At 35.8% G+C, this 144,179-nt stretch overlaps 1 protein-coding gene across 1 annotated transcript; it reads left to right on the top strand.

Annotated features, from left to right (window-relative positions):
- The first annotated feature begins 43,935 nt into the window (after window positions 1-43,935).
- On the top strand, window positions 43,936-142,225 carry Tbh (Tyramine beta hydroxylase). Its single transcript, XM_069820814.1, has 7 exons — window positions 43,936-44,202; window positions 89,046-89,198; window positions 96,386-96,935; window positions 103,326-103,492; window positions 133,779-133,961; window positions 138,633-138,820; window positions 141,930-142,225. The coding sequence occupies exons 1-7, from the start codon at window positions 43,945-43,947 to the stop codon at window positions 142,162-142,164; spliced, it is 1,734 nt and encodes a 577-aa protein (XP_069676915.1). The 5' UTR covers window positions 43,936-43,944; the 3' UTR covers window positions 142,165-142,225.
- Window positions 142,226-144,179: the final 1,954 nt, after the last annotated feature.

Here is a 144,179-nt window from a genome sequence, read left to right as displayed (position 1 = left end):
TCTTCTTTGGCAACTTCCTTAGTTTTATTGAATAGATTTCTTGCTGCAGTAGTGATCTCCGGCGCTGACTCTACCGGGTTGGAAGTGTTGGAAGAGTTTCTTTAGCGGTACCAAATCTTTCGCCATGTTTTGTTCATTCTTCTTTAAAACATTTAAGCCATGAATCACGATCTGATCTCTTGCAGAAACCAAGAGTAATCGGTTGCAGTTTACCTTGCTGAGACGGAAGACTATAAGCAACACTAACATCTTGAAAAAAATTCTCTGCAATTGCCACTTTCCAGAGAGTGCTAATTATTTCATACAGTGATTACGGTTTATCATTGGAATTTCATAGATAATTACATTTTACCAGCGAGAGTACTGTTCAAGATAATTTAGTCTGAACAGAAGTACTTAATTTTATTCTTTCATTGAGTTATTAGCATTTTCATAGCTTTGCTTGTAACGTCATCATGTTTGTTGTATTAGATTGTGTATTTTGGTTAGCCGTGGTGATATCTGAGTGAGCATCTGTTGTTGGGATAGCTGACAGAATTTTAGATTGGTTCTGTACTAAAAATTTAGTTTTGAACGTAAATAAACTACGGTATGTAATATATGTTTTGCAGCTTAAAATGTTTATGGATTTTTAGGTTTAATATACTCACCAAAATAGTTATAGTTTCCTGTTTTCTTATATATTGCTTTATTTACGGGATGGAGTTCTTCGAGTTGTTGTCAGTATTATTTTATAGAATTATTTAACACCAGAGAAGTTTTCATTTCTTCTTCGTCTGATATAATTGAGTTTGGCAATTGATTTTGATTTGATATAATATTTGAATATTCTGAATGGATAACACATTGATTATTTTCAAGTTCAATATCCATACATCAGGATCATATTCTTCTGGCACTGTCGCATTGAACGAAAAATGTAATTAATCTTAAAATAAAGATAGAATAACATAACTTAACAAGATACTACTTTTAAAATTACGAATACGCTGTAACTAATTGACATAGAACTGAGTTTAAAATGATTGCGAATACCACAATATTGTAAACACTCAAAAGATACTTTACTTATTCTTGTAAGAGGCTTCGTAAAACAATTTATAAATTCGTTGACCTTCGATGCTACTTACCCATTAGAATTCTACGAAATGCTTATTTGGCCATTTTTCAGTCTATCATTCAATATGGTATTATTGTTTGGGGTGGAAGTACAAAAATTAGTCTTAGTCCGTTAAATTTACTACGAAAACGAATAAGGTACACATACCAAATAACGCCATATTAAAATTTAAGTCACTGTTGTTCTGGAAAGAAGTTATGTTCAAACACAAAATTATGACAAAAAAAATTCAATTTTATCTTTAGAAAATAGCACAATGAAAATGGTGATGATATATATTGGAGAAGAATTACAACTGAAGTAGGAAAACTTTGTATACTGGCGTTATTAGGAACAGCTTATCCAATTAACGCCACCTGTTTTCTAGTAACCTATATACTTATAATTATTGATGAATTATTTTTCCTAAGCAACGCAAATTGAATTAAGCAGCTAAATTTGAGTTTCTGTTAATAAAATATACAAAATCACTCAATACTAATGAAATATTTTTTATCTAAAGCTGAAACACCAGATGGATTAGGAAAATATGTTTTCCGGCAACTCCTTACTTTCAAAAAAGAGGGACAACGAGACACAGTAGGAAGTTATAAAAACAAAAGCATTAACCTTAGTTAAATATCAATGTTTTCCCAAAAGTAAAACGAAAAATTAAGAGTTTGATAAGCTATTGAACCAGTATCATCACTGTGCACATTATGGACATTTGTAAGTTGAAAGATTAGTGTTTTTCCTGATGTTTCCACACTAATCATGAAAATACTTAACACAATATGAATATAACAGCAATGAAAATACTATTAAACACTGAGGACTATCGTTAAAGAAATGAGTACCGTACTAACATAACCTAAAATTTTATCTGTAAAACTTTAACACCACGTGGCGTTAAAGCGCTACTAAGTACTTGATAACATTACACGTCTGTTTCTCTAACATTTTAAAATGTTATAGATAGAAATATTTTCTCTGCATAAAAGAATGTTTAAGGATCATTAAAATATATAGTTTAATATAGTTATTATTTGCTCAACACACAAAATAAAATATTCCATTTTACATAAGAGCAGCCTTTCACTATCAACACAACACACAATAGCAAAATGGTGGAATATCATGTCACTCGTAAATGTCAGCGGACAGCTAGTAACTCATTTCACCACTACATGACAAGCGAATGCAGGCTACAATAGTGCACTACCAAAATCTGTTATCAAGAATTAATAGTACGATGAGAGAGTTAATGGGATGGCGTTAAAGATATACATGGCGTTATTTGTCTCTAGGAACTTAATTAAAATTTGCTTCAAGAAACGTTTCGATTATCCAACTAAATTAATTTATTCTGAATTTAATGTATTTAATATTGAACAAATTTATAAATATACTCTGTTAAAATTTTTTCATAAAAATCGTAATAAGTTTATATTACAGACACATAATCATGACACAAGACGAAATAATAATTCAACATTAGTAAAACCTAATATTTCACATTTGCTGGTCTAAAGCATAGCATTAATTTTGAACCTCGGTTGTATAATTCTTTAGCTAAATTATTACACCCAGAACTTCTAACATGCAACCCACTAACATATAACAAGAAAATTAGAAACGTGTTAATGTCTTCAATTTGATTAAATAAATTTATAGCCTGTGTGTATGAATTAATCAGCATATATTATATTTGTATACCGGGGACAGAACAACTAGAGGCTTCAGTGACGTCACTACAGAAGAACCCACACACAGCAGAATTATTCGTTGCACTACAAACTGAAAACGTTGACCAATTATTAATAAATAGATTTAACAAGAATATAAAAAATGTATTCTTGTTAAATCTATTTATTAATAATTGGTTATTTAAAATAGGTCCTTATATATATATATATATATACATATATAAAATAATTACTTTCACTGATCCAGCTGCGCTCTCACAATACAATAACGTCTGTTCAGTAAATGTTTTGCAGCTGAATGGTACCGTATACCTGCTAGTGCGGGAGGAGGGGGTGGTCGGACAGTAAAAGTAACCGTCTCCAAGCTTCTAGATGTGCTGTCCCCAGTATAGTCTATAATTTTGGAATATATATTTTTTCATAAATTGTCCTACTTTATTCACGTACGATATTATTCTTTTCTATGTTAATATTACATTACATAATTTCATTGCAGCTCTAATTTTAATTTTTGGCTCCTATTTTATTTTATTTTCTATATTTCTCTTATATTAATATATTATATTATATAATTTTACTGTAGCCGTAATTTTAATTTTAGTTCATATTTTATTTTATTTTGTACTCTCTTATTATTAGCCTATTAATAATATATCTGTACTGCGACATAACACGAACGCTGCTCATTCGGTCCTCAAATTTTGTTAATATTACTGTATCCTCTTTTTTATATTGATTGTATTATTTTATTTCTATTTAGGCCTATATTGTTGTAAAATTATATTCTGTATTCTGTAAATTTAAATTTAAATGATAATAAAAAAATACTGTTTAAACATCCGCCAATCCCCACAACAATCGACACAGATGTGGAGGCATCTAGCGTCGCTGTTTGAGAATCAGCAGTTAACGGTAGTGACAGATGGCTCTCTCTGCAGAACAGTAGTGGAACTACTCCAACACAACGGAAATTGTGTCCGAATACGTGAAGAAAAATATAGGCTATATAGAACGATTCAAAAGTCTGGAGACATTGACTAACTACGATATTATTTCTGCAGAACTGCAGATAGCGAAAATTACGAAGATTTTAATTATTTAATCATGTCTTATTTAACGACGCTCGCAACTGCTGAGGTTATATCAGCGTCTCCGGTGTGCCGGAATTTTACCCCGCAGTTCTTCTACATGCCAGTAGATCTACTGACATGAGCCTGTCGCATTTAAGCACACTTAAATGCCATCACCTATGTCGGAATCGAACCCGCAACCTCGAGCACAGAAGGCCAGCGCTAAAAAAGGGAAAGTTATCAATTTGTAGTTTTCAATCTATTTTGCTTGAATTTTCAACGTAGAATAAAGCGTTGAGGCTGTACATTAGTACGGCACACCCGCAGTGGCGGTTCTAGATGCTTAAAACTGGGGGGCCGGATTGGAACAGAAAGCAAAGGATGTGCAAGAAAAATTTAAAGGCTGGCCAAAGTGCATGAAAAGTTAAAAAAAAAAGAAAATCATGAAAATATAATTTCGCACTTACTCGCAGAAATTCCTATATTTCGCATTTTATCGCGGAGTAGAAAACCACCATAAGTATGAAATTCTCTCTCTAAGGCACAATTACGTGATTACGTAGCATTTGGAAACGTTTTGCATTTAGCCTCTAACGACTGCGAAACTCTACCATCTCTAATAATAATTATAACAACAAATATTCTTGGGGTAAAAAAGACCCCAGGTAAGTAGCATGAAATTCTACAGCAGCTGTGAGGGTTAATATACTGTAAAATTTCAACAAAATTCGCTTTATTATTACCTATCATATTACCATCCGAAACAGTTTCGCGATGATCTCTAAGCCCAATGTCTTGCCGAGCACGAAAGAACGCGACACGGGCCATGGTTGCCACAGCTGAGCGGTTATGCAATAATTATGTCATCTTTGTGTTTCTCGCTTAGCTTTGAAATCACTGTGCCGCTACGTTCGCTTTCCAAAAAACTCTTCCATATGAAGATCTATGACATTCACTATCAACATGCTTTGCAAGTTTTTCTCCTATATTTTTCTAATTGCAAAATCCAGATTGAATAAAATCATGTTCAGCATTGCTTGAATCAGATTGAACGAAATAGCAGCAAGGACAAAATAAAACTGCATATTTCTGCTCAGAGTATCCATTGAATTTTTTACCTATCAGATCGTTTACTGTTGAAACTTCTGTTCTTATTATATAATAATGTTTGTTTGTAAACTGATTTAGGTACATGGTTTGCATGGATCATCGTAGATCGATGCACTGATATCAAATGGTTCGTCTATATTTGAAACATTTGCACTCACCTTTACGTCACTGAGTTGGGGAGATGTCGATGCATTTATACCACATGGAGATTTGTCTACATTAGAAACATTTGAATTTGCATTCAAGTCACAAAGTTGAGGGTCGAGTTGAACATATTTCACAAACATCGCACGCTTATCACGGGAAAAACAAACTTCAAAATATAAAATTGTTTAGACAAGATGCAACTAATATAAGAACACTATTAGCACAGTCTAGTATATACAGTCACGAAGCTCAGTACCTAGTAAATATGCATCCATAGATAGTTGCTAACCACTAAGATTGTTAATATTGCCTCATTACAGACAATGCGAAATAGTACCGGCACAGTCTATTGTTTCTAGCACCCTCACAACTCAAGCTTCGTGACTGTATATACTAGACTGTGCTATTAGCATCATCATTAATTGCTACTGAAAACTGTTGCGAAGCGACGAATTCTTCCTCTCATTGTTAGAGAAACTGATAGTCGACACTGTCAGATACACCATATTTTGAGTGCAAACAGCATTGTTGTGTATTGAACTATCTACAAATGTTGATTGTGGTATGTAGAATGCGAATTAAGATTTCTGATGGGGGGGGGGGGGGATAGAATCCTAGATAGAGAATACCACATATAAAATATTATTATCCTAATTTGATACGGCTGAATCCTTGGTCGCACTGAGTTGCTTATCTTACATCTTAATAATAATAATAATAATAATAATAATAATAATTATTATTATTATTATTATTATTATTATTATTATTATTATTATTCTTATATCCATGAGAAGGCTTAAGATAAGATGTGTAATTCTTAAGTTATTGATTTTTGTCAGCTTGCAGGTGATAAAGTATCAATATTATTTTCTTTGCTTACCTTATACTATACCGTCATTTCCCATAACTATGGTCCAAGCACCCTACTATGGTCCAAAACGCATTATATATTACTTAGTCCCCCAAGAGTTCGGTGTTTGCCATTTGAGGCGCCACTGTGATGGAATTATGTTCCCCATAGACGCTTCCATCTACCATTACACGTGGCAATGATATGGATGCTAACAAGGTCAGTGTGCATCGTTCTATTGAATATGTGAAGACACGAAATCATTCAGTTTGTATTTGTCTGTTTTATTAAGCTCTCCTCTGTAGAACTGGTAAGTTATAGATAGGCCTATATGATTGTTTGCAAGGGCGCACCCACGGGGGGGGGGTCCATCGGGTCCGGACCATCCCCCCCCCCCCAAAGTTGTAACATTTTTACTGGATTTTTAAGCGTTGATAGCATATAATTCCGTTTACTCTAATTTCACCGACATGATTCACGTCCATGTACAGTACGTAACACTTCTGATTTTTCCTGCTAGCCAAGTCCATCTAATGGCATCCTACTATAATCGTTGGTAGCTAGAGCACTCTGCTGCTGAAAACGTAGCCGAGTGCGTTAACAGCCAACAAAGAATGCACAATTCTGTACTCGCTGTGTTTCAACCATCACGTTGTCATCACTGCTTAGCAGATTGAGTTCAGTGTTGCCAAAGTATCTATCATTGATTATAATGAGTATTGGCGGTATTTGACTGGTCTGTGTTTGTTTTTCCAAGTATTTGTGTCTTGAAGAATTATTAATGTGAAGTTGTGAAAACTGTTATGTGATATATTAACTTAATAGTATTAGCACAAGTGCTCACAATGAAAAAACATAAAATTACCAGTTTTTTCAGCTCGGATCCATCAAAGGTGGTTAAGTGCAATATTGAGACTGTACCTAACCTACAACATGATGCCAATATAGGTATTTTTGAACCGTCTGCATCGTCATCATCAATCCCAACATCGGTATTACTGATTGTGGACTCTAGTGGTAAAGATATAAGTTCTTTTGTTAACAGAGTACTTTCATCAAGGGAGAAATTTGAGACACTAAATTCCATTTGGGTGCCGAATGAGAATTTCGAGTTCCCAGTAAAACCAGTTGGAAAGAAAGAAAAAAACCTCAGTTTCCAAAAGAGATGGTTCCAACGATGGAAGTGGTTAGTTTATTCAGACAAACAAAACGGTGCATTTTGTAAATACTGTGTTTTGTTTGCACCTCAAGAGGTTGGAATGCACAAAGCTACACCAACAGGAAGGTTAGTGAATCAGCCATTTGACAATTGGAAACATGCATGTGAAACATTTAACAGGCATGAAAAGTTACAGTATCACCTGAATTCTGTGGATACTTACACTAAATTAAAATCTATCGAACAAGGTAACGAATTGCCAGTTTCTTTGCAGATTGATAAAGCACGAAGAGAGCAAGGGAATGTAAATGTTCAAAGGATACTCTCGATAATTAAAACCGTTATATTTTGTGGCCGCCAAGGCATACCATTACGTGGGCATAAGGGCTTCGGTCCCTTTGATTTGGAAAATCCACCAAATCATAACGAGAGAAATTTTAGAGCTTTGTTAAGGGAGCGTGTTGATGCAGGAGATAACTTAAAGAGCCATCTATTAGTCTGTGGAAAAAATGCAAGTTACATAAGCTGAAAAACACAAAATGAAATTATATCAGCCTGTAACTATATTATTCGTAGTCAAATAGTAGTGAGAGTGAATGAGGCAAGATGTTTTGCTCTCTTAGCTGATGAAAGTGTAGATATCAGTGGGACTGAACAGTTTTCTCTGTCAGTACGTTTCCTTGAAAATGATAGCATCAGAGAAGAATTCCTACAGTTTATTCCAGTTCTTGAGACAACTGGAATAATTTTGGCTAGAACAATTCTTGAGAGCCTCACTCGATTTAATGTTGATTTGAAATATATGAGAGGGCAAGGATATGATGGTGCAAGTGCAATGAGTGGATAGTTTCAAGGTGCCCAGGCCTTTATTCTTAAAGAATGCCCTGCTGCTTTATATGTCAATTGTGCTTCTCACAGTTTGAACCTCGCCATATCAGATGCATGTTGTGTTCCAGAAATCAGGAATTGTATTGGCATTGTAGGTAAAGTGTGTGAATTTTTCAACACTCCCAAAAGGCAAGATGTATTAATAAACAGTATAAAAGAGCTTTGTCCTGAAAATAAAAGAAGCAAACTCGTCCAAATGTGTGCTACTAGATGGATAGAAAGACATGACTCTATGATGGTATTAATGGAACTGATGAATGCTGTCCTCCCTGCATTGAAAACCATTTATTTGTGAACTGACAAGGATGTATCTTCCAAAGCCAATATGCTGCATTCTTCAGTGACCAAGCCTGCATTCCTAATTTCCCTTCACGTAATCAACAAGCTCTTCTGTGTAACAAAACCCTTAAGTGAATACCTTCAGAAGACAGATATGAATTTGGAAAAAGCACTTAAACATGTAGAAAATGTTTTAGTTCAAATGTTACAGCAGGTTAGTGATGCAGCAGAAGACCAGTTTCAATCTATATTCTCAACGGTTTCTGCTCAGCTGACGTCACTTGGAGAGGAAATTAGAATCCCTCGATGTGCATCTGGACAACGTTCACAATTCCGCAGCAATGTTCCTGCTGATAATGCTGAGGAATATTACAGGAGGACTGTATTTTTGCCATTCCTATCTAATATGCAGTCTCAGATAAAAACAAGATTTGCTAAACATAACAACATTTTGACAAAGTTTTTGTGTCTGATCAAGGAAGATGGGGTTGCTAGTGATTTTATAGTTCTGGCCAAGTTTTATTCTCAAGTAGATACTAATTTTTGTGTCCAAGATGAGGAATTGGTATGTGAATTTGAACTCTGGAACACATTTTGTAAAGGAAAACAGTACAAGGCAGTGTGGGAAATGTATATTGCATGTGAATATGATTTCTATCCTCATGTGAAAGAGCTGTTGAAGATTTTATTAACATTGCCAGTGTCCACAAGTACAAGTGAAAGGTCGTTTTCGACTCTTTAGAGGTTAAAGTCATACCTGAGAAACACCAGGGAAATGATCGTCTAAATGGTCTTGCTTTGCTAAACATCCATCGTGATATCACAGTTTCTCCGCAAGATGTTGTTACTGCACTAAAGATAAAGCCAAGAAGACTAGATTTTGTTTTGTAAAAATAAATTGAAAGAGGTATGTTTGTGTGTATGTGTGTGCGTGCGTGCATTTATGTAACTTGACGTTCTTTTATTGGACCCCCCCCCCCAAGAGAAATTCCTGGGTGCGCCCCTGATTGTTTGTACAATTAAACCTGGCTATATAGTGTTTACTTTCACGTAATAATTAAACTGGCAGAGGTTAAGGACTCTGCGTGAAAAATGTTTAACCTCAAGGCTAGAAGTCAGTCTTCAACTATGTACCACAATTTTTCGTGGACCATAGTTGTATTTCATTTTGAAATATTTGTTTTAATAAAATGTGATCAATGTGATTATTTACTTCTGCAAATACGGTATCTCAGTATATTCTAAAACACCATTTAACATTATAGTCCAGTTAATAAAGAAATGCTGTTGCAGTATCAATGGCACTAGCACGAATGATGGTCCGGTAAAACGAAAACTTCAGGGTGGAAGAAAAACAACTGTCCCTGTAAGTGACTATGAGAGCTATGAAATTGAATTGTGTACAGATTATGATGTTACCAGTGTTCTGTTCACATTTACAGACATGAGTCAGATGTAGAAAAGAAGACGAAATCTGTTAAATTAATGTTGAAGGCACGTAGTTATGTATTTTGAATGTCCTTCACTCCCACCCCTTCTACTAATGAAGTTCCATTGTCCTCCACACAGAACCAAGGTCGCAGTGAGTTAGTGAGTATAGTACGTTCCAGAAATATGTTCGCGTTTTCCAGTGACGAAAGAGCTTTCAATATTGAATCATATTTTCGCACAGATACAGTCGTCCGTTTATCTTCGTCGCATCCCGATTTCCCCCACCTGCTTCTGCTCGGCCCTATGTAAAGTCTAGTGGCTGGGCTGTCTTAGCTCTTTTCTGAAAACATTAATTTCAGTTAGGAATTGGACATCTACGTAATATTATACAACTGTTTAAAATAACTTAAATAAAAGGGCCTCGTTAAGTAATTAACTGTCACGTGATTTCCCCTCTTTGCACAATCCTGCAACATAACCTCTTGGACGGAAAGTAGATAGCATGTCTGAGTAGTTTTTATCTGTGCGTGTCGTGCAGAAGTAAAGATTGAATTTACATTACATTATTTCAAAAATGTGTTTATATATCCATATTATGATTATTTTTCAATTTAACTTCATTCTCTATATTGTACGGGCGCTGTAGACAGTATAATATACACTGCATAGTGAATACATTCGCATGGATAACTCAGTTCGTGAGTAAAAACACTTATTGTTAATACTGTACTGTATTTTGATTAAATAAAAACCTAATGAAAATTATTAAACTCAAAATTGTGATATTTCCTAGTTTACGTCAATGGATTAACTACTTTTCTTCCCTCCTATAGGGTGAAGTGATTTGTTTGTATTTTACATCAGTATCATCGAACTCCAGTCATGGAAAGGGGTAGCGAACGGTATTTCCGGTTCTCAACCGTAAATCCAAAGGTATAGCCAGGTTAATATTAAAAATGTTAGTAAAAATAAAATGATGTCCCTGTATAATGCGTACTGCAGTTCTACGTTGTGTAACTTTCTCCATTCTCCTGTGACTTTATCGCTACGATAATAAAATAGCTTAAGATGTTGAAAATGTTTGTTTTTGCCTTCCATGTTATTTTTGTAAACACAATTCCACTCCTCTGCATCCAACATCAGTAACAAACACTTACTGACGTATCCAATTGCAGTCTTGTTCTTGAACACTGTGTCGTAGAGGTGTTCCGACAGAAATGTTAACTTCGCTGTACAGAGGGTAGAGTGTCTTCAGGCGGAATATATGAAACTTACATAAAAGAGAACGAACTTATGAGACAACTCAAAATGTACGATTTTCAATAACTAACTAAATGTTCCTTGTACATTACGATACGGAATGAATAACTTAAAAATAACTGTGCTCATGTATAGAAAACCTTCGAAACTGCTGGAGTATTACATCATTAACGTCATAATAATAATAATATTGTTATGCGAAAATAAAAATTTTAAGATAAAATTTCGCCAGAATCTCTTTTTCGATTTCTGCTTCACAACAGCCTTATTACGTCTCGCTAAATGTTATTAAAGAAGCAAATCTAAGCATAGGGCGCTTATCACGCTCGAATAGCTTGGTCCTTAATCTTGGCTTTGTTAGGGCTATGAAAACATATCGGTATGTATGTGCTGCTGAAAATCGTAAGAGTCATTTTCGCCACAAATTTACGAATCTTCTGACACAGTTCAACAGTTTAAGGAACTGTAAAAGCTAAAAAAGTCATTGTCATATGAAGATAGAAGGTAGATATGTATTAACATCACTACTAATAACATTAATGTATCCGGTTGTCTCATAAGTTCGTTCGCTTTTATCTTAAGTTCCATCGCTTTGAACTATCAAATAAACGTCTGAAGAGACTATACCCGCGCTGTACAGCTAAGTTATTGAAGTTATCGAAACACCTTTGCAAGGAAAGTTTCAACAACTAGATCAGCTGTTGGATAGGTTAGTTCGTATTTGTGACTGACCTAGGATGCATCAGTGTGAACTTGTTAACGGTTTTTGGAAACATGGAAGATAAAAAGGAACATTGTCTGTTGATAATCTTCAGGGCTTCTACCGCGTTGTCTTGGTGTTGGTGGCTGACATTTCGACCGCTGTGTTGTGGTCATCTTCAGAGCAGTTGGATTAAGGAAATAGTCTGAGAGCTCGTATATATATATATATATATATATATATATATATATATATATATATATATATATATATATATATAGTAGTCTCGATGGGGGGAGTATTTTCAGTGATAGATTGTAGGTTCTCCTTCTGGCATCTGATTGGTTCTTCGTTGTCCAATCCGGTCAGACCTCAATCAGATTGGACAACGACCTATCACCGAAAGTACTCCCCCCATCAAGACTACTCTATATATATATATATATATATATATATATATATATATATATATATATATATATATATATACACGAGCTCGCAGACTATATCCTTAATCCAACTGCTCTGAGGATGACCACAACACAGCGCAAAACGTCAGCCGCCAACACCAAGACAACGCGGTAGAAGCCCCGAAGATTATCAACAGACCACGTACACCAGCTGCGGAAGCCTACGCGAACACAAAAAGGAACATTATCGGCATCTTATGTTGTTTTATTACCGTAAGGGTAAAACCGTCTTACAACCCAAAATGAAAATTTGTGCTTTGTATGGAGAAGATGCAGAGACGAATGGGGTATGCCAAAAGTGGTTTTCTCGATTTAAAATTGGGAATTGCTCCCTAAAAGACAAACCTCGCACATTAGGGCCTGTGTTTGCAGACGTGGACAAAATAAAGGACTGTATTTAAGGCAGTCCACGGACAATAACTCGGGAGATGGCGCAGGAGCTGAATATATCTCGTGCTGATGTATCCAGACACTTACAGGAGCTTGCTTACCGAAACCTTTGTGATATAGTCGGTTCCGCAAGAACAGAGTGATCGGAATTTAATTCAACGCGTTTCCATCTGCGAATTCATTATTGCGATGCAATCAAAATGATGATTTTCTGAAACGGCTGGTGACAGGCGATGAGAACATTCGAAAGGGAAAATCATGGCATAAGAAAGGTGAGCCCCTACTGCCAATTCCTAAATCAGACCTTCATCCCAGGAAGTTATGTTGTGCATTTGATGGAACTGGAAATGAATTCTTCACTATGAATTTTTCCCAACTGGTGACGCCATCAGCTCCGAGAAATACTGTTCTTAGTTGGAGCGACTGAAGATTGCCTTTCAAGAGAAAAGACCTGAATTGGTAAACACTGAACGACTAGTCTTCCATCACGACATCGCCAGATCATATACTTCAATGGCGACCCGTCAAAAGTTATTGGATTTCGACTGGGATGTGTTACCCCATCCGCCCCTATTCTCCAGACATTACCCCATCTGACTACCATCTATTCCGATCCTTGTAGAATTTCCTGAATGGTAAACGCCTCACTTCCTTGGAGGAATGCAGGCTCAACATGGAAGAATTCCCCTATGTTTTGGAGAAATGGAATTTAGAAGCTTCCAGAAAAATGACGATATGTTGTTAAAAATGGGGTATACTGTGGGAAATAAAGTTTATTTATTAGAATACAATAAACGTACTCTCTTACTTTCTCTGGTGTGATGACCTTGTGTTTTATGTTTTGAAACTTCCATATCCCACCCTAGATTTTTCAGGAACTTCTCTGTCGCACCTGTGCTGGGGGTGTGCAGAGCCTTCAGGCGAAAAGTAACGAAGAAAACTAATTTTTGAGACAATCGAATAATTTAATATTTGAAATGCGTTGTGAAGAGTACCACAAGTTTATTGCTGATGCTTATTGTCAATACAGCGGAGAAACTTCGGAAAGAATACTGGAAGCTATTCACAACTTACATACCGTAAGAGGTTTAAAGAGAAGGAAAGCTTTTTGCTTCTGCATATTTCTGGCTCTTTTTCCTTCCTAGCCAACAACCCATTGTCACAAGCAGGTAGTCAGAAGCTAACATCTCACATGGATCCGTTCATCCCGAGTCAAACGTTATACAGCAGGGTGGAGTGAAAATATGAAGTTTATGGAATCAAAATGTAATACCAGGGGAAAAGTTGTGGGGTGATATCATAAAGAACAATGAAAAATACATTTTGTCTAGTTTAATATTTAGAGGTGCCTCAAGAGCATCATATTTTGAAATTTTCACCAAAGTTTGAGGTTTAGATTTTTTAACGAGAGAAAATTCTTCAGTAATTTAATCTAATACAGGATACAAGGAACATGTTAAAATATACATTTTAAGAGAGACTGCATATTTTTGGTCCCCTGTTGTTTCATTTTGAAGTGTCACATAAACCTGAATTTATAAGAAAATTGGGAATAATCACAAAACTCTTAGGTATGATATAATTAATATAATAAAATTAATGAAAATTTATTCTTCTTATATTGCAGGGTATTTAAATCAGAATATATCTAAAATTAATTTTAAAAATCCGATATTTTACCCTGTATTCGCAATGCCAGAGGGGCTGAACCCATCACAATTATTTATCTATTATGACGTAATGAAGTAATATTATCTATGGGTCAAAATGAATTAAAATTTGGCTTCAAATCAAAAGAATCTACTGTTGGAGAGATTTCAGAAAGAGTTGCTATCAAAACTAAGGAAATCCAGATAACGACATAAATTCCGAAAGTCAGTCATACAAGAATATTACAACTGATTCGTGCTTACCATGATCAATACACAAACTTAATGAAGCCTTGTAAAAAACGACATAGTGACGACAACTAAAATGACATTGCAAAATTCAAAGAAGAAGCAAACAAACTATGGGATATATGCAGTTACAAATGCAAACAAAAAAATACTGTAGGCCTAATTGTGATAAAAACCGCCGTGTTCCAAACAAGAAAGAATGTTTTACTAGAGCAAATAACAGAAAGAAAGATGATAATTGGACCTGTTGATTTAGTTACTACTCAGAAAGAAATGAAAGAGGAAACTGAATAAATTTCAATTAAAAAAATATAAATGGGCTGAAATGAATTTTTTTGTTATATTTTATGTAAAATACTATATATTTTTTCTCTCTGGATCCCCTCAAAAATACTGTATACTGCAACCCTAATTTAGAGTCTTCCAAATAAAGTTTAAATATGTGATTTTACAGCAATTCATTAGCTTACTTACTTACTTACAAATGGCTTTTAAGGAATCCGAAGGTTCATTGCCGCCCTCACATAAGCCCGCCATCGGTCCCTATCCTGTGCAAGATTAATCCAGTCTCTATCATCATATCCCACCTCCCTCAAATCCATTTTAATATTATCCTCCCATCTACGTCTCGGCCTCCCTAAAAGTCTTTTTCCCTCCGGTCTCCCAACTAACAATCTATATGCATTTCTGGATTCGCCTATACGTGCTACATGCCCTGCCCATCTCAAACGTCTGGATTTAATGTTCCTAATTATGCAATTCATTACTATGTAATGGAAAACAAAATAATAGAACAAATATACAAAGAGGGAAAAATTATAATTTTAAGAACCTTCAAAGCCCTTGGGGCACCTCAGAAATTAAATACAGAAACTCTACATTTTTCACATTCCTAAGTTAAGTGAAAATACAGATTTTTGCAACTATTACATTTAAAAAACAGATAAAAGCAATTTCATGTATGTATTCACTCCACCCTATTACACAGTATAAATACAAAATAACGAAATATAATAACAAGAATAAATTCATCCGTGTACACATAAAAATATTTCCTTTAAAAATGGAAAGGAAAGCAACGCTTCCACCTCGTCCATGGACGCTACGCCCCTACTTCCCTTCCCATGAGCACCTCTATACATCTTTGGAGTGCTTATTGATTTATTTCCTGTTTTCAGTGTGTTACAGTAGGATATCAAAAGTGTATTGTTTATTCAGTAATATTTGTTTGATTATTCGCTAATTACACTGTTCCATATTAGATATTCAAAATGACTTTGAAATAATTGAGTACACTACCAAAAAGGAAAAATCAACCACTAATACTTTCGCCGCAACACCCTCTCTGGAAAATATAAAATATGGTTACGAACATGAATGTAATATATCAATCATTTTAACTATTAGAATTTATAAGAAACTAACGCTGATAAGGGAAGAGTTTTAAAAATAACCAAGACTGAAAGGCTATAAATAGGCGTACATGTGAAATAACAATGCACAATATTATCTGAGCATTTCATGAAGCCAGCGAAGTGTGATACTCAGTTAAGCTCTGTGTTAACAGATAGCGAGCATTAGTCATATCGTAAGTTCAGACTTTACGTTATGAAACTATTTTTTATCTCTTCATTTTCGGAACTAACGATAAACGAATCAATACAATTTTTGTCGTTACTTTTAAAATTAAGTTTGTCATATAAAAGTTGTTTCCACTGTAATTAGAAAATAGCATGAATAGTTTTACGAAAATAGCTACTGTAACTTGAATCTGAGTATAGTATCATTCCATGCCAAGCGCAACTTTACTGAAGAGATTTTGTTTATCATTAGACTATTATTATTTTTAGATTCGAGTACTAGGTATACACACACAAATTACAAAAACGAATTTAAATTCACTGCATTCAGACATTTCATGACGTTCTATAAGGCATTAATAGTGGTATGGACCATTCCCACACGCCTGCCTTCTCTACCCCCGAGGAAAAGTAAATTCCATACTCATTTCTGCTAGAGACTGAGTGAAGTCCGGGCCAGTGTGCGGCCGAAAGAATTAGATCAACGATAAATATCCCAGCTCCTACCGCGTCCTTCCGAATTTATAGCATAAAACCTTGCAACACTGCCACTCGCCCATCTATACGTTTTTATTGAAGTAACAGATAGGCATTCATTATTTTTAGAAAGCGAGGTCTAAATTTTTACTATTTACCTTCAGTTGATTCAATGAAGTTGCAAGTATTCACTTCTATAAATCACTTATTCTCTGCTCGCACTATATAAGGCTCACAAATTCTCTCTCTTTATACGTACTAATTTCAAAGAAAATTAGCATTGAATGTCGTAACCATGGTATGCACAAGAATGGTAAACACAGAGTATCGTAAACATTATTGTAGCTACAGTATGTTTGTTGCTAGGTAACTATAATGTGTAAAATTACTATACAGCCAAGCAAAGTTTAAATTTCTTCCTCTCTATCTTTGTCTTTCATTCATAGTTTCTGCCCAAGGGCAGGTCTTTCACTACAAACCCGGCATCTTGCAATGTTCCTTTTTTCGCTTCCCTTTTAGTCTCCGCATACGATCCATGCATCTTAATGTTGTCTATCATCTGATATCTTCTTCTGCCCCGAACTTTTCTCCCGTTTACTATTCCTTCCTGTGCATCCGTCAGTAGGCAGTTTATTCTTATCCAGTGACTCAGCCAATTGATTTTTCTTTTCTTGATCAGTTTCTGAATCACTATTTCTTCACTCACTTTTCCTAGAACATCTCCATTTCTTATCCTGTCTGTCCATTATTACCTACTACGTAAAATGAAATACTTGTTCGCTTTTTTGTTGTTTCGAAATTATTGCAATATTTTTTTCTTCAAATAAAAATTATATTAATAAATTATGCTTTACAAACCACTACTTTGTCAATTGAATAAGCCTAAAGTTTCTTGTATTACAATTTGTCAAATATAGACACTGATAATAACTGGGGTTTTTTCCCCTTCTGCTAAGTGTGTTTATAATGTCCAAATGCCTATTTAATCCAACCCTAGAAGCGCAGAATATATTATTGTACTCCCCTCCAGCTAATAACTGGCAAGAGCAACGCTCGAATGATGCAGACTGCATATTCAGTGTCTAATTTCTGGCATGCTTGCATTAGCCCATTGTGCTCCCTATAGTACGTTGTGATTGTTCCAGTTTGACAGGTGGTCTGGGTGGCATTCGTGAATCCGATGCTGACAGGTATGCCATCGAGCCTCATCCCTCATAGACCCAGGTCTCCACAAACACAGATCTTGGATACTCATGAGGATGAGGTGGAATGAAAGATGGAAACAAAAGTGTCCACAGAAAACCCTCTGTAACGTTTGCTTTATCCATTACAGATTTCATCATTTTTTGACCTTGGTTCGAACTCGGGCCGCCTGCATGGAAGACCATCTCGTTTATGCTGAACCATAGACGCGGATAAGACTGATTCACATTATTACAGTCCCAAGTTGATACTTTCTACATCTATCCACCAGAGTTTGTTTGCCTTTGTAAAGTCTTGCGACGAACTGATAAAGCATGTCGCTGAATTTAGTTTACATGTTAATCGGACAGAACTCAACTTATACTTAGAAATAGGGAAAAGTATGCAAGGATGACAAAGAAATCCGTAACTTATTTTATAACCCACGTATGAGGCTGACAGTCTTTGTGTGAGCTCCCACAAAGAAATTTACCGATATTCCACGCCGGACTGATAAGAACAGACGGTAGAAAAACGGAGCAGAACAACCAATTTAAACTTCTCTGCAATTCCCTACATATCCACCGCCAGTTTATTTATTTAAGTATCTGTCTGTCTGTCTGTCTGTCTGTCTGTCTGTCTGTCTGTCTGTCTGTCTGTCTGTCTGTCTATCTATCTATCTATCTATCTATCTATCTATCTATCTATCTATCTATCTATCTATCTATCTATCTATCTATCTATCTATCTATCTATCTATCTATCTATCTATCTATCTATCTATCTATCTATCTATCTATCTATCTATCTATCTATCTATCTATCTATCTATCTATCTATCTATCTAATAATTGTAACATAAAATACAATATATACAGAAAAACTTTAACTCGCCCGTGAAAGAGTAGAACTCGTTCTCAGGGACGGATTCCTGAATTGAAATTAAGAAGTATATAATACAATTTGTCTTATGTCTACTATGCAGTTAGAATATATAATTTAAATTTACAATTTTTCAATTTTTATAAAACCCATACATAACTTTTTAAATTTAATACTAGAACTATTAGAATTGACAAGATTAGGATATTGACATAAATTTGTTATATATTTTTGGCCTAAATTACTACTATGATTAAATACTGTAACAGTGCTGCATTTTGATTCAAACAATTTTAAAGAATTAATACCTTTTGTTTCATAACTATGAGAATACAATTCAAAATTATTTCGATTTTTATGTATGAATTTTATTAATACAATATAATAAATTTGTCTTATGTTAAGTACATTAACGTCTAAAAACAATTTTTGAGATGGAAAATCAATAGGTTTATGAAGATATATTTTAATTATTTTCTTCTGTGGATTAAAATTGGATTTAAATGAGCTACCACATCCTATAATTCCATACATAATTACCGATTGAAATAAAGTTAAGTATATTGTGCGTAATAAATTTATTGACAAGTAATTCCTCAATAAAACAAAATAATATATTATTTTACGTAATTTATTACAAAGGTAGGTAATTAAAGTGTTGGTTACATTTTAAATGATTATCGAAAATTATGCCTAAATACTTAACTTCAAAGGACTCCTTAATAATCGGACATTTACACTGTATAAGACAACAATCAGAATTATGTAACTTAATAATCACTATAGATGTAGGAGGCTTGTTACATTTTTCAGATAATGAGAATGGAATAACTATGGTTTTATTTTCGTTGATTATGTCAAAATATTTTTTTTATTAATTTAAGTCCATTATTTGAATTATTATATCCATCATACCAGGTTTTTCCACCAAAAAGTAAAACTGTGTCATCTGCATAAGAATAATGACCACCATTGTATTGTTGTAAGTAAATTTTAACAAGTCATTAATATATATTAAAAATAAAATATGGCCTAGAACTTTGCCTTGGGGGACACCTATATTAATAATTGAAAGTTCACTTGAATAATTGTCAATTTTCGTTATTTGAATTCTGTCGTTAAGATACGATTTTATTAAGTTTAAAGCATTACCTCTGATTCCTAACAAGTCTAATTTCTCAATTAAGATATTATCATGTTTCACTGTATAAAATGCTTTTCTTATGTCCAGGAAAATACCAATACATTTGTTACCTTGATCAAATTCTCTAACAATTTTTTTAGTAACTTTATGTATTGCAGTATCTGTACTGAATTTTTTTCGAAAACCAAATTGATTATCACTTAATATATTATGTTTATCAACAGTAATCTCACTATATTTATCTAGAGAAAATCAAAACTCGAGTCGGATTTAATTGACTATTACACGATTAGAAGAAAGTATATATAAAGATTAGAAGTAACGAAGTACTCCAATACAATAAAATATTAATTGACTTACGAAAATACAACTGTCTTCAATTAATGTATTTTTGTACCATTTCAACATTTCAAATATTACGCTAGATGCATGCTAGATGACAGTGGTAGGCCTATGTTATAATTAATAATAGAAATAAATTGCGCACAATGTGCATTGATTTATATGTCATTTACAAGTTCACTGATGGAGCATATTCTTGCTTCTCGTGATATGGTATCTGTCGGTGTGTTATAATCACAGTCTAGTATATACAGTCGCGAAGCTCAATACATAGTAAATATGCAAACATTAGCTAGTTGCTCACCACTAGGATCGCTAATATCGCCTCATTACAGGCAATGAAAAATAATACCGTCACAGTCTATTGTTTCTAGCACCCTCAAAACTCAAGCTTCGTGACTATATATAGTAGACTGTGTTATAATTATGTGATGTTATCAGGTGTGCCAACTATGGAATCTTCATTGAACTCTGTAGACGGTTACTATATAGTCAAGAAAGCTTTGTTGATTCAATTTCATTTTTATTAAATCAGTTTCATTCCATTTCAATTATCCGGATCCCAGTAATCAACGTCACTTTACAGATGATTTTCAATAAATCTTAGTATTAAACAATCTCTGATACGTGACTATCCATAATATCATATAGCAGAAGCTATAACATAACCTAAATAATATAAACAATTGTTAGAAAAGTTTTAATTAACGATGATGACATAAAAATAAACATGAATAATTTTAAAAGAAACAATTATTGACAGTACAATTTTCAAATTTGAATATTTTAGTGGTTGGTGTTAGTGTTTTATATTAGACGTGGGCGTAAAAGAAGAGCAACTCGTTGATGTACATGGTGTATTCCCCAACATATTCAGGATTTCCGAATGGTGCTCTTCATTTATTTGTAAATAGGATTACAGGGAAGATGCATAAGTATGACCAGTGATCTATATTAATTCTTGTTCTTGAGTGCCAATGCGAGTCATATTTGAAACTGCTGTGCATCGACTGGAGTGGTTTGTAATTTTCTGTTTTTTTTTTTTTTTTTTTTTTTTTTTTTTTTTTTTTTTTTTTTTTTTTACGTCCAGACCAGCGTAGTTTGAAATGTTGGCAAACAAAGAAACAAATGCTAGGGACGCGATAAAATTAAGCAAATGCTAGGGACGCGATAAAATTGTGCGATAAGCAGTCATGATTGGTTGAAATACGTCCTTTCGTACCGTTTTATTGGTCAAAAGTAGTATGACGTAGTAAAAGTGTAATAGTCAAGATAATTCATTAATCGAACAGTTAGATCACTATGTAAGCTGCTGTCGAATAAAAGAGACTGGAAAAGAAAGCTTTAACATACTGTATATATGATAAGTCTACTTCAAGCCCATATCTTTGGTTTTTTCAAAACCACTACAGGACGAGCCGTGGACCCGAGTTCAAGTCACGACAAGGGCGGAGTTTTATTTCTGATGAACAAAGCCAAGGTGGAAAAGATGCGAGTGAGGAAAAGGTACGAGAAATGCAATTGAGCTGCTGCGAACAATCGGCGAAAGATACCTAGAGAAAAATAAAGACGTATAGGAGAAGGCGGAAATATGGGCTACCATTTTGTTTGCCTCCTAATAATGGAAAATGGTGTGGCATATTGCTTGGAAATCTTTATTGGCATACAAAGTAATTATTCAGATACAATTTTTCCAGTCTTAAAGGTCAATAGTTGCAATAGATATTTGCATATAATTACCTTTTGAAAGAACACGAACTTGTAATCTATAGGTAGTGGGATCTAAATGCGCTACCACAAAAATTTGAAAATAAAATTGCAAACAACAAAGAAACATAAGCAAAAAAGCCGTATCACATCAATAGCAAAATTCTGTTCATTAGTTTCGTCCAGCCAAAAAATTATAGTGTGAAAAGTGTAAGTGAAGTCATTTTCAGTGAGCTACAGTAGAAAAATGAGAATAAATGAGACGTCTGAAAATCTCATTGCTCAGAGTTAAGATGGATGTCCAGTCATGAGCCCCATGGTGGGGTTCAAGTGAAGGTTAGAGAAAGATATGAAAGTGCCCATTTTATTCACTTCTATGCGCATCAGTTAAATTTAATTGTTGAACGCTGCGTAACTGGGAATAAGCAAGTGCGAATTTTCTTTAGTAACCTAGAAGGAATCTCTTCCTTTTTTTCTCAGTCTCCTAAACGTGCCGCCGTGCTCGACGAGGTTGTGAAGAAACGCATTCCCAGCTGCCCTCAATCGATCAGGTGGAATTTCAAATCACGGTGCGTGACTATTGTACACAAATTTAAACAGCGAGTTGTGGAGTGCGTAAAATCATTGATGACGAAAGCAATGATTACAAGACACTGAATAAGGCTACTGGAATAAAGAGCTTTCTAAAAGACAATGATTTCCTATTTTGGTTTGATTTGTTTAATAAAGCTATGCCTCATTGTGACATTTTGTTCAATGTGATTTGTTTAATAAAGCTATACCTCATTGTGACATTTTGTTCAATGTGATTTGTTTAATAAAGTTATGTCTCATTGTGACATTTTGTTCAATGAACTTCAGCAAAAACAGATCGATTATGTAAAGACAATGAAGTATGTAAGTTATCTGATTTCGTGTCATCTGTTCAGAGAGTCAGAGCTTCACTTGATATAGACAATTTCTGGAAAGGGGACCAACCATGTGTTAAACGGGCTCGTTTTATGGACTGTCTGAGGATGTGTGCGAAAGAAGTTTGTGATATAATCACTACTCAAATCAATTATCGTTTTCTATTTAGTGATCATCTGTCGACGGCAAAGTTGTTTGAGCCATCATTGTTTCCAAGGCATAGCATTGCTTTCCCTGATAATGAACTGAAAATAGCTGTTGGTTTGTTTAATTTGAATCCTAAAGAACTGCGTCATGAACTTAATGTGCTATATGGCCGAACAGAGTTTGTAAAAGCATCCGGTGCATTAACTTTATTGAACTGTCTTTACGAACATAATTTGGTGAATGCTTTTTCCGAGAGCGTTAAACTCTTGAAGATCATAGTGACCATTCCGACGACCACCAGAGAGGCAGAACGGTGCTTCTCTACTCTAAACCAAGTGAAAACTTTCACACGAAACACAGTGAAAGAAAGCCGCCTTGTGCACTTGCAATGTGTTCCATCGAAAAAAAGGTTCTGGAATCGCCAAACTTCAATGAACGAGTCATAGACCACTTTGCAGCGCAGAAAGAGAGAAGGACCGATTTCGTCTACAAGCAAATGAATTAAGGTAAGTTAGTGCCCGTTATACATATTATAATAACTTACTGTTAAAAATTTCCAATTACGGAAATACACGAATAAACAAAAATAAGTAAACAAATAGCTACCCATGCTCGATGCCCTGAAAATTTGCCATTTCAGCCCTGAGCCTTCCTCAATTTTAAAACCACGAGCCGCGACTGGTAAGGAATTAGCATATTAATGTTGTAAGCCGTTTTGTAATTATTTATTTTCAAAATTATGTTTAAAACTATGAATGTAACTGTTATTATCATGCAATATTTTCTGGAATTAATAATTTGGACTTAATAATTTGTGAAGGTTTCATTACTAAGGAACTATAAGAGTTAAGACTTAATTCGTTTTCCCAGTAGAAAAAGCGCAATTTATTGTACTTATTTCCATTAATAACTCATTTTTCGCATTTTTGGACTTAGTACCTTTTCCTTGTAAGTGCACGAAATACTTGTCTTTCACTTGTTCAACACTCATAAATTAACGATTATATTCCATGGACAAAAAAATAATAATACAAATTGAAACTTGGATATCCTCCCATACCACACACGGGACTGATGTCTAATTTGTGTTGCATTATTTTATAATCAAATGAGGTCACAACCAAATGGGTATAAGTGCACTTAAGTTATTAGTGAGAAAATGTGGTTAAACGTACTTAAGATTTCGTAAATTCCATGAATTTTTTTTATTTCAATTTTAGTCTGTGGTGTGGTTAAAAGATGTATCCTTTTGCCACAAAAAATTTTAAATGTTTTAGCTTGACCTGGATGCACTTAACTCATGCTCTTAGAAATGTCATTTGTACCCGTTGCTTCCGACCCTCTCAAATGAAAGCGAGAATATTCCTATTAATTATTCCGTAAGGTACACTTTTTTTACTACTTAATTCTATTACATATTTTGGTGAGTCACAGTAATATATAGTTAAACTTTCTTTGGTTCACATAAAATACTTGCTATTACAACATTTTAATTTTTGGTGAAACTTCGATCTGCTCTCACACTACACACATAAAATAAACGCAATTAAATCATTGAAAATAACTTAAACATTATTAACAAATCAAAATCAGTTCATTGTAATAATATGAAATTACTACAGATTTGTTATTATTATTTGTTCGTATAATACTATGCCACTTACCACAAAACATGTGAGTTCTAAATAACACAATTGATAATACTTAATTACAAATGCCTTTTAAGGAACCCGGAGGTTCATTGCCGCCCTCACATAAACCCGCCATCGGTCCCTATCCTATGCAAGATTAATCCACTCTCTATCATCATATCCCACCTTCCTCAAATCCATTTTAATATTATCCTCCCATTTACGTCTCGGCCTCCCCAAAGTCCTTTTTCCCTCCGATCTCCCAACTAACATTTTATATGCATTCTGGATTCGCCCATAAGTGATACATGCCCTGCCCAACTCAAACGTCTGGATAAAATGTTCCTAATTATGTCAGGTGAAGAATATAAAGCATACAGTTCTGCGTTGTGTAACTTTCTCCATTCTCCTGTAACTTCATCCTTCTTAGCCCCAAATATTCTCCTAAGCACCTTATTCTCAAACACCCTTAATCTCTATTCCTCTCTCAAAGTGAGAGTCCAAATATCACAACCATACAGAACAACCGGTAATATAACTGTTTTATAAATATATATTTTTAATGTACCGAAGTACATATGACATTTCCATGCAGATATTCTGCGTCATCATACGATGAAAGAGTAATGGAACGGAGAAAAATTCTCTCCGGCGCCGGGATTTGAACCCGGGTTTTCAGCTCTACGTGCTGATGCTTTATCCACTAAGCCACACCGGATACAACTTCGACGCCGGTCAGAATCGTCTCAGATTAAGTTCCAACTCTTGGGTTCCCTCTTAATCTGAGACGATTCTGACCGGCGTCGGAGTTGTATCCGGTGTGGCTTAGTGGATAAAGAAAGCATCAGCACGTAGAGCTGAAAACCCGGGTTCAAATCCCGGCGCCGGAGAGAATTTTTCTCCGTTCCATTACTCTTTCATCGTATGATGACGCAGAATATCTGCATGGAAATATCATATGTACTTCGGTACATTAAAATAATATATATATATATATATATATATATATATATATATATATATACATATATATATGATATGCGTAAATCACTTCGTTTGATTTAAGACGGCGCTTATTCCGTCGGATCCCGGCCAACTAGTCCCTCATATCGAGTGCACCTCAGCACATGTGTGGACTTCGGTCCTGCGTTCATAGACATCTATGACGTAGTGCAGAGGGCGGCCACTAGAGGGAACCCAAGAGTTCGAGCTTAATCTGAGTCGATTCTGACCGGCGTCGGAGTTGTATCCGGTGTGGCTTAGTGGATAAAGCATCAGCACGTAGAGCTGAAAACCCGGGTTCAAATCCCGGCGCCGGAGAGAATTTTTCTCCGTTCCATTACTCTTTCATTGTTTTATAAATGTTTTTGACAGCAGACTAGATGACAAAGCTTCTCAACCGAATAATAACACACATTTCCCATATTTATTCTGTGTTTAATTTCCTCCCGAGTGTCATTTACTGCTGCTCCAAAATATTTGAATATTTTTTTCACCTCTTCGAAGGATAAATCTCCAATTTTTATATTTACATTTCGTGCAATATTCTGGTCACGAGACATAATCATATTATACTTTTCTTTTCGGGATTTACTTCCAAACCTATCGCTTTACTTGCTTCAAGTAAAATTTCCGTATTTTCCCTAATCGTTAGTGGATTTTCTCCTAACATATTCACGTTATCCGCATAGGTAAGAAGCGGATATAACCCTTTCAATTTCAAACCCTCTGTGTTATCCTGAACTTTCACAATGGCATATTCCAGAGCGAAGTTAAAAAGTAAAGATGATGGTGCATCTTCTTGCTTTAGTCCGTAGTGAATTGAAAAAGAATCAGATACACAATTGAGAATATCCTTCTTAATTCTAGACATGATCAGAACAATAATGTAAGATATTACTGTTGAAAACATTGATCCTATCCATAATCTTATAACAAACAGCAAAGCAATATAAAAACCGAAATATAATAAACAAAGGAGTCAAGTAGTTTTATTACTGAAATGAAATATGTTTATCGACATCACCCAATATTAATTTAATATCAGCATTGTCATTAATATATCCTGTATGAAATATTCATTAAGACGCCTTTTTAATCGCGGTATTTCTTCGAACAATCATGACAAATCTTATTGCCTTCAAATAGCATTAAATTTAATTACATATCGCTCATTCGTCTTTAGTTTCGATATTACTATATCAAGTTTTCTAAGCGGAAAGATTTGTTTTAATTCACCTTAGGTTGCATTTGTGCTCAGTTGTAGATTCACTCAGGAGTTACCATAATGACATATAACCCATATCTATCTAGTGGAACTACACTTTCCAATGGTGAAAGGATTATCCATATCGGTTAAGTAGTTTCTAAGATCGTCTCATACTCGTGCAAACACACACACACACTCTCTCTCTCTCTTTCTCTCTCTCTCTCCCTTTAAATTAATAGAGTATACATAGTTAAACATTTATATGCATATCATACAATACAACGATATCCGTATAAAAAGGGCGTTAATTGAATATCTTTCCCTTATTGTGCAAGGTCGTCTTAAATGAACGCAAAGTCTATTTTTTTCACTTCAGCCTGATTAAAGCACTGACGTAAAACGCATTGTTATTTTAAATATTGGTGCTATCGTAGAATAAAACTTGTCCGAAACATTCTTTTAAATAACTTTTGTTATGTAACATTATCCTTAAAAAACAATATTAAGCGAGATATTCTTATTTATTTACTTCAGGCTGCCTTATAACTCACTTTCATCTACTAATGTTGCAAAAGAAGACCTTCAGTTGACATTACACTGCAAAACTTTGACTTTATTGTTCTAGAGCAGACCTGCACAAACAGCGCTCAACGAGCGCGCGCGCTCCTTCGGAGCGGGAGAGCGGAGTTTACCGCTCGCCGAAACGGAGAGGAAGATACGTCAGAATGACATAGACTTACTATAGGTAGAGGAGAGGGAAACAACCACTCAGCTATCTAGTGGAGTGCAGTGTGTAGGCCTATTCTCAGTAACTGTTTCACGTTGCTTACCTACTGCTACAGTACAGTATGGAGGAATCTAAAACACGGAACATAACATTTAACAATTTACAGCTCGAACTTATTGATCTTCAATGTGACCTAAGAGCTAAAAATCGTTCGAATAATACTACTAGCCTGGTTGAGTTTTACAAGACTAAATATTAGCAATAATATCCACGACTACATAGGCTGGCTGTGAAAATGATTGCTATGTTTGGCTCAACATTTATATTATTTTGTGACCAACTGTTTTCTATAATCAACTTTAATAAAGGTAGACATCCAACATTTGTAACATGTTTCATTATGATCAGCAGGCTACTGTTCCTTTCAGCTGCCAACAGCATAAAACCTCGTTTTGATGTACTGATAAATAAAAATATAACAAAATGATATTGTACATTTAAGTAGCTATAGAATTTCTATTACTTCTGTAAAATAAATATTTCTTTATTAATTAATAATAGTCCAAGATAGTTTTGCTAACACTGAACGGGAATTAATTTCATAAGCACTCGTAATAGTACTTCCTTTTGTGTACATATTGTACGAGATCCACCCTTTCTTCCAGTCCACCCTTATACAGAGCGCAGCTAATATCTGCATTCCGCTCACGAGCTGTGAGCCGGCTCGGAGAGCGCAAACCTTGTGCAGGCCTGTTCTAGAGTAAGATTCCATAGCAACGTGTTATGAAGTATTCTATACCATACTTTCTTGCACGATTGTTTTTTTTTTTTTTTTTTTTTTTTGTATTTAAAGTTATTGTTGTTAGGCCTTGAAAGTTTGAATTCCCACACAGAAACTTGTCGCTGGGGAAATCATTCTTCATAACAAAATTATACTGAAATAGATCCGTTACAGTGCACTTATTTTTACTTACTTACCACTACAGTAGGCCTATAGTATTCCGAAGGCTTTGGAATGATATTGCTCTAAATTTGCACTGCGAAATATATTGTATTTGCGATTTTAAAAATGTGATCATGCAAAAAAGTTAAACACACAGTTGTGAAGTGCATTACAAAATCTCGAAATTAAAAAACTCGCTGTGCTCGTTTTTCAACCTTTTCCTCGATTTTGTAACAAACACTTCTCAACCTTGTATCGCAATATACTATTATACTTACTTAGGATAAGGAAAGGTATTTTCGTGATATAGGTATATTCGTGATAATTTTTGCAAAAGCTTTCAGAACATTCCTTCTGTAGAAAATAGTTCTGGCGCCTGCTAGTAATACTGCATTGTTTCACGGATGGCGAAACATGATTCATTCCATCTTAGTTTGTTTGTGCTGGCCATGACAGAAAGTTGTATTGTGCGCTGCATATTTTCTTAAGAATTTCTGTAGTTTTTTTAACTGTTTGTAGTTTTGCAGTGATTATTGAGCGTATATTTAAAGTAAGAAGTCCATACTTGTTCTATATTGTAGCACTTGAGCTCCTCTAACTGTACATATATTTAGATTTTATTACGGATGTTAATGGCTTCAATTAAAGTTTAGGAAATGGAAGCGATTTCTTAGCTTTCTTCTCGTGAAAGTGATGGCGGCCGAAGAAGCCTCAGTATCTCGGCCCATAGCAAGGTTTCTGTACCTTTCCCAGAAAAACATATTTGAAGAAAATTATTACCCATAAAGCGTACTTCAATTCTATCTATGTTTTTTATTAATTTAGTGCCTATCACGAAATTACCTACCCTATTTTGATTTTAGTTCTAACATAGGAAAAGAGAGAATTAAATACAGGAAATATCGTGCAATAAACTTATTGCAGCCACCAAAATGGTGAGGGAGCAGAAAGAATCTAGCTATAAAGCTACAAAACAAAATGGATGTGTCATGGAGTTCACTCAAAGATTTAATGAGCAGAAATGATGGTAATGGAAATCAGACTCCTAAATTAGGAAGGCTTTTTGCTCTTACGTCTGATCTGGAAGTACGGCTGTATATTAATTATACGTGGTGGATCGGAAAGTAACGCACAATAATAAAAAAAACGCTTAATAGGTAAATAAAAAAAAACAAATAAACTCACATCTTTCAGCTACTTTTCTTCATAGGCGCCAAGTTTCTGAACACAGTTCTCCCATCGTGGTACCAGTTTCAGTATACCCTGTTCATAGAAGTCCGTTCGGTTGGAGTATAGCCATCTGCGGACAGTTGATTGCATTTCTGCATCGGTCGCATAGCGATGGTCGGCCAGGAATTTCTTCATGGGATCAAACAGGTGAAAGTTGGGCGAGCATTGTCATGAAGTTTGACATCATCAGCATTAATGTTACGGCGTTTGTCACGAAGGGCACGACGCAACTTTACCGAAGTTTGAATTAGGCTGCAGCATTCATAGTGGTCTCGTGTTTAGCAAAGTCCACCAACAAAACACCGTGCATATTTCAGAACACTGTCACAATCACTTTCTTTGCGGATTGAGTCACTTTGAATTTTTTCTTTGCTGGGGAAGCAGCATGTTTCCACTCCATAGAGGCCTGTTTTGTTTCGGGCGTGTAGTGGTACACCCAGGATTCATCACCAGTGAGAATTGCTTCCAGAAAGTCATGCCCTTCTGCAGCGTAACGCCTTAAGTGGTCCAAGCATGTCATCATTCGCTGGCCCTTGTGGTGGTCGTCTGTCATGTTCTTAGGCACTCAGCTGGCACTAACTTTATGAAATTTCAATGAGTCATGCACGATATCGTACACCACACAGTATTAAATGTTGAACTGCTGAGATAAGGTTCGCAGTTAGATCCGCCGGTCGTTCAAAATTGCCACCTCAATGCCTGCGACATTCCGCTGGGTTACAGATATTACCGGCTGCCCGGAACGTGGCGAATCACAAAGGTTCTCACGGCCGTTTGAGAAGAATTCGCACCACCTGGAGATATTGCTACAGTCCATACAGTCTTCCCCGTACAGACACACATGTCCCTGTAAATTTCACTCGGGTTATGTCCTTTAACCCACAAAAATTGTACAACACTTCGCTGCTTTTCACAAGTTGACGATAGTAACATGAGTGCCATCTTTGTTGCGTAGTTCACGCACACGCTTCTCTCGCTAGAGCTGCACATGCAAAACAAATTGTGTCTGTAGTGAAAACTTCAAACTATATCTCGGTGAAATGTCAACATCCCAGCCGCAATACCAACGCAGAAATAATTATTGTGCGTTACTTTCCGATCCACCTTCGTATTAAACAAATGCAAGAGTTGGGATTTGGCTTGACGGTGCCAATTATGAAAGTGGTACACGAGATGGCCAGGAGTGTCGGGCGAGGATGCAGATAGCGAATGCAGATAGCGAAAGTGCCAGGTAATGATGGTGGTTTCATTTTAAACAGAGATACAATCTCACAATAAGGGCTCCTAAAATCTTGCTGCCAAGAACTCACAAAAATCAAAATGTGTTTATGTTTCATGTTTTGTTCTTTATTTAATGTTTTTAATTTTATTAGGCCTAAGATGTTTTAGAGACTGTTCTGGACGATCTCTTATTCTTACATCAACAGTCCCTGTAAAATGTTCAATTAATCAAAATAGGCCTATCTCTACATAACGGTCATAAATGTGTTTATGTTTCATATTTTATTATTTGTTTCATGTGTTGTTCTTTATTAAGCCTAATATATTTCAAAGACAGTAGTCTAGATTTTTTTTCATGAATAATCCTATGAACTGTTAAAACTGATTAAATATTCTGTGTCATTGAAATTCATTTATAGGCTTGCATAAATAAGAGTTCATCAAATAGTTTAGTGTTTAAAAACACTATTGTGAATTTATATAAATATACAGTAGGCCTAATATGAAGTAACTATGTATTCCTCTCGTTCACGAAATTGCCTTACCACTATCACGGAATTACATACCCCTATCACGAAATTACCTACCAAACACGCACATTTTCAGTCCTATTTTCTATTGATAATTAAAATTTAAAAAATTTAAAATACATCTTTCTGTTATATTTTCTAAGAAAAAATATTTACTGGCTTATGTACATTATTTCCTACATCTTAGCTTCTTAATTGTGTATATTTAGGCTATGCATAGTTCTATTATCATAAAATGGCAGAGGAAACCGAATTATTCTAAAAACTTCCCGTCTCCTGCTATCTCCACAGGAGATTGAAGTAGCCTATATGACACATGATAGGACTTATTATATGTAGTAGACAGAACATTTCCGCCGCTTCTCAACAATACAAGATATTCATGCTTGTCCTTGAAGAGATTCGAAACCACGTCTGACGAATACGAGTGGAAATATTGACGGTAGGCTATACAAAGCCTTGACAACTGTTTAATAAGACGCTCTGCAGGATCACGTGACAACAATTCAATAAGAAGTGACTGCACAGTAATGAGGGCAGCGGGCCCATGTAATTGCGTTCCAACGTGCTTTTTAATACCGCAGGAGCGCAAGAAATGCTGATCGCGCGAGGAACTTCGCCAGGAACTCGCAGGGCACACAGGGGTGTGCAGGCAACCTGCACGGGGACCTGACTGTTGTGTAACGCGACAGCAGTAGCCTACCCCATCACTTCAGCTTGAAATTCCACAGCAATAGAAGCTGAACTGAAATACAACTGATTTTCCATTGTTTTTTTATTTGAACCTCTAACAAAATCCGCAGTGTTATATTAAGCCATTTTGAATCTTGCGTACACTACTTTTAACACTTGAATATAAGTAATTGATTAACTAGCGGACTTACTCGTGTTAATTATGTAAGTCTGTGCGGCTTACAGCTGTTTCGGTGCTTCATCACACCATCCTCAGAGCCTACTAGATCTCGGCGTCATCTCGAACTTCTCTGCCTGTTGTGTGGGTGCGTTTGATTGTTGAAAGGTGTTGAAGAGTGGAGTCAAATAGTGTGTGTGTGTACTGAAATTGATCAGTGTGTTGAGAATTTGATCGCGGTGTGTTTTAGTGTGTTTGTATATTTCGTATTGTTCTAGTGTGTTGAGTTTTTGGTTCTTGGGTTGTATGTAAAGGATTTCCATGTCTGCCTTTATGTTATTGTATGTATGGTTAGCATTGGTTATGTGATCGGCGTGATGTATTGTGTCCTCTGGTTATTGCTTTGATGTGTTCTTTGTAGCGTGTTTGGAATGATCTGCCTGTCTGTCCAATGTAGAACTTGTCGCAACTATTACATGTGAGTTTGTATACACCTGTGTGGCCGTATTTATTTGTTTGTGTTTTTTGTGTGTTGAGATGTCTTTGTAGTGTGTTTTCTGTTCTGTATGCTATGTTGTATTTCTGCTTTCTGAATGAAGATGCGATCTTATGTGTGCTTTTGTTTTCATATGTTAGTGTGATGTATTTCTTGTGTTCTTGTGTTTGTGTTGTGTTTTGCGTGTTTTTGTGTTTGTTAAGTTTTTGTTTTGTCTTTCTTATGATGTTGTCTTTTATGTTTGGATTGTAACCGTTTTCTTGTGCTATGTAGTAGGCTCTGAGGATGGTGTGATGAAGCACCGAAACAGCTGTAAGCAGCACAGACTTACATAATTAACACGAGTAAGTCCGCTAGTTAATCAATTAGTTATATTAAGGCTATGGATCTGTGAAACTTTTAAGTTCTACATTTTTACACGAATTAATCTGAAAATTTTAACACATATTTCTTACAATGTGGACATGCAATACAAAAACTTATTCATTGGTATTTCAACTAGTTTATTTATAAACAATTTTTGTTGTTCTTTTTTCTAATACTGAATTATAATTGTCCCAATTTTCGAAGTTTACAAAATTTTTCTTTACATTTATATTTAATTTATTTCTGAGAGATTTATGTAAAATATGACACATGCTTTTCATATTTGAAACGGTCATTTGTAAAACCACACGACTCCACATTTTTACTAAAATGAGTTACAGGTGCTATAGGAAGCACTATGGGTAAACGCATAATTTCCAGTCAAAACAACATGAGTGCGATTATTACTAAGCATTCTATAACATTTAAAATATTGAGTTCTTTCAAAACCACATCAGTTCCGGACTCATGTGGCTTTAACACTTAACGCCATGATGCATTTGCTATCATGCACTTTTTTGTCAAGATGTTGGACAGTGAGTGTACTTCCAAGAGTTCTGTAGAAAAAAATAATCAACAGTGTTCTATGAAAGTACCTGTAACAGATAGAATAAACATTTTAATAAAACTATGTCATTGGAAAGCAAAAATGAACAAGATGTGTACCTGTGTATCTTCAAGGACTTGTAGAAGTGCATGATATAAAGAGAAAAAGTCCTCGAAGAGAGATCACAAAGCAAGAAACACAGTCTTTTTGGGAGGAATAATATCCAATTTATGTTGTTTTCTTATTTTGAACTAAAGATATGTCTGTATTCATACATTGTCATTAAACATGTGACACACTGGTACGAAAATTAATTACTCGCGAATAACTTTTTTTAAGTCGGGTATGATATTTTGAATTTAATTTGTGAATGATATGAATCATTTTGAATATGATATAAAAATAACAATATAAATTGATTAAAAACTGTATAATAATGTATTTCACACTACAACAAACAATACACTCCATATTTTGTCAGGATACTGCAGTTGTTATTATTGGTACTTCTTAAAACAACAGTCCAAGAAATTAAAAAAAATATTTTAAGGTAATATGAAATGAGAAAATTAAGATACAATACTTTTGTAATCAGACATACTAACGTATGGTTCTCCTGTAAAAATTTCACAAACCTAAAACAAAATCCATTAACTATCGATAGTTTTTTCTATTTTTTTCCTCGAAACTTATTTTCTGTGACTCATGTGGTTTTACAAATGACCGATTCATTTTTCCAATTACTTTTTTCAGAAAAAATATATATTTATTCTTTTAGTTGTTAATTTTTCAATTTTTTTCTTAATTTATCACATACACAACACATGGTGATTAGACTACTTTCAATAGCAGAAGAAAACACATGTGTCAGTATACTTCACATATTTTTATTGACTTCTGTGCAACATTTCATCGAGATTGGAGAAAAATTGCATTCGTTAGAGCATTTTGAATGTTACAAAATGTTGAACATTGGAAAATCGAGAAAACGAGGCTATCAAAGAACAGCACGTATATGATATATCGATATCCTTCCTTCCTATACAAGTCTACCACACACATTTTTCTCCCACATAACAACACGAAATATGAACTGAATGAAAAGTAAAATTAGTTAGAATTAAGAACAAAATCTCTCAGGATGTCAGCTGAGTGTCAAATTAAAGGGTTGCAGCTTCACGCACTCGCTGGTCCCTTTAAATTCGTCCTAAGGGGCTTTAAATGTCACAGCGACAAAATAAGTACAGATTTATAAAACTGAAACATTATTGTATTTTTTTTAGAGTTAAAAACAAATTTTTCATTTTTTAAATAATTTTTTCGTTTTTTTTTTTCACCGATCCATAGCCTTAATTCAAAACATAACAATGATAGGCTATATCTGCGATAGTTTCTATATATCCTAGTTAAAAGATAAAAATATTCCCTACATTACTTGAAGGTGCTTGGGAAGTATGGAGATAGAGCCCCGTGCTCTCTTGACCTCGGCACTAGAATGAGGTGGTGAGTCAGCAGCACGTTCCGACTGCCTTTCACCCCCCCCCCCCCCAGGAAAGACTCGGAACTCAAATTGACAGAGGCTGACTGCACCTCGGGGCCTTCTGGAAGTTTTGGCAATAGGAAAAATTCCAACACCATCAGGGATTGAAGTCTCAGATTAATTATTATTGACAGTAATCTCTACCACTAAAAGTAATGCACAAACCAACTGTCTGAGTCTACATTCTGTCTTCTAGCTAGTAGGATAAGAAACTATTATTGTGCTCTTTAGGATATTAGGAAACGAGCGTGGGGCCACTTCCTTCTGGAGTAATAATAATGTAATAAAGTTCAGAATCCCAATATAAATATAATAGTAATAATTCACATTACAAAAATTTAAGAAATAACTATAAATTATGTAACTGAATAAGTTGCGGGATTATAGTATGGTAACCGAAGTAGGCTACTTACTTACTTATGGCTTTAAAGGAACCCGGAGGTTCATTGCCGCCCTCACATAAGCCCGCCATCGGTCCTTATCCTGTGCAAGATTAATCCAGTCTCTATCATCATATCTCACCTCCCCCAAAATCCATTTTATATTATCCTTCCATCTACGTCTCGGCCTCCCCAAAGGTCTTTTTCACTCCGGCCTCCCAACTAACACTCTATATGCATTTCTGGATTCGCCCATAAGTGCTACATGCCTTGTCCATCTCAAATGTCTGGATTTAATGTTCCTAATTATGTCAGGTGAAGAATACAATGCATGCAGTTCTGCGTTGTGTAACTTTTTCCATCTCCTGTAACTTCATTCCTCTTAGTCCCAAATATTTTCCTAAGAACCTTATTCTCAAACATTCTTAACCTCTGTTCCTCTCTCAAAGTCAGAGTCCAAGTTTCACAACCTTACAGAACAACCGGCAATATAAGCGTTTTATAAATTTATTCAGATTTTTTGAGAGCATACTGGATGACAGAAGCTTCTCAACCGCATAATAACAGGCATTTCCCTTATTTATTCTGCATTTAATTTTCTCCCGAGTATCATTTATATTTGTTACTGTTGTTCCAAGATATTTGAATATTTCCACCTCTTCAAAGGATTAATTTACAATTTTTATATTTCCGTTCCTACAATATTCTGGTCACGAGACATCATCATATACTTTGTCTTTTCGGGATTTACTTCTAAATCTATCTCTTTACATGCTTCAAGTAAAATTCCCGTGCTTTCCCTGATAGTTTGAGGTTTTTCTCCTAACATATTCACGTCATCCGCATAGACGAAGAGCTGATGTAACCCGTTCAATTCCAACCGAAGTAGATTACATTGCAAAAAAAAAGTGCCACAACACAACTTGTCTCCGTTACAAATGTTACCTTCGATCCAACGAGTCTCAAGCAGAATGTAATATGTCGCACATCACCCAATCGACAAACGGCACGTACAAATAAACAACTTTGTATGGAATGATCAAGATCGCTTATTAAGTCTGACGTAATTCCTTGAATATTTCATTAAATACTCAAGGGATACGTAAATAAGGAAGTAAAAAAGGGACGAAGAAAGTGTGGAAGACACTAAAAGAAATAGGAAACGAAGGAAAGATAAAAAAGGAAGACAGAAACAGGGTAAGAAAGTCGCGAATGAAGAAACAGAAAAAAGAGACAGTGAAAGAAAAAGACTAAGAAATAAAAAAATAAACAGAGATTAGAACAAACAAAAAACAAACCCGTTGCGCGATAGCCTATGGAGGACCAAAACCTATAAGCCGACTTCTAATGTCACGTTCCCATGTCTGAATATGTCCACAGAGATGAATGTTCATCCAAACAATTCGGAGGCAATGTGTGGACAGAACAATGACGTCCCTAGCAATAAATTATAGCTGGCTTACGATACCTAATTTCGCTACTCCCTGTGTTCCTCAATTTCATCCCGATGCTGCATAGGCACCTGTCCATTGAAGTGGAGGAGAAAATTTCTTCTCAAATGAAAACTCAAACCATAGCTCATTCTGTAACGCTATACTTCAAACAATTAAGTCTTAAACCACGCACATACGGTACGGGACAAACAAATAAAAAGTGACTGGAGAAAGAATGATAAAAAGACGAAAAGAGTTAAAGAAAAGAAGAAAATATAAGATAGTCGCAAAGAAATAGGAAAGGAAACATAAAATATCAAACGAAAAAGAAACGAATACACAGAGGAAGAAAGAAAGAAAGAAAGAAAGAAGCAAAGAGCTAACGTTAAGAAATACACGAAAGACGAAGGAAAGAAAGAATGACAAGAGTAGGCATAGTAGATAAGAAATAAAACACACAAGGAAACACGGAAAAGAATATGCATTATAACAAGCAGATAAGACATAAGATACACAAGTACATAGGAAGAAAAGTATAAAATACAAGAAGCACATAATAAATAAATGACACAAACGCATACACAGAAGACACAATACAAGAAGCACATAAGAAATGGGAGACACAGAGAAGAATACGCAATACTGTACAAGAAATAGGTAAGAAAAAATACACAGAAGGATACACGGAGAAGAAGATCCAATACAAGAAGAATATAAAAAAATACGACATACTAGGGCATAATGGAGAAGACACAATACAAAACAGAAGTTAAAATATAGGACACACAAGAACACAAGAAGAAGAGGCGGCATAAGACATCAGACAGAAAGGGGCACACGAAGAATACACAATAAAAGAAGCACATATTAAATTATACACACAAGGAAACAGGACGAAGAAAGCACAACACAGGAAACAAATAAGAAAAAGTGTGTGTGTGTGTGTGCGTGCGTGCGTGCGTGTGTGTGTGTGTGTGTGTGTGTGTGTGTGTGGTACAAAGACACACGGAAAAGAAGACAAGAAAAGAGGCAGAAAAGAAATAAAACACACAAGGATACACGTAGCATGAGCACAATATAAGAAGCATATAAATAAATAAACATACAAGGATACACAGAGCATAAACACAGTATAAGAAGTAGATAATATAGACTATAATTATTTATATGACACACAAAGACACATGGAAAAGCCACAGTACGGTAAGTAGAAGAGAAATGTGGCGCATGAGAACACACAGTGCAAGATGAAAGAGACAGGTAAAGGAAAGTACGTGTAAGAATAAGATTACATCCACTTTCTCATTATACGTTTTACGAATTTATCAGCATTTTAGCACGTGTGTGATGTTGCGAATGCAACATCTCCTCAGGAATGCATGTAGAGCAGCGGTCAATGCAACCCCGAGAAATTTGGTTACTTTTCTGTGGATGAATACAAGGACACATAAGGGCTCCGCCACTGATAAGGGTTGCACATAACAGTGTAATGACCACGTGCACAACCTCATTCGTTACGATGTAGACGGGAGTAAGCTCACAAGCAAACATTCTCATTGGGGCAGATAAAAAAGTTACATTTTTTTCTTCCACCATGTTAATAATGTCAAAAGAAATGCTTATACAAATTTTGGTCACTCGACCGCAATTATGAGGCCGACCAGAAAGTAATTTTCCCTGGGACCGTTTACAGAAAAAAGTACAATTGCATCAACAGATTTATTGAAACAGATACAGCAATTGTTGCGCTATTTGTCAACATATCGCCCACTGGAATTGAGACATTCGTCATACCATGGGATCAATTTTTGTATCCTTGTGTCATAGACGTCAGGAGCCTGGGATCGGAACTAGCAGCGTTTTACAGCCGTCTGCACCTCTCTGTCGATCCCATGATATGACAAATGTCTCAGTTCCAGTTGGGAATATGTTGAAAAATAGCTCAACAATTGCTGTTTCTGGTCCAAAAAATTTGTTCAATGAAATTGTGTTTTCTTCCTGTTAATGGCCCTTGTCGAACTTATTTTTTTACGACCCTCGTAACTGCGTTCGAGTGGCCAAAACTGTACAAGCACTTCTATTGATATTATTAACATGGTCAAAGACAAAAAAATAACTTTTTTATCTGTCCCGATCAGAATCTTTGCTTGTCGGTTGTTTTCAGATATCCACCATCATTTTAACGGAGGTATGGACGCTTTCCTTTTGTCTGTTTGTAGAAACTGTGTAGGGAAGAGTGGAATAATTGCACGCACTTAACTTCTTATTATTATAAATTCCAAGTTAATTAATTTTAATGTAACTTACTCACTTACAAATGGCTTTTAAGGAACCCGCAGTTTCATTGCCAGCCTCACATGAGCCCGCCATCGATCCCTATCCTGTGCAAGATTAATCCAGTCTTTATCACCATATCCTACCTCCCTCAAATCCATTTTAATATTATCCTCTACGTCTCAGCCTCCCCACAGGTCTTTTTCCCTCCGGTCTCCCAACTAACACTCTATATGCATTTCTGGATTCGCTCATACGTGCTACATGCCCTGCCCCTCTCTAACGACTGGATATAATGTTCCTAATTATGTCAGGTGAAGAAAACAATGCGTGCAGTTCTGTGTTGTGTAACTTTCTCCATTCTCCTGTAACTTCATCCCTCTTAGCTCCAAATATTTTCCTAAGAACCTTATTCTCAAATACCTTTAATCTCTGTTCCTCTCTCAAAGTGAGAGTCCAAGTTTCACAACCATACAGAACAACCGGTAATATAACTGTTTTATAAATTCTAACATCCAGATTTTTTGACAGCAGACTAGATGACAAAAGCTTCTCAACCGAATAATAACACGCATTTCTCATATTTATTCTGCGTTTAATATCCTCCCGAGTATCATTTATATTTCTTACTGTTGCTCCAAGATATTTGAATTTTTCAACCTCTTCGAAGAATAAATCTCCAATTTCTATGTTTCCATTTCGTACAATATTCTGGTCACGAGACATAATCATATACTTTGTCTTTTCGAGATTTACTTCCAAACCTATCGCTTTACTTGCTTCAAGTATAATTCCCGTGTTTTCCCTAATTGTTTGTTAATTTTCCCCTGGCATATTCACGTCATCCTCATAGACAAGAAGCTGATGCAACCCGTTCAATTCCAAACCCTCTCTGTTATCCCGGACTTTCCTAATGACATACTCTAGAGCGAAGTTAAAAAGTAAAGGTGATCGTTCATCTCCTTGCTTTAGCCCACAGTGAATTGGAAAAGCATCAGACAGAAATTGGCCTATACGAACTCCGCTGTAAGTTTCACTGAGACACATTTTAATTAATCGAACTGGTTTTTTGGAAATATCAAATTCAATAAGAATATTATATAAAACTTCTCTCTTAACCGAGTCATATGCTTTCTTGAAATCTATGAATAACTGGTATACTGTATCCTTATACTCCCATTTTTTCTCCAATATCTGTCGAATACAAGAAATCTTATCAATAGTTGATCTATTACGCCCAAAACCGCACTGATGATCCCCAATAATTTCATCTACGTATGGAGTTAATCTTCTCAAAAGAATATTGGACAAAATTTTGTACGACGTCAACAAAAGTGATATTCATCGAAAGTTACCACAGTCAGTCTTGTCCCTCTTCTTAAAAATAGGTACAATTATGAACTCCTTCCATGGTTCTGGTACAATTTCCTTTTCCCAAATAGCAAGTACAAGTTTATAAATTTCGCTAGATAATGCGCTTCCACCCTCTTGTATTAATTCTGCTGGAATTTGATGGATATCTTGTAACTTGTACTTTTTCAGATTTTCTATCGCAATTTCGACTTCTGAAAATGTGAGTTCGGGTATAAATGGTGTATATACATTTAGTAATTGCCCAAAATAGATCTTCCATCTGTTGAGAATGGAATGAGAGCCTGCAAGCAAGTCACCATTCTCATCCTTGATCATGTTTACCCTTGCCTGATATCCGTTCTTAAATTCCTTTATACCCTCTTATAAATCTCTAATGTTTTTATTCTTACTATTTGTTTTTACCTCATTCAGTTTTTCCTTCAAGTAACCTCTTTTTTATTCCTAAGTTTACGAAGTTTACGACTTACTTCCCGTCTTTCATTGAAATAATTATCTCTATTCTCCTCAACTGGATCCTGTAAGAATTTCAATTTTGCCTGTTTCCTTCTTTCTACTGCCATGCAACAATCTTCATCAAACCACGGTTTCTTTTTCTTAGTTTCATAATAACCTATGCTCTGCTCAGCTGCAATTTTGATACTATCTCCGATATTTTCCCACACGCTATTAACATCTAACTCTTTCTCAACTTCGTCGGAAGTTTCTAACGTGGCAAACTTATTCGAAATTTTGACCTGATAATGTTGCTTAGTTTCCTCGTCCTTTAATTTCAGAATATTGAATTTACTAATATTAACTTGTTGCGCTACTCGCTTGGCTATTGATAGTCTTTCTCTTAATTCCCCAATTACCAAATAATGGTCAGAATTACAGTTTGCCTCCCTGAAAGTTCGAGTGTCTACTATACTAATATGCCTCCGTTTATCTATGAAGATGTGATATATTTGATTGTGTGTCAATTCATCAGGAGAAGTCCAGTTGAAATCCGCCAGTAAAATTTTCATGTGATATCTAGATAACTGATCAAAACTCTGTTCCAATTCCTCATAGAAGTTATCCTTTATATGGTCGTTTTTCCCTTATGTATTGGCGTGAGCATTTATAACTATGATATCGCACCATCTACCCTTAAGTACTAAATATGATAACCTGTCACTGATAAATTCGACCTTTTTTACTGCTGATTTTATTCTTTTATGAACAAAGAATCCTGTTCCTAATTGATGGTTATTATTTCCTTCCCCATAATACAACAAGTAATCTCTATTTGTGATATGCCATTCCCATCTAACCTAACCTCTTGTACTATCCCACGAATTCTATTCTATATCTAGCTAGTTCTTTTGTTACTAATGTTACCCCTCCTGTTCTATGAAGACTAGTTACGTTCCACGTACCAAATTTCAAAACCTTATTCCTTTGCTGTGGTCGTGCCGGAGAATCAGTCTCATCCCGAGGCTTATTGTATGGATTCGTAACAAGCTGTTTTTTACGGTAATGGGTTGTTAACCCTTCGCCCAACCCCCAAGCTGGAGGACCATCCCTAATCGGCTGCCTACGATTGCTTATTCAATATATTCTCAGCTACCTTCCATATCTGGAGGCCGCCTCCTCTATCCGCAACCTGAGGACGCGCCATGCCGTGGTGATAGGGACCCATAATACATGGAATTTTAATGCAACATTGAAACTTTTGAAAATAAAATAATTAGGTTCTAATAATATTTACAAGTTATAAAATGTATTTCTAAACATTATTTCCTAAGCATGATAATATATGAAAAAGTTGTAATACATGCCATTACCCTAAAAGTGGGAAATGGTACGCAGGCAATTGGGGTAGTAGTACGCAAATACAACTACAATATAATTAGAATATGTATTAATAGATATAGAACTAACATTTATTTATTATTTATTCATATGTTTATTTATTCACTTATTTATTCTTTAATTTACTCTATTTTATCCTTTCTCTTTATTCTATCTAGCCAGCATCTTACTTATTACCAAAGAATAGATATAGGCCTACAACGATGAGCCTGCCACCGTAATAGGTCTGGCAAATTTTGGGATTTTTGGTTGCTTTCACAGCGACTAAAATGTGACAGTATAGCCTATTACTCAAATAACATACTACATAAATTATTTAATATTTTTTCAAATAAGAAGACGAAGTTTAGTTATGTGTAGGGTCTATTGCATACGGAAGGAGAATTCCAAAATGTAAGACATCAGATTTCATTTTTACAGTTTTACTGCTTATGTAAACGTATGTCATTAATGTTGCACAAATTCATATAAAATAACTTTTGTAATTATCTCTATGATAAATTTTCTATTTCAAATATTACTAGTTTTTAAAAGGATATAAAAATTGTACATAATGTGTAGCCTAAATACGAGCGTAATGTTTGTGGCGGGCTCCATAAAATCGCAACGAAGGATGAAACTAATTCTGTACGATATAGGCCTATAACAAACAATTACAATTGCATTTACTACATTTAATACTTCTTTTGAAATCTCACATACCTCTCTTATCTTACTCGTGGGTTTTAGTTCGAAATTAGGGTTAAGATACAAATTAGATTTACTTTAAATGTTATTTTAAGTGATAGTGCTTCATTTAATTTAGGATACTCCTTGTTCTTGTTATTAATTATTATTATTATTATTATTATTATTATTATTATTATTAATTTAATATTAATTATATTATTTTTATTAATTATGTTTATTATTAATTGTCATTATTGAGTGTAATTAGTTACCATTGCCACCGAGTATTTACCCATTTGCAGTGTGAATAAATGCATACACATACACTTAAACCTGCCGCCATGATTATTCGCAACAATTCTCTCCTGCTCGAAAACTGTTTGTTCAATGACCGGAACTATGGGTCCTGTAATGAGCCTATTGTCTGCCTACATTTGGTGCATCTCCAACATACAATAATTAACAAATATTAAATCTTTTTATATAATATGAAACAAAACACATTAGGCCTACGTAACTCCTTAAGAAAACGATTTAACGGTACTCGCCACGATATTCCGGACTCGCCTGAAGGCTCGTCCATAAACATCTCACTCGTATCGTAAAGACTCGCTTTCTTAAGGAGTTACGTAACTATTTCTGTATCAGGGATGCTGAAAATGCCTATTTCCGTGGAAATATAAAAATCGATGTTTATCAGTATTACAATAATTTATTTTCATAGTTGGCAAGATATGAAAGTGGGAAGCACAAAGAAAGGAGAAAGGAAGGGGCATGGAGAGCGGAGTGTGTGCACCCCTGATCTCGGGGAGGGTATGAATACCGAGCCCCGCGTCGCGGCGCGCCAGTCTTCGCGAGACCATGGGTCGGACCGCAGTGCTGATGCTACTGCTGCTGGTGGCGGCGACGGACGCCCAGGTGTTCAGCGTGCCCCTGGACGCCAATTCCACCTTCTCTTGGACCGTCAACTACGCGACGGAGACAGTCAGCGTCGAGGTGCACAGCCCGGCGACTCACAAAGATTTGTGGGTCGCCGTGGGCTTCTCCGACTACGGAGAGCTGAAGGGCGCAGACCTCTGCGTGCTGTGGAGGGACTGGCGGGGCCGCACACACTTCCAGGTGAGTTACTTCCAAAGCAACATTTCATGTTTCTCATTACGTTCAGGAAACAGAAGAGCAACAATGTTTTATTTCCGATCTGTATTCAACAAAATTACTTTGAATACTTACTACTACTATTACCATGTCTTGCCATGCCAAAGATCCTGTTTCAAACCCTGTGAGTCTAAGTAGGATTTCCAGTACACAAGAAGGATAGACTAGGTTTCTGTTTCTCTTTGTCCACCATAAAATCAGTAGTATCGTCTAGTAATGAAAATATGGACGACTATGGTTAGGTTATATTAAAGTCCGTCGGCTGTTGCAAAAAAATCCCAATTTGAGTGACACAAAAGCTACAGTACATGGAAGGATGGTACAGGGATAATCCGTTAAAGAAAAAATAACGAAGAGATTAAACTGTGGCTATATTTATACATTAAAGATAAGCGCAATATTGCATAGCTACGTTCTTTTCATATTACAAGAGGCAACAAAATAATGCAGACCTGGAAACAAGGTTTGAAACCGAATAAGGAACAAATTGACGCACGTAAAAAGAATAAAAAGAGTAACATCAACTCAGCGGTTGTTCACATTCCTTTTTCAATATATTGCATTACATAACACATACTGTTTTAATGTGTAAAAAGTAAAACGTCTATTAATGTTAACACTTAACATTCGAAGACTGGATATAGAAAGATTACAGGGTTGTTTCCGATTTCTGATAACGAATTTGAATGACATCATCATGTGCGTCAGGAGTCACACGACAGCTGAATTGTAGCGCGAGGTGACAGAACAGTAGTGAGTGATCTCATAGTCAGAAAATCGAGCCTTTTTGGGAGGGGTACATAACAACCCTTTCCAATGCCAAGTACAGTTAAGTGAAAATAAAAGAAGCCTGCAATAAACGAAGTTTCGTTATTTCCAAGAAAGGCATCTTCTGTCTACTTAATAAGATTGGTAAAGCTCGAATGGAATTAATTTGTATCATCTCGTGGGGTGGAGCGACTTGTGACGAGGACGTGGATTTGCTTGCTTTTTCCACTCTGAAATTAAACCCATCAGAGCTTTGCCAGTCTTATTAGGTACACACAAGATGCCTTTCTTGGAAATAACGAAACCACGTTTTTTGTAGGCTCCTATGATTTTCACATGACTGTACTTGGCATCGGAAAGGATTGTTATGTACCCCTCCCAAAAAGGCTCGATTTTCTTGGGCATTGAGGTGTGATACACCGTGCACTCACTTACTACTGGTCTGTCACCTCTCGCCGCAAATCAGCTGTCGGTGGGATTCCTGCCGCACATGATATCATTCAAATTCGTTATCAGAGATCTGAAACAACCCTGTATAAGTGCCAATATCTTTGAAAATTATTTTTCTTAAATACTCAATACAGTAAGAAAAGAAGGTAAGTTTCATTGTAATTTTATTTAGAACCTAAATTCTCCCATAGATGTGCAAAATGTATGATATTACATTACTAGTTGCACAGCAAAGCCTTGGATTCCAGACTTTTTCTCTTTAGCACTTCCAGCCTTTTTACGACCGGTTTTAATTTATACCGTAAAAAACTTATTTTGAGTTTACATAAAGTAACTAGACATGTATTAGACATAACTGCATATTCAAAATAGTTATACAGAGTATTTTGTTACTTGTTTCTCGTTCTCGCAAAACTTAGCGAGCCAATTAATAATCTCTTTCGTGATGTTCAAATATTACTTTCTCTATTGAAGACCTTGATGTCAAACAACTCTGAGTAAGTTACCCGGAACCTCGATGGTGGGCAACTGTTATCGAACTCTAGTTATGACATTTTCTCTGGTCTATAGCAGGGGCTTCAAATCATAATTTTCTTTTTTCACTTTTTAGTTGGATATTTAACGACGTTATACCAAATACTGGGTTATTTAGCGTCGATGGGATTGGTGATAGCGACATAGTATTTGAGGAGATGAGGCCAATGATTCGCCATAGATTACCCGACATTCGCACTACAGTTGGGGAAAATCTCGGAAAACATTCAACCAAGTAATCAGCGCAAACGGGAATCGAACCCACGCCCGAACGTAACTCCGAATCGGCAGACAGCGCTTCAGCCGATTAGCTACCCTGGTGACTTTCAAATCTTAAAAGTTAAATAGATCTGAAAGAAATTAAAAGACAAATAGAACAAAAAATTATTACGAGTATAAAACAAGTTTTCTGCTTGTACTTTGTTCTTCCTTCCTGGTGTATGCCATTTGTTTCACCGGCAACGTTTCGTCTTTCCAGTGCCATCATCGCTACCGCTATCATCATCATCATCATCATCATCATCATCATCATCATCATCATCATCACAGCGTCATCATAGTCATTATCGTTACTCTTGTGTAGCTGTTGAGTTTCACAAGTCAGTAATGACTGCATGCAATTGTGTGTACGTATTGTATGTGTGTATATAACATAATGCATACATAATTTGAAAACTCCCTATACACCACAATGTCACGAACCTTTCCTAAATTATTCTTCTTTCATTAATTCTATCTTCATACATATAAAATGAGGAATTTCTTGTACAATTACTTACAATAAGATAATTCTTCGTACTAAAATGTTTCATAAGTCTTATGGCAAAAAATTAATCGAAAAATACTCGTAAAAACACTAAAACATTATTTTCCTTTAGATTTATAGTAGACCTACATTTTTAATTAATTAAAATTTGCTATTTGTAACAACTAGTTACCTTGTGTGTTATAACTCCGCTCTATTTCAGATTTAAATTTATCTTTTATCATAAATATTATGCCTTTAGGATCCTTGTGATTAGAACTTCATTAAGTCATGGTCATTTACGATGATATTTCTCGGAAGATAAATTAGAATACTATTTATAATGGGTAAGTTGCTTAAATAAATAACTTTATAAACTTTAAATAAATAATAACTTTTCCCCTATTTCTGGCAATCATACAGACACCATTCTACTTTATATTTTGGTTCTGATACAATTATATCTCAATCAGGTTGCCAACAAGGGGATCCGGCTGGCCCTTTATTTTTTAGTCTAACAATTCATCCCCTTATTAAGGAGCTAATTAGTGATCTTAACCTTTTTTACTTAGATGATGGTTGCTTAAGTGGGACCCGTTCAGATGTTTTGCAAGATCTTAATAAAATTATTTAATTCGGTTCAACTATAAGGTTAGAACTTAATCCTGATAAATGCGAAATTTATTTTTGTTATAAGTTTAATCAATGTTTTCTCTTCTTTTCAAAAACTTGCTCCAGGTATATATATATTTTTTATATATTTTATATACAGTATATAATATATTTTTTATATATTTCATCGTTGCTCCGGGTATTTTACTAATGTCAAAATCTATTTTAAAATTCTACGATCTCCCGTCTTTTTGGAAGCTGCCGATCACATCGCTGAACAAAAACTAATTTCTTTGCAATATTTCATCGATCGTTTGAAACTAATACATCCTCATATTTCTTATTACCTTCTTAAAAATTGTTTTCTAATCCCTAAGATGACTTACTTTATGGCTTCTTCCATCTTTCCTACATAAAGCTGATGCTCTTTTTTCGATCCAGTTTGGAAATGATCCTAAATATATGTTTTACCGATACTAGTTGGACTCAAGCCTCTCTCCCAATTAAATTTGGTGGTGTGGGCATTCGGAAACTTTCTGACGTTTGTATACCTGCTTTTCTTTCTTCTGCCTTTGGGGTTTTCCGTTGCATCAAATCGCTCTTTCTTTTATACAGTGATGTAGCTGAAATCTGTCATGTGTGTGATGCTCTGACTAGTTGATATAGGGTAAAGTTGCCTAATTCCGTGATACATTTCTTTCACTGAATATCACGGGATTGGGTATCTTGCTAAGAAGTTCACCGATGTCTCAAAAGTAGATGAAAAATGCACTCTTTCGAGAAAGATGTCTGGCGATATGGTCGAACGGCAAAGCTTTGACTGACATTCAATTAAAAAAAAAAGTATCACGGGATTAGGAGTATCACGGATTTAGGCAACTTCACCCTACTTCCTGACAAATCACTCATCCTCCTGCCCATCCTGAATTTCAAAAGCAGTGAGACGTTAATTTTATCCCAAAAATTTTAGATAAATTCCTTTCTTCTTTCAAATCCGAACAAGACATTGCGCGTCTTCTAGCTCTTCAAGAGAGTGAGTCTGGAGCTTGGTTACACGCATTACCATGTTCTCACATCGGCACTCTAATAGATAGTACATCCTTTAAAATCGCAATGACTTTAGCCTTGGTTGTAAACTCTGCCAGCCACACCAATGTATTTGCGGAGGAAATGCTGATATTTACGGCCATCATGCACTCGACTGTGCGAGGAGCAAGGGTCGCATTCCCAGACATACATCACTCAATCATATCATTAAAAGATCTCTGACTTCTTGTGGCAATCCGTCTCTTTTGGAACCACCAGGTATTAGTCGCGAGGATGGTCTCACCTTAATTCCATGGTCTAAAGGAAAATCTTTAATTTGTAACTCCACTTGCGTTGACACTCTAGTTCCATCTCACTTGCCGAATACCTCCAGACGCGCAGCATCTGCTGCTGAATTAGCCGTGAAGAAAGAAGGCAATAAATATGCTCATCTTTTAGACGATTATATCTTTATTCTCTTTACTGGTGAGACCTTCGGTCCTTGCAGTCATAACGCTAAAGTTTTGGTATCGCAAACCGCCCAAATTTTCATTTATTTAAATATTTTATTTATTTAACTTTAAATATACAGAATAAAAAATATAATTACAAACAAACAAAATAAATAGAAACAAAATAATACAAACAATATAAAACAGGAGATACAGTAGTATTAACAAAATTTGAGGCCGAATGAGCAGCGCTCGTGTTCGGTCGCAGTTCAGATATAATATTAATAGGGCTATAAGAGAATATAAAATAAAATAAAATAAAATAAAATAGGAAATAGAATTAAAATTACAGTTACAGAAATTATATAATACAATATTAATATAAGAGAAATATAGAAAATAAAAAATAATAATAATAAAAATAAATAAGTAAAATAAAATAGGAACTAAAATTTAAATTACAGCGGCAATGGAATTATATAATATAATATTAACACTAGAGAAGAATAATATCGCACGTGAAAAGTAGATATATATATACAAAATATTATATACAAATATAATATAGGTTGATTAATTCATACACATAGGCTATAAATTTATTTAATCAAATTGAAGATATTAACACGTTTCTAATTTTTTGTTATATGTTAGTAGGTTACATGTTAGAAGTTCTGGGTGTAATTTAATTAAAGCGTTGTACAACCGAGGGCCAAAATGAATGCTATGCTTTAGACCAGCAGATGTGAGACATTTAGGTTCTATTAATGTTAAATTAATATTTCGTCTTGTGTCATAATTATGTGTCTGTAATAGAAACTTATTACGATTTTTATGATAAAATTTTAACAGCGTATACTTATAAATTTGTTCAATATTAAATAAATTAAATTAAGAATAAATTAATTTAGTTGGATAATCGAAACGTTTCTTCAAACAAATTTTAATTATTCGTTTATGTAGTAAATTTAAAGGACTAAGATTAATTTTTGTACTTCCACCCCAAACAATTATACCATATTGAATGATAGACTGAATAATGACCAAATAAACATTTCGTAGAACTCTAATGGGTAAGTAGCATCGAAGATTAACGAATTTATAAATTGTTTTACGAAGCCTCTTACAAAGATAAGTAATGTGACGAGGCCATTTTAAATTCTGATCAATAATGATACCAAGATATTTGAAATACGTGGCTTCTTTCAATGGTGGACATTTACAACTTTTGGGATCTGAACAATTTTCACTGTGTATTATTAGTCTATATTCATCGCTAAATTTTAAATTTTGAACACTGGCAGCTGTTAACGAAAAAGGAACTAAAGTTGATTTAGATATATTTAAAGAAAGGAAGTTGGAATTAAGCCATTTTTTAACAATATTAGCACCTATATCAGCATTTCTATATGTTTCTTGCCAAGAAAAACCACTGAAAATAACTACTGTATCATCCGCATATGAATATGTAGATCCATTACATTTTTCTAAATTTATATTTAGCAGATCATTAACATATATTAGAAATAAAATAGGTCCCAAAATTGTTCCTTGCGGTACACCTATATCAATAAATTTGTATTCACTAAATTGATCTTCAATTTTGGTCATTTTCCTTCTGTTACTAAAATATGATTGGAATAATTTTAAAACTATACCTGTAACTCCAAAAGTATGTAGTTTGTCCAAAAGTAAATTATGATTGATAGTGTCAAAAGCTTTCCGTAGACCCAAGAAAATACCCAAACATTTGTTTCCGATATCTAGTTCATTGATAATTTTTCCAGTAACATTAATAAGAGCATCATCAGTAGAAATATTATTGCGGAAACCAAACTGATTTTTAGAGAGGATTTTATGTTTTTCTAAATAATTTATTAATCTATTCTTTAAACATTTTTCAAGCAATTTGGAAAATGTTGGAAGTAAAGATATATGTCTATAGTTATTTAAATTATTTTTATCTCCAGATTTGTATACTGGAATTACTATGGCACATTTCAAAACATCTGGGAATATACCTTGCACAAAACATAAGTTAAAAATATGAACCATGGGTTTTGATATATATATTTGATAATAATTTTGAAAGTATTATTCTTAATTCCATCTATACCAGGAGCAACATTATTTTTTAATTTCTTAACCAAAATAATAATTTCATCTTCAGTTACAGGGAAAAGAAACATGGAGGAAGCTAAATGTTCATCTTGTGTCTCATTTTGTAGAGAAGAGTTAAAATTTGACGTATTAATGTTAGAAGAAACTTTGTGTCCTATCTCTGAAAAATAATTATTAAATTCGTTTGCAAACTCTTTTCTGCAATTTAATATTTCACCCTTAGCGTTTTTTAACTCCTTGATTGGCTGTTTATTTTGCACATTTACATCTGTAGCTTCGTTTATAACTTGCCAGAATTTTTTGGGTTCATTCATTTTTGTATCTATCAAATTTGAATTCATAATATTTCATTTTCGTTTTTCGAATGATAAGAGTTAACATATTTCTATATGCTCTGTAGTAATTTTTTAGTTGTACGTTACTTGGTTCTTTTTAACTTTTAAAGCAAGTTTGTCTCTTGATCTCCATTACTGGTGATCGCCTTTACAAAATTATGATTGTGATGATGGTGGTAATAATAATAATAATAATAATAATAATAATAATAATAATAATAATAATAATCTGTATTAAGTAGCTTATTTCCTTAGTTTTTACAGGCTGGTACATAGTTGTTACGGTACATTAAAATGTAAACGTTATTATTTCGCGATAAGGTTACAGATGATAATCACGTCATTTGGGATGTGTCCAGAATTACTATTTTCTGGATGTTTTTTTTTTTTTTCGATTTGTCTCAACTACCAAACGAAATTGGCTGGCTGGCTTTCGAGAGCCGAATCCGACATGTACCCATGCACTTCTGCTCATATTGACTCAATTGTGCTCCCTCAATACCGCGTCTGTAGCTCAAGCAATAGCGCGCTGATTTTTCATCTAGGCGGACCGCGGGTTCGATCCCGGCCAGATCGTGATGGAATTTGAGGTGGGTAAAGGAAAAGTTCGAAGAGCTCCTTAGGGGTATTCCGTTTCCCTCTTCCATTCCACTAGCACTTTTCATCTCCACTTCATTTCATCTATATTCTGTAAGTTTCTTAATAGTTATTAGTAAAATTAGGCGACACTAAGACAATTATTATTTCTTATTTTAAATTTGATTTCATTAAACCATTTGACGTTAAAGTTGGAGATATTTTAAATTTTAAACAAAAACCAGGAATGGAATTTCAAATTAGATAACTTTTATGCTTATTTATTCATGAAATCTAAATGCATATAAATGGATTAATGAAAAAAAGAATTTATTAATTTATTCCACAATCTTTCTCGCTATCACAACTTAAATACTCGGTCACAATATGATAGCACGCTAGAAATATCACTCTACACACCATCTCTCTATTTTGCATCTTTCACTGTTGCTATTTTTCGTCACTGGAATTCTCTGTCGCCTGAAGTCAAAGGCTGCCGAACTTTAATTTCTTTTAAATGTAAATTAGAAATAATATCTTATGATGAATTGCCAGACCTAAGGCTTTGCAAATAATTAATGCAATGTATTCCACTGTATTTATTTTTATTTTTTGTTTCTTATTTTTACTGTGTAATCATGTAAATCGTGTTTATTTATCACTTAACGCCAATATGTATTCCACTGTGTTGTTTTTTTTCATTATTTTTTTATTATTAGTCTATTATTTTTTATTGTGTACATCTTATTCAGTTGTCGGTTTCTGGTTTAATTATGTGAATTCTACTTATTTGTAATCTAATACTAATATATATTCCAATGTGTTTATTTTTATTTTTACGTTGTACATTTTTTATTGAATTATCGGCTTCTGTTCTTGTGTGATTCGTATTTGATCCTAACAACATTAATATGTTTATTTTTATTTTATGAGGTTAATTTTTATGTACTACGCGACCAAGGCGGGACCCGTCGTGGCAGAATGAGGAACTCCGTGCTCGCTGCGTATGTTTACTGCTCGAGTGTCGTCACATCCAATGCTTAGCGTTTCAATCTGGTCTCAGTGCCGCATGTAGGGAGACGTGTGTTTCGTAGCCAAGCGCGGAGCATTATTTATAATGCCATAAAGTTTTGTGATGAAGAAAAGACAACTGGCTTATTCCTACCTTTATCGAAGACAACAGAGGGTCCTGCACCTAATGTGAAGTTAAATAAGGAAACAATTTGTAGGATTAGAAAGGAAAGTAAAGAATGTGAGGACAAGGGTGTAGAAATATCGACACCAAACAAAGTTAGATGACCTCCTGCAAATAAGGTTGAATTAGACGACATGGACAAATGTATCATAAGAACAGAAGTTCATAAATATTATAGTCTCTACAAAGAGCTTCCAACATTATGCTAGGTTTACACGGCGACAGTTTAGAGCGAGAGAAGGTCTAAAGTATCAGGAGAGCTACCTAACGGAGTGTTTACACGGTGACAGAATATAGCTTCTCTAAACCCATCAGCGAGCTCTCATGAGATTTATATCTCTAAACTCTAATGTTACTCTCCGGACCGTTTACATGGTGCAGACAGTTTAGAGTGAGAGAAAGTGTTGAGAGCAGGCTGGTCAGTGCGTTTACAACTATGGCAGAATCACAACGTATTGTGGCGGCTGTAGTGATTGCAATTGTTCTGAAGAGAAGGAGGCAGATGAGAAATAGATCTACGCGGGAAAAACCTGGATATCTCGCCGGAACACGCATGGAGCTTACACGTGGCTTGTCAGTGAGGTAAGGATGGAAGATCCAATTCAGTTAAAAAATTTTCTGAGGATGTCATCATCAGAAATATAAAAATTAATAACTTTGATCGGACCTGCAATTCGCAAAACAGACATAACTATGAGGATTGTCATTAGTATAAAGGAAAGGCTGTTGGTCACATTATGCTTCCTACCAACAGATTTGTACCCTAAACACATTATTTTATTGTTCTTAACAAAATAAATTATGAATAATAATAATAATAATAATAATAATAATAATAATAATAAAACACGGGAAGAGGATAGACTACAGTGCTCATGTAAAATGTATGAAGTTTCTTTCATTATGTCCGAAAAGGTATGGTGTATGGATTGAACAACTGGAAGGTAGTGCCTGGGTTTATAATATGCAATATCTTTTCATATGAAGAATAACGACCATTTATTTTAATATAATTGAGACGTAGAAGTTTTAAAATTACATCTATTGACCATAAAATATTGTACGAAACATTTAATACGCAACGGTGGGTCCTTTAAATGCCCCAAATGTCCATGTCAGTAAGTGTTCTGCTACGAATATCTAGAACAGAACAGCGATCTGAGCGGCGGAATTGCGTCTCTACATTTACACGGAGAGAGTTTAGAGAAGAGAGTTGAGTATAGCTCGTGCGGAACCTGGTGAAGCCTGGAGGAAGAGAGCAGTAGTGTGGTGTGGAATCTGCTACCGGCCGATGTTACAGTGACGACATGCAAGCGAGACTGAACGAGCGTTACCCCCTCCACTCCTAACCGCCCGTAGAACTGGTTTCGCCATCAAGGTCAAGCTTCACCAGGTTCCATTCGAGCTATATCACCGTGTAAACGGTTTTGAGAGTAGGTATCTCGTTGACTCTAATTAGATTTTAGAGAGACTAAATAGATCGGCCTTGAAAACTGCTCTCGCCGCGTAAACACCTTGGACAGAGAACTCGCATATGCTCTCAACACTCATTATAGCTACTCTAAATTATTCAACTGAGTTGAACTTTTTCATAAACTCTCGCGAGAAGCACTGTAAATGGCGGCCAAAAAACAATGAAGTGTCGAAGAGACGAAGATTGATTGAAGCATATGAATTGGAAAGTTGTTTGTGGAATGTGTTTAACAATAATTATAAGAGTAAGGACCTGAGAAATCGGGCATTATCAAAACTAGCTGAGACTGTTGAGGCGTCTGAATTTGGCTTTCAGTTTTGTTAATTTACTGTAATTGGTCGTAATTTTTAGTAAGGCCCATTGTTTTACTTGTTAATTATTTTGTGGTTTTTATTCTTGCTTATTTATTTGCTGGAGGAGCTACAACTAAAGTTCCATAACCTCCAGAAACGAACTATTATCATTATCATTATCATTATCATTATCATTATCATTATTATTATTATTATATTATTATTATTATTATTATTATTATTATTATTGTGCAATTACCACAATTCACTTGATGTGGAATATTTTCTATATTCCTTTAATACTGTTGATAATGCATCATATTTATTGATAATAACGCTCACCTAGTACATTACAAATAAATCACATAACTGGTACAGTGGGGTTAGTATCGGTATTTGTTAACAAAAATATGGTTATAATTTAACGAAACGAAATAGGCACAACTATTACACTGCATTAGCAGAACCATTATAAAAACAATATAATGAAAGAAGATGAACAATATCATATGAAAAATTATAATTTTTCTTACTTTAAACACTCGGTCTCTTTTGAGGAGCTTAAACGCAGTCAGTCATTTTCACCGCAAATTCTGCACACTTTTTTTGAACATTGGAGATAAATTGGACTTTGGTTCTGGTAACAAGGATATATTTTTTTCCTCTTTAATTTGGGGGGCACAACGCACATCTTCTTCTTCCTCCTCCTCCTACTACTCTTCTTCTTCTTATTCTCAAGAACTACTTCTTCAGCTGCATCCGTTTGCCTCTCTTTCACCAGGAAGCCTGAAAATTGTATTTATACAGGGATCCTACAACAGAACTTTCCGGTTTCGAACACATGTAATTTACGTACTATGAATGAGATGCATGAAAATAGTACCAATGGAAAGAGAAACTCCAAATGTTTAGTTCCGTAACTTAAAGATGTTCAATGTGTCTCCCTCCTAAGCCTTGGTAACACGGCACACATGAAGCCTATAGTAAAGTTCCACGTAGATACACGGATTTTCGGACTCCCAGATTCTGAGATTGTCTGTTCGCCTTACCAGAAAGTTGAAAAGTGACGTCGTCAGAAAACACCACGGAACGAAAAATTCATCATCGTTTTCAATTAAAGTCTGCATAATTGTGCAAAAATTTCTTCGTAGCACTTTGTTCTCTGGTTTTAGGGCTTGCAGCAACTGTAGTAGGTACGGATGAAATCGCAACCGTTTTCGAAGAATCGTGCCTTCAAATCTGTGTACCATTTATGGATTTTAGATCCCACTGGGTGAATCTGCACTAAACTTTGTTCGATAATGCCGTTGCACATTAATAACTGACTGGTTCACATGAAAATTAAGCTTTTCTGTCCTCTATAGCAGCCATTTCCCCCTCAACAGTGAACAAATTTGTTTATATGCGCTATTATGAGGCAGTGTTACCAACTAGGAAAACAATGTTGCCACAACTAAACTTCTTGAGTTTCTCTTTCCATTGACGAATTTTCATGCACCTCTGATTCATAAAACATAAATTACATGTGTGCCGATTGGAGCTATAATTTGCACATTTTTGACCAAGACTATCAGCTCCGCCTTTCGTGCAATTATAGTAACCTATTCTATACGAATAAATAAATAAATAATGCCTTACCCAACAATATTACTAACGCAAGTGCTATGCGCGGTCAGGTTACACAACTGCTGACACACTGCTCAGAACTTCGATGGATGCTTATGTCATAAAAGCGCACTGACCAGCCTATTCTTCTCTAAATGCACTCTCTCAACACTTTCTCTCACTCTAAACTCTCTGCACCATGTAAACGGTCCGGAGAGTAACATAGGAATTTAGATCTATATAAATCTCATGAGAGCTCGCTAATGTATTTAGAGAAGCTATATTCTGTCACCGTGTAAACACTCCGTTAGATAGCTCTCCTGATTCTTCAGAACTTCGCTCTGAACTGTCGCCGTGTAAACGTAGCATGATTATTACTTTAGACCTGTATTTCAAGAGTTATGCGCCACCTTTTATAATCTCGTACGCAAGAGTTAATGAAAAAGATCAACTTAGCTGAATAATTTAGAGTAGCTCTAATGAGAGCAAACAGTATATGGGAGTTCTCTGTCCAGGGTGTTTACACGGCGAGAGCAGTTTTCAAGGCCGCTCTATTTAGACTCTCTATTTAGATATTAGAGTCAACGAGATACCTGCTCTCAAAACCGTTTACACTGTGATACTCAGCTATAATCTCTAGCTCTCTTCTCTAAACTGTCGTCGTGTAAACGTAGCATTAGGAAAGTTGCATAAATTTTGTAAGAGAGGGATAGGTTTTAAAGGGTGCAAGGAAACTTTACGAAAACTCATACTATCCATGGGTTTCGCATTCAAAAAATGTAAAGATAAAAGGAAATATCTAATAGAACGCTCTGATGTAGTAGCCCGTTATTTACCTGGACGAAACATGGTTCCATACCCATTACTGTCCACAAATGTTAGCAAGACGTAAACGTGTCAGGAGTTTATACAAATAGCAGTGCAGGTCAACGACTTATAATAGCCCATGCTGATGATAATGATGGTTTTATACCGGGTGCTTTCCTCATATATGATGTCCGGAGTCCGGTCACTTTAAAATGCTAAGGTAAGAAATGTATATCAAATGAAATATTGTATAAAATACGGTACCTACTTTAGTTTACGTTACTTCCGATTCATGTTCCCTCCTTTACGAACACCGATGTTGTGGTGTTTTTTCTGAATAGATTCCTATGTAAGCATATGATAAAATAAAACTACACAATAAAGTTAACTATATATACGAACATATAACATATAAATCGTGTTAATAATAATGAAACAAGAGCGCAGTTCAGCATGTGCTTCATTTTGCATCTGATGCGGACTTTACAACACGGGCTGTGTTGTGAAGCGAATCGCAGCGCCACCATACAAAACGGTTCCCGCCTTGGTCGCGTAGTAACTACCTCTTTTGATCTCATTATGTACCTAAATCGTATCAGTTTGTAATTATTTAAATCCTATCGAGTTGTATATTCAACTATGTAAACAAGTTTTAATCCTGGTTGAGTGTAAGAGAAGACCTTACGGCCTGCCAGGTTAAATAAAGCCATTATTATTATTATTATTATTATTATTATTATTATTATTATTATTATTATTATATGGAAAGTATCAGCTATTAAGATTATTAGAAGCATGTAAAAAAAGCAAAAGTGATTAATTTATCTATATTTTACACTTTTTATCTTAATGAATGAAAAAGTTTTATGTCAAGTGTAAAAAATAAGACTGGTAATAAAAATGTTCTCAAAAAAGCGATAAATGGGAATGTCTTATCAATTATCAAAATGTTCTAAATGTGGATGTAAGACGAGCACTTACAGAGAAATGATTGAAGAAAAGGTATATAGGAAAAATATCATTATGTAAACACGCAAGAAGAAATTATCAAAGATTCCAAGAAGAAATGGTGTCAGTTATAATATAAATTATTATTTATAGGAAGCAGATCTAGTACAGATGTTTCATATCTCTACCGGTCAGTCACCGTTAAATTTCAAGTGGCTTATCTTAGTCGTGGGTGTAAGCGTATTAAAAAACATTTATTATCCCCTTTCCCCCCTCTCACCACAAATTGTGACGTTGCACGGTGGAAGAGATAAATTAAAAGATCTCTAGAAATGAATTGAAGAAATTTAAAAGTGCTCTTAAAATTAATAGTAGTTATACAGAGTATTAAAAAAGTAAGCCTATCCAATATTTTAGGAGGTGATAGTATGCATCAAAATAAGAAAATAATGTCTAATAAACATGGGTCCTACAACACATACTTTCTGAGATCTAAACACTTGTTCACAGGAGGTGCTCAATGTGACATCCATTTATGGCAGTGCATTTCTCTGCCCTACAATACAGCAGACTACCAGATAATCATACCGTAGTTGACACCCCTGGTACGGAATAATGATACATCGCAAGGAATACTGAAAACAAAAGTTTGGTTGCGGGTATGAGCGGCGTTCATTAGATGTGGTGTTGTGAATTTTAGTAATCAGCATATGTGGGCTGATGAAAAACCCCAAGCAGTTGAAGAAACGATTCGCAATCAACGTATGGCCAGGCGTTCTTGGTGATAGATTAATAGGACCATACGTGCTACCAGAGAGATTAACTGGGGCTCGTTATCAGGACTTTATTATTAACGTATTCCCTACCTTGCTGGAGAATGTGCCACGTCAGCAGAGAGTAAAGATATGGTTCGTGCACGATGGCGCACCTGCATATTTTCTCCGCTTTGTGCGTGAACACCTGACGCTAACATTTCAGGACCGCTGGATTGGTCGGAGAAGCCCCTCACCTTGACCTAGTCGTTCCCCAAACGTAAATCCCCTAGACTTTTGGTTATTATTATTATTATTATTATTATTATTATTATTATTATTATTATTATTATTATTATTATTATTGTATCTCCAATGGGGGTAGCCTATTTTTCATATGTATGCTAGGGCTATAGTTGAACACAAAAAAAAGCATAAAAACAAATGGGAAAGAAAAATAAATTAGCTTACACATGTAAACAAAACATAAACAATCCGTAATTTAAACATTGCGATTGCAAATCAAACATCAGGCATCAATTTGAGACATACAGAAAACAGTTACAACACATAAACATAACATTTCTTATAGTCGTTCTCTATAACACAATTATGCAGCTTTCCGTAACATGCATCATAAAATTAATACACAATAGTCACACAAACACAATCAAACTATAATTAAGACATTGCGACGACATCAAGCATCCCATAACTATTACTCACATACATAACTCCACTCCAATCAACAATGTGCAGACAGTACAGAATCGCATCTTCAAAGCATGTCAACACATAGGCCTATAAGAACAATCAACAAGAAATTTCAGAGTGCATAATTCCTTACGCCAAAGGGTAGAAGAATGCATTGCCACGAATGGACGTCACATTGAGCACTTTCTATGAACAAGTGTTCAGATCTCAAAAAGTATGTGTTGTAGGACCCATGTTTATTAGATATTATTTTCTTGTTTTGATGCATACTAGCATCTCATAAAATATTGGATACTTTTTAACATCCTGTAGATCATTATTAAAATAAATGTCATAGGCGTGTTTTCAAAATGTACATAAGCTACGAGTATAATTTTCATGTTAAAGATAAAAGCTTTCAAAATTTTTGTAAATTATTAGGTGTCTTATAATTTATAAACTGATAATGGTGAAGAGTTTTATAATAAAGAATTTAAAGAGCTTATAAACAATATAACGTTAACCGTAACTGTACTTACAAAGATAAAAAAGTTTCTGAAATGGAACGATTTAATATAACTTTAAAAGAAAATATGTGGAAATAGTTCTCAATACAAGATTAACGGGTTAATACATTAGCGCAATTAACTGATTATATAATAATACAAAACACAGCACAATAAAAATCAAACCAATCGATGTTATTAAAGACAGTGAGAAACAACTACTACACAATTTCTTTTATTAATATGAATCCTAACGACACTAAGTACGAAGTTGGAGATAAAGTAAGAAGCAGTCAATCAAAAGAATATTTCATAAACATTATACAGGTAATTGGTCAACAGAAATATTTGAAGAAAAAAAAGTTATATTTTCTAATTCAAGTTGTTTCATCTTCTATAGCCAAGTCATCTGGACGATTCTCTGTCTCGTGTAACTCTTCTGCATATACGTAGGGACAAAAAACCCGGACACTTGTGTTATAAGACGAAAAATCACATGTATATTAGTCAGTTTTAGTAGGCCATGCAATTTAATACCCATCAATTTGTGGTAATTTCGTTACCATAGATTCATGTAAACAAGTAATTATTATGAGATACGCCATTTATTTGTAGAAAGTCTCAGTTACTACAGAATTTGTATCTGTGTTTTTGTTCTTTATTGTAGCTTTTTATTTAGTTTTCACATGTTGTCAATGTTTTGAGTGTAAGTTCGTAGTCACATCTATTTTCTTTAGGATTCCCATCAGTTTATTCCAATCCACTCTATCAAACTACTTTTCTTGGTCAACAAATTCTATATACATTTCTTTATTCTTCTCTAGGTATCTTTCGCCGATTGTTCATAACAGTTCAATTTCATCTCTCGTACCTTTACCCGTTCTGAAGCCAAACTGCTCTTCTTCCAACTCTTCTTAGAATATAAACGTCGATTCAGTATTCACAGAAGAATCTTCGCCGAGTGTGATATCAAGCTTATAGTCCTGAACTCGTTACTTTTTTTGACATTACTTTTTTTCGGTATTGGAAGCAACACTGACTCCGTAAAATCTTCAGACCCGTCGCCTTTCTCATATATTTGTTGCATAATAATAGAATTCCCTTCTTGTCTTCACACAAGCACTTCACTAATTCAATGAGGATTGCATCAACTCTTGTTGCTTTCCCTTCTTCATTTCCCTTATGTGCTAGTTCAACTTCTTATCTTAAAACAGAAAATCCTTTTCCGTCTTCTGATACGGCTGCTTCGTTTTCTACAGCCAAGTCATCTGGAAGATTCTCTGTCTCATGTAAGTCTTCTATATCCACTAAGGGACAAAAAAAAAATCCAGGACACTTGTTTTATAAAAAGAAAAATTACATGTTAGTCAGCTTTAGTAGGCCATGCAATTTAATACCCATCAATTTGTGGTCATTTCGTTACCATGGATTCGTGTAAACAAACCATTATTATAAGATACGCCATTTATTTGTAGAAAGTCTCAGTTACTACAGAATTTGTGTCTGTGCTTTTGTTCTTTATTGTCGCAATTTATTTAGTTTTCACATGTTTCACATGTTTTCCATGTGTATCTTCTTCGTTTATGTTGTTGTAATAATATTAGATTAGTGGCATGAAATTCAGAGGTATTGGAGTAGCTTGTCTTTTTGGCGTCAACAAAATTAATGTTCTGTACTCTGGATAAATGTGGCAGTTGCCTTTCTTCGCAGCTGATCTTATTATATTATAGTATATTGGGATTTATAAGCTTAACTTCAACAAAAATTGATCATGCTATGTCGGCAGATAATGGAATAATGGGGTTTCGACATATTTGTAAGCTTTTCCATATTTGGAAGTCCTTGTTAGAATGAAAAAATATTATTTCATTAACTACATTAGCAATATTAATTTCCCTTGCTGCACGAAGGCTCATGAATGTGGAATAAGCGAGTAGTTGTTCCTCGAAACGTCTCTGATTTTCGCGTTTTAAACCATTCGCTACTTTCATCAAATTCAAGCGATGGACGCCCACCTTTCTTGTGCGTTTCAGTGTCTGTGTGTCCGTGTGTGTGTGTGTGTGTGTGTGTGTGTGTGTTTGTGTGTGTGTGTGTGTGTGTCCTTCTCAATCCATTCGTGATTCTGTTGCATAAATAGGTTGAGAGTAGTGTTTACCAGTGTTCTTTTGTCTTAAAATTAGATATTAATTGAGAAAGTCACTTTTCATTTCTTCGAGCATGGTTATGAAAGAGTGATAGCTGACTTCCTCTCTTAAATAATCACATTGTTAATTGAAAATAGGTGATGGGCTGCTCTGAATTATTTCAAACAACTCTTTTCTAATCAAAGCAATGTGTTTAGTTTGAAACCCCGAAAGAAATAATAGACATAATTTAATTTTATCAGACAAGCAAATGTATCAAATATGTACAACATAATAAAGTCGGACTCCACAGAACCGCGCTGTGCGTATAACGCAAAATTTGTCTTGCTTCACCTGGTGGCGTCAGGAGGCACTTATTTTTTTATAATGAAAATACATAAACAGAGCTAGAAACCCATCCCAAAATTTGACGTGATATCACTGGGTGGAAAATGTTCTTTTTGCGTGAATTCGCGACTTCCACAATTTCTACTATACTTCACAGTTTATTATTTAATTTCAGAGTATTTAAATCCATCGTCATCTTGAATAAGTAAGATACTGAAATGATCTACATACATCTAGGAATTAAATTCATGTGCAAGCATTCGCCTCACTAATAATCGTCAGAGTTTCAAACACTCAAAGATCTTTCTCTTACCACCACGCGATAGAACAACTACAGAGCTCAGAAGAGCATGTTAAAATTTTGAACAAGGATTTCGAGCAGAGAAATAAGATAAATAACGATTTTCCTTCTTTACTCAGATATAAGACGGAACCCTCTGAAATAATATATGTTTAGGGTTTTGGCCAGGAAAATCGCTTAACTGAGAACGGTTCAAAATTTCTTAGCAAAACATCAGGCACCATAATTCAGAATTTTTTTTACATAAGTACGTCTATATGTTTATAAATTAATTTTAATAAATGGTGCAGTTATTTACGTCAAACTCTGCGGAAACAAGGTTCCACTGTCAATTGAAGAGATCCCTGCAAAAACGAATACCTCCTCCTTTACAAAGTTGTGGAAAATTACAAAATACATTCTAAAAATTTCACATTTCAACTGAGCTTGTTTCCTTTTTCAGACTATGTTCTAGGTACCTAGGAGTTCCATTTTATCACTCAATCATTTATTATAATAAGCAATTTAACGGGATTACATTTAAACAAATAATGGAGCTACCCCGTTTCTGCAATAGGCCTAAAATTGGATATACGAGTAACTAGCCACGTTTTGCAATGAACACGCAATTACTGTGTCAATATCATAAACGACAACATAAGACATAGCAGATATATATATACATACACAAATATATATATATAAGACACACACACATATATATATACACACACATATATATACATATATATATATACACACACACACACATATACAGGGTGATTCACGAGGATTTACCGTCCCTTACTGAGCTTATTTCCGAAGACATTCTGAGCAAAAAACTATCATATAAACATCTGTCCTAATCTCAATATTTCCAGAGTTACACTAATTTAAAATTGTTTGTAAAATACCATTATTCTTTAGTTTTAATGGTAAAAGAATATTGCATATAAAGAACGATCTATTCAGGAGTATCATTTCTTTAATAAGCTAATATTTTGGAGCTAAATATGTGTTGTGGATTCCATAGTTCCTTCATACAGAATTGTTTCGATTTTTAACAACAAACTTACATTTTCTTAGGCATTTACCACAACAATTGTTACAAATCACGCCACTCTTGTAAATTCTTCAAGATTGTACATTAGGATGCATAATTGAACTGTAAAGAATCCAGTTCCTGAAGTCGTATGATTTGTAACAATTTTTGTGATAAGTGCGTAAGAATGATGTCATTTTTAGTTAAAAATTGAAAAACAAAATCTGTGCAAAGCAACTGACAACACATTTTTAGCTTCAGAACACTAGCCAATTAAAGAAATGATACTTCTGAAGAGTTCATTCTCTATTTGTAATATTCTTTTACCCTTTAAACTAAAGAAAAAAGGTATTTATGAACAACTTCAAATTAGTGTAACTTAGGAAATATTGAGATTAGGACAAATGTTTATATGACATTATTTGCTTACAATGACCTCGGAAATAAACTCCGTAAGGGACGGTAAAGTCTCGTGAACACTCTGTATATATACAGGTTGAATCGTAGGTAATGTCATTAATTTGAGGGAGTTATTCTTTGAGATAATATTTGAAACCAAAAAATTTAATACAATTTTGCTCGTTTTTGCTTCCTTTTCGAGATAAAAATATTTTATAAAAAATATTTCATATCGTGTTTTGGGAAAGCCATTGATTTAATCCCCAATACTTTTGGTAATTTTAAGAAAGCAGTGTATTATGATTATAAATTATTGAAAGAATTTTAGTTTTGTCCTTTATATGTGCAGAAATCTGATCCGAACAAATATAACATTGTAAAATTCCATTGCACAAAGACAAGTTACATTTTTTTCAGATCAAATTTCTGCACATTTAAAGAGCAAAACTAAAATTCTTTCAATAATTTATTATCATCATACATTGCTGTCTTTAAATGACTGAGCTTATTGAGAATTAGACTATTGAGTTTCCCAAAATACAGTATGATATTTTCATATAAAACAATTTTTATTAAAAAAAAAAAAAAGACAGCAAAAGCGAGCAAAATTGTATTAAACATTTTTGTTTGAAATATCTCAAAGAATAATCCGCGTGATATTAATGGTACTACTTACGGTTCACTCTGTACATTATAGCTTCAGGAGCTGCCTCCTTTTGCAACAAAATGATTGGGAGCTCAGCTCCAATTCCACTGTAACTTACTATCAAATGTTCGGAATCACACAGTTCTTGCACTAAAAGTTTTGGCGTATTTTTAAGGTATGAAACAAGCAAAACATTAATTTAACCAAAAAGTGGAGCTAGTCCACTTTTGTAGGGAGCCGTTAAATTTTTAAATATCGATCACTGTTGTAACGTAACGTTTGCTTCGCGTGAACGAAAGCAAAGAAGGGAAGACATGCATTGGGTGATAGTTTTCTGTTCTCATTATTATACATATAACTGATTTTCAGGCGACAAGAGTGCATCTGTTTCTCACACTCTGTCGCACGCCACACGTGTACAGACACACGCAGCACGCATAGACAAATTAATAGCCTACATCAATATATAATATAATTATTCATTCACTCACTCACTCATTCATTCATTTAACCCATAGTTCCGCAGTCGGAACATAGGTTTCCCACTGACGGAGGTTACAATACCTACAAGGAATTTAGTTACACTTATTTGCCGACAGAGGACAGAGGGACAAAGTGACAAGCTCACTATCTCAACGCCACCTAGTATGTGACTAAATATTATTACATAGGAGGCAAGCGAAAGGATAAATTTAGTCCAGATCGCTATAACTGAATCGATAGTTGCATAAGAAAGTAATTAAAGAAATGATTTTACAGGACAGACATAACACAAATTTTCACCTAAACTGTGCATGCATGGATGTCTTCAATTGGTGCAATATTAGTGTTCCATATTGGGCTAGTTTAAGCATAAAATTCAGGACGAAACTTTTGATTGCTATTTTTCTGAATTTTTTTTATAATTTTGTGGACTCATGTTGTTATTTCAAGATAGAATTTTTAAAGCAAAAATTGATGTAAATCATATTATGAGCAGGGTGACCAGACGTCCGGATTTAACCCGGACAGATAAATTTTTATTAGCTTTTCAGGGTGTCTGAACTGCATTCTGTACGGATGCCCTTTTGTCCGGATATCAAGAAAATTGCACTTTAATGTTATTAATTGCTTGATAATGTTATATTACAAACGAAATTACTTTTTTTTTTTATTTTTTTTTATTTTTTTTTTAAGATGATGTGAAAATCGCTTGCTTTAAAGTGTGGTTTCAAAAAAAAAATAGGCTTATCTGCTTCTACTCGGTGACCCATGGTAATAGTGTAGGATTTTTCTTTCCCGCAAGTTGGATATACTTGAGCCATAATTTGAGCGGAGTTTTGCTTTTAGTCATATTTCTTCTTTACCGTTGACAGCAATGCTAAATTAGCATTGCTAAGCATTGGTAGTTATTTGGAGTAAATGTTAACTAACGTTAATCCCAATCCGCCATTAAAAGAGTTGTTCTCACGTTGTTTACGATACAAGTTCTTCTCGTTTTTCCTGTGTTTTGTATTGTTTTAGCAAGTTTACCACATTTTCCTAGTTCAGCATAAAACGCTAAAAAGAAAGTGTAAAGTCCAGGACGAGTGGTTTGAGGAGATGATATTTCTAAAAAAAAAAAAAATATTAATCTTTTCTATATTTTGCAAATGTGATGTTAATTGTTCAAACGAAAATAAAAGTGACATAACACATCACTTACAGACATAGAAACATAAACTGAACGGACGTTCGTGGTTTCTAGCTCATTCATTGATTCGTTTTCGAAGCCAACTACTTCTACCCTTGCCGATGAAACAGTAGCATGAGAATTGATATTGGTGTACCACTTTATTAAGCATCACCATTCTTTCCGAAGTTTGGATTGCACAGCCCAACTAAACAAGGTTTTCCCGATTCTAACATAGCTACAGAAATGACCCTAGGAAGGAGCGAGGTTGCAGCAGTTTGTCAGAATGTCTTGGTCCAGTTTCAATTTTGAACATAACTGAAATTGTTAATAACACACATTATTTCTCAGTGGCAACTGATTCAATCAATGAAGATAACATAAAATGTTTCCCTATTTTGCTCAAGTACTTCAGCTTAGAAGATGGGATGAAAATCTGCCTTCTAGATTTTTATGAAAACAGTGACGAGTTTTCTGAAGTAATAGCTCGTGATGTATTGAAGCAAATTGAAGACAATAAGTTGAATGTTGCAGAAATGTCTTCATACAAAGCAGATAATGCCTCAGTTAATTATGGCAAACACTACAGTGTCTTTTAAAAGCTGAAGGAGATGAACCTGATCTAATGAAATCCAACTGTTTGGCCCATGTTTTACACAACTTCTCTAGATATGGATGTATAGACTGAATATTGATATAAAAAAACCTTATTCTGAAGATGAGAGGTCTTTTCTTTGACATTTTGTATTCTGTTAATCACTTGAACACATCAAGTAAGACTGTAATACCACAGTCTAGTGTATACAGTCACGAAGTTCAATACGTAGGGAATATGCATCCATAGATAGTTGCTAACCACTAGGATCACAACTATCGCTTCATCACACACAATGCGAAATAGTACCGGCACAGTCTATTGTTCCTAGTACCCTCACAACTCAAGATTAGTGACTGTATATACAGTGGAAGCTCTTAATTTCGACAGAAAACAAGTTCGACGTCCTACAGTTTGACTGCTTACGTAGGAGAATTAGACACGCCCCTATATGTGCACTAAGAAATGGGTTTGCCATTTGAATGGGAATTGGTTCTGTGTCTTGTAGTGATACTTTTGTTGAAGGAAAACGGAATACTTTATTGATTAGGACATCCATATTTAATCACTGATTTTAAATTAATTAACTCTTCTTTTTCTATTTGAAAATTGTGCCGTTTGCAAGACGGAACTTTCGAAACCCACTGTTGTACTAGAAGCGCATACACAAGTCTCGGGGCGGGCAGGAAATAAAAGTACACTACTATATTCGTTGATGGATAACCAATAAGAATTTGTATTCATTTCACCTGCCACACATTGGACTGAACTTCCAATTCTGTTCAATCGAACTTAGGAAAGTCCACTGTACTAGAGAACTAGACTGTGGTAATACTAACAGCTGATAACATAAAACAAAGGAAAGTGTAGAGTGATGCCAGCGCCATAAATATACAAGGTAGCTACTGCCATCTCCCATCTCTTGCATAAACAACACGAGTCCAGGACTGATGTTGTTTATGCAAAGAACATGAAAATGAATGTGCAGACGTACTCATTTGAAATACAGACACTCTTCTTATTTATATATAGAGACATGCATCTACTACAATACGAATTTTGTACAGCACTTAACTCAATTTTGATAAAAACTGGATTCATGTTATTTACGCAACTATCGATTCAATTTGAGCTTGGGATCTTTAACGTGCCGGAAAACTCCGACACGGGACACACAGCTCAAAGTCCCTCTCGAAGGACTTGCGCTTCGGATTTTTGCGTCTTTAAAAACTCATCCTCCCCGGCCGGATTCGAACCGGTAACTCTTGGGTCTAGATGAGAGCGCTTTAGACCACAGGGGGCATATTAATATAAAATAAATCAGTGATGTTATTTTAAAAAATGATTTGGCAAAGATAGGAAAACTGAATAGCTATTGTATATACACAACCTCGGAATATTGGGGTGGAGCGTTACACTTGGAGAAACTATTGGTGAGATTGCTTCCCCTGTTCCCCCAGCAACTTCATGATGGAGTGTGGTGATAAAATTTAATGACAAGAAAACACAGCATATCACACAGAAAGGACCAAACAACCCTGGCTTTGTCCTACAACTTTGCCATCGCCGAAAGTTGACATCAGATCCGTGGTCGTCGTAAGTCAGTGTTCTGCCAATTGAACTACGAGTACTAAGATCAATATTAGCGTATGTACGCATATCGAACGACCTAACAAAGCTCGACTGCAAAATTTTGCGTAATAATGTACGTATAAACAAGAATGTAGGTCTACCTGGTAACAATAGAAACTAAACTGTTAGAGAACGTTAAATATATATACATACATATCGTCTGATATCATTTATACGTATTCATCATATTCACCAACATTTTCTACCGAATTACTTCATATTCCTATTTAGACTACTCCTGAAAAATTATTTTCTGTAAAGACACATAGGAGGTTTCATAAAATCAACGACGATATATGAGGGGTTGAAGCAACAGTGGCGTCTCAAATGGATGAAGCTTGTTTCCTATGACAATCTGCAGATAGAAATTATAGATCACAAATTTCTTCTTTCCGGTTATTTATACTGTCCGAATAATGCAGATTTTGCTAATATTGAATCTGCTTCAAAGAATAAACTTATATGTACCATCTGATTGGTACAATAGGCTACAATTAAACGAGTTCGAAAAATAAATGCATTTATGGTCTATAAGATGAACCAGGATGATTTCAAGACAACTGAAGAATTCGAAAAAAGTATCACACGAAGGAAGAAGAATACAGATGGAGAAAACATAGATTGGTTTCAAATTAAGTGAATCCGCTTTGACCATTCCAAACCATATATTATGTTTTACAGGACCGCCCTAAATGTTGACATGTCATTCAGTCAGCTCGACTTGAGACCAGTAAGGAAGAGGCGCCCAAAATATTTCTCGACTGTGATATAGTCACAATTATACGGTAACTGGAGATCCATTAGTGTCCAAAAGAAGAAATATATGTTGGATTTCTTGAAGTTCATACCATCTCTACACCACCAATGTTTCGCTTCATTAGAGACGAGTAACAGGGAATACTTGTGTTCATTTGAATCACTGTCTGATGATGATGATGATGATGATAATGAATAGGCTGGATCTTTATCAGTTCTTTGCTCATTTGAGAACTATTGTAATGATGATAATGTTAATAAGTGTCAGAAGTTTTCAATATTTTGCTTCTTCATATAAAGTATTTAATTGTCTATCCGCAGTGAGTTTTTATTTATTTAAGATATATGTATTTTTTTTATTTTAATGTGTTTGAACTCGTCTTTATATCTTGTAGTAACTTTGATGACAATTTTTAATACAACTTTCACATTCTAGGTCCAGGTACAGAAAACAAAGTTTACATCATCTTATTTTGCTTTTTATTGTGTTATTCAATTATTATAATGTAATATAAATGTGAAATATAATATCAAAATTATATACGGACCTAATAAATTCTTTCTTTCATTTTTATAAGGAAGTTCATTCCTCTATTCATTTATTAACACAGAGAACATTCCCTCACAATGTATCTAGATTTTTCAGTACTATGAAACGCAAACATTTCAATGTCACAGTTCTTACTATTAATGACTTACACCACTGTTGCTTTGAACCCCTCATATATATATATATATACATATATATATATATATATATATATATATATATATATATATATATATATATACAGGACATCATTCTATTTTTAATCCAATTTTTATTGTACAGTTGTCAAAAGAAAAAGTGGCCGCTCTCCTGAAACAAAGTTCCCTTCGGGTATCTTCGCTACAATTCGGAGACAGGCGATGTTACATGTTGTTGGACCAAGTTCCCTGATATCTACAGTTATAATTGAAGTATTCTGTGTGTTATTCGATAGTGTGATGGTAGCGTTCCGTCCTCTTATTCGTGAGGTCCTGCGTTCGACTACAACCTCGTGCTTTTTATGTTCTTTTTTGTTCTGTTTTTGAGAGACAAACTATACATAATGGCTCCTTTCTCTTTTACGATTATTTTAGTAATTAACATCAGGTTCATTAATATATTATGCCATGACTTTATCATTATGATATTGTGGCTGCAAATGGAAAGAAAAAAGATTTTATTCTCAATAAAAATATCTTTCGTGGCATAAACAAAACAAATTTACTGGCGTCGGCCTTAAAACATTCAAACAATTAAATGTTCAAAAAACAAAACAAAAAGCCACAATTCAATATTTAGTCTATCTTCCTCTTATCTCGATCATCTTGCATTCGAGTGGGCATGGAATTGACTAGTCTTTGCAAATAGCGACTGTTCTTAGACACGATATTCCAGGCATTCTGAACATACATACATAAGTGTTCTGCCCATGGGCAGGTCTTTCATTGCAAACCCAGCAATCTCCAATCTTTCCTATTTTCTGGCTTCCTCTTAGTCTCCGCATATGATCCACATATCCTAATGTCGTCTATTATTCTTTTCAACCAGAGACCCAACCAATTCCTTTTTCTCTTTCTAATCAGTTTCAGCATCATTCTTTCTTCACTCACTAATCAGTTTCAGCATCACTCTTTCTTCACTCACTTTTTCAAACACAATTTTATTTCTTATTCTGTCTGTCCACTTCACACGCACCGTTCTTCTCCACATCCACATTTCAAGTGCTTCAATTCGTTTCTCTTCATTTCGTCGTAATGTCCATGTTCCTTCCCCATACAATGTCACACTCCACACAAAGCACTTCACTAGCCTCTTCCTTAGTTCTTTTTCCAGAGGTCCGCAGAATATCCTTCTTCTTCTATTAAAAGCTTCCTTTGTTCATGTTTGCAGTTTTTCTTGGGAAGGATAGACCTAAATGCGGTAACATCCCGTTGCTTTCCGCACACCACTATCTCTTTCGCATCTTATTAGATTCCAGGGGGCCCAAGCGTGGAGATGAGGAGAGTAGATTTGACTAATTGGGCCCTCCGGACTTCACCGAAAGTCACGGCAAGGGTTAAATATTAATTCTATCAGGATGTTTGACTCGATCAGAGACCGGGAAATCTCAATTAGCCTTTGCCCCCCCGCATCCTGGACTAGCTTCTACGAATCATCAGAAAATCTTAGAGTGTGACTGGGCCAATTTTTCCGAAAATGTTTCCACACTTTTGCCCTCGTAGCCCATCGGACGAACGTCTGAATTTAGATGGCAACGTCTCAGGTTCAATTCCTCGTTACTCCTTTTCATTTTATTGTGGTTCAAGATAATATAATGTAATAATACAAAAAGAAAAACTAATACCAGTATTATGCAACTGGATTTTTCCAAACCTAATATTAAATTTATGTTATTTATGTCGCTAAAGAACGATTACAATATAAATAACTTGAATAATATTTATACAAAATCACGAAAGAACGATAACAGAATATAAATGATAAATATCGGTTTGTTTAATTAACATAAGATATTATATAATATATATTTAATTAACTAAATAAAAAACCTATTTTACAAAGAAGGATGGTTATTTGTGTTATAATAATTACTTACATAAAATACAGATTATTTATATTGCGAAAGAACAATAACAATATAAATTCAAATTCAAATCCAAATTCAAATTTATTTACAATTTACATTTGAATTTACATTTGGATAGATACCCGAAATGAGCATATGCTCGTGCTCGGGTACAGTCCAGTAGTCTACATAAATTTTACAGGGTTCAAATAATAATGCTGATGATATAAAATAATAGTAACAATAATAACAATAATAACAATAATAACAATAATAATAATAATAATAATAATAATAATAATAGAATAATCGTGACAGAAATGATACAAAGATTGTAATACAAAATAATTCATTAATAATAATAATAATAATAATAATAATAATAATAATAATAATAATAATAATAGTGATAAAACAAAAATATTTACAATAATAAAATAAATACTAAGACGGATAAAATAAAATATAAAACCACTAGCGAGAGTTAACACAACTTAAATAAGCATATAATAACCGGAAAAAAATCCAAACTCGAAAATCAACAGAAAAGTTCCTTGTATCGCAGACGACAGCAACCGCCGTATTGACATTGTGTTGTGCATTAATGGTAGTAGTGGGGAGCTGAATGTCTACGTAACTGCCGTTCTCTTCGAATCTTCTCGTACAATCATGGGAAGTTAATGCTGTAAAAACGAAATGTCTTCGAGTCAAACTGTTCATTATTACCAGGATAAATACAAATAATACTGAAATATATTAATCGAGTTTCAGTTATAGATCTCTCCTTTTGTGCAAGAGGTATCATATCAAAATATTTTATGAATGGCAGGGAAAATATAAATTTCAATAACTTTCTAGTGACAAGTACAATCAAGTGTATCTGTGGCGATGCTAACGAATCATTTATTGGAGATATACACTGTTATTAATTAAGAAAATTATTTATTTATATTCATTACAAAGTTTTATCTTATAGGTTACATGCATCAGATAAATACAATAAAAATTAGTACCATATAATGCTAGTAACACTTAAAAAAATTATAATAAAATTTATCAAATATCACACAAACATTTTCACTTTATTTTTAAACTTAAGAATGTGTAAATTGCTTAGGTCTGGATTATTTTTCAATATTGAATTGCATAGTCTTGGTCCATAATTCCTACTGTGTCTTAATCCAGCTGTAGTGTGGTATTTAGACTTGAATATTATTTTATAATGCTAATGAAGGAAAACGGAATATAAATGGTAACTTGAATATTATTTCTATCGCCAAAGAACGATAACAGAATATAAAAAACGTGAATATTATTCATATCAGAATTTCACAGATTTATTACAGATGTATTTAAGAAATTGTAGAAGAATAGTAATTAGTAACAGTGTCCTATTTATTTTTCTTGGAGCCAAATTTGTAACTTTTAAAAGTGTGATTAGTATGTTGAAGTGTATGTGTTGTAACGGATGCTTGATTTGTTATGTATGTGAGTCAGTTATGGGATGCTTGTTGTCGTCGTAATCTCGTAATTATAGTTTGATTGGTTTGTGTGACTATTTTGTATTAATTTATGATGTATGGTACGGAAAGCTGCATATTTGTGTTACAGAAGTGTTACGTATGTGTGTTGTTAATGTTTTTGTATGTTTAAAATTGATACCTGATATTTGTTTTGCAATCGGAATGCCTAATTTACGGCTTGTTTATGTTTTGTTTACATCGCGTAAGCTAATTTAATTTTCTTTTCCATTTCTCTTTATGCTTATCTTTTTTGTGTATAAAACTATAGCCCTAACATACATATGTAAAATAGGGCAAACCCCCATTGGAGATACAATAATAATTATTATTATTCATATCGTTATAAAACGATAATAGAATACAAATGATGACTTGAATTTTATTCATATCTCTAAAGGACGATAACAAAATATAAATAACGTGATATCCATAAAGAACGATAACTGAATATAAATGATAATTTTATATCATTTACATCGCTAAAGAACGATTAAAAAATAAAATGAAAACTTGAAGACCCGAACCCACAACCTTTGAATCATTAAACAAGCACTCTACCGCTGGTCTACGAGGCGCAGATACGGAACACTTTCATAGTTCCGGAACTGCTAGTACAAGCACATGCATCGTGTAACATCGCCGCGACCCGAAGTGGACTTTGAAAATATTTGCTGTTCACGAGTGCGGGCACATTTTTTTTTTTTTTTGACAACTGTATCTGAGGTTTTGAATGTACTTCACTCCCACCCCTTTTACTAATGAAGTTCTAACTGTCCTCCACACAGAACCAAGGCCGCATATAATAAAAAACAGTAGGCCTACTGAGTTAGTGAGTATAGAAATATGTTCGCGTTTTTCAGTGACGAAAGAGCTTTCAATATTGAATCATATTTTCGCACAGGTACTGTCGTCCGTTTGCCTACGTCGCTTCCCGGTTTCCCCCGCTTGCTTCTGCTCGCCCCTCTGTAAAGACTAGTGGCTGTGCTGTCTTTTAGTTCTTTTCTGAAAACATTAATTTCTGTTAGGAATTGGACGTCTACGTAATATTGTACAACTGTTTAAACTAACTTAAATAAGAGGGCCTCGTTAAGTAATTAACTGTCAGGTGATCTCCCCCTTTTCTACGATCCTGCAACATAACCACTTGGACGGACAGTAGAGAGCATGTCTGAGTAATTTTATCTGTGCGGGTCGGTCAGAAGTGAAAATTGAATTTACATTACGTAAGGTACTCTTTTATAGAGTAGGTACAGAATTATTTCAATTACCAGTGAGAAGAACGAAACTGGTAATTGGAATTAGGCACAATAGTCTATAGTGCGATAATATGCACAAAAGAACTGAAGCCTATATCGAAATGAACGGTCACCATTTTCAAGAGTGTGTTTAAATATCCTTATTATGATTATTTTTTTATTTAACTTCATTCTTTATATTGTACGCTAATGTGCTGTAGACAGTATAATATACACTCCACAATGAATTCGTTCGCATGGATAACTCAGTTCGTGAGTAAAAACACTTATTGTTATTACTACTGTACTGTATTTTGATTAAACAAAAACCTAATGAAAATTATCAAACTCAAAATTGCAATATTTCCTAGTTTATGTAAATGGATGAACTATTTTTCTTCCCTCCTATACCTAGTAAATTGATTTGTTTGTATTTTACGCCAGTATCATCGAACTCCAGTCGTGGAAGGGGGTAGCAAACGGTGTTTCCGGTTCTCAACCATTAATCCAAAGGTATAGCCAGGTTAATATTAAAAATGTTAGTAAAAATAAAATGATATCCCTGTACTACTGGTTTGTGCATCAAATGCTGCAAACTAACTTCATTAGAAGTTAAAATGAAGATCTTTCATATATATATTCCAGAAAGAATGCCACATATTTTGAAAGTTATTTGCTTCCATAATAACGATACATACTCCACAGAAGATGTAACATTCAAAGCAACGTAAGAAGTCAGTGAAGTGTAACCCTGTCGAAATATCTGTTCAAAAAAGCTTCCCTCTTAATGGTTTTTATGCGAAATGCTTTTTCTTCAACATATCCATCTTCAGTTCTTTAAGTTTCAATGCGAAAACACAAGTAAGAATGTCACGATGATCAGCGGGTTTTTCATATGAGAGTGAAGCAGTAGCTATTCCAGGTCACTGCGGATTGCACTTGACAGTTACGAAAATGTCAGGTTTGCCATGCTTTCGAATAATAGACATAGCATCTTGATATAACTACCGCATGTTTCGTGAATTTCCTTGAAATGTAGAGGGAAGAATAATTATTTTTCCTACTAAGAGATATTTTTGAAGTGATCGAGAGCCTATAAAATCTTATAGGCCTCTTATTTGAATAGTAAGCCGTGCCTTTTGGTTTTCCCTTTGAAATTTGTACGGGTAATCTCTGCGCTTCCTCCCAGTGGTGTATTTCCGAAACGTGCCCTCACTCAGTGATTTCGGTAGTTGTTTTCGTCGTCGTCGTCGTCATCATCATCATCATCATCATCATCATCATCATCATCATCATCATCATCATCATCACCATCATCATCACTACCATTCTCGCACGAATCCTTATGGAATGTTAGGCAAAAATACACGAGTTCGAATGTAAATAAAGAGGTTGTTAGTTAGGTCTGCAGAGTAAACATCACTATGGAGTTGTTTAGACCTAAATATGACTAAAATATGACTTCTTATAAATGCAAAATTTGACGAAAATTAGAAAATCGAAAAGTGCCCTGGCGTCTCCAGACCTCGAAAAATAGTACCTTGGCTCCGTTAGTGCCCGCCAGGCCTGAAATACATCCCTGCTTCCACCTGACAATACTGGTCTACTGAATATTGCTGGATTGACTTGTGTGACTGATGAATTTGTGAGAGAAGCTACAAAGAGCAATACGAAATCATACAAACTGAAGTAAAGCCATTCTAGTGAGCTTGTTTTGTTGGCGTGGGGCAATATGTCACAATTGTGAGTGATAAGGGAAGAGGGGATATACGAGTATTATCAGATCACAGCCAAGGCGTCTTCAGAAACTAAAGCACCATCTGCAGTAAATTTGTTGTATCGTCAATTTAACTCAATATGATCAACGAAACTTAAAAAAATATATATGGTTTATTTAACGACGCTTGCAACCGCCGAGGTTATATCAGCTCGCCGGTGCGCCGGAATTTTGTCCCGCAGAAGTTTTTTTACATGCCACTAAATCTAGTGACATGAGAACGAAACTTAAATCTACAGATCGCACGTTTTCTCAATTTTCCATCATTTATCCTGCATTTTTGTAGGAAATGCATAATGATTGTTGCAGAAATATCTGACAATATTTGAATGTATTAAGTACCAGTGAATTCTGAACATCATTTTGGCCATGTGAAACGTTAGCACATTTTGAATGAATGATGTACTATCGAACATAAACTTCTAAGTTATTTATGTACGCTCGTATTAACCCTTGTACAGTGCCCTGCACGTACGAGTTGTTCCGTCAGCAGGTCGACGCGCCACGGCAGAGCAGTGATCCGACTTACAGCTCCGCGACCTTAGCATTTTTTGTTCGTTCCTCAGTCTTACCGAAGCTTGTGTCGAGTTAGAAGGTGACTGAGTATTCACGTGTTACAATGTTTTGGATTTTGTGTTATAATGCCACAAGACAAGTACGCATTACAGCAACGGATTTCTATGTACGATTCGTATGTGATTACATCATCTTGTAGGGAAGTTAGACGGCAATTATTTTCAACAGAATTCCCAGGTGTGCATCCTCCAAGCAGATAAGCCGTGCGAAAACTTGTAAATAAATTTAGGTTCTATTCTCGATAAGACGCGAAGGGTAAAGCGAAGCGTGCTTACTGAGGAAAAGCATTCTTCTCAAAAAATCTCTGCGACGGCTTGCACAGAAAAACGGCAATTTCAATGACCTCAGCGTGGCGAGCTATCAAATTGTTAAAATTGAAACTATACAATATCAATGTTGTCCACGAATTGTTACCACGCGATAACGAGAGTCGGGTACATTTCTGTGACTGGATTTTGAGGAGTATTAATGATGGGATAATTGATTCAAATTTAATAATTTCTTTCTGAAGAAGCATGGTTCTATTTACACGGCCATGTTTCGACGCAGAATAACCGATATTGCAGATCAGAGAAACACGATGAAGTGCATCAGATTCCATTACATGACGTGAAAGTCGGGGTATGGTGAGCGGTAAATGCGTACAGGATAATAGGCCAATATTTTTTCAGATACCGTAAATGCAGAACATTACAGGAATAGCATACTCACGCCATTCTTCGAACAACTGACCGATATTGAATGTAGTTTTGGATATTTGCAATAAGGCTCTGCCACTACGCATACAGCTGCAAAGCCAATAAATTCCATTTAGGACATCTTTTAAGATAAGGTAATTAGTAGCGGTGTTATGGCCCACACGGTCTCCGGATCTGACATGTGATTTTTATTTATGGAGAAACTTGAAAAATGACATGTATAGGTCAAACCTCCATATACTAATCATACTACAGAGTCTTTCGTAAGTAACGAGTCTATCGAAAAATAAACTATTTTTTAATAATTTTTTGAAGTGATGTTCATCCTTACGAGAAAGAACCCTTCCCTGTGCCATAAAGTCGATTTGGAAATAAACACCCTTATCCCCGCCGCTAGAGGAAGTTACTTATCCATGTGTAATGTGCATTTAATGCCAATTTAAAATGACCTGGAGCATGGCCTTCTATATGCCAAGGATAAGTGCCATGCCTGTACACATTATTGTGATAGACTGGAATGATAAAATTCTACGCAGCCGCTCAACCTTATTGCAGAAGAGAAAAATTGCTCCCTTGTTTGAAATTGGAAACAGTGTCGCTCAAATTAAGTGCTTATTCTGTAGACGAAGTGTTTCTAGGTAGGTGGATTGGTCGCACAGGCCCAATCCGTTGGCCTCCGCGATCACCAGATTTGACTCCCCTGAACTTCTTTTTCTGGGGATTCACCAAGTATCGTGTCTATGCGACAAAGCCACGCACATTCCTGTATTAGTGGAACGAATTGAAAAGGATACAAATGGTTACGCCAGACATGCTCACCAAAGTCCATGAAGAGTTGATACGTCGCTTACATTTGTACATTCAGCAGAACGGAAGACATTTTGAAAATTGTACACCATAATTTGTAAACAATTGAAACTGTACATTTATGTGTTTTAATAAAGGTTTAAAACACAACCATTCTTTCGTTTAAGAGCTCTGGCAGCGAAGGAAGGGAGTGTTTGCTTCCAAATCGACTGTACGGCACAGGGAAGGGTTCTTTCTCGTGAGGATGAAGATCATTTCAAAAAAATATACACAATAGTTAATTTTTCGATAGACTCGTTACTTATGAAAGACCCTGAACTGAAAGACAATATTAGGAGAGAAATTAAATTTATTTTGGAAGCTAAGCTAAAATTTCCTAAAAAGGTGTCAGAGGTGTGTGGATGCAGGAGGAGGACATTTCCAACATATCCTGTGATGAGGTACGTGCTTATTTCATTTGTAATTGTAACTAATAGTTGTGAGAATCATTACAAAGTTAGTGGTTCCAGTTGCATAAATTTTCATTGTAATATTGTAACTAATTGTCAGAATCATTACAAAGTTAGTGGTTTTAGTTCCGTAGCTATTTTATACGACTGCTGGGGAGTAAAGCCTTGGTTTTCCTGAACCGATGCATACGAAGTGTGAGGCTAGAGCTCTAGCTGCCGCAGCCAGAACCGCCATGCAACTGGCCAATGTGTACGTGAAAAGCATTGTACTTTCAACAGTCTAGGCTGTTGTGGGCAATCTATTGCTGATATGCGGAAAATGAGACAAATGCTATAGCAAAGTTGTAGAATCTTGTATACGTCCTAAATAAAATTATTAATAGTAAATCATTAGCTGCTGTAGTGTTTCATTCGTTACTGGTTGCAGGGAATAAACTAAGTCATCATGGCAGCAAGAAGTGAAATGGCCCGGTATTCTCCCTACAACAAAATGATATGCTTGGCAGTGATCATAAATTTTATCGATTAAACCAAAGAAATATGAATTTGATAATGATGTAGTTTAAAGACGCAACTAAAATAGGAAGTATGACTCAATTACTAATGGCTCTTCCATAGTACTGCACTACTACCTAAGAAAATTAGAGAATTACAGATATAAATATCTACAGCGAACCGCCATTATAGCTATATCTGAAAAAGACCCACGCCACTTGATTAATACTTATAAAATAAAAGTATTCCATTTTTAATAATACTATTTTGATCTTAGGTAAGTTTTGTAGCTTTTAGTAAATATAGATAGCCGTTACTCAGTAAATTACAGAACTGAAGATATAATTTAGGATATTCTCTAAGTCTACTTACATAACCCCAAAAAATTTCACTTTCATATCATCAATAATAGCATTAATGTGTATCATTAGTGATTCACTTACTTACAAATGGGTTTTAAGGAACACGAAGGTTCATTGCCGCTCTCACATAACCCCGCCATCGGTCCCTATCCTGTGCAAGATTAATCCATTCTCTATAATCATATCCCACCTCCCTCAAATCCATTTTAATATTATCCTCCCATCTACGTCTCGGCCTCACAAAGGTCTTTTTCCCCCCTCAGCCTCCCAACTAACACTCTATATGCATTTCTGGATTCGTCCATACGTGCTACATGCCCTGCCCATCTCAAACGTCTGGATTTAATGTTCCTAATAATGTCAGGTGAAGAATACACAGCTCGGCATTAACTATAGGCTATTAATATTTCATATTTAATGTAAGAATGTAACCAGACATTCTTGAGTAGTGGTTTTTAATAATAGCTGTATTCTGAAAATTACACAAGAGAGAATTAGAGCTGTAAATTCATAAAATAACATTCTTAATTAAGTTCTGAAGCTTTTAATAATTAATTTTAGACGTTCTCAGATAATTACACAAATGAAGATCGACCTCCATACGAGGCGTTCAGAGTTAAAGTGGATCAAATCCATTGAGACGTAGCTTTGAGATAATAGGACTTAAAGTTAACTTGCTCTAGTGAATTACCTAATTTGACTAGCAATAATTTTATTGCTTCGTTCTCGAATTCTAGATTTATAATATATCAACAATTGTGCTTCATCAATTAAGATGTAACGCTTTGGTGACTTGATCCACTATGGCTCAGAACATCGCGAACAAAAAATAATCTGAGCCAAAAGTGACTGGTGTCAACTACCGGTGAATGCTTGGAATTAAGACTTGATCCATTACTGCTCGGAAAAGATCGAACTTCAGATAATCAGAAAATGAATTAAACTCAATTTATGAAAATTTGTGACTTGATCCACTTTAGCTCTGAACGCCTTATATTGGCATTATGATGTCAGAGAATGTGAGTTCTAAATATTATGTTGGCAATCCTGCAGGTCATGGCCTTCGTGATAATGTTTATTTTAGAGTGTGTTTTGTCTTCTTTTGAAAAGCCATTAGTTCTCAAAACTGACAGTTTGGTTTTAGAAAATAGGAAAATTATGTTGGAAAATTGACGTTTCACTATTTTTCCCCGTTATCCCTCGATGCTAAGCTTCAAAATGAGGAGTCAATCATTAAAATCCGTTCAGTTGTTTTTCCATAATTTCCATTGCCAATTCAAATTATAGGCCTATATACTGTGTGTGTATATATATATTGAATTGCCAACTTCATAGCACTATAGATTACTAATAGTTTGTCACAAAGAAAAAATAACATTTGTTACACTAAAGTAATATTGCATTAAGTTGTTTAAAGTGAAGCTTTGAAGTGTAAATATCGGGTACTTATTAATCTTATTTTTATTTACGAGGTAGAAATTAATTTCATTCATTGAATATGAAAATACAAATAACACAACGTAACATGCAAACATAGCTTGTTGAAACGCAAAACAGTTTTCGAAAGGTCGATATTTAACAGAAGGTTCATTCATTAAAAAAAAAAATTCGCTCAACAAAGCAGAGAATGTGCCTTAAGAGATTCCTACAGTTGGTATTGACTTTCCCTCAAGATTCTTTGTGGTAAAAATCGAGGAATTCTTTCAGTTAATGAAGATGCCCCCGGTAACTTGCTGTCCTATATAGGCCTACATAATCAACTTCTTCAGTTGTTCTACAGAAAATTATCTCATTTGCTTGTTCGCTGTAATCTTAAACTAAAAACAAAGTTAATTTTACAGCGCTATTCTCTCTGATCTTTCTCCTGCGGATTGGACAGAGTTGTAGTATATCTTCAGTACGTGTAGCAAAGCATTAACAGTGATCGACAGTAGCGAGACATCACTATTCGCGTGCTCAGAACTATGTTCAATATAATATAATACGAGTTACTTTGAGTGAGCTCCCCGAAGGTCGCACCCGGGAAAGGTCCGCCCTACATGTTATGATTAGGGACCGTACTTTGTCCCAGAAGGCTACAAGATTAAGTATTACTGGAGCTTTAACTGGACAGCGCACTTGCATCTAGCAAGCAAAGTATTTAGCTGATGGCTCATGCGACTGTTGTTTCATAAAGAGGGGCACAACAAAACGTGGACCACTTTAACAATTACACTAATTTTTACAGTTTACAGTATTTAAACAATGTGCACTAGAATATGCTATTTTTACCATTTACACTATAATAAAGAATACTCTCCATTGATCAAACATTATTTACAATACTATGCTTATGTACAGCTTTCTGTATTGCAATGTAAGGTATTTTATTTCATAATATTAAATCCTACTTATTTTGTAAATTGTGTACAATAGGGTAAATAATGTTTGAAAAATACAAGCCTTCATTCTTTATGATAGTGTATGGAATGGAATGGAATTAATGGAAGGAGGGCACTATGATCTATCATTGCGATTTCTTACGATCTACTGCGCTAATCCTCAAGCTAGGAGCGTACTCAGGTATCGAGCAGCCCCCTCCGTGTATCGCCAACCGGCGATCGTAGAATGTTATGTAATGATGACGAAATGGAGAAATGGTGACGAAATTATGTAGATGCCTAATATGAGGTAAAACGAGAGAATCCCGATAAAAACAACAACTGCGATCTTGTCCGCCACAAGTATCACTACGGATTTTTCAATGAAAAATTCCAGACCTGACCGGGACACGAACCCGGGCCGCCTGCGTCACAGGTCGTTGGTCTGACCATTCAGCAACCGCGGGAGTTTATGATAGTGTAAATGGTGAAAATAGAGTATTTTAATATAGCTACACAGAGTGTCCCATTTATCTTGTGCACCTATTATAACTTATTTGTTTGGATAGGTGTTGGAATTTTTTATTTTGAGAGTTATGTTAGAACGAGAGGCTAACATGAGTGTAGAGATTTGGTGCATGTAACTACATTATGGTACAAGATACACGTGACGTCATCAATTTTTCAAATAGAACTACATACTTTAATTATGTTACATTGATTACACACATTAAGACGAGTTCAAAAATGTATCATAATGTCACCTTCCCAATTAATAACAACAACAAAATGCAAAATGAATTCCATCAGAATGTGCCGTTTGTTGTGGTGCCCCATTCATCTTGTGCATTAACTTACACAAAACGAAAGACTGTCGACCTAGTTGGCGAGTTGGTACAGCGCTGGCCTTCTATGCCCAAGGTTGCGGGTTCGATCCCAGGCCAGGTCAGTGGCATTTAGGTGTGCTTAAATGCGACAGGCTCATGTCAGTAGATTTACTGGCATGTAAAAGAACTCCTGCGGGACAAAATTCCGGCACATACGACGACGCTGATATAACCTCTGCAGTTGAGAGCGTCGTTAAATAAAACATAACATTTTGACAACGAAAGACTACTGACGTCCGTACACGTTGTGTGTTGTATGTTTGTTGTCTTAACATGTAAACAAATCACAACAACTGTCGACGCCACAATCCACTTACAGTGGCCTGCACGTTCTCCGGACCTGTCGCCACTCGACGTCTTCCTGTGGGGAACTATAAAGGACAGTGTGTACCAGAACATTCTGACAACACCAGACGACATGTAGAAACGCATTAGACAGGCTTGTGTATCCATTCAGCCAGGAACATGCCGGGCAGTCATGCGGTCTTTCGGGCAACCCCTTCGAATGTGCATTAATGTGAATGGTCACCATTTGGAACATCTTCTGTGACTCTCAAAGCATAACATTATCACATTTGAAGTGCGTTTTTGTTTCGTTTTGTTGTTGTTATTGATTAAGAAGGTGACATTGTGATACATTTCTGAACTCGTTTTAATGTGTGTAATCAATGTAACATGATGAAAGTAGGTAGTGCTATGTGAAAAACTGATGACGTCACGTGTATCTTGTATCATAATGTAGTTACATGCACCAAATCTCCACACACATGTTGGCCCTTCGTTCTAACATGTGTTTTTGTTTGGTTAGGTATTGAGCGTTGCTCAAAAACAAAAATTCCAATACCTAACCAAACAAAAAAATTATAATAGGTGCACAAGTTAGATGGGACAACCTGTATAGTGTAAAGGGCTGTCAGACATTGACTACTTTCAAACACCGATTGTCAAAAGACTGATTTTCGTCTGTAGAAAATGATCTTTCTTCAAATATTACTTTTGTGGAATATTTATTTTTAATATATCAATCTTCCTTCATTAAGTTAATCATTCCTTCGATCGAAATTGTCTTTTTAACATTAAATGAAATTGTAATTGTTTAACTCTTAGAATTAGCCTACATGTAACTAAACAAACCTGTATTTTGTTTTTACTATTAACTTTTACTGTTATTACTATTACTATTATTATTATTATTATTATTATTATTATTATTATTATTAGTATTATTATTATTATTATTATTATTATTACAAAATTGTTTTCTGTATTGATATTATTTACATTCGATATACATTTTTATATTGGTTGAGTGATAGCGTAGGCGGTACGGTCTTAACTTTTCCAGTATTAGTAAAAAATAAATCAAATAAATAAATAAATGGACAAATAATTTAAATTGTAGGAAAGGTCATCGTAGTATCAGTCTTCATCACTATAATGTATTTTCAACAGTCTTCGAGGTCTAGTTTTGAATCATGAATAGAACGTCAACTGTATCACAAACAAGATGCAAGTGTTCCCGTATAGTACCTGGGCCACGCGCCAAATATGACGTCACGCCAATATAGTCTATGAACAGCTAACTTTATCTCCATTCGTCCTGGGACAGAATACAGTCCCTAGTGATGATTGTTCTATACCAGACGTCTCAATAGGGCCTTCTCTCTTTTTTAATGTAAGAGTGGAACAAGATGCGGGACCAGTTCGTGTATCTCCGGATGACGTCATTGACCGCGTTGTTTGAATAGACATCTGCAACCGCTACGATGAGGAAAGACTGTATGAAGAAATAAAAGCTTCCATAGGGAAAGCAAATTTGTGGGAGTCGCAAGTTTCAGTGGGTAACTGTCACCACTTTATTAACCTAAAATTGTTACCTAATTTGAACGAAGACCAGTGTAACAAATATAATGAAGTACTGAAGGACTTGAGAAAAGAATTTGAGACCAGATTTAAGACTTGAATAGTTCTAATTTAAAATATTTTTTTGAATTTCTAAGATCTTTTGGTTATTTTTAATTATTGAAAAAATTACGAAACATATTATTTAACTATTATTGTAATTAATATATTAATATTGACGTATCATAAGAATACGTACTTTAACAACAAACAAGTATGATATAATTGTAATTTTTGCTGCTGCTGCTACTACTACTGCTGCTGCTCCTACTGCTGCCGCTACCGCTACCACTACCACTACTATTATTATTGTTAAATTGGATTTTATTTTATGAAATATAGTACAAACTCGAAAAAAGAGCGATACCAAAAACCATTTACTAGAAATGAAGGATTGTTGTTTAGTCAACTGTCCGAAGACAGGTCTCAACCTCACAAGTGATACCAACAAGGCACCACTTATGAGGCAACTAGGCCAGGAGATAATGGGGTAGGGTGGCCAGTTCCTTGTGCTTAAATAATTACGTAACATGTATGGTTCTTCATGCTTCAGTTGTCTCCTTTTTACTCATTGATATATAATTAGAAAATATACGTATTATTATTATTATTACTATTATTATTATTGCAAACTACTTAAGAAATTCCTTCCGAAAACAACCGTCTATTGTGACAGTACATACAACTCAAAAGTGCAGCTCTGTGGCATTTCTCCCGCGACAGTTAAAAACTTAGTTCGCTCATGCTTGTAACATGAATCAGCGATCGGCTATCTTCGGATATTGCACTTATCTCTTCAGCTGACTACGCTATCTACACTTGCTCTCTGTAACAACTTTTATGTGTTGGCCTTGAGACGCATGTTCTATATCGACAGGTGATCTGGGTGATATTCTTTAATCAGATACTGCATATCGTGCCTCAGCCCTGACAGAGCCAGGTTCCAATCTCAGACGAGTACCTTAAAAACCAGAGGACCTGGAGCTCTTATATCAGCATAGGAGAACCGTACTTACTGACTCCAAGACCTCACTTTATTCCATTTTTAACTACTACAGATGATAAATGAAATGAGAGACATGTGGAGATGTGATGGAATGAAAGAGGGAAACTGAAGTGAGTTATGTTTTAGTGTCGATTGAACTGGTGATATATAGTATTTGACCAGATGAGGCCAAAGATATGCTAAGTGATTACCTGATATTCGCATTGCAGTTTGGGAAAACCTCAGGAAAAAAATCCAAAAAGTCAATCAGCGAGTACCAAACCTACGCCCGAGCGCAGCTCCGGGTCAGGATACAAACCCGCTACTGCCTGAGCTAGGCAACTGGCTATCTATTCTTTTCGAATAGAAAGTACAGTCTCTAAAAAAAAGAGACGATTCTTGGTCATACGAATGTCAAAGTTCAGACGATACTGATGTAGCCATGCAGGAAGATATCTCTGGTCGTTAATGCGCATTTTCACCGTAATTCACAGCACACCACCAGTGCAAAGTGTTATCAGCTATCTGTCCATTTCTGGTACAGGTCCCTGATTAGGTCCGTGATCTTTTATCTCCCATGAAATTCTGCAAGAAATCGTGTGGCAAAAAGTCGCTTAACAAAGGGGGAAAGCAATGTTAACAAGTATGGAGCTTGTTTCCAAAATGTACCAAATCCATAATTTTCTGAAAATGAATTACATTTGGCAGCACATACTAGGTTTCGAAATCTAAAGACGAAAAATGTTTGCCAAAATGTACCTAATCTCGTGTATACAGGTCGTTTAAGTTACCACTTTATAGCAAAACATACCATATCCGCTTCAACTTTCATAGCATAAAATACCAATTCCTCTTTCAATAATGTGGCTGTGTGCTATTACGTCATGAATGCAGTCAGTCATAGCGGAGACTGAATATAGTCATGTTCTTACATTTTCAGTAATGGCTGCTTTGTGCGTGGTGTGTTAGTCTGTGTAACATTTTTATGCTTCTTCTTATATTATTTTATGGTGAACTCTAAGAAATGAATTCTGATATTTGAGATGACTCTGTGGATGTGTCAGGATGTACTGGCAAACCAAGGAAGCGTAAAATTTATGTGAATTCATTGGGAACAAAGTGTACTGACACACAAAATCGTATAGTTGCTGCATGTGCAAAACCTGAAATACCATACGCACATAATAATTTTTGTAAATCATTATCCATATCAAATAATGGTTACGCGAAAACAAGTAATACTGGGCCAATACAGATGCTGGGAGTCAAAGATGAATGGGTCATGGGAACCAAGTGTTTTTGGAATGGCTTGTATTCGGTCATTATGAAAAGGAGAGACGTGCGGCATGTGACATTCCATTCCATGGCTCATAGCATTTTAACTGCAGTTGGCATCATGGAGTAGTGGATGCATGTTTTCGTATGATTGTTTTGTTAAGAATGGCGAGTCGGTGACCATAGTACGGCATGAGTTTTGCTACAGATTCAATATTAATCGCAATAATTCTGTTCCGTGCGTGACACAATCTTATGTTGGGTTAACAATCTTTGAACAAAAGGCGCAATACTGAAGAATAAATCGTCCAGCCCGAACGCAGAGTGCGTACTCCAGGAAATGTTGAAAGAGTCAGACAAGCGATACCGCGCAGCACAGGCTCGAAGACATTCAGCTGCACTTGGAATCAGCAATCTTGTGGTAAGACGGATTTACATTTACAGCCATACAAGATGGGTGGGTGTTTAGAAATTCAATGAAAGGGATTGCCCCAATGATGAATTTCGCACAGGAAATGCTTGCACTCCACGAGCAATATGAAAACATGATGGTCGCAATGAGTGATGAAGTCCATTTCCATCTTAATGTAAAGTATCAGCCTAGCATCAAGCACGAGCAGACCAACACGCGGCAAAACTACACGCCAGGCGATACTAAATCCATGGACTTGACAACCTTCAATTTGTTCTAACAATACATCTATGGGTACAAATTACGGCAATACCATTAACTATCATAGAAGTGCCACAACATCACTTTCAACATAGCCATGTCAACGATACCACGTCTAGCTCAACGCCAATAAACAAGATCACCACAACTGCCGCATTCAACTTCACATCGGCAAACACCGCACAATAAGTGATCTCCAACTGCATATATTTAAAGTGATGCACAAACCATGTGTTTTTAAACAGTTTTAAATAGTGTTTTAAATAGTGTTTTAAATATTGACTGAAACATTTAATTTTAATTTTAATTCTGATAGTATGTTGCACCAACAAATATTATTTATTCAATCATGGCAACACTCCATCGATATAACACAGTACGCACAAAAACAGTGGTTATTTAAGTTTACGACACATGCACCTAGAGGCTTGGTTATCAATTAGCATTATATATATACATCTGAAGATGGTACAAAGGTACCGAAAACGTTAATGAAAATATGATTTATTAGTTTCACCATTTTAATTGTATGATAAGCAAAGGCGGAACACACACACATAATTATAGTCAAAAACTATTTTATTATTATTTTAAAAACATTTGGTTCCTATGCAGACACAAAATCTCCAAAAAGACAGTCCAAGGGCTGAGAGGTTTACAATTAGTCAGGTTAAACGACTGACTATTCATCCTATAACAACATTAGTAGGTCTACATTCTGCACGTGCCTAGATAAACTGTGCGAGTCGCGAGTCCTTAGCACAACGTGTTACGAGATTCACACGCGTGATGCCCAGATTGCTACCATGATAATGACGTGTTTTGGTTGTGCTTTCTTGTTGCAGGACACCTGGGTGGCGAAGGACGGACGCCTGAGTGTGGACTCGCAGCAGGATTGTCTGGGATTCAGACATGTCCAGAAGCATGACGTCATCAAATTCACCTTCACAAGGCGCTTCGACACTTGCGACCCGCAGCAACAGGATTACATCCTGGAAGTACGGCCTGGCTAAGTGCTCCGTGTTTTCCTTGCCCGCAGCGTACAGACAAAGGCAATCTCTGTGTTTATACATTTAAGTGACTGCAACGGTCGATGTCGATCCCCACCACAGAAATGTAAATCTTTCAACCAGCATTTGCGAGTGTGACAACACGATAGCTCTTAGAATCCCGATGTCATAACAAAATATACTAAGCAATGACTTGAGACACTGTCGGTGTTCACTGTTTGGGTGTTGCTCAGCGACATAGACCTCCTAGACATCGACCAATAAGGAAAGTGCGCATTGGATCCATTGCCGAGAGCTGCGCTCAAGTGCAGTGAATCAATGGATCGTAGAGGGAATGAGAGGGAAGGAATAATCGAAAAGTACATGAGCCACGTCTTTGCAAGGGTTCTTGGTGCTGGTCTTCACAGGACAATAATAATAATAATAATAATAATAATAATAATAATAATATTATCATTATTATTATCTAATCTAGTAGAGCTAAGATCAGTAGGCCTTCTCTTCCGCCAAACTCTTCAAGGCTCACGGGTTAAAATCCAGCAGAAGGTAAAGCATTTAAAAGATGATAAATCATTAGCAAGGCACCCTCCGAGATAAGTAAAGCTGTGGGTCCCGAGTCGAGGTTTACGGCATGTCAAATAACCTTACTCTTGATCGAGGGTTGTAAGAAAAATATGCTCGTCATTTCTCGCCTACGTAGAACTGTACCGCTGATAAACCTCTCTTGTTGAAAGCGTGATAACATTAATTAGGCCTACTAAGTCTACTACAACTACTTAATATTTTTATGTGAGCTCCTTGTCTGAAGGTCACTTGTTTCACTCCTCTTTTATCGTTTCACTTGAGGGATTCAGGAAAAATACTGCAGGGGGAAAAAGCCGAAAAATGAACTTAACAGCATAACAGGTTAAATTAATTGATATTAAAGGAGAAAAATTCGCTCCGGCGCGGCGCCGGGGATCGAACCCGAATCGTTGGTTTTACGTACCAAGCGCTGTAACCACTGATCTAAGCTGAAGTTCAATCCACAGCACCGGATCGAATCCCTCTCGAATTCCCTTCGTGGTCTGACTCCATGTTCGACATGTATGTTGACATTTATATTAAGTCAACTGCCAATATACAAGGAGCGCATTCAATTGAGTGACTTGGTGGCCGGGATTCCACAGTAATATGCACTGTTGGGCGAAGAATCTACGTAAAGATTAATTTTTTGTCTCCTCTAATATCAATTGTAACCATAACAGATATAGGCCTATTCTGTATGACCAAAAATTAATCTTTAGGTAGGTTAAAATAAGGTAAGGACGAAGGTACTTTTCACAATACAAGACAAAATGACTACCACCCCAACAACCGCTCTTATGACCGGGGATGGGGAGTGAGTGCCGTGGTCAAATCTTCATTGCCAGCCGAAGTAATGTGAACGATATAATTTGAAAATCCGAAAGAAATATCGGGAGCAAGTAGATTCGTAGACAATTACTTTCAAAGTTCACTACACCAATTTTCTTAACTCCTTATATAAACCACAGCAGAATGAGTAGTCACATTTAAATTTACTCTAACCAATTTTGTCTTTCGCTGAAAGGAAAGTATTGGTAAGACTATTAATATTAGGAAAGAACTTACTTACAAATGGCTTTTAGAGAACTCGGAGGTTTATTGGAGCCCTCACATAAGCTCGACATTGGTTCCTATCCTGAGTAAGAATAATCCAGCCGCAAGCAACATATCTCACTTTCCTTAAATCCATTTTAATATTATTCTCCCATCTACGTTTCGGCCTCCCCAAAGGTCTTTTTCCCTCAGGTCTCCCAACTAACACTCTACACACATTTCTGGATTCACCCATACTAGGAGAGGACTAGCTTCAAATATTATTTGCAAACAGGTTTGAAAAGAGTTAGTGAAATATAACTATGAGAGGAATCTAGGTGGGCATGTTTGCTATCCTCGTGATGATTGAGTTCATTAGTCGCTGACAGCATCATCCTTAATGCTCGATGACAGTCGAACCATGTATTGAGTCCACCCTCGTCAATCTCTTCGGGTTGTTGGGATTTATGGTTAAAGGATGACTTTATTTCGGAGGGGCTTGAGTCCCCTGAGCATCCTCGTTGATGCGTCACTGACTCAGTCAGTCATTCATACCTATAGTAAATGCGAAGTTCCATGCTGTATGAAAGAAGTCGACGATTGTTCAATGTAGTTAATTTACAGATAAAATTTAACTTTATATTTCATTCTCTTTTTAATTGCACGTGTGCAGTTTTCGTTACTGTGTAATACAAAAAGATGTGTTGTGTAAATTTTGGCTATTTGAGCAGCAATTAGTTCATCTTCCGATGAGGATGACAGGTGAAGAATATTATCAGAGGCCTGTGATGAAAAATATTTTATTTGTTTAATTTGAGCTATCCTTTATATATTTTTGTGTGCTGAAGTCAGAAATGGCATGAAAAATACCACATCACGCATCATTTTTACAGAAAATTATATTTTATTTTTTTAGCTAGTGATTTTTCTGTAGCCATAACCCAGTGTTCTAATGACAAAATTGTGTACTAACATGTTGGAGAGCATCATAAACATAATCTAGAAGTATTATTGCGATGTACCGAAGTACGTATGGTATTTCCGTGCAGGAATTCTGCGTTATCATATGATGAAGGATCGGTGGAGTAGAGAAAATTCTCTCCGGCAGCGGTATTCGAACCCGGGTTTTCAGCTCTACGTGCTGACGCTTTGTCCACTAAGCCACACCGGATTCCAATTCCGACGCCGGATTGAATCCTCTCAGTTTAAGTTCCACCTTTTAGTTTCCCTTTAGTGGCCAACCCTCATGCACTGTGTCACAGATATGTGACACTGGCACTATGTCCAACACACTAACGTACAGAGTGAACTCATTACAAGTGACTAAGTGGCCGGGATCCGACGGAATGAGCGCCGTCTTAATTCACTAAGTGATTATATACGCATATCATATTATTGCGATGTACAGAATTACATATATTTCCGTGCAGGAACTCTGCGTTATCATATGACGAAGGATCGGTGAAGAGGAGAAAAATTTTCTCCGGCACCGGGATTCGAACCCGGGTTTTCAGCTCTATCTACTAAGGCACACTGGATTCCAATTCCGATACCGGATTGAATCCTCTCAATTCATCATATAATCTAGAAGGTTATGTGATGTGGAAAGTGAAAGACTTTAACAGTTTACTCAGTTTGATCTTAATGATTTACTAAGAGATTTAGGATTACCCAAGGAAAAGTCTGAACTCTTTCTCTCCATACCTATTAAAGAAAAGAATCTGCTAGCATCAGGAACATCTATCCATTGATATGGAAGTAGAGAACAGGAATTTATTCCCTACTTTTCACAAGATGGTGCCTTAGTATACTGCAGTAATATTCCTGGTTCGATACAAAACTTTAATGTTCAATACAAAGTGGATGAATGGCGACTTATCAATTCCTCCAAAATAAGTCTGAAAGCAGTGTTTTTTGCACAGTGGCAACAAGTATGCTTCGTCACCTGTTGGTCATTAGGTATACCTTAAAGAAACTTACGAGAATCTTGAACTGGTTCTTACAAAGATAAAATATAAAGATCATAACTGGATGATATGTGGAATCTGAAAGTGTTGTGCATGCTTTTTGGTCAACAGGCTGTGTATAATAAGTTTCCAGGTTTCCTCTCTGAATGAAACAACAGAGTAAGAAGCAGAACACTGGTCACAAAGAACATGTCTTGAACCTGGAAGGAAAAACATTTTACGATAAAATCTTGTCGATACAAGGAAAATACTTCTGCCGCCTCTTCATATAAATTTAGGCGTTATGAGACAGTTTGTTAAAGCTCTGCCAAAAAATAGAAAATGCTTCAAGCACCTGTGCAGTAAATTTCGCTATCTGTGAAAAGTTAAGCTAAAGGAGGGAATTTTTTGGCCCAGATATAAGAAGACTTATGTTAGATGAAGACTTCCACCGTACGATGATTGAAATTCAAAGAGGAACTATGCTGCCTTAAAAAGTGTGGTTACTAAGTCCTTTGAAAACAAAAGGCTTCCGACTATGTAATGATCTTGAAAACATGCTAGGGAGATTTAAAGCCTTGGCAATGCTCACTTGGATTTTCCTCTGACAGTCTTCGGGCAGTGAGCGAAGAGCATGGGGATTCTTACCACCAAGACATTAAGGATATGGAAAGAAGATACCAAGGCCAGTGAAACATTAACATGATGGGAGACTATTGCTGGAGCATACACCATGACATTCCAGAAACCTCACACAAAAGAAAAAGCAACATGCGCAGTTTCTCCATGAAGAGAAAAGGGCAGTATAAAGCATATGACTAAATGTCAGTTGTTAATTATTATGGCAATCTAATAGTTTTTGTAAAATATACCTTTAAAATTTGCCACATGACATGTTTCATTTCATCACTTTTCCATATTAAATTCAATAACACTACTTTGACATTGCTAAAAGTGCCAATGTATGTTACGGAAAAATGGTAGGTGATAGAGAAAATCTGAGCTCAGTTTCGGATTCAGTACCCTAAGAAACTATAAATGTAGCATAAATTATGGAAAAAATGTTGATCCTTAATTTTGCAAGCCTGTCTACCATTCTAAGTTTGAAATCAAAAGCAATGGATATATTTTTACAGGATGATTCAGGAGAAAAGGTACATGGTGTGAGGGGCGATAATGTTTGTGATTCTGAACAACAAAAGTTCATATGAACTTATGCTCTGTTCTTAACAGTATCCCACATACAGCAGTTTGAAAATCACGGGCGACAGTCTCATACCCTTCATCAGCACTCATATGCGGACGCAACCAAAACAACATTAAGTTAGCTTGTAGTATTGTTCAGTAGCGGCTAACCGTAAAAAATTAGATGAAGTGCTGTTCACATATACAAATGCATGAACAGTTTTACCAATATAATGAGTAGGCCTACTATTCTTAAACTACGTAAACTTTTACTAGTTCTAGAACACATGCAGAGAGGAAAATTAATTTCTTTCAGGACTCACCCAATTTCATTCATACCACGTCAATCCTATATTCTAAAGCAGCAAATCTGTCAATGATGTCTTCATAAAATATCACCTCTACAGTATTGTAACTTCCAATAGACACCACTCAGCGCTTCTAGCAGTTGGCATTATTCTATTCAGCGGACGGTTACAGGTAGGCTATTATTTGTACAACTGAACACTATTCATAAAGACTGAAAAAAAAAAAAATATGAATACAATACAATTTGCTTAATCTTTTCTTAAATTTATTAAACTGAACATAATCTAGGTCAGGATTCATTACAAAAAAGTAGTATAACCTTGGCTCGTAACTCTGGCTATTCCAGGTGGTTCACAGTATAACAATTTCACTGGATATTATGTAGATTGGGCTGTGAAAGAAATAGTGATACAAAATTATATACGTTTTCCGAGGATTTTTGCAAACATGGCGACGTGAAAAGCTATTGTCCTGAGAGTAGTTTTTTCAAGACATATAAATACGATTTTATAACATGTTCACGTTATTATTTAATAATGAATTGATTTTAAATTACTCTTTTATTTTACAACATTAAGAAGAATAGGCCTACTACACGAAAATAATAGAGTACTGAACCTCCCTTGTACAATAATAGAATTTATATGCATTGACTTCTCTGTATATCTAGTCTCAGGGGAATGAGACGCCGCGGGGTAATGCTATGAATGAATGTTGATGTCATAAGATGTCATAAGTTCATACACGTGGGTGCACGTATCTCTATTGGCTAACTCTCACAGCACAAACGATAACACTGATACACACATACTTATATTACCCTAGTTACAAAATTAGATCACTGTTAATCTCCTGGTCTTTTAATCCCTCCATACAGGAAATAACATATGCAGGAGAGCGCATGTTTTTTTAAACTGACGTTATAACGGTAATATTATCTATCTGCTTCGCTTCAATAGATGACGCAATAGTAAGCACATTCCTTTCAGAAGAGTACTAGCCTGCGGGTAACATACAGTATACCGCACTTATTGAATACTAGAGCGAACAACGAGGAAAAATGCGGCATCTGGATAACCTAAACGTTAACTAATCCATTAATAGTAATTATATATATATTTATTTATTTATATTTATTTATATATAATAGATATAATTAGTTCAAATGAATATAACAAATGACTCAATACAAATAGGAATAGACGGTAAAAACAAATTATGGTAAGGGGAAAAGGAATGAGAAGGGAAAACGTGACGTAAATGCGTCACAGTTTTAAAAAGCGAAGTCTTTCCCATCTCTTCAAAAAATGTTTAGTTTTATTTTTTCTTTTCCTGTGGTTAATTTATCTAACAGATCGATCACATACAATAGAATAGTTAACAAAATCGAATATATTGGGGATCGATAAGTTGTTGGTCAAGAATTGGAGTGGAATAAGTCACATTTTATCAGATGAAAAACTCATTATATCTTTGCTCGATTACAAAAATCGCTACGATAATGTTCCTCTGAATTAGGCCAACAAGTAAAGATATCCGTACAACGCGCTGTTAAGTTACTAAAACTTCACTTCAGGTCAAGTCCTATAAGCAGCTACTAGAAACTCTCAAAGGGAATTAATTTACTGCAACTCGTTCTATAACTCCAAATTGACGTGTTCATTCCCATAATTAGTCATTTTCACCGACGAAGCATGGTGAACTGATGAAACTTACATAAAAGACTTCATCGGTACTGGTTACCAGAAAACTTTCTGCTTGGTCAGTATTCATAACTGATGCGCATACGTTTCGTTTCCAATCATCTAATAGCCTATTATATGATTTTATACAGGAATTAAATAAATAAAAGTCACATCGATTACACCTTGAATCGATCAGGCCACAATTCTTTTCTTGTTACTCTCTCGCCAAATACGTCAGCAATCTTTTGAAATGTATGAGATTCAGCTCTTTCTCGCTGAACAAAATCATATTTATTCTTTCTCAGTTAAGTGAATAAGGAACTCTTCCAAAATCAAATTGATGTATCGGTCAGCATTAAGAGTTCCGGAAAAATTATGGTTCTATTTGTTGCACATCATACACTGCAGTTGGGAGCACATAATGGAATTTAGGAGAAAACTGGTGTTACAGGAGGGCACGACGCACATTGTGTGGGCACGAGGACGCGGACCGCTGTTCAGACTCGAAGGCCTCGACGTGCCGGAGACGGCACAGAGCCACGGCTTCCAGAGGGCGCAGCTGCTGAAGAACTTGGCTCCATCGTCGCCGCACCCGCCCGACACTTGGCACCATGACGTCACCAACAGTGACGTGCACGTGCCGGACGACGACACAACCTACTGGTGCCGCGTGCACCGCCTGCCGGCAGCGCTACGCACCAAGCATCACGTGGTGCAATACGAGGCGACCATCACGCCGGGTAACGAGGCGCTGGTGCACCACATCGAGGTGTTCCACTGCGAGGCGCCACCCCACGAAGATGTGCCCGCGTACGAAGGGCCCTGCGAGGGACCCGAGCGACCACCCGCCACGCGCGTCTGCAAGCGCGTGCTAGCAGCGTGGGCTATGGGGGCGCTGCCCTTCAGCTACCCCGAGGAGGCTGGTCTGCCCATCGGCGGGCTGGACTTCAACCCTTACGTCATGCTCGAAGTGCACTACAACAACCCTGAGCGGAGAGCAGGTAGGTATACACCTCTCACAGCAGCAATTTTCAGAAAGGACGAGCGATACTCACATTACAATTAAGAACGTCTGATGATTGTGAGAAACTAAAGACAACAGAAATTATGCCCTCTCTGTAAATGTAATTCTGTGATTCGGTAATAAAGTTCGATTTCGTCGTTTTGAGTTATTGACAGTTATTTTATAATATGGATGGTTTACAGGCAAGGTACGTTCTTCATTTTAAAAATAAAGATAATTAGATTCGTGTCCATTTTTTTTTAATTATAGCGAATTATAAATGTGTATTTCTTTTCTTTAAGCTTTCAGAGTAATAATAATGAAAATAGTCCTACACAGTTGGAACACCATGGAACGCTATGAAAGTTGTTTCAACAAGTGAGGTAATGTTACAAGGGATACCGGTATAAAATCCAGCTGCATCTTTCCGACACTTTCGGATATATATTTATTTTCACATTTAGGGGCGCAGATTACGCTGAAGTAGAGGCGAACACAAACTCGTGGCACCTGCGCGAAAGACAAATTGGCATCCTTACATGACCTCGCCCAAAAGTCTTGCTGGGGGGGGGGGGTTTGAACTGTACGCTCTATGAGTAAACAGTCGCCCGCACACACAACCCCCTCCCACTCCGAAGCCTTAGAAAGAAGCTCGGGCATGTTGGTGCCACAAGTTTGCGATCGGCCTCTAGCTATTACATGAGGACAAAGGGGTTTTTCTGACATGAAAGATCAAGTTCTTGACTACATACTGAAGAAACTAGATTTAGTGAACTTTTATTTATTTCATCAATCTTTGTTCACATCATGGAGAATTAGATGTGCTCCAGTTCTTAATCTGCCATCACTCTCTATATACTGTAATTATTACAAAAAATAATACATATTGAACCTATAAGTGTCATCATCCATTCACAATAATAATAATAATAATAATAATAATAATAATAATAATAATAATAATAATAAAACTAATAATAAGTATAGCCCTTGTATTTGAAACTCTTACTTTAACTTTTTTATTTCTACACACAATCTCTTAAAAATTATTCTGTTAAATTCATTGACTACCTTTCATAGTTTCCTATCGTGTCCGACTACTCAACATTTATAATTCCATATCCGTTAGAGTTTTGACTTTCTCTTCCCATCTAATTTTAACTCTAACATGAAATTTTTTTCATTTATACAGATTGCTGGCGTTTAGGGAACCATTCATTTTTATAAGACACTATAGAGTTTATTTGTAGAAATTTTTTATCCACCCATCCGTTTCTCAAATCATTCGTTGCCAGACACTTTAACACAATATGCATTGCGTCTTCCGCTAGTCCATATAAAGGACATTTATATTTCTCTACGTTCCCTCTCTCATTCTTGAGCTTCCAGATACCTTATCTCCATCATGCCAATCCTATTTTCTCTTCCCTTGAATTTAGTGTCATATATTCTTCCTGTTCCCAAAACTGTTTAACCTCCCTATAGTATCTTAGTGAACCTATAACTTAAATATTACTAAAAATATCTTGCCTCGAAATTCCGTTTGCCCTCTCTTTTACTATTCTTCCAATAGTTTTCGTGTTCATAGACCTAGTTCTCTCCACAGCCAATTAGGACATATTCCGTTTATTTCTCGTTGCAGCCCTTTCAGCCAATTCGATTTCTAATTAGCGGCTTCCATACAAAAGATGAATCTTTTTCATATTTTCTTAATCATTCCTAACATAATATTACCTAAATATTTGATTTTTTTCTTTCTAGAATAATCCCCAGACTCGAATCGGTTCCCATCTCAGGTAACTCTGCCAGATTAAAAGCATTATCCGGCATTCCTAGAAATATTTTTTACACATTTTGGCTCTTACTTTATCGATGTTTCTGCTGGATAACTTACTACCCCAGATCTCCACATTATACAATAGATTTAGTGGGCTATACTGATGGCACTATGTAATTGTAAGGAATCTTAATGACGATTTATGTAAAGTGCTTCAAAGAAAATTGAATGAAAATAATCCAGCTCTTAGAAAAAATTTAACACAGAGTGTTAAATTGTAATGTAGGCCTAAATTTCCCCAAAATATGTTTAAAAAATGCAAATAGACCTTGTCAAACACCACTATCTTCTCCTGAATTGGCACCTAGTCCAGCAGAGGACGTCCTAGGAAACTGTTTGAGAGCAGTCAGAAATCTAATAGAAAGTGGAGGCATTATTACCAAGTCTCGTTCCATACAGTGCTCGGATTTGCCTTTCCGTCGAACGCGTTGAATACAGTACTCGGAATTGTCTTATCGTAGAACGCGTTCCATACACTGCTAGGTTTTCTCTTGTCGCGGAAGGCGTTCTATACCAACGAGCACTGCATTCTGTGCTCGTTGTTCTATACAGTGCTTGGTTTTCTCTCGTCGCAGAACGCGTTCCATACAGTGCTTGGTTTTCTCTCGTCGCAGAAGGCGTTCTATACGGTGCTTGGTTTTCTCTCGTCGCAGAATCCGTTCTATACAGTGCATGGTTTTCTCTCGTCGCAGAAGGCGTTCTATAAAATGCTTGGTTTTCTCTCGTCGCAGAACGCGTTCTATACAGTACTTGGTTTTCTCTCGTCGCAGAAGGCGTTCTATACAGTGCTGGTTTTCTCTTGTCGCAGAATGCGTTCTATACAGTGCTTGGTTTTCTCTTGTCGTAGAACGCTTTCTATACAGTGCTCAGTTTTCTCTTGTCGCAGAATGCGTTCTATACAATGCTTGGTTTTGTCTTGTCGCAGAATTCGTTCTATGAAGTGCTTGGTTTTGTCTTGTTGCAGAACGCGTTCTATACAGTGCTCAGTTTTGTCTCTTCGCAGAACGTGTTCTCTACAGTGCTTGGTTTTGTCTTGTCGCAGAACGCGTTCTATACAATGCTTGGTTTTGTCTCGTCGCAGAACGCGTTCTATACAGTGCTTGGTGTTGTCTTGTCACAGAACGCGTTCTATACAGTGCTCAGTTTTGTCTCGTCCCAGAATGCGTTCTATACAATGCTTCGTTTTGTCTTGTCGCAGAACGCGTTCTATTCAGTGCTTTGTTTTGTCTCGTCGCAGAATGCATTCTATACAGTGCTTGGTTTTCTCTTGTCGTAGAACGCTTTCTATACAGCGCTCAGTTTTCTCTTGTCGCAGAACGCGTTCTATACAATGCTTGGTTTTGTCTTGTCCTAGAACGAGTTCTATACAGTGCTTGGTTTTGTCTTGTCGCAGTACGCGTTCTATACAGTGCTCAGTTTTGCCTCGTCGCAGAACGTGTTCTATACAGTGCTTGGCTTTGTCTTGTCGCAGAACGTGTTCTATACAATGCTTGGTTTTCTCTTGTCGCAGAACGCGTTCTATACTGTGCTTGGTTTTGTCTCGTCACAGAACGCGTTCTATACAATGCTTGGTTTTGTCTCGTCGCAGAACGTGATCTATACAGTGCTTGGTTTTGTCATGTCGCACAACGCGTTCTATACAGTGCTCAGTTTTGTCTCGTCGCAAAACGTGTTCTATACAGTGCTTGGTTTTGTCTTGTCGCAGAACGCGTTCTGTACTGTGCTTGGTTTTGTCTCGTCGCAGAACGCGTTCTGTACTGTGCTTGGTTTTGTCTCGTCTCAGAACGGGTTCTATACTGCGCTTGGTTTTGTCTCGTCGCGGAACGCGTTCTGTACAATGCTTGGTTTTGTCTCATCGCAGAACGCGTTATATACAGTGCTTGGTTTTGTCTCGTCGCAGAACGCGTTCTATACAGTGATTGGTTTTGTCTCGTCGCAGAACGCGTTCTGTACTGTGCTTGGTTTTGTCTCGTCTCAGAACGCGTTCTATACTGCGCTTGGTTTTGTCTCGTCGCGGAACGCGTTCTGTACAATGCTTGGTTTTGTCTCATCGCAGAACGCGTTATATACAGTGCTTGGTTTTGTCTTGTCGCAGAACGCGTTCTATACAGTGCTCAGTTTTGTCTCGTCGCAGAACGTGTTCTATACAGTGCTTGGTTTTGTCTTGTCGCAAAACGCGTTCTATACAGTGCTTGGTTTTGTCTCGTCGCAGAACGCGTTCTATAATGTGTTTGGTTTTGTCTCGTCGCAGAACGCGTTCTATACTGTGCTTGGTTTTGTCTCGTCGCAGAACGCCTTCTGTACAGTGCTTGGTTTTATCCTCATTCGCAGAACGCGTTCTATACTGTGCTTGGTTTTGTCTCGTCGCAGAACGCGTTCTATACTGTGCTTGGTTTTGTCTCGTCGCAGAACGCGTTCTATACTGTGCTTGGTTTTGTCTCGTCGCAGAACGCGTTCTATACTGTGCTTGGTTTTTTCTCGTCCCAGAACGCGTTCTGTACAGTGCTTGGTTTTGTCTCGTCGCAGAACGCGTTCTGTACAGTGCTTGGTTTTGTCTCGTCGCAGAACGCGTTCTGTACAGTGCTTGGTTTTGTCTCGTCCCAGAACGCGTTCTGTACAGTGCTTGGTTTTGTCTCGTCGCAGAACGCGTTCTGTACAGTGCTTGGTTTTGTCTCGTCGCAGAACACGTTCTATACTGTGCTTTGTTTTGTCTCGTCGCAGAACGCGTTCTATACTGCGCTTGGTTTTGTCTCGTCGCATAACGCGTTCTATACTGTGCTGGGTTTTGTCTCGTCGCAGAACGCGTTCTATACTGTGCTTGGTTTTTTCTCGTCCCAGAACGCGTTCTGTACAGTGCTTGGTTTTGTCTCGTCGCAGAACGCGTTCTGTACAGTGCTTGGTTTTGTCTCGTCGCAGAACGCGTTCTGTACAGTGCTTGGTTTTGTCTCGTCCCAGAACGCGTTCTGTACAGTGCTTGGTTTTGTCTCGTCGCAGAACGCGTTCTGTACAGTGCTTGGTTTTGTCTCGTCGCAGAACACGTTCTATACTGTGCTTTGTTTTGTCTCGTCGCAGAACGCGTTCTATACTGCGCTTGGTTTTGTCTCGTCGCATAACGCGTTCTATACTGTGCTGGGTTTTGTCTCGTCGCAGAACGCGTTCTGTACAGTGCTCAGTTTTGTCTCGTCGCAGAACGCGTTCCATACATTGCTCCGTTTTGTCTCGTCGCAGAACGCATCCTTGGACTATATATTAAGTTTCAAAAAGTTAACATAACATCCTAAACTGGCAGATAGCTGTGGAAGCAACTGAAGTATATATTTCAAAAGCCCACACGGAAGTAAAGTATTTTAAAAACTCCCGCCGCAAGTCGCATATTAACTTTCCGTCAACATATTTATGGGGACGCAACTGACATCTCCTCAAAAATCCATACAACATGGTCCAAGTGAAACATCAGCAAAGATGTTTTTTGCAAAACAGACTCGTATGAGAAACTTACCTTGATATTCTTATCAACACTATCAATATATGGCGGAAAATTATTTTATACATGCATATGATGGTTCACCGGCCTATTTCCTTAAAAGTATACCTCGCTATCTCGATAATATTCTTATTGGACAAGAATAGATCGCATGCGCTCTTCATACTCGCCAGATCTTAATCGTTTAGACTTCTTTTTTAGATACATTTCTAAAGTTTACTCTTTACTATTCTGACCTTGTGACATAGTATTGTTGAAAGCAGGAATGTCAGGAATATTGGACCTCATACAACGGGCCAATGTAGTACTTTGCCAGGCTGCTACGATAATGAACCTCGTTTGCAGATATTTACTTATCTACATATGCAGAATGTACCGTAAGTAATGTCATTAATTTCAGGGAGTTATTCTTTGAGATATTTTAAGCAAAAAAGTTTAATACAATTTTGTTTGCTTTTACTTCCTTTTCGAGAAAAAATTGTTTTATATGAAATATTTCATAGCGTGTTCTGGGAAAGTCATTGGTTTAATTCCCAATACGTTTAATCAATTTAAGGGAAAAGTGTATTATGAAAATAAATGATTGAAAGAATTTTAGTTTTGTCCTTTAAATGTACAGAAATTTTATCCGAACAAATGTAACTTTCGTTCTGCAAAGGAATTTTACAATCTTAGGCCTACATATATTCAGATCAGATTTCTGCATATTTAAAGGAAAAAAAAATAATAAAATTCTTTCAATCATTTATTATCATAATACACTGCCGTCCTAAATTGACTACGCATATTGGGAATTAAATAAATGGCTTCCTCAAAATACGCTATGAAATATTTCATATAAAACAATTTTTATATCGGAAAGGAAGCAAAAAGAAACAAAATTGTATTAAACTTTTTTGTTTAGAATATCTCACAGAACAATCTCTTGAAATTAATGACATTACTTACGGTTCATTTTGTGTATTTGCATACACTGTATCAAAAGAGAATTATTTGTCATCGCTCTTAGAAACTAAATAACTTAAGTTAATAGTGAATTGTAACAGTTTCATCAATTCTGCTTGCAGATTGGGTGGACAGTTCAGGAGTGCGTTTATACCTCACGCCGACATTGCGTCTCTTCGATGGCGGAGTGATGGAGTTGGGCCTCGAGTACACGGAGAAGATGGCCATTCCGCCGAAACAGCCTGCGTTCGTGCTCAGTGGCTACTGTATCACCGAATGCACCGCCGTGGTGAGTGAGTGAGTGAGTGAGTGAGTGAGTGAGTGAGTGAGTGAGTGAGTGAGTGAGTGAGTGAGTGAGTGAGTGAGTGAGTGAGTGAGTGAGTGAGTGATGGAGCTACCTAAAATAACACATTCTCACTCAATCATCAGAAGTTCCTTTTGCAGAGAAATTAAGAATACATTGTTTGCCTGCTGATCTGGAATTGCGCTCGAACTTGAAATCTATTCCCGCTTAGGCTGATTACCTAGTTGAGTTTTTCAGAGGTTTTCCCTAACCGTAAAACAAATGTCAGGTAATCTATGGCGAATCTTCAGCTTCACTTCATTTCACTTCATCTCGCCAAAAAAAAAAAAAAAAAAACAAAAACAAAAAAACAAAAATAAATGCATAAGACTTTATTTGTGTCACAACTTAAGGGTTCAATGCTGATGTAAAATCTATGAAATAAAATAAATAAATTCAATTGAATTAAATTGGATTGAATAAAATACTGATATGAAATTAAATTAAATTACGGTTTATTTAACGACGCTCGCAACTACAGAGATTATATCAGCGTCGCCGGTGTGCCGGAATTTTGTCCCGCAGGAGTTCTTTTACATACTAGTAAATCCACTGACATGAGCCTGTCGCATTTAAACACATTTAAATGCCATCGACCTCGGCAGGGATCGAACTTGCAACCTCGAACATAGCTAGAAGGCCAGCCTATACCAATTACGCTACCGAAAGACACTGATATGAAAATGGCACATAATTTCTCATTGCATATTTCTTGCGTTGTATTCCAATTAAGAGTGATACTGCTATTACAGTGCTGCCCAGCGGAGCGACTACAACTGCCGGAACAATCGGTGGTTACGAGTAAAGCTCTCCTCGGTGATCTCCGATACTACCGTAGGTGGGAGAGAAGGTATACGGCGGGATACGGAGATTCGGAGGGAAGCGAAAATCGGAGGACGAAGGATCTCAAAGAAGGATCCCGACAAGCGGGACTGGCGGTAGTTGTGAGTGGGATAAAATGGCAGCAAACCGGGTATCTGACACACAGAAATTCTTTCATTTAGTTGAAAGTAATTAATAGACCACGGAACTTCATAAAAGTGCATGTTTTTATTAATTTGGCATAACGTAAAAGTGGTTCTTTGCCGATGATGGTTTTTGCGTTCGAATGAAGTCCTACTTTACTTTGCATAAATGCATATTTCAAAGGGCTTTCCTTTTTAAGTGCATATATATTTTTATTTTGCATATTTAAATGCATATAATAACATATTTATTCTTTTTCCCGATTTACTATCTAATTTCAAAATTTCGCTGCAATAAAAGTAATAATAATTTTCAGTAAATATAAAAATTATGTCAGAAATAAAACCAGTAATAACTTAATTATTGTTGAGGACATGACATTGCTACGATGACAATGGATACTTGTCCCTAGTGTATAAGTTGGGTCGTTTTATACTTTAACATACTACCCGTGTAAGTGTAATTTTTCAGGACCCAGGCGGAAAAATACGCGTCTCCTATATGTCATTCAGAGTTTTACTCTGATTTAGTAGAACCAAAAATGAATATATTCAGACACCTGCGACAATAAAGTCAGGCATTGAGGTCATGGAACTGCTGCGAAAACAATGCTGCTAATACTCTCTAATTTCATAGAAACAAAACTAATTTTACTGCACAATCAAGCGAAGAACCAGTGCGGTACATAATTTATCTGCTTTCAAGTTTAACCGCTGACATTCCGAAAGAAAAAAGTAGCAGAAAAATGTATTGAGGAAATAGGTTTCTGAAGACAAATGTTTTTTCTGCTGATGGGAGATTCGTCTCCTGTGTAATATGCCTTCTAAACAATCTTTACTTTTAAGTAGGCCTATTTTATTTTGTATAGTATTATTAAACCTCTGAAATGTAGTTTTTACTGCAAATATTTCAATATTAACGCATATTTGAATAGTATTTACTGCATAGTTGCATTCATGTTTCCAGACTTTTTAGTGCACAAAGTTTCGTGCTCTAGTAATAACTAAAATCGCGCGCTGGAAATTTTGACGGTAGGGTTTAATGTGTGCGCAACACACTCTAGATGACGAAGGTTTAACTTTTTGACGGCAGCAACCATATTTGGGGTACTGTATGTGACAACGGCAGAAACTTAATTGTTTAATTCCCATAAATAAATGACTTCTTGAATGCAGCCAGCAATCTTGTCGGTTGTATTGCTTCCTTGATGACAGCTAAGTCAAAACATGGAGAAGTTAATTGGTCACCACTCACGTACTGACCTGCGACTTATGTATCGTCCTTGCCTGTCGGAGGAGCAACAGTCTGTTGTGAAATAAACAGTTTTTACGTTATTTAAATCCGTCCGAAGTTTATCCTGAACACTGTCGTATAAATTACCTAAAAGAACCTGAAATATCCACGTAAAAGTGAAATAAAAAGTTGGAAAAAGCAACCAAGAACCTGGTTACTTAAATTACGATTAATTGTATCATAAGTTCTGCACACTATTACAATATTTTTAGCACGCAGAAACGATATTACGACACGACAGCGAATATTTTTGGATTTAAACTCTTGACGAATTATTTAAATCCGGAATCATTCGACCACGCTAAGCGGCTGGAATTTTTTGGATATTAATTAAAAGTTTATCCAATTTGTCACTGTTCGATAGGCATGCTAAATGCTCGGGCTGCTGTCCAACATTATTGCTTGCCCCTTTTTTCAAGCTTGCAACGGTGCGACCGCTGCAAATAGTCTAACAAATTTGAAGTGCCATCACCTTTAGAGTAAACTTGCTCAGAATATCGGGGCTTCTCTCTTTAAATGTCGCATATGCTTATATTTCTTGAATTGAAATCAAACTTTTTTTACAGTAATTTATGTGAAGTAGGAATTTCTTTGTGAAGAGAATGATAGCATTGAAACATCTGTCTAATCATGCACTTATTCATACCTTATGAATCAATTTAATTTGTTGCTTTCCTATTTCTTGACCTTGGAGTATCATGTTCGTTCCTTCTGCACATAGGCTACTTGTCCTTTTTCCGTATTCTGTAATTATGTATACTGGCTTTTTATTTACTTTAAGCATAGCCCCTACATTGTTTGTACATGTCTCGCGGTATATTATCTTGAACGATAGCGAACACTGATTTCTACACTTCAGGTACAACACATCAGTTGTATTAGAAGTAGCTTGTCGTAAAGCAGCGGTGACCAAAACTCGAACGGCAGTGATTACACGCGAGAGACAGTCTATGAAGTAAGGAGACGGGAGGAGGTACTTGGCATGAAAACTACAACCAGTGGTGGTTCGTGCACTAACATTAAGTTCATCAACCCCGCGAATAAAAATCGCAAGCTTTGCTATATCAGTAAGTCACTACTGTCATCAAGGGCCAATAAAAAAATATATATATACAAATTTTCTTGCTTTTTTTAAATATTCCTCATGAAAACAATCAGAAATCTCTCGAGTTCTTTTCTGGATATTTAGTCGAGAAATGCGTAATTTTTTTCAAAATTAATTAACAACTTTCACTGGACAAATTACTTCAGCCACCTTGATCATTACGCTTTTATAAAACTCTCCTTCGTTGGAAGGCTTAAGAGAACGAGCTATTTCGTTCGCCACTAGATAGCTGGCTTCCTTACATTTATTTATGTCATCTTTCTCTTCATGACGATGACTTAAGGCTGATTTCAGTTCTTGGAGTTTAATAGCTCGTTTCATTACTACACTAGCACGTAATATTCAATCAGTTTCTCTGTATTATTATTATTATTATTATTATTATCATTATTAAATAATTAACTATTAAATAACTGATAATAGTCATTAAAATATTAAAAATAAATAAAATGGGGATATAGCGTATACTAGTAAATTATTTTATCCTTCGAGGGAAGATATAGGCCTATATATATTCAAGCGCGTATATAAGAATTATGGTAACACTTGCTGATTAATAATAATAATAATAATAATAATAACAACAACAACAATAATAATACCTGATATGCCTATGTATTCAGCGTAATGCCCTGTAATGTCGCTTCTATATACTACTACTAATTGAACTGTTGAGCAAAGCGACATACGACAGAACAGCGACTGAATTCCTCTTCCCATTCTGTACGAAACCTTCTGTTCCTGCTCGTAGAGACAGAGGGTTTGTAGAGCGACATGATACCGACATTGCTTACATTCAGTACTTGAGCGAGACAGAGAGCAATGTACAGGAAACTCTCCTTACCAGTAACAATGTCTTTGATTACACGATGTAATCACTATACCTAGTTTGGTCACCGCTGTCGTAAAGGAATAACTATTGTACCGTTCTCTTTTCCTTATCCCAATACTTCATTAGGCTACATTATAAACCAGTGATGTCAAAGCAAGCGCATTTTTTCTGACCTTGACGTCGTGCGCGGGCATCAAGCGCTAAGTATGCAAAGGAGAAGGGTTATGTATATGGATAAGCAGTCTGTTGCATTAAGAAAACAGTGATGCACAAACTTCAGACGGAACATGAAATTTTATGTCGTTATTTTTATATGGCTTCTTTCTGTTTGATATTATCTATATTGTCTGTAAAACAAAAGTACTAACAATAATTTCTTAATATTGCAGTTGTGTTTTAAATGTTAATAACATTATAAAGAGTCAAGAAGGAATATTCACGTAAATTCCATAATAGTACAACTATACTGTACTAAATGGATGAAACACATCATTCATAAAGAAAGTGATATCCCAAAAAAAAGAGATTGAGTACGACGTGATAAGTTGGAATTGATATTGATGGTACCTTTAGCCTTATAAAAGTGATCAATAAACCAATCAAAACAATATTACTGTACAAAGCAAAGTTATCTAGTTGCTGTATATGTTTTAAGTGTAAAATATTCCATAACAAAACCCGTATTGCATTATTCTTTTAAGGTGATATTGGTGAGCAACTTCCTGTCATCAGAATATTAAATTATTTTCTCGAAAAGTGCTAAAGCTATAGAGCTAACATTTTTACAAAACATGGGCACGTATTTTTTGCTTATTATGTAACAGTAGTTTCTTTGTTAATTTATTTCCTTACAAACCATTTCCATGCGAATATTTTCAAAATTTTCAATACACTATCTTCAGTAATACGTATTACGGTATATTCGATTTACGAAAACATTCTGTAAGGCTACTAAATAAATAGGCCTATATCTAAAAATTTCACTTTTCTATAAAAAAAAGTTGAACGGCTGGTGGGATCATCGTGCTAACCACACGATCTCTTGATTCTGGTTGGATGATCGTCCACCTCTGCTTCGGCATGTGGGCGTGAGGCTAGCAGCCGGCTGGTCGGTCTAGGCCCTTCACGCGCTGTAGCGCCACGGATTATTATTATTATTATTATTATTATTATTATTATTATTATTATTATTATTATTATTATAAAAAAAGTTGAGAAAATATTTATTTTGAATAAAAAAAATCAAACTTATGAACAATGAACATTAAAATTAAAACTTACATTCCTATAATGCACTTATACTTCTCAGACAAATCTAAAAATTAACATGGATACAGTTTTAATAAGTTCTCTTCCCTTTATCCATTGAATCAGTGCTGGCCATCCCTGAATATAGCTCGACCAAGCGGCATATCGTCGCTTAAGAAACAATACCGCGTAACTGACATTTTTGGTCAAAACTGTTTTTTTTGCACAGATGGTACCTCCACTGTCATCTGCATGCATCGACAAGCGCGGGAATTTGATTGCATGAATGGCCTGCGTGCGAAGGAGGGGGGTACAATACCGCGGATCTGAAGTCACGAGAAGTCTGTAGGAAATACCGCGTATCTGACAACAGATAGGCTGTTATGTCTACTCCCTGCGAGCCATCAGTACGGAAGCTGGTTCTCGTTACTGACTTGTAAAATTGTACCAACAGTGTGTAATATTCTGAGAAGATTGAAGAAGTGTTCAGTTTCAAGTATTTTAAAAGGTAAATACAATAGAATTATTTCACTAATGTCAATTGAATGTTAGTTGAGCTGAATTCACGCAGAATCTTACTACAAGTTCATTCACTGAAATATAGTACATTTAATATTGTATTATTATATAGGCCTACAGATACAAGAAAGCAAATGGAGAATGAATCAGACGACGGTCAGTTTAGCGAGAACGAAATCCTATCTGTGGTATGTTCTGCATTCAAGACGGGAGAAACTTCTGTGAACATTAACAAAGGTATGGCATAAGAAGTATCACAGTTATTAAACATTTATTTTTCTTCAGTTATGGAATCATAACAGCAAACTTAATTTAAGTAATATAAATAATCATGAATGGGCCGCTAAAATAATTTGCGCTACATTCAGTGGTCCTGAGCTTGGTTCCTTCCATTTCCTCCGGTAGGAGGAAGATCTAAATTGATGATAATATTTACTACACATGTTTTTTAATCCATTTATATCACATTTATAAACACTAGTAATCTCATCTTATTCGTAGGTGTACTGCCTGATAATTAAAATGCAAAAGAAAACCGTCCTTCTGAAAATGAGCTGCTGCAGATCAGGCATTGTCCGTCCAGTGTTACCGGTAAGGTTATGATCATATTATGCAGTCTGGTATGATTTAAAGCAACACTATTAAAATAATACCGCTAGAAATAGAATAGGACAAACACTGAAGACAATACCCCGTCAATGAAGGATCTACACCAAATTTCGGATGCGTCTTCAGATGTAGACGACCCCGAAGAATTCGTGAGTGCTACTTATTCTACATCTTTACATTCGTCAGAAAAAGGTAAAGAGAAGAATCTATAAGCGTTTCATGGAAATTTGACAGAAAAGAGAAAAAGAAGTTCAAAGCCACACAAGGGTAAGTGGAAGAAAATGAAAAATAGAAAACTTAGAATGGAAGAGGAAGCTTATCTTAGCTACAAGAGATCGAAAGATGGCAAAGTGACACATGATACGGAAAGAGATGCAAGGAATTTGGGGCCAGAGTGTAGTTATAAAATGTGCTGTATTAATTTCTAATGAGAGAAGACACATCTTTCAGGCATTCTGGAAAACTATGACTTGGGAACAGAGGACCGTTCACGTATCAAATCTTGTGAATTTCACTCCTGCGAAAAGACCTGGCAGTAGAAATTCTGAATCGAGAAGAAAGAGAACATTTGTCTACAATCTAAAAGTTGATGAGAAAAAAATTCAGGTTTGCAAAATGATGTTTCTGTGTACATTAGGAATTAAAGAATGAACTGTGCGATATTGGTTAGCTAATAGTACTGATGGCGTCCCTTCAGTAAAAAAAAAGTCATGTTCTCGTGCAAAAGCACAGAAAAAAAAGAGCATTAGTAGCCTGCCTAAATTACCGTCACATTATTGTATGTAGAACCGATTGTGCCATAGTTTTTATGATAGTATTCCACACTAGGGTTACTCAAGGATTACTTTTTGTGATTTCAGCATAGGCCTATAATTATTTCTTTATTGTGTTTAACGAATATAGTGCCTGAAAAATTATCATCAATATTATATTTTTATATGATTTTCTTTTCATTATTCGCAAGTCAGTCAAGTCCATTGTCAATAATAATAATAATAATAATAATAATAATAATAATAATAATAATAATAATAATAATGATAATAATAATAATATTCATTATTTTATTATAAAATTATACTTGTCAGCAACGTTTTAGTAACTATCCTACTTATCTATTCAAATACGTAGTGCGAAAATAAAGTACCTAGTAACAGATTATTATTATTATTATTATTATTATTATTATTATTATTGTTATTAATATTATTATTATTAGTATTATTATTATAACAATAAACATTGAACTGTGTCTTCGTTTTTCCTTTCCCATAGTTTCAGCGTTTGATTGACTAAGAATGCAGCAATCATTGTCTGGAACGTAATCTAGTGCTGATTCAAGCTACAGCCTACCGACCTTGACCTCAAGTCAGATGGTAGGACAACAATTCAGATAACACATTGACATATACAAGAGCACGAATAATATTTCCAGAAGGCACTTTTAACGTAAAGTAAACGCTTGTCCACATGTGTCTTGAAGCTGCTAAAGATGTCTCACAATACCGCGTAACTAACAAAATGTAGTCTACGGCAGAGTTCCAATACCGCGTAAGTGACATGGCCAAATGTCTACAGCCAAGATTATCCATTTTCACTTAGTTACAAATTAGTTAAGCTATTTCATAGCCATACACCACTTTTCAAGACTATTGCGTTATTTTTATGGTTTTTATTCGGTTTCTTCCTTCGCCTGTAAAATTTACATTTTGTCAGTTACGCGGTATTGGTTCTTAAGCGACGATATACTACCTCTTTCCTCTGTCTCTTTCCTTTCCGCTGTCAAGCGCTCAGACTCTCCTGGGCTCTAAAGCGCGCGCTTGCTCCTATGGGCGTCAATTGACATGACTGTTATAAACCAAGGTCTAGCTTGACTATGTAAAATAGTTCGTTTACTAGAAGATATTTGTACACCACATACATTAATACTTGTTAACAGACCAGTGAAATCATTTAAGACTGATAACCGAAACACGGCAATCAGTGTTTTAGACTTTCCCCGTGTCTCACCGACACGTATTTTCGCTGTGTAAAGCAGTACAATGTCAATATAGAATATTTTGTTGTGATTTTGCTGTCCAAAATTACAATTACTGTATATACAGGGTGTTTCAAAAATACGGGGCATAATTTCAGGTATGTATTTCCCACATGTAGACAGTCAAAATAGTTCATTACAACATGTGTCCGGAAATGCTTCATTTCCGAGTTATGGACTTCACAGCATTGAAATTCACCGGAACGTTTTTCTTTCCGCAGGTCGTTGTCATTACAGAAGATGTTCAAAATGTCCACCTCGTGCTTTAATACAGACCTCACATCGATGTCTCATTGACCTGCGAACACGATCCCAAACTCCAGGAGTATTGCGTATGTCCTCAGAACATGCCACAATTCGATTCCGAAGGGATTCCAAATCAGGCACCGGAGACGAATAAACCAATGATTTTAAATGGCCCCACAAGTAGAAATCGAGAGGGTTCAGATCAGGTGAGCGTGGAGGCCAAGCAATTGGGCCACCTCTACCTATCCATCGATCAGGAAACCTTCGATCCAAGTACCGACGATCCGTACGACTGAAGTGTGCAGGAGCGCCATCATGCAAGAAGTGAATATGTTGACGATTGATCAGTGGAGTGTCTTCTAAAACATGAGGTATGGTGTTTTCCAGGAAGTTTGTGTACGCCTGCCCCGTAAGTCTGTTTACAAGTACATGGGGTCCAACTAATCGATCACCAATGATACCGGCCCATATGTTGAGGGAGAACCGCACCTGGTGATGAGATGGAACAGTTGCACGTGGGTTTTCATACGCCCATACATGCTGATTGTGGAAATTTGTTATGCCATCTCGTGTGAACTGTGCTTCATCTGTAAATAATACTAAGGCAGGAAAGTTCGGATTTACACCACACTGCTGCAAGAACCACTGACAGAACCTAACTCGTGCAGGGTGATTTGCTGGTGACAGGGCCTGTACACGTTGCAAATGATAAGGATACAATTGATACTCTTTCAACAGTCTCCAGACAGTCATATGAGGAACATTGACTTGCAACGCTACCCTTCGTGTGCTGATAGAAGGAGTCATGTTCACAGCCTCCAGAATCTCCTCCTGTACTTCTGGAGTTGTAGATCTTAGTCGTCCCCTTCCCAAACCAGGAGAGTTAAATTTTCCATACTCGCACAGACGGTAATGGAGACGTACAGTTACCCTTAAAAACAATGAGACGATTCTTGGTTGTCGGAAGTTAAAGTTCTACAGCGCGGTTCACTCGATATCGACGTATAACGATAAGTACCATGACAAATAGAACAAGAATTGTTACAAGGACCACAAGAACAAGGACCAGAATAAGGATCAAGAAGATAGCCATTTAAGGCCAGGATTTCACAACATAGCTCGGGTAACAAAATATCATTGCTTCTCTGTACCGAATGGCAAATGCCTGCTATCGGATCTACATTCTGGACTGCGGCTGTCACTGTCTTGTCTCGGTAGCTCATATAGTAGCGTGTCGGTTCCACAGTATAACCGAGACTTTCGTGTTCGATCCCAGGTAAAACTCTTTTTTATTGAGGTGTAATTAATTTGTTCAGAGTTCCTCGACTGTCTAATTTGTCGAAAATTATGGAATAATTTATGCCCAATTTTTTGGTCTACAAGTGGGCTGAACCTCGTCAAAAAAAAATAAATAAATCTTACTTGGAAGTTAAAAGTATTCTTCCTAAAACAAAAATCATAAAAAAAAAACAAAAAGAGACCCGTTAACTTAAAATCTTGTCCACATACCATCATACATTTCTCCAATCGAAATCCACTCGATTGGTAGCGAAGGCAAGATGGTTGACAGCTTGTGCTTCCCCCAATATTTCCATTTGCACAGCCCTCCGGCTCCTAATACCGCGGTTCCTCAACCTGCTGATCACAATCTATGAAGAACCGGGAAAGTTAGATGCTGCTCTTATTTCGTTGGCAGTCCGAAAGGGGTCCAGTCGAACTGTCTCGAATAAGAGAGCATCCTCTTCCAATGAAGAAATCCGCGGACGAACAGGAATAGGGCGATTTTCGACCTCTCCTGAATTTTGTAACGATGAACCCCCTCGCGGCTGTACTTCCAGGAACACCGACCAAACGGCCAGCAGATCTAGCCCCATATCCAGCCTCAACTAGAGCTATAACTCGCTGTCTCATGTCACGTCGGTTCGCCATTACGATGAGAAATGAGGGATGACGATAATACTTTAGTGTAGACAATGACTATTTAGCGTGATATAGAATTATTGAAACAAGGGGCATCTTGCACAGTAAGAGTTAATAAATCAACCCTAAATTAAATATTTAAATAACATGATATAACAGAAATCCAATTATTGTTGCGAAACTAATCAAATTAAATCTAATTACATTAAGTAACCAAATCCCAAGTTATGACACCACATTGCTACAGCTAAATTCTAGGTTATTAACATAAGCATTCAATAGGTCCGTGCTTATGCGTTGGACGACAAAACCAAACATCGAAAGTTCGAATCTTGCAGCGGAATGTAACTTCTTGCTTTTTATAATGTAAATCAGACTTCTAACTACAATCATTCATATTTCTTATATTATTTATTAATATTTATAGCCAACATTGAATTTGTAAAGAAAAGACTTTAGAAATCTCATATGGAATTTGTGATCTGTAGTGACATAAACATAGATTATCTCTCGGAACTTTTCCGTAAAAGTAAATTAAATTCACTCCTTGAAACTGGAAACCTTAGTCGTAGACTCATTTTCCCACCAGCATACAAGCTGAAGTAGCACAGCCATTGATAAATGTTTTGTACACAGAATTAGACTGAATTCCTATTCGACAGAACCTATAATCAATGGCTTGTCTGAACATGATAAAGAAATCCTAAGTGTTTCCAATGTCACTGAACAATTTCAAAACATTAATTTAAAAACTAAAAAAGGGTCGTAAATGCTGTATCTAGTGACTATTTACATTTATGTCTACAAAATGAATCTTGGAAAAACGTATACGATACTGGCACTACTGATATTAAGAGTAAATGTATTGTATATTTCACTTTAATTTCAGAATCACTTTAGTGGATGTTCTCCACTCAATGTTGTGAAAAAAATCCAAAAGTAAAAACATGTAGATAACGCAGGGACTTAAAAATCTCGTGTATTAAAAAGAAGAATCTATATGTATTGAGTAGCAATGTAATGATCCTCATGTTCTTAAATACTACAAGAAGTACGGTGTAATTTATCAAAAATTATGAAAGAGGGAAATGAATACATTTGAATAGAAAAGTACAACATTCAGATAATGCAATTAAAGCTATTCGGAATATTATTAAAATTAAACTTGTAGATACTCTAAGAAAGAAAATATTTTTTCATTAAAACCAGTGATTATAAACTAGAGGATCCCAACTCTACTGCAAATTCTTTTAATGTCTTATAGTATATAGTACAGAAATATTATTGACAACTTAAACATTCAGGATATTACAAAAGATACTGCAATTGGTTACTTAACAGATTCATTTAATAATTAGTATTAATATATGTAATTAGTCAATAACTACAACAGTGCTTTTTTATTCAATCATAACATGATAAAATTGAATGCACATTAAATTAAACACTATTGCAAACACGTAGATAAAATAGTTAAAATCAACTGAAGGGATGAGAATGAAATAATCCAAAGCCACACTTTTAACAAAAATTGTTTTGTGCGAGTGCATTTCTTACACATATGAGAAAGCTACTAATAAAATATTGTAATAACTACTCAACAAATGACATAGCCTAAGGACTCTAAACCTATTTAAAAGTTTGTCTGTGTGGCTTAGGAATATTTTTTAATTTCATTTTAATTGTTAGTTTTTAATATACTGGGTGTTCATTTCAAAGTGTGTCATGACGTCACTGTTGGTGAGTCAGCGATTTGAAGCGAGTTTCAGCTTTTATGTCAGATAAGTTGCCTATTAATCAAGGCGTTCAATCTGAACTTAAGAACGTGTACGGTATAACTTGAACGTCGTAGCAACAGATGGCGGTTTGTACGGTCTGTGTGCTACTATAACCTCTTTCGAACTGTGTTTTGCGCGGGCAAGTCGTACCCAGGGTATTTGTTATCATCGGTTGCGTACGGCAACATTCCACAATACAAATCAAATGATCCGTGTCCATGTTGACCGTCGAAGTTAATGTCAACAAATACTGTACGTAAGTAATTGTCTTAACCCTCTCCCCATATTCCGACAGTAAGAAAAAAACTCACCTCAGTACATGTTTCCAAACAGTTCACATTCCTGCCACTACAGGCGTTACCGTACGTATCGGTAAGTACTCTTCAGAATGAACGCCGTACTTGGTAGGCAACTTCTCTTGCATTTAGGTAATACGCCTTTACGGAGATGTAGGAAGATTGAATTCTCTAGGCTCATCGGCTAGCCACATGACGACATACAGCGAGCCATGACACACTTTGAACTGAACACCCAGTATATGCATTTGCATTTATGTGTGTATGTATAAATGTATTCATTAGATTAACGTTTACAATATTATAACTTGTAATTTTCTATTGTCTGTGATCATTAACACTTAATCTGAGGAATTTGTAAAATTCTATTTCAATGTTATTTAGCTATTTCAAAGTTATTTAGACAAAAAAAAATCGTTGTGTAGACTAGGAATCGAACTCGCACTCTTCTACACGAGACGCAAAAGTCTTAGCGTCTGAGCTATTGAAACGACACGAAAGCTTTTCTTTCTGTGCGGAGTGTCGATCTAGTCATGAAGGTCCATTGTCGATTTAACTACACGATTTATGTATATATTTATATTTTATTTACGTAATATCATATGTTTTACCGTTTTTGAAGTGAATTTTGGAACGATGCTAGTAACAAACAAAATAGCCTGAATTTAAGTAACTCAATATTCGTTATCTTGTGCATCAGTGCTCTGGTCTCTGATCATGCGCAGTGTCTCACATCTGAGACTTAGGAATATTCAATCGTCTCATTCTCTTCTAGGGAAACTGTACAAATGTCTTCCGATCTGAACATTGTCGCTGTGGGTACCTGTCCTGGTACAAACGACGAGCCAGCGCAGCATTGCCGTCCGCCTTACCGTACATGAAGAGTATCTCTGGCAGCTCTTGATTTGAATACATGTCGCACAGTCTAACGCCTACACAACACTGAATGTAACCTTCGCCTCGGAATAAACTGTCAGAGTGCCCTCTTAATGTCTCTTTTGACGGCAACGACCTGCGGAAAGAAAAACGTTCCGGTGAATTTCAATGTTGTGAAGGCCATAACTCGGAAATGAGCATTTCAGGGCACATGTTGTAATGAACTATTTTAATTGTCTACATGTGGGAAATACATACCTGAAATTATGCCCCGTATTTTTTAAACACTCTGTATATTATGTAAAAGTGTTTCCTAGAGATAAAGGCAACGAAGAGCCTGAATAAATTATTTTTAAACAATAAATCTTAAAATATTCATACTACACATTTCTTTTGTTTCATTTTGAAATTCAATTTAATACATTTTACGTTAAACTAAATCGATTAGACTAAATAGCAGTAACTATTTGTGAATAAATTAGTGTACCCAGGAGAACTATATACGTTATTCGAGTGGTTCCCAAACTTTTTTGTCTGACGACACACTTTACCGAATGTCCACGATATCGCGGCACACTTATTTGTTTTTTTTTTATTAGCAATAATACTGATATAATAATAACAACCAGTGATTTTTTCTCGAAAAAAAGGTGGCGGAACTCTGTGTAGAATATTTTATAGCGGAAGGGGAGGTAATTGCTATTACTGCAAGGGAATTTTGTCATTTTAACCTCTTTTTTCGTCCAACTAAGACTTCTACGCTGAATTCAAAGAAAAATTATATTGAAAACATATTTTGTTCCACGATGAGAAATGCAACAAAAAGATTCCGGAACGTCGTTCCAGCGCGTTCCGCTAGTAAAAAGCATTGATAACTTGTATGTGGTGTCGGATATCCAGTGTTATAGATGGGTCGATGTTAATACGCAATGGAAAATTCTAAAAAAAAAAAGTAGCAACTTGAGTGGCATTAGAAAAAAAAACAAAGGTATGTGTAAAAAATCCCAACCTATCTATGTTCGATAAAAGATTTTTATTATCGTTTTTGAAACCTCATCTATTTCAATTAATGTGAAGTCTGTGCTTGGTGGATTGCACAGAGTTTCTGTATATGTGGTCTTATGGTTCACAGGCCAACACGTAAATCATCTTCAGTCTGTTCCTTTGTGTAGATTTCACTATTTTAATGGTATAAAATGCTAATTCACAATTACTTTGAAAAAAAAACAGCAGTTCTAAATGTCTTTTTAGTTTATTCGGCACCATCCACTGATTTGACTAAACATTTCCGCATATAAGACATTCAGAATTTTGCTTATATTCATCTCCACGCCACGTAAAACCATATTGCAAGTATTCATCACTATATTTACGAAACGCAGTACGTTTTTTGTCAACCCTGAGGGAATTTTCGCTCACATTATTTGAATTAGCATTGCTGTCATCTAACCCAGAACTCGATTCAGATTGTCTTTTTCTAATTCAAAATTTGCCCATGAAAAAATCTAAATAGTGCGACATTTTATCAAAATGTGCTTGATCACCAGTGGCGTAGCGTCAATGCAAGCTAAAAAGCTAAGCTTCCCCAATTAATATTAATTTCATAATAAACCTGCAGTTTATGAACAAAATTATTTATTAATTTTAATAGAATTTATATTTAATGCGTTAAATATTGTGATGCGGCAGCTCAGGATGATTTGTGATGCAGCAGTAAACAAGAAGCCTGCACACATCAGCTTCCAAGCAAACTGGTTTCTTTCACTCATTGTTCTGTGTAACCCACCTCGCAAATTTTCCATCCTTTTCTAACTAAACTACCCTGGTCGCAAGGCTCACAAGAAGCTAGCTTTTACATTGTAAATAATGTAGTTTCAGAGTTATCCCTTTCGTGAGTTGTGTTCAGTTGAAGTGTTAGTGTGCACTGTGGCTGATATAATAAGTAATGAGTGAAATAACAGTTCCTGACACCGATTTACTTGAATTTTTAGGACAATTATATTATCAAGACTGACTTACGAACAAAAGTGCGATTTAAAAAACAAATGACCGTGTCTATTTGTTAGAGATATGAAATCATATTTTACTACGTACCATTTGAGGTCATGCCTTATTGGTGTTACTTACGAGGTTCAAACCAATCTTCGGACTGCTGACTTGACATTCACTACTATTTATTTTAAGACTATATTTTTGAAATACGTTTTCTCATATGTACAAGAAAAACAACTTGAGTTAGCTTCCCCTGCTCAAAATTTCATGCTACGCCACTGTTGATCACTCGCTCACACGTAGGCTACTACCTTATATTGAAACTGACCAATATGTTCTGACGATTCTAAATTCTGTTTATTACTAAGTGAGAAGAGTAAACGAATTACTAAGCATTGTTCCAGGTGTTCAAGGCTTCTATACTCTCAATATGTCGCTCATTTGCGATAAGAGAGGCATAACTCAAAATTTTTCATTTTTGAGATTCTTACAAAAATGAACTCCGAAAATAGTATATTTTTATCGTGAATAAGGACAAATGCATGATTACATTATTTTTTCCCCCAGATGGCAGATGTGTCTTTATTAAATTGTTTTAATCTAACAAAATCATTACAATAACAAAGACTTAATTTTAGTTGCTACGAAGCATTCAAACTGAAACATTTAAATCTTTTCATGAAGAGTGACAGAATTTGTGTTGCGTCTTTTCATTGAATAATTTTTTTTTTCAGTGGCAAGGAATTATTCTGCGTTGTGTCATTATTTTAGATAAGTAACAAATACTTATTTAACTTCCCTTATCATCAATAAGCTTACATTTAATATTGTGACGGTATTGATGATTAAAACTATTTTAATTTAATAATTATTTAATGTTATGTCTATCTATTTGAAAAGTATAATAACATTTTACCTTTATTTTTTAATAGGGTTCGTAATATTTTTACACGGAAATGAGTCCATTACGTTCCTCTCTAATTCTAAAGCTGTCAAAACAAACACTTTTAGAAAATGATGTCTGGCAGCCGGTTACTCAAACACAACTCGAAGGTTTGTTCAATAATATACCGCAGATTTGATCAAGATGAATAGTATTAATACCCTGATTAAAAATTTAAAAGAAATAACAGTGTCCCTGTAAATGAAATAAGTTTAAAATATGTAACATGAATAATGATCTGCCTGTTATTTACAGAAAGTAAGCAGGCTAGTGTAAATTATGCTGATGCAGATTCTACATAGTATGTTTTTAATTTAACATTTTTGACTTGAAAACAACTGATGTCACCTATTTCATTTGGCATGTGAGAGAAGCAGAAAGAGGTGTCAATGAAATAGGTATCTGTGTACTTAACGTCTTGAAGAAAAAAAAATGTCGGCTGAAGACATAAACATAATTTTCTATATTGATCATTGCTGAGGACTTCTGTTCTAAGGTTCATGATCCATCTGTACATGTTTACTGTATCCAAATTCCAAATCTGAAATACATTATCTATAAATTGTTGATAACTGGACACACTCAGGACGAAGACGATAGTGCCATTTCAATATCGAGGGCGAAGTAAAACGCGTGTTCAAAAGTGGTCCGATTTACACTCCACATCAATTTGTCTCTATTGTTAAACCTGCAAAGAAAACAGGACGGACCTACAAAACTAAAGAAATATCTCATAAGGGCCTTTTTCAATATCAAGAATCTAGGAACAAGTTACAAGAACGCAAATTACTTCAGGAACGCAAGGAAAATCAACGAAGTAAAGGTTTTGACAGTGCATCAAAGTCATCCATTGTCATTTTTCTACAAAACATTCTATTTCTACGAAGAATTTCAAGTATAGCTAAAAAAAAATGTTCTTCAAGAAGTAAAACCAAATCCGAGATTCCAGAATTGCCACAAATTTATAATGAAAAAATAGGTATAAGTGAGAGGAAAAAGGCAGATTTACTAGATCTGATTAAACCGAATCACATTCCAAGCTTCTATAAAGAATTCTTTGAATCTCTGAAAGTGTAGACAGGTGTTGTGAACTGTATTCAAAGTGTTGTGCTGTAATTCATATTTACTGGGCAATTTATTTCTAAAATAATTTTGTGTAAAGAATTTTAGATTTTGTATAATGCTTTCTCAATCTAGACTGTTGCTATTATATTATTTTTTCTAATATAATTCATAGTCGTGTATTTAAAAATAGTCTTTAAATTATACGGTTAATTATAAAGTATTATTTTCGTAAAAAGTTATTACATTCGTTTGTCAATACAATAACATTTTTGTTAAAATTTAAATTTATTAATGAATGTCACAGAGCATCCTTATAATATTATTGTGTAATGACATGCCAATAAATTAATCCATTGCATTACTTTATCGAAAAATTACTTTTCTACAAACACAATAATTGTGCAGTTATTGTACAATTGCAATAATTGTACAATTATTGTACGTCAGGTAAATATTCTCACTGTCATAACTCAAAACGGACACATATTTATTTAAAAAAAGAACACACAACTTAAAATAATTGTTGAAATTATTGAAATTAAATGATAATTATGGTACTGTACGCTACAACACTAGAAATATAATACATGTGTAAAATTGCATTCCGTTTGGAAAAAGCATGGGCCTACAATTTGATTTTTAAGAATATGAAAATTTTAAAATGCTTCTCCTGTAAAATTAACACTTTTTGAGTTGTGTCACTCTTATCGCAAATGAGCGATGTTATCTCGTTTTTCATTAGCCAATGAAATAGCTAGTTGGCTGATGACGCGCGAAGAGTCCATGCTGATTGGTTCTTTATTTTCAAATTGATCAGCGTGCATTATAAACATAATCGCCTCAAATAAAAACATTACAAGGAATATAAACCAAGTGTGTACGTATCATGGAATAAAATAAATACGTTGAAAGTGTTTATACCGTGTTTATAAAAGCTGCACTTACACTAGTCACTGCATTATTTTTCTGTATTTCTTAACAATTCGTCTGCTCTCAGTGTCTGCCGTCCGTTTTCGTCTGCTAGATTCCAGTCTTGTGTTCATATACTAGAGTCGTATAAAGAACCCTAGTTTTGACTGTACAATCAACAATAAAATTTCACGTGGAACGTTACGTACGAACATTGTCACATATTCTTTGGTTCTTTTTATAATATTCCGCCATTTTTAATCGTGTTCTTGCCATGAAACTCATTGTAGAATTTTTCAGCATTATTGAAACTACTTAGCCATGCTGGTGATGGCATGATTAAACCTTCAAAAGAAAGAATAATTTACTAAAATTTAAAGAGGGCCAAGATGGTGGTGTTTTTGTTTTAAATGTATGTTTATAAAAAATCTAACACTGATTGATTTTAATATCTCATTCTAAAGTTTGGAAAAAGGGGCATGTACCGGTAATGAAATGTCAACAACACGTTCATTTACAATAATCATTATAACTCAACAATGAATTGTCACTGGAGACTATTATGATTAACCCACTGATTACGCCATAATGACAAAATGTCATAAATCGTTAATATAAAATCAATATAATGAGAATTATAGTGAAAAATATCACTGGTATCAGTCGTTAACCCTCCACTCCTTTGGTATGCAACTGTTAGTATAAGTAGCATGATTAAAAAAGAAAGAAAATAATTTGTAGGTTAACATAGATGAACCTAATCTAATTATTATGCAAAGCTGGTATTAATGTAGGCTACTTATATAGGCCTATGTGATTTATTTAAACTTACCTGTAGGCTTTAACATTCTCGGTCGTTTCGGCTTTATTTTCATTCATGTTGCTCGAAAATCAGGAACAAAATCGTCATCTTTAAAATGATCAGAGCATACTCTGCTTGTATCAAGATTGAATTTATCCTGTCTTTTGCACGCAATGACCCATTTTTTTCTAATTCCTAAATCTTTAGGATTGGTAAAGAAAGACAACTCTTTATTTTTATCGTTAGAATTGTTGCATAGCGTAACAGCACACCTTTGACCTGGCATAATGCATTCAAAACAACATAAACAAGAAAAAACACGAGATACTGCTTTGAAGCATTTGAGGGCATTTGAGCTTTGGCGCGCTCAGCTATCTTGTGACGTCAGAATCGCTCTCCTTTCCCCGTCAATCCCCCGCCAACAAGCTCGATAATAATGCAACCTATGAGAAGTTTAGAAGCCTTGGCAGGTGTTCACTTTCATTAGAATTATCTCCAGGCAGAAAAACTGAACTTAACATTGTTGCAAGTCTTCACATTTCATTGATATAGTCTGCCTCAAAATAAAATGTACCATATCAAAGACTTCTTTTGTAAATAAAAAATGCGTTGTAAACAGACTTTCTGGATGGCATAATATTTATTTTTCAATCCCAAAATTTCGCGACACACCGGTTGGGAACCCCTGCGTTAGTCATTGAAAAGCTTTTCTTTTGCTGTAGATTTCTAAATTGAATTTAATGATATTAATTTGATCAATAACATTAAACTAATACGCCCTTCCACACATGCTATGAGTTTCAAATGTTGCAAAAAATCTGTCGGCTAAGATAACACTTTAAGGAAAAACAGGGATACAAAAAATGAGAGAATAAATAAAAAATTACATACCGTCGGTCCAATGCCAAAACAACGAATGTGCAAAACCTTACTTTTGAGATAAATGCATTTTAATATTCAAAGTGCTTGGAAAAATCAGGTTTTATAGTTACGTTTATGTTTTTACTGCCAAAATATGTAACTAATTATGCCATTTCTTAGGGTATACAAATTACCTCCTTTGTTTCATATTTTAGGGATACTTTAAGTAATTGTTCACATTAGTAGTTGGATTGAAGAATATTTGAAGTTCTGTTTGTAAACTTTATAAACTAATTGTGAAATTAATGGTTTACAGGCAGGGGCGGCTTTCGAAGGGGGGCTGCGGAGCTACAGCACCCCCAGACATTTGTGGCTCTTGTCTCGTTGTATGTTGTGAAATACATTTATTATACAATCTCTATTTAGCGGCTCGAATTTTTTTTTTAAATTTCGCTCTCATTGACATGCACGCAATCACTTCCTCCCCTAGTGCTGCCAGAGCGAACCGAGAGACAAGGACGGATTGATGAAGCCACTTCCTCCCCTGGAGCTGCCAGTATCGTCTCGGATGCTTTGCGCTTTGGTTTTACCCCTCCCCCTGCTGCCCTTCGCCATGAATCCAGAGTTTCCAGGCGCTGCAAAATTTGCAGCAGTTTGTCAGTAGCGCGCAGTTTTAAATACATTTTCTTGAATGTTGTGAGTATAACAAGTGCAACAATGTTTAATTCTGTACAATATTTACAGTCTATTCAGTTCAGTATCTTGACAATTCAGGAGAAATGTGAAATTAAGTGCCCATCAGTTGAATCTCATAATGGAAAGAGCCGCTAAACAAACTAGCCTACAAAGCTCGCATATTTTTTGCTAATTTATCCAGTATCCCTGCTTTCTTCTCTCGATCTCCACACAGCCTGTATTAGATTAATGTGTTCCAAAGACAATTCCATCAGCTGGGGCAATAAGATGCAGTTTTAAAATAAGAACAGTAAATGTTGTTCATGAGAAGAAGGATCCATTGGTAGAATATTTTCAATGGAATCTGAAACGTGTAACAACATCACAATAAATGAGGCAAGCGCCCTGGTGCGTACTCTTCAAGATTCTGAATTCAATTTATGGCTCAGTTTTTTCATTTATTCATGTATCATGTAGATATATTAGCCTATACAACCAGCCACAACATCGCCAGTTAGATATTTTTAAGGTTCAAATCTGTATATAAAAAAATTAAATTATGGTTTATTTCACGACACTCTCAACTGCAGGGGTTATATTAGCGTCGCCGGTGTGCCGGAATTTTGCCACGCAGGATTCTTTTAAATGACAGTAAATCTACTGAGATGAGCCTGTCTCATTTAAATGCCATCGATCTGGGCCGGGATCGAACCCGCAACCGACTATGCTACCGAGGCCGACTCTGCATATCAAGCTTTGTTAATGCTATACAGACAATACGAAACAGTGCACAGTTGAGCAGCGAGATCTGTGAAAATGAAATCTCTAAAAAGCGTCGTAAGGTCGAAGGGATTCAGACAAGGGTTGCGGCAGCCAAGGAAGTGTGTGACCTCATTTTCACACAAGTTAACACCCGATTCCAGTTCATAGATCATCTGATATTATCTTCTCTTCTATGTCAACAAAAATTTGAATGCTACAAAAGCTCATTTCCTGAAAATGACCTAAATGTATGTGTGAAGCTTTTTCCAATGTTCGATAAAGACAAACTGAAAACGGAACTCACTGTGTTGTATCAGAGACAAGAATTCAGAAATATCAGTGACTCAGTCAAGCTCTTGCAGTTTCTTCTATCTGAGAAGTTGCAGGCCTCATTTTCAGAAGTTGTGGAACTACTACTCATAGCTATCACCATACCAATGACAACTTCCGAACCAGAACGTTGCTTTTCGTGTCTGAAGAGAGTAAAATCCTATCTCAGAAATACGATGAGAGGAAAGAGACTGACCGCATTAATTAGCTATGTTTTCCATTGTAAAGACTATGTTAAACGACATATCGGATTTTAATATGCAGATGATTCAAAAGTTTGCAACCTACAAGACAAGGTGCATGGAACTAATCTTTGAATAATGTAAGTTGCATGGTTTTTTTTTTTTGGATGCAGCCCCCCTTAATTCAATATCCACGAGCCGCCACTGTTTACAGGTACTTTAAAGCATAATGGGGGACATATTTATTATGAAATTAATTTTATAGAAATTTTTGTCTTCATTCTTACTTTCTAAAGAATTCTGTTATTGGTATATACACTGGAACAAGTATTATTTTGTTCAAGAAAATATAAATTTTTATTAAACAAGATAATATTCTTCATATAAAGAAAAAAATCATAGTATTGAAAATACTGAGAAATATAAAAGAACACAATCACTATTCATACTTAAGAGTTCTCATTTGCGTAAGGCTTAAGCAAGTCATTATGAATGTTTCTATCGTATTTGAATGACTTGTAATATCCATGGTATCCCTCGGTATGGGCAAGATCCTCACCCATTACTTTGGGGTCCTGGGAATTTACTTCAGCAATGGACAGGTCTGCACTGTATAAGTTTGAGAGTGAACCCTCACTTGGTCTATCTCTTGGTCTCTTCAGATTGACTTGATGGAAATCAGATTTGGAATTATTTTTAAAAGTTGTTTGTCTTTGTTCTATTTTTAGACATTGCTAACAACAAACAATTCTTCATGGAATTTTTCCTTTTTAGTCTTTCTTACGAAAATGACTTAAAGCCGTTAAAGTCATCATGAAACATAGTTTTCACAAGAAACGGCGAAAATTTGTACAAGTGCCGTCCTTTTCACAGTCGTCGGGGACGGTCTACAGCATTGGTCGTCAGCACTCGCTGAAATGGGTATTGGGTATAGAGAGCAGGGAACCCTGCACGTCCGTGCATGCTTCGTGGGAGGGAGAGGGAGGAATCTGGCTTTAGCTGATGCGATCAGTGGAGACTAGAGTAGTAAGTACTATACACTTGTGAGTGGTTTGTGTACGTACACGATAGTAGAAAGTTCAAATAGTGATTTACGTAGATCTGCTTAACCCTTCATGGGAGGAGGCATTTTTTTTACAGACTTTGAAAATGCAGCAAGATGTTTAATTTGCAGTAAGGTACTCAATGTGATAAGAAAATATAATCTGCAGTGTCACTATGACAACTGTCATGCTAATGAATACGACAAATTAAAAGACGACGAAAGAATCGAAATGATGGAGCAGTTAAAAAACATCAATGTAAGACATGTATTATTATTATTATTATTATTATTATTATTATTATTATTATTATTAATAATTCCGATACTGATGTGCAGTTATCAGAGAACTTTCCCTAGGCCCGCAAAATACTGCATCGGACATCGTGTCTTGGACGAGACAAGTTTCGTCTCGGACAGTCTGATACTGAACAAGACTGTTTCGGTCTTTCTAGAACTGTCGACAGTCTCGAACAGTTCGCCACGACGTACGTAGTTTGTTTTCCATACATTGTTATTCTCAATTGCGACCTGATAGCAACCGACAAAATCGTAATAATGATCGATTATTTAACGCGTTTAAAAGAAGAAGATCCCATAAATTGAAATTTGTTAGATCCATCTTCCAAACCCAAACATTTATGTACTTGGTTTTATAAGTACATAAATTTCTTTCAAAATTCTTCCTCTGCTTTATATATTATGCTTCTCCTAATGATATATATATATATATATATATATATATATATTTTTTTTTCAAAATTGAGGGGCCGAGTCATATAAGAGTATAAACCACAATAATTAAAATATTTACATAAATTTAAATATTCTGCCGTGTGTGCTCATAAATTCCAAATTTTACACATTTTAAATATAACCTACCATTAGAATAATATGTCATAGAATTTAGTCCAGAGAAATTATTTCCTCACATTCCAGTGAAATATAAGGATTTGTGGCTTGTCTCCTCCTTTGACTGGACTCCACAATTTCGGAGGTGACTTTCTTTTTTTTAATTATTTGGCATTAAAAACGGAAATCCTGACTATTTATTAACTATGTAAAACATGCTTACTTAAATACACATGTGAAAATTGGATGCTTCATTACACTATTAGTACTATTGAATTCCACTTAGTTGCGTAATTTATGGTACGAACGAAAAGCCGCCACTGAAATATTGCTTACCCGTCCGCTCCCATAAGTGCACTAGAGCAGGTATGCTCATTCTCTGACTCCCGATTACGCAACCTTCGAATGTAGAGCGTTCTGTTCCTCGTTCGAAGCTCGACGGATGCCTGCGGAAGGCAGTTCAAGTACTTATTAAACGTACGAACAGTGCGGGACAATGACACAGTCAAAACGTTCAGTAAGCAAACAATAATTCCGTACAGTGTGGGAGGAAGATTATTTTTGTTGTGAAAACGTAAAGTGTTTACTATGTTGTAAGATATTGTCAGGAATACTACTGAGCAACATAAAACATTATACGCTCTGCCATCCAGAACATGCCGAAGTGACAGGGAAGCTGTTTTCTGTAATATGTGTTCATATATCAACATTATTATTATCATTATTATTATTATTATTTTTATTTTTATTAGTATTATTACTAGTACAATTATTGTTATTGTGGTGATTTTATTCCAACAGAAATACATGTTATGATAAAATAATTTTTCAGGGGTGCAACGTGCACTACAGTTTCAAGAAATGAAAAGACTTCATGAAAGGCCAAACATTGAAGAGAGTCGAATAATTCAGAGTCTACGTTTGGGAGCAAGTTATGTAGTATGTTGGGAATTAGCTAAGGCATTAAAAACCCTTCACGGATGGTGAACTTGTAAAGAAATATATGGTGCCTGAACAAAATATAGTTAATTACATCTCTGTACTGGAACAGCTCAAATGTGAATTCACAGAACATAAATTTAATGATTTTAGACGTATGGAAAGTGATATTAATCTTTTTGTTACTCCTTTCATAGTAAATTGAGTACAATCCATGAGAGTGCAGTTCCAGGACGAGTTAATTGATTTACAAAGTCACGTAGAATTCAGAACTAAATGCGGAGAATATGACTTGCCAAGCATAGAAGTATTCAAAAATAAACAAAACACAATAGGCCCTGTCCAAAGATGTGCTCATTCGCTGTCACTCGAAATATGTGTGCAAACAATTATTTTCGAGAATGAAGGTTGCTAAATCCAAAAATCCAAATATAGATCCCGATTAACAGATGAGAATCTTTTGTGCATTGCAGTAAATTCGTTGGAAATAGATTTCCGATTACTTGCAGAAAAGAATAGGCCTACACATGTTGAATGTGGAATATGAAAATAACATTATCTATGATATAATAGTATCATAACTGTATAAAATATAATAAATAATGTAATAACTGAATATTTCCTTTTTCAAATTCAGTTTATTATCCGTATTTGTAAGACAGTGAGAGCGATGCCACGGGCGGTGCTGCAATGTAGTTGCGGAGCCCAGTTCCTACACTGTGTGTTATGCAGTGCAGCATCATCCGTGTAATCGGCGCTTTTACAATTTTGAGCATACCTGCACTAGAGGACTCGAGGGTAAAAGACCCTAGCCCGAGCGTGCACTCCCTTGACGACCGCTGATCTACAGGATCAAAAAATGTCCATACAACATAGCGTCAAAACTCGATAGTTTTCCCAGAAAAAAATTCTTTCCTTATTTTATTCGCGTTATAGGCCTATTGCTTATATCGTTACTAAAATTACGAAAAGAATTTCATCAGTAGATATATCTAGCAAAGAGTTAATATTAATTTAAATAAATATTTGTGTGCTCTATTACGTTTTCGTGAAATTAAATAATAACGCACACTTAAATTTGTTAATATTCTGGCGTGAGAGACGTGGCAACGTTCAGCAGGTAGTAGGCTACTCTGGACAGACGTAAGTACGAATCGGCTGAGTTCAAGCTCCCTGTCCATAGCTCTACTACCGAGCGGATGACAGTTTAGTACAGGGTATTCGATAAAGAACTTACAATGTAATTCACAGTTTAGGAATATCATATGTTATTAATTTATGGGGAAAGTCGTTGTAATTCAAGCGAGGCAAGAAAGATGTATCGTCAACGTTTTCCTCAAAGAAGGTTACCTAATCGGCGAACTTTTGTAGCAGTTTATCAACGATTATTAGAAACTAGAAGTCTCTTACCCCGTTTCGAAAATCACACAACCAGAAATTTGTTTAAAAAGATACTGCTTTACGAAAGCGAGAGAGATTAAAATGTTGCATTAGAAAAAAAGTTCGTGTGATTTTGTACAGAAAACCATTATTGTTTATTTTTTAAACCTACAATTAAAAATGGAGCATGTAAATTTACCATAATGTTCTATTAATGAGATTGAAAGTTTCTATTTGCTGCTCGTTTTATGTAAACAACAGTATTGCCATGGTTAGCTCCTGCATTAGAAAAGAGCATCCGTTTTCTATCGATATGTCTGTACCTGCTTGAGCTGTATTGTGTACAGTTGTCAAAAGAAAAAAGTGGCCGCTCTCCAGAAGCAAAGTTCCCTTCGGGTATCTTCGCTACAATTCGGAGAAAGGCGATGTTACATTTGTTGTACCACGTTGCCTGATATCTACAGTTATAATTCAAGTATTATTTGTGTTACTTAATAGCGTAATGGTAGCGTTCCAGCCTATGTGTGAGGTCCTACGTTCGAATACAACCTAGTGCGTTTTTATGTTCTTTTTTGTTTTGTTTTTAAGACAGAGATACAAAACATACATAATTGCTCCTTTTCCTTTTATGGTTGTTTTAGTAACTAACATCATGTTCATGAATGTATTCTGCCATGACTTTATCATTATTTATTATGACATTATGGCTGCAAATGAAAAGAAAAAAACGATTTGCTTCTCAACAAAAATCTGTTTCGTGACATATACAAAACAAACTTACTGGCGTCTGCCTTAGAACATTAAAAAAATTAATCATTCAAAAAACAAAACAAAAAGCCACGATTCAATATATTTAGACACTTCCCCACATCTCGATTACATCTTGCAGTCGAGTGAGCATGGAATCGACTAGAATCTTTTCAAATAGCGACTGTTCTCAGCCACGACATTCCAAGCAACCTGGACATACATAAGTGTTCTGCCCATGAGCAGGTCTTTCAATGCAAACCCAACAGTCTCCAATCTTTCCTATTTTCTGCCTTCCTCTTAGTCTCAGCACATAATCCACATATCTTAATGTCGTCTAATATTTGATATCTTCTTCTGAACCGAACTCTTCTCCCGTTCACCATTTCTTCCAGTGCATCCCACAGTAGGCAGTTTCTTCTCAACCAGTGACCCAACCAATTCCTTTTTCTTTTTCTAATCAGTTTCACCATCATTCTTTCTTCATTCACTTTTTCCAACACAACTTCATTTCTTATTCTGTCTGTTCACTTCACACGTTCCATTTTTCTCCACATTCACATTTCAAATGCTTCTATTCGTTTCTCTTCATTTCATCGTAATGTCCACGTTTTTTCCCCATACAGTGCCACACTCGACACAAAACACTTCACTAGTCTCTTCCTTAGTTCTTTTTCCAGAGGTTCGCAGAAGTTGCTCCTTTTTCTGTTAAAAGCTTCCTTTGCTCATCTTTGCAGTTTTTCTTGGGAAGGATAAATGCGCTAACTTCCCATTGATTTCCGCACACCACTGTCTCTTTCGAATCTTAATAGATCCCAGGGGCCCAAGCGTGGCGGTGAGAGAGTGGATTTGACTAATTGGGCCCTTCGGACTTCACCGAAATTCACCGCAAGGGTTAAATATTAGTTATATCAGGATTTTTGACCTGATCAGAACCGGGAAATCCCAATTAGCCTTTGCCCCCCCGCATCCTGGACGAACTTCTACGAATCATCAGAAAATCTTGGAGGGGGATTGGGCCACTTTTTTCGTAAACGTTTCTTTACTTGTGCCCTCGTAGTTCAGTCGGAAGAACGTTGAAGTTTAGATGTAAACGTCTCAGTTTCAATTTCTCGTCACTGCTTCTCATGTTATTGTGTTTGAAGATAGTATAATATAATAATATAAAAAAAACTAACACCAGTATTATGCAACTGTATTGTTCCAAACCTAATATTAAATTTATGTTATTTATGTCGCTAAAGAACGATAACAGAATATAAATGATAACTTGAATATTATTTATATCGCTAACAACGATAACAGAATATAAATAACTTCAATGTTATTTATACAGGATCACTAAAGAACGATAACAATATAAATGATAAATATCGGTTTGTTTAATGAATATAAGATATTATATAATATATAATTAATTATTTAAATAAAATAATCTATTTTACAAAGAAAATGGTTATTTATATTACAATTCTTACGTCTATAAAATCAGAGTATTTATATCGCGAAAGAACAATAACAGAATATAAATAACTTGAATATTATTTATATCACTAAAGAACGATAACAGAATATAAATTATAATTTGGATATTATTTATATCGCTAAAGAACGGTAACAGAATATAAAGAATATCATTTATATCGCTAAACAATGATAACAGATTACAAATGATGACTTGAATATTATTTATATCACTAAAGAACGATAGCAGAATATAAAAAATTATAACGTGAATATTATTTATATCGCTAAAAGAACGATAACAAAATATAAATAACTTGAATATTATTTATATCGATAATGAACGATAAAAGAATATAAATGTTAACTTGAATATTATTTGTAACACTAAAGAACAATAACAGAATACAAAATATAATTTGAATATTATTTATATCACTAAAGAACGATAAAAAAAATAAAATGAAAACTCGAACAAGGCCCGAACTCACACTCTTCGAATCATTAAGCGAGCACTCTACCGCTCGTCTATGAGACGCAGATATGGAATAATTCTATACTTCCGGAACTGCTTCTGCAAGGACATGCATCGTGTAACATCGCCATGACCCGAAGTGGACTTAGAAAATTTTTGCTGTTCACGAGTGCGGCCACTCTTTTTTTTTTTTTTTGACAACTGTACTTCTAAACCCACTCTTCTGCGCTTGAACTGTACTGTATACTTTAAATCCCTTCCTCCCCAACCAGCAACGTTGCAAAACTTCTAATATTGTAAACTTTAATAATAATTAGTTGAATATTACAATTAGAAAAAAAAATGCAAGGACATTTTTTCTTCCTTAGGACATGAATAATCGTCAGTTAAAATAATGGGTATAACCCCTTACACTCTGTATATTGTTAAACTGGCAAACATTCCAAGTTCATTGAAGTAAATTGTCCAGGAGAGCAAGAAAATTACATATACTTGCAATATAAGAATAGTGAAATAAATATTTTGTATGATTCAAAAACACAGCCTTAGAGTAAGACTTCGGATATTCTTTTTATAGGATGGTACCCTATGCAAAACACAACATAGGCCAATATCAGGTAAAATGTCAAATTCGGTAAATTTTGGACTTGGAATTTTTTTTTATTTTAATAGGTTATTTTACGACGCTTTGGTTATTTAGCGTCTGAATGAGATGAAGGTGATAATGCCGGTGAAATGAGTCCGGGGTCCAGCACCGAAAGTTACCCAGCATTTGCTCATATTGGGTTGAGGGAAAACCCCGAAAAAACCTCAACCAGGTAACTTGCCCCGACCGGGAATCCAACCCGGGCCATTTGGTTTCGCGGCCAGACGCGCTGACCGTTACTCCACAGGTCTGGACGGACTTGGGATATTTTTAAATTCATATCTTCAATTATAGGCCTATTCCTGCTTTAGCTTATCTGTAATTTGAAGCATATAACATAGGCCGCTTAAAGAACAAGTGATGCATGATGACCAGAATGCGCTATACAGTATTGTTCAAATTGTTTTTTCTGACTCTCAAATCTGATACATGATTCACAGGCAGTGCCAACGGAAGGCATACTCATTTTCGGCTCCCAGCTGCACACACACCTGACAGGCATCCGAGTGTTCACACGACACATCAGAGATGGTCGCGAGTTGCCGGAGCTGAATAGAGACAATCACTACAGCCCTCACTTCCAGGAGATACGCCCCCTCAAACGCCAAGTACGTTTACTGCCGGTAAGTGGTTATTCATAATCATCAATAACAGTCCTGTATAAGGCCTGATTCACAATAAACCGGAAACGGAAGCGAGAACGAGAACGATAAAATTGTTAAAATAAGTAGATCTAAATGTGAGCATTCACTATTAATGAGAAGCTTGTCGGAGTCCAGGAACGGAACGGTTCCGATCACAGCCTACTAAATTCTTTCTGTTATCATAAAGCTATTTGGTCGTCGTATGGGAAGCCCTATACTGCACACAATGGGTAAAGGACGGCTAAAAGGTATAGCCATATTGCGCACAAATGAATTATTTGTACCTGTGGTAACTGTGAACATTGCGCACAAGGGGAAAGGTCGATTAAAAGATACAGCCATATTGCGCACACATGAAATATTTGTATCTGTGGTAACTGAACATTGCGCACACGTAGAGCTTTTATAGTCAAGTTCACTGGAATAATGAAATGCAATTTTCCTTCACACTTTCAGATTCCTAGGCTTAGGACTAGCGAAATAATATCAGAATATAACGCTAATATGTTTTGATATTACTTCGGCAGTTTAAAAATTGCTTATGTATTGTTTTAAAGTGAATTAAATTTCAAATAAGTTTACGACATTGAGGTGTTTGATTCTATTATCACTATTTACTGCAGTGGAGCAGCCCGGTTAAGGAAATCAAAGCGAGCTATTTGTCCCAGTTGATAGAGTTGGACAATTTTAGTAAGGAGTTCTGTCTTTTGAGGTGTTTACGGTTATTTTTATTATATTTGTTGCTTGCTGTTGCTGTTGATTGACATCTGTATATACCTATGTTTGGATGTTTTTTAAAACGTCAATAAAACAAAAATATTTGGATGTGAATTATTGAACTGCTTACCTAATGTACTGTGGAAAGCTTCGTAGACGTTTGCTGTCAGATCTGATGATAGGTCCTGAGTTACTCACATGGCCGGTGGAAAAGTCCTTTGGAGTCGATATAATTCTCCCTTAAAATCGGCGAATGGAGTAGCTGCTTCTGATAGCTCTGACATCAAGTCTTCTGCAAATGCATCTTGTACCTCGCTAGAAGGCAACAAACACAATCCGAAAAATAAATGCAGGCATTTTTTTGTCTTTGTAATACGAAGCTAACCTGACATTCTGTATATGCCCCCACTAAACTTCAGTTAAATGGGACCTGCACGCCACGATGGTCGCGTTTTATCCAAATTTGTTTCACTAAATTTTGCACGGCTATTTAAAAATCAACCACTACCTTTTCATGACAATGTTTCGCCAGCTAGGGCACACTTATAAATTATATAACACAAAACAATCTCATAAGTGATTTGTTTTTTGTCGGGTATCAAACAAAATATCAATGGTATGCAGTTACCATTCTCAATCCCGTGTATTGTGAATAGTTGTAAGAAATTTCTGGCACAAAATTGATATGTTACATCCATAAAAATACTTTTGCTTTGAACTAAATAGCTATCTTAGATTTGTTTCACAGCCAAAATATTATAACATTATTTATGCAATCGTTCACCAATAAAAACTGTTCGGATTTATTTGTCACAACAGAAATTTCATTGATCGCGGCATGTACTTCATTACGGCCTTTAGGTAATGGTGGAAGGACACTTCTCCTAGTTCTACCAACTGATTTTCGTGCACAAAATATGACATCGTCTTTTGTCAGTTTACTACAAATTTCACCAGAAATATAAGAATTTCATTTCTCACCAGCTTTGAAGGTCTAACAGATATACATCCGTGGCCTTGCGTTTAACACTATTCGATAAAACGTGCCTAGGCAAATGTTCACTATTGCCGTGATTACGCTCCCCTACAGATTCTAAAAACTCACCATGCTCGTCAGTAAACATGCGTGCAATACAATTCTTTACCGACACTTCCACTGTTTTCCTTTCCCAGTCAATCTTATATATCGAAATTTAAAACCGTTGCGAACCAATAAATTATTACCTTTTTCACTTAGCACTGAGAACATCACACTGCACTGCTGCTCCACTGTTTACTTTATAAGGACGAATGACACCACGCACTACTGCTGCTGCGCTGGGCATGTCAGAGTGCCACAGTTATACTATCTGGTGGCAGTGTGCGCAATATAACTATGCAACCGCGATGTTTAAAATAACCGTGTTCGCAATGTGGCAATTTAAAAAGGTCATTGTGCGCAATGTGCCCACTCCCCGTCGTATATTTTGTAGGAAGGAGGCCGTGACAATTTCTTCATCCATCGTTTCTAACTAACCCAGAAATTCAGTAGAAACACTTTGAATATGCTCTGTGTATATGTAACCAGACTGTTGCACGTGAATTGAATTCAAATATTCCGTGTCATAAAGTCGGTTAGCCTGTGTTTATAAAGGCTGGTTTGTACTCATGAGAAAGCGCTATTGGTCAGTTTTACAAAAACATCAGAATGTGTAATATCAGCTTTACATATTTTTATTGACATACATGTCGATATGCATAATCGTTTCCGTTCTCGGTTTATTGTGAATAAAAAATCTATACGGAGTTCTATGTCCCGAAGGAGATGATTTAGTTCATTTCGAGCCATTATTTTAGGAAGTCTTATCTTTATAAGAAATATCTCGTTGGTTGCTAAATAGGGCATATTAGTAAATTCTGTAATTGTGTAATAACTGATTTATAAATGTGTACACTGTACGCCGTAACTCACGACACCATAGAATTCGTTCGATGATCGCCGAACAGTTTAGATCAATAAATTTTCAAGTGTTCGAAGAAGTTCACGGACTGGCAGGCAATGGCAGTACAAAAAGAATAGACATGATTGCCATCCCACCAAATAACAACAATGGCTACATCATCGATCCCACCGTTAGATTTGAAAAACAAAAGAGCCAACCTGAAGATGTAAATAGGGGAAAAAACGACACCTTTGTACGTACCGTCCCATATTTCATGGACAAAATATACGGTCTACAACAAATTGAAGTAATAGGCCTTATGGTTGGAGCGCGCGGAACTATTCCGGGTTTCTTCTTCCAGACCTGGCAACGTTTCAGCCTACAGAGGAAGGCAATTGACGACATCGTCCTTGCAGCTCTGAGAGGATCAATATTTCTACTCCGAAGCCATCTCTACGGTCAACAGTAAACTTCAGATAATTAATTATTTATTCAATCATTTCTTGTCATTGTTGTGTGACTCCATTAAACTTAAACATATATATATGTTATTTATACTTTCAACTGCCTATTGCACAATATGCTTTGTCTTTGTGGCAGCCTGTTAATACAGGGAGCTGTTATCGTTTAGAATTTAGATAAATATATAAATATATGTATATTTCTTACTATGTGATTACACTATGTGTTTATCGACATAGATACATATAAATATAAATAATATATAAAATATAAATAAATATCATCTCGAGAAAAATCGTGAAATTCGAGCAAAAAAGCTACGCAAAATCGAAATGAGAACTAATCCACCAAAATGAAGGTCTTTTTCGTTTTTAGCACCCCGAAATTAGTAAGAAATGACTAATTTCATCTCCGATACATTTTGGTTGTTGACTAGTGTAAGTGGTTATTGGGAAAGACTCTTTGTTACCTTGCACAAAGTATTTCCTGTGCATTTGAAGTCAAGCTTTCTATGTATGGACATAATTTTTAAATTCAATATCAAATCAATACATTAAACCTTATGAAAATGGATCGAAGCTTCATGCAATAAGAGGTATATTATTTCCCAATATCCAATGCAAGAAACTGTGTCATGTATTTGTCATTATGTCCTGAAACTTTGGCAGAAGACATGTTTTCTCACAAGCGTGTGTTCTAACACAGAACACAAGGGATTCATAATAACAATAAGATTGAAATCAAATGAAATCAGCTGATTAGGCCTATTCATTTTACACATACACTAATTTATTTAATACAAAAACCATACAAGAAAAGAGAAGAACTTTCAGAGCTCAGTCACGGAGAATGAAATTTAAAACTTTCGGGACTCATCTCCGGCGGGTCATGGTCGAATTTAAACACAGCTAAAGAACCAACTAATAGGCCTATGAACTATGAATTGCGTTTTGCACACATCCACGACATATTTAATAATTCATCCATTAATTACTCAATTAATAACTAGAGAAAAAACCATATGTGTTAATTTGGAGAGACGGAATTTCTACTTTTCAGCATAATACATTCAACATTAATATAAATAAAAAAAAAAGTGTCTGCCTGAGTAGCGTAGTCGGTATAGAGCTGGCCTTCTGTGATCGAGGTTGCGGGTTTGATCCCGGCCCAGGTCGGTGGCATTTAAGTGTGCTTAAAAATGACAGGCTTATGTCAGTAGATTCACTGGCACGTAAAAGAACTCCTGCGGAACAAAATTCCGGCACACCGGCGACGCTGATATAATGTCGGCAGTTGCGAACTCGTTAAATAAACAGATTTTTTAAAATAAAATTTTCATCAAGTAGTAGACCCGTAACATGCGTTACTTCAATTCATGAATTACAGAAAACGCTCCTGTCACACATTTGGAATGTAGGCCTTTGTCAATAATAATTAATACGAGTAACAATAATCTAATACAATGATAATAATATTAAGACTCGTAGTGTAAAGTGAAAAAGACAAAATATATCGCATACTTTAAACTGTGCTGGTGCTTGTTTCATAGGGTGATGCTCTGATCACCACGTGCTGGTACAAGACAACAGATCGTGACAACATCACACTGGGCGGATTTGCCATCAGTGACGAGATGTGCGTTAATTACATTCACTACTACCCCAAGATCGACCTCGAAGTGTGCAAGAGCTCCATCAGCTCTGAGAGCTTGCAGTCTTACTTCAGGTTCCTCCACGAGTAAGTATTGTGCTATATCCACCGTTGTGGCTGAGAGATTAGCGAGTCTCCGGGGTCGATCTCCGGTAGAGACGAGTTGCCTGGGTGAGGTTTCTTTGGGGTTTTTCCCTCATTCCTATGGATGAATATCAGGTAACTTTATTAGGCGATTGGAACCCCACTCATTTTTCCCACTTCCTTTCCTCCCCTATCATCCTTTCATTCATCATCCCGTTACTTCTTCTGGTTTTCAGATCGTTCTACAGGCGGCCCTCCGAAGCTGCTGGCTCTCTCCACCGGCCTCCGTGGATTGTATTCTAGTGATGATGGATAGCTTCTGCAACGGAACCCGGGGCAGACCTCTGGAGAGGACTTCCGCCTCGGACCGTTAAGGAAGCCTTGGGGGGGAGGGCTGCCGAAGCAGGAATGGTACATGGACTCTGATGGCTGTAGGGATCGGTGTTAAGGGGGTCAAGTGGTTAGGTCGGTGCGCGTAGAGGGTCAGTGGGCACGCAACTCATCCCATATCGGGGGGTGTACAATAGACCTCAGGTCGTAGTGCGTTGGATGTTTCCTCCATCCCTCCTAACAAGGAAAAAAAAAGTATTGTGCTATGAAAAGCGGGAAAAAAATGAAATTGACCTTAATGTGGAAAAAATCAGTTGTGGATTGTTACAATGATGGATTCCATTGCTGGTAAAAAAGTAATTCAAAGCAAAACGTGGAGTTTATCAAACAGAGCTGCTTGTAACGACCTCAACGAGTAGGATATCTTCTTCACTTTTGTACACTTGAAAATATTAGATCCAATCTTACAAATGTTATTTAATAGAAGAACTCCACTCTGAACCTCTTCTAAATTATCTTGTTCTATGCAATAATTTCCAAATCTCGTTGTGCGCACCAAACGAGTGCATATTAAAGTCGGATATGTTTTCTTATTAGAGATCATTACATAATTTACTTTATGCTTTTGCATAAAGTTACCAAGTACGTAATATATCAGACCATTTTCAACTGCTCACTGTATTTATGGGTCATCAAACAGCCAAAGTCTAGTGAAACTGAGTCTTATACTAGCACAACCAGTTAAAAAAAAAACGTGTTTGAAAAAGTGACTTTCTGGCATAATGTTTCTCTAATAAATCTGTCATAGAGTAAGAGAGAACCGAGTATGTTTTTTTATGGTGAAGTATTTTATCTGATTTTTAACAACGCTGTATAAACTTCTAAGTTATTTATCGCCGATGGAATTGGTGATAGCGAAATGAAGCCGAGGATTCGCCATGGATTATCTCATATTCGTCTTACGACTGGGGAAAAAACTCTGTAAACCTCAACCAGGTAATCAGCTCAGGCAGGAATCGAACCTACGCCCAAGTGCAGCTCCGGAACAGCAACCAATCGCCTCTGTCGACTGAGCTACGCCGGTGACTGAGGTATTTTGTAAAGAAACTTGCAAATATACATGCCAATAAACCATGGATATCTTGAAGTTAGTATATCTCGGTAGCGCAGTTAGTATAACTCTGGAACGCTGGCCTTCTGTGCTCGAGGTTGCGGGTTCGATCCCCGCCCAGGTCGATGGCATTTAAGTGTGCTTAAATACGACAGGCTCATGTCAGTAGATTTACTGGCATGTAAAAAAACTCCTGCGGGACAAAATTCCGGCATACCGGAGACGCTGATATAACCTCGGCAGTTGCGAGCGTCGTTAAATAAACCATAATTTAATTTTCTTGAAGTAGGCCTAAATCATATCAGTGTTTTCAAACCAAATGTAACGAAACTAAGTCGACCGTCCAGTTACCAGCTCAAATATGTTCATTTAACTTCTTTGTTGGTTCCCTACTTCATCGCTAAAAATAACAACCTCAATAACATCAATGGGCAGCTGTAAATAGTGCGAAATTACGCATGATTAAATGTAATTGCTCTTATGTCAATTCCCCTCTCCAAAGAAAACAATCAATGCATTGAATCAATGGCAGATGACGTTGTGGAACAACTGATGATCAGAATCAAATCTAGTTAGTCTTTATCTTCAAACCGAAGAATCAATAGGGTGCTGCAGGATTAGCCAAGATTTGGATTAGTGGAGTACTGTGTCGAAATTAACAGACTTATGTGTGTAGCTACTACTCTACATAGGTAAATAGATGTACAGTATTTAAAGCAATGACTATTTTACGAAAGAAAAGTAAATCGTGAACGAACTGCATATACTAGACGGTGTAGAAACTAGGGCAGGAAAGACTTGACGGTGGACTAGGACAGATAAATTGCTCCCCAAGTCGACTTCATTCACTGTATCATTCATAGAAATGCTCTAGCTAATATATCTAGTTCAAAAGTACGACAACTCAAAAAAACAAGTTTTGAGATATCTTCAGTTGAAAGTTCCAAATAAATCACTTAGAAAGGGTCAGAGTTCTGGTTCATAACCACGACAATTAGAAATGAGTCAGTATTCAGGACGAGTTTATCACAATCTTCCAGTTCATTATGTACTAAAAATGAATTAGTAAAGTCCATAGTTATAATTATTTCTAAAGCAGTTTATTTAGTTATTTTTTTTTCTTTTTGGTTGTAAATATGACTTATCTCAATACTAAATCGGAAAGAGCTCCGAAAGGGACTTTCAGTAGTATAAATAATTAAAAAATGGCATTTTTTGAGTTGTCACACTTTTGAACTGGACGATCGATATTATACTCGTATATATATGCCACAGGCGTGGCTCAATCGGTTAAGGCGCTTGCCTGCCGATCTTAAGTTGCGCTTGGGCTGATTACCTGGTTGGGTTTTTTCCAAGGTTTTCTCCAACCAGGTAATCTATGGCGAATTCTCGGCCTCATCTCGCCAAGTACCATCTCGCTATCACCAATCTCATCGATGCCAAATAACCTCTTAGTTGATACAGCGTCGTTAAATAACTACCTAAAAAAATAATATATTTTTGTGTCATTTCATGTCTACGTTATTCTCAGTCAGTCACAGGTTATTTTTGACGCTCTCTTTTAAAGAGTATAAACGGTGTTCTCCGACTAACAAAACTTTGAATGTTTGATTCGATATAAATTCGGAGATTATTTCCGTCACTATATCACTACACGTTTCTATGTTACAGGTGGGAAGGGCAGGCCACTGAGCCAGAACTGGGCATCTCTGACAACTACAAAGCCGTGCAGTGGTCGCCCATGCGCGCTCATGTCCTGCAGGAACTGTACCACGAGACACCATTGTCCATGCAGTGCAACCAGTCTACGGGGGAAAGGTTTCCGGGCTACTGGGAGAACATGCCCATCACGCCAGTGCTATTCCCACTACCACCCCAGCCCAGAGATTGCTCCAAACAGCATTAAGGACCTTTTCCATATAGTCATAACTAGATATGTACATTTTAAATAAACGTCTTAAACAGCAGCTCAGAACATGTATGATCAGTCATTGCTGTTCCTTGTTTCCAATAGCACTCTACAAGGTATTGTTGACAATATGCAATTAATAATAAATTATGAATTTGCATCTTTATTTTCAATTGTCTTTCTTTAGTTTACAAAGGAATCAGGCTCATCGTTTTAAGTCATAACTGTAGGTTTCGAGACTTCGGACCCAATAGAGTAGTTCAGTGGGAAATCCGCATAACGGCGTACTGAGTATAATGGTAAAGCGTACAGTGGGTGGGGGTACTGTAGAATGAATGCCAACAAATAGGCAAAGAAAAACGCTCTGGATTTGAAGGTTCTGACAAATAATTTGGTTTTCATACAAACCTATATTCAAACTATGTCTGAAACTATAACCGGTTAGAAAAGTCAGAGCAAGAGATGCTGGAAGCCCTCAAATTAGTTAAATAAATGACACAGAGAATTAATGAGACACTAAGTACATCGATTACTGAACGCGTAAAACAGAAGTGGAAATCAATTGTATGTAAAAATAACAGATATGGAACATTATGTAATATAAACAGCAAATTGGTGGACATAGAGTCATCCGAGAATAAAGGACTGTCTCTTCGAGACTGCAATGATGTTAATGTTAATGTTATGTTTTATTTAACGACGCTCGCAACTGCAGAGGTTATATCAGCGTCGCCGGATGTGCCGGAATTTTGTCCCGCAGGAGTTCTTTTAAATGCCAATAAATCTACGGACATGAGCCACTTGCATTTAAACACACTTAAATGCCATCGACCTGACCCGGGATCGAACCCGCATCCTTGGGCATAGAAGGCCAGCGCTATTCCAACTCGCCAACCAGGTCGACTGCAATGATGTTAGGTTTTTTCGTTTTGCTCCTATCAAGATATCCTGCCTAGGACTCGCGTTACGGAATGCGCGCTGGTTCGAGTCCTCATGGGGGAAGAAATTTTCTAATGAAATTTCGGCCAGTGTATGGGACCGGTGGCCACCCCGCATCGTGATGCACTTGGGGAGCTGCGATAGGTAGAGAAATCCGGTTGCGAAAGCCAGCTATAATGGCTGGGGGGATCATCGTGCTAACCACACGATACCTCCATTCTGGTTGGATGATCGTCCACCTCTGCTTCGGCATGTGGGCGTGAGGCCAGCAGCCAGCTGGTCGGTCTGGGCCCTTCACGGGCTGTAGCACCACTGATTATTATTATTATTATTATTATTATTATTATTATTATTATTATTATTATTATTATTATTATTATTATTATTTTATCCAATGCCTTCTGTGTGTATCTATTTCACCGCCTGCTCAAACGCATCCATGCTTGCTTATACTGCCTCTCATTCAATGGTGAAACATGTAACCTGACCTATCTAAAGCACTGTATCTCCCAACGAGTTAGAAAGATCTCTCTTCTAACTCGTTGGTATTTCCTGAGCAGACCAATCCGCCATGTTGAATCCCAAGCGAGTAATGTGATGTGATGTCTGTAAGGTGGAAACAAAAATACGAAAAGTAAAAGATCTGACATGTGGATGCATTTTAGTTTTTAACATTGAACTGTATTATTAATTTTACGCAATACTTGGTGTATGCCTCCAAAATTATACAAATAATAGTGGGCAAGGAGTCTATAAATTCTTTGGCTCATAAATTTATATCTCAAGGATTGGACACCAATAATAAATAATTACCTTTGTAATTTAAGTATGATTCAATATAGTTTATGGTGGAATATTCCAAGAAATGAAATGTGATTTCAATATTTGCATTCAGTACTCATCAGGGGATTCTAACTGCATTCATTGAAACATTTTATGCAGACTACACTACACCATATAGACAGTTTAATTCATTCATTGTTGTCAATGGTAGCCCAGTGGTCAAAATGCTGGTCTTCAAGCTGGAAATTCGAGGGTTCGAGTCTCCATGTGTAGTTCTTTTTTTTTTTTTT

Source organism: Periplaneta americana, chromosome 3, assembly GCF_040183065.1.
Source record: "Periplaneta americana isolate PAMFEO1 chromosome 3, P.americana_PAMFEO1_priV1, whole genome shotgun sequence".
NCBI lineage: Eukaryota > Metazoa > Arthropoda > Insecta > Blattodea > Blattidae > Periplaneta > Periplaneta americana.
Note: the sequence above shows the minus strand (reverse complement) of the source record. Positions and strands in the feature narration are given on the sequence as shown.

What these genes read in the sequence shown, in the direction of transcription:
- Tbh (XM_069820814.1), top strand. Translation starts at nt 43,945, where the DNA reads ATGGGTCGGACCGCAGTGCTGATGCTACTGCTGCTGGTGGCGGCGACG. An exon ending in GCCAAGTACGTTTACTGCCG is followed by an intron (nt 133,962 to 138,632) that starts GTAAGTGGTTAT and finishes CTTGTTTCATAG; the next exon opens with GGTGATGCTCTGATCACCAC. An exon ending in TACTTCAGGTTCCTCCACGA is followed by an intron (nt 138,821 to 141,929) that starts GTAAGTATTGTG and finishes TCTATGTTACAG; the next exon opens with GTGGGAAGGGCAGGCCACTG.